Source organism: Jaculus jaculus, chromosome 4 (assembly GCF_020740685.1).
Source record: "Jaculus jaculus isolate mJacJac1 chromosome 4, mJacJac1.mat.Y.cur, whole genome shotgun sequence".
Lineage (NCBI taxonomy): Eukaryota > Metazoa > Chordata > Mammalia > Rodentia > Dipodidae > Jaculus > Jaculus jaculus.
Window position 1 is genome coordinate 66,644,243 of NC_059105.1, and position 144,179 is coordinate 66,788,421.

The 144,179-nt window shown below is 44.3% G+C and overlaps 2 protein-coding genes across 7 annotated transcripts; one reads left to right on the plus strand and one right to left on the minus strand.

The window, feature by feature from the left end:
* Positions 1-7,716: 7,716 nt before the first annotated feature.
* Itga6 (integrin subunit alpha 6) lies at positions 7,717-104,357 on the minus strand. Of its 6 annotated transcripts, none has more exons than XM_045146973.1 (26): positions 104,176-104,357; positions 60,703-60,827; positions 59,439-59,518; positions 57,707-57,962; positions 55,458-55,589; positions 53,452-53,568; positions 52,084-52,294; positions 50,879-51,072; positions 50,660-50,748; positions 49,804-49,922; positions 39,049-39,147; positions 38,747-38,808; positions 31,857-32,017; positions 31,596-31,739; positions 29,997-30,112; positions 29,688-29,877; positions 29,510-29,593; positions 29,326-29,405; positions 29,120-29,197; positions 28,929-29,031; positions 26,937-27,110; positions 23,458-23,553; positions 23,243-23,353; positions 23,049-23,147; positions 18,071-18,196; positions 7,717-9,977 (listed from the first exon to the last, which is right to left on the minus strand). In XM_045146973.1, exons 1-26 carry the CDS (start codon positions 104,355-104,357, stop codon positions 9,819-9,821), a joined length of 3,387 nt encoding a protein of 1,128 aa, XP_045002908.1. In that variant the 3' UTR covers positions 7,717-9,818. The 6 variants fall into 6 exon arrangements, with proteins under 6 accessions (XP_045002908.1, XP_045002909.1, XP_045002913.1 ...); XM_045146975.1 differs by lacking the exon at positions 53,452-53,568 and adding an exon at positions 13,783-13,912 and having other exon boundaries at positions 9,842-9,977; XM_045146976.1 differs by lacking the exon at positions 55,458-55,589 and adding an exon at positions 13,783-13,912 and having other exon boundaries at positions 9,842-9,977; positions 104,176-104,335.
* LOC105944130 (60S ribosomal protein L30-like) lies at positions 21,387-21,725 on the plus strand. The gene has a single exon (XM_012949157.2). The coding sequence runs from the start codon at positions 21,387-21,389 to the stop codon at positions 21,723-21,725; it is 339 nt and encodes a 112-aa protein (XP_012804611.2).
* Positions 104,358-144,179: the final 39,822 nt, after the last annotated feature.

Consider the following 144,179-nt stretch of genomic DNA (forward strand, 5'->3'; position numbering starts at 1 on the left):
GGCCAACACCATATAGTCCTTAGTGCTATGAGGAATGAGACATCTTTCCAGCCACCATCTGTGGCCCTGGGTGAGGATGTGGCAAGCTGAACTTCACTTCCTTGAAGGTTTCTGCAGGCACTCCAGGGACCCCTAATATGTGGTCATAACATCCAGACCCAGAAAAAGAATGGCACCAGTATCCAACCCCCCCTTCCCGCACAGTGCAGTTCTCCCTCCTCCCCCTTCCTGAGAGCCCTGAAACTCTCCTACCTTCCCTTACTCAGGGGTCTCCAGGCTCCTTCTTGTTTCAGAACCTCCAAGTCTCTCCCGGCATTCCTAGACTTCCCTCTTTTGCTCTGGATCTGGCCAGTCTCTCCTGGCATTCTGAAGCTTTCTCTGCTTTTGCTTCAGATCTTGCTGGTCTCTACTGGCATTAAATACACCCTGGGGCCCAAGAAACTGTCTATTGTGAACCCAGACCTGACATAAGGGTGTCCATGTAAAACACAGTTCTTGCTCTAAAGGGTGTAAGAGTTTATTGAGCCCAATATGAGTGACCACATTCCTAGGGATTCAGGTTGCCCCAAATGACATGTTCCACTGTGGAAGAGGTTACACGAACTTTTGGGTTGATGGGTGTGAACGAAAAGTTCCCGGGGAAAAGCTACACCTACACTGAACATCCTACAAGGCTGATTGTTGGAATGTTGCAGGCCCAGAGCCAAATTATCTTACCTTGGGCCCCTTTAATACTCATTTACTGTCCACCTATATATGAAGGCTAGCATCCTGTGACCATTGAGTAAAGCCTTTGGGATGTACGAACAGAGCTCTCAGTTGAACCAACCCAAAAGCCAAGAATGTTATCAGACAGCATCTGAGGCCTACAGCAAAGATTTGCTGTAACCTACCTGCTTGATGTTTCCACCAATAAGTTCAGTGTTTTCATTTATACTTTTCTTCATTCTGTTACTACAAAAACTCCACGAAGCTGTTACAACATTGGAACATGGAATTGGGGGCTGAGACAGAATACTGGAGTTCAGGAAGGGGCTCCTGGACTTGAGAACCTCATTTCGCAGGAGGGTCCTTATCCTATTTTAATAAAGAATTGATAAAAGCAGACTCAAGGACAAAGCATGAATTATTAGGTTTATTTAGGGAAAAATCATAATTGTGAGGTTTACTTAGGGGAAATGAGCATCTAGCAACAGGCCGGAACAGCTACACAGCACATGGAAGACAGGATCCACGCAAGAAGATTTGGAGAAAACATTCACACACTCTTGTGGGAACAAAGCATAAAAACGTTGGCCCTGAACCTCCACATAGGAGAAAATTGAGAGATTAAATGGTTATGGTTTAAGGAAAAATAACTGAGGAAAAGAGCAGAGGAGAGACTAGAAGACTCAGATGCCTTAGAAATGAGTAGTAAAGAAAGTCAAGAGAGCTATATTACACACATGATCGACCTAGAGGTTAGGGGAATTGTATGTGTAGCAGGCCAAAGTTTCAAGGAAACACTCACGTGGCAGAGCCAGAGCTTAGTGGAAATACACACGCTGTAGGCTCAGAGGTCAAAGAGAAATCATACAGATAATCACAGTGAGAAGTCATCCCAAAGCATGACACATAAGAGAAGCAGGGAAAAAATACGCAGGCCAAGAGAGGAGCCCTCAGGTAGAGGCTGACTTACATGGGTACCCAGATAAACAAGATCACAGGGAAGAGAGGGAAGTTAGCAGACAATAAGTTTTTTATTTTTTATAGCTAGTTAAAATGGATTTTGTCGGCAGACTGGGGTACATTAGGGGAAGACCTGATGGGTTTGTGGGTTCACGGGCCTGACCCAAAGCCTAGTCCACCTAGGTAGTGTGCTACACTATGGAAGCAGCAGGGGGCGCTGCGGCCATAGTGGATGAAACTGGAGCAGACAAGTTCCAGTTCTGCTGAGGTAGACAGAGTGGCATCTTCTGTTTTTCTCTTTGTGCCCTTGTTCCTAACTAAAGTGTGCATTTTATGTTTATTTATTTATTTGAAAGCCACAGAGAGAAAGGGAGAGAGAGAGATAGAGAGAGGGAGAGAATGGGTGCACCAGGGCTCCCAACCACTGCAAACGAACTCCAGACCCGTGCGCCCCCTTGTGCATCTGGCTAACGTGGGTTCTGGGGAATCGAGCCTCCAACCTGGGTCCTTAGGCTTGACAGGCAAGCACTTAACCGCTAAGCCACCTCTCCAGCCCTAAACTGTGCAGTTTAAAAATGCTAACTTTCTCCTGTTTCTTTGGAAGCAACTTCAGCTGAATATGGGGTGGAGTTGGGTTCAATGTGTTTCTTGCAGGGCCCGTAGCTGTGTTCTTACAGCAGGATAAAGTCTGCATCTGGAAGCACACAAAGCTAGATAGGCCTATGAATATTAAAAGTGGTTACCGAGGGCTGGAGAGATGGCTTAGTGGTTAAGGTGCTTGCCTGCGAAGCCTAAGGACCCAGGTTTGACTCCCCAGAGCCCATGTAAGCCAGATGCACAAGTGGCACACACACTTGAATTTTGTTTGCAGTGGCTAAGGCCCTTTGCACCAATTCTCTTGCTCTCCCTCATAAAGTTTAAAAAGTGGTCACTGAGACAACAGTAAGCTCCGTTGAAATGGGGCAAATAAGAGGTTGAAATGTAGGTGTGAGGGAATGCTGGCATATAGAATGAAACCTCAGAGGCATGCATAGGTTTAGCTCAAAGGGAGCAGAGCTATGCAGAGCAACATATGTCTCAGCTAGTCCGTGTTGTCAAGTCCCATATACAGAGACAGAGAACAGGCTATTCTATGAGGCTAATACAACCCAAGATAATTTTGCTCTGGACAGGCAATATTTAATTCTCCACAATTGCTACAGCTGAATCTATAGCCACACCAGTGTGACTTTTAGAAACTTCAGCTTTTATTTCCTTTTTTTTTTTGCTAAATACCATATTGCACTTGGACAGCACATAGCAGGCTGCTGTCCACGTAGCTAGGAAGCTCCCTCCTCGAGTGCATGAGGTGATGCTGAGCAGGCAAGAAGGCAGCTCTTCAGAATGGTGCTTATCAGGGCCATTAAGGCAATAATTTCATGGATCATAGTACGCCCATCAGCCATTATGATCTGGTCGTTTACATCTATATGAATTTTCTGTTTGTGACGTGATATTTACTGGACAGCAGACAAACGTTACATAAAAGTTGAAAGTGGTAAGTAGCATAATAAACGAGTAAAAATAGGTTAGCACTGGAGAAGCGAACACTTGTTTGCTCCCTGTAAGAACCTGTGAGAGGGACGCTATTTATTATCAGCCGTATTTTCCAGGTAAAGAAACTGGGCAGAGACAGGACTAATCCTCCCAGGTTATAGCCCAGCAAATGTGGTTGACTCATACTCCAGCTGACTGACTGCACATCCACAACCCCACACACTACTCAAGCTGTTTGCACAGGTGATGAGCACACCTCTAGCTGCTCAGCCCCCGTGCCAGGCAGTGGGAAGGACCATGAACAGAGAGGTAGCTCTGCTCATCTGACGATCCTTGTGGCAGTTCCTGACGGTGGCTGCACTTAGAAGTTTTATGGGAATGAGATTGTTCAGGGAAATGTGCAACCAGAAGAAAAAATGCGTATTATTATATGACTCCATGCGTGTCAACTGCCAGTATCTTCACTTGCAGTTTTGATTCTGCTACCTACAGCAAGTTAATTCAGGGCTAGGGGTGTAGCTCCATTGGAAAAGTGCTTGCCTATCATCATGCATGACGTGCTGGGTTCAATCCCCAACACTGCATAAGCCAGGCAGAGTGGTGCACACCTGTACAGGCAGGAAAGTTTCAAGTTCTCAGTTACGCAGTGAATACAAGGTCAGCTTGGGACACATGAAACCCTGTCTCAAAAAAAAAAAAAAAATGGAGAGATGGCTTAGTGGTTAAGGGCTTGCCTGTGAAGCCTAAGGACCTCGGTTTGAGGCTCGATTCCCCAGGACCCACGTTAGCCAGATGCACAAGGGGGTGCACACGTCTGGAGTTCGTTTGCAGTGGCTGGAAGCCCTGACACACTCATTCTCTCTCTCTGCCTCTTTCTCTCTGTCTTCTGCTCTCAAATAAATAAGTAAAAGTACACAAAAAAATTTTAAAGACTGAATTCACTTACACTTGTCAATACCATGGTTTTATTTTTTCATAACTTTATTCTGTGATTGCCACACCATGTTTTAGATTATACATTTCTCATAAAGTGTCACAGCCAAAGCTTAAGTGCAGGAGTTGGAGGCCAGACTAGGCCATGCAGTAAGATCCCCATCTAGAAAGGAAAGGAAGGACTGGGGGAAGGAAGAAACACGAAAGGGGGTGTTAGAAAAGACAGAGCCAGAATCTTACTTGTATATGTATTCTCAGAACCTAATTTAATATCCCTAGAATTTACTTGTTTATTTATTTGAGAGAGAGAGAGGCGGAGAGAGAGAGAGAGAGAGAGAGAGAGAATTGGGTACATCAGGGCCTCCAGCCACTGCAAACAAACTCCAGACACATGTGCCCCCTTGTGCATCTGGCTTACATGGGTCCTGGGGAATTGAACCTGGGTCTTTTGGCTTTGTATGCAAGTGCCTTAACTGCTAAGCCATCTCTCCAGCCCAAGATTTTTTTTTAACTTCTATTTGGAAAATGACTAAGCCACACCTATTTCACAATGACAGGATCTTAACAGAACATTCACCTAAATCTATCTACTGGTTACGGGTGAATCGCACACTCCCCTGCTGGGCTTTGAGACAACAAAAGCAGTACATTCTGACACTACAGGTTGATTTTTGGCAGATGTTCTATAGAATCAAGAGAGAATTTATTTATTTATTTACTTATTTGAGAATGACAGAGGAAGAGGCAAATAGAGAGAATGGGCGCGCCAGGGCCTCTAGCCACTGCAAACAATGCCAGACGTGTGTGCCCCCTTGTGCATCCTGGGGAATCAAGCTTCAAATCAAGCTTCCTTAGGCTTCACAGGCAAGTGCTTAACCGCTAAGCCATATCAAGAGAGAAATTTTATCTGACCTCTCCTAGCATGAGTTTTGTTTCTGGACCCTTCCTCAGGTGGTATGACTGGGATGGAGCAGGTCAAGGGCAGCAAGAGCAAGGCACTTAAGCTCTGCTCAACGTTCCTGAGAGTGCACTTGACCCTCTCACTCTGGTGTGATCGCCACCCATTCCTGGGTACTTTTGCCCTTTGTGGTGCCTAGCCCACCATGCACTAAACTGGACCAATTTTCTTGTTCCAGTTTGTGTTTTACAGTTTATTTCTCTTTAGAGGCCTTCACCATGCATGCATTTCCTCCTATATGAGCTCCGCTGACAGCTGGTCTACAGAGATGGCCTCAGATTCTAGTCAAGAACACAGCACCCCCCACGTTCAAACAGTGGGATGAACCACTTTCCTGGGTGTGGCCAAAAACTGGTTTGTAAGGTACATGAAAGAAAGCCGACTCGTTCACTAACCATCATCAGGACCCGAGGGAATTCCAAATTCTTACTCTCACTGCAGAAGACACTTAAAAACTCATTCTGAAGCTCATTGTCTTCCCTTGTGTGAACATTTTCGTTTGGTTGGTGCGGTGCTTGACCCCATCCTTGGTCTTCAAGAGCCGTCATCTGCTTTATGCAACTCAGGCTGATCACATCTGTCTGCTCAGCCCTGTGGATGGACTGAAGTGGAATCAGCCACTGTGTGCTTCCTCTTCCCTGACTGAACACTTCCGGCTCCAGGTTGGCCTCTTACACAGTCCATTTGCGGGTTAGCGTTTCATTGTAGAAAGCTCACTCTTAGCACTTGCTTCCCTAGGTTAGACAATGTGAGGCATCCTCCTACCTCTATTTTTTTCTACATTTTACAATATTAAGTCTTAGCCATCAGGGCCTGGCATAAACCATGATGTCATGTTTGGGGTAATTTTCAACATCAATAAAATACCAGTGCTTGTAAATTTTACTCCACCCATTACCTGGTTAGTTTTGCCCCTTGTGTGGGGCCCGGCCTGCCATGCACCGATCTTCTTCTTTTTTTTTTTTTAAATGTTTTTTTAAAATTTTTATTTATTTATTTGAGAGCGACAGACACAGAGAGAAAGACAGATAGAGGGAGAGAGAGAATGGGCGCGCCAGGGCCTCCAGCCTCTGCAAACGAACTCCAGATGCGTGCGCCCCCTTGTGCATCTGGCTAACGTGGGACCTGGGGAACCGAGCCTCGAACCGGGGTCCTTAGGCTTCACAGGAAAGCGCTTAACCGCTAAGCCATCTCTCCAGCCCGCACCGATCTTCTTGTTCCACTTTGTCTTACAGACTATTTCTCTTTAGGGGACTTGGCCATGCTTGCATTTCCTCCTGAATGAGGTCTGCCGACAGCATGTCTGCAAAGATGGCCTCAGACTCTAGTCGTGGAGAATCCTCCGTGAGCCCTGTAACACCACCATTTGTAAGTTCCTGCAAGTTCTGTCAGGGAGGGAACAGGGTAGAATCAGTCTTACAAAGTACCATTAGGGCCTCTAGTACCGGTCTTGACCCGTTCTGATCTGTGTTACAAGCTAGTGAAGCCACAGCTATGACAGACTGAACAGCTATGGTGACTGCACATTACTGTAGTGACTTAATGCAGAATATCTACAGGAATGAATATGCAAACTGAGACTAAAAAGGGTCATAGCCACAGGCCCAAATCATTGCAGGTGCCAACTACGTATTTCTTTGGCTGGTATCACCTGTCTGATTGCAAGGAACCAGGAGGACCAATACCAACTCCATAACAAGAAGACTCATGGAGAAACAGAAAACCAATACATTGCATGTATATATATTTCGGATTGGACATTTATTCAGGCCAGGATATGCTATATTGTCTTGAATTACATCTGTGTGTTTTTTTTTTTTTTTTTTTTTGTAATGAGTTATGGTAATCCAGCTACCAAAGATTCATGGAGCTTAAATGAGAGGCTTTGGTGAAGAAAATATTCTCTGACTGGTAGAATCTGTTAAGCCAACCCTGAAGAGTGGTGTCACGACAGCCACAGCTGGACTGTTCTTGTGTCCACCATGCAATCTAAGAAGGAAGCCAGCCAGCCACAAGCACACCCGCTTCTGATGCTATGCCGTCATTAGCAAACAACGCCTTTTACCAGGTACAAGCCTTTGAAGCGGACATCACAGACAGCTCCCGATTTGTAGGTAGCTCGAATAAACTACCTCTAAGACTATTTACTGTGACTTATAAAAAAGGGAAACTTAAAAACGTGTACATCAACTAAGTACGAGATTCAGAAGAGGACTGTGCACTATCTCTATCGTATTTACATTGTATTCCTTTACGTACCAGTATTTTGGCTGATCTAAGATTATATGGGATACGGCCGGGCGGGGGGTGGGGGGGAGGGCGCACGCCTTTAATCCTAGCGTTTGGGAGGCAGAGGTAGGAGGATCGTCGTGAGTTCGAGGCCAGCTTGAGACTACATAGTGAATTCCAGGTCAGCCTGGGCTACAGTGAGACCTATCTTAAAACAAACAACAACAACAAAAGATTATATGGGATACAAAAAAATAAATTAAAATATAAAAAAAGAAAAGAAAATACTGTAACCTTTGGTTTGATGAAATACAAAGAAAGGCAATCCAGGTTGTCATTTATAATTTTGGAGCTTGTTTCATCTATGCAATGCTATGTTACTAAGCGATGAGCACTTTCATAAAAAAATTTATTTCACACTTTTATACAAATATCCACAGGTATTTTCTAACCATGAAATAAGTTTACAATGCTAGTTAGTATAAAAATGTATCAAATGCAAACAGACCAGTGACTTGACTTGAGATGACATCTTTAAGAATTATAAATTTAAACACCATAACATTCTTGATTCCTTGTGGCTGAGCTACCCTCCCACCCATCTCGGGACATTCATTTTTATGGAAAAGGTCTACAAACACCGTCAAGACATCAGCCTCTTTGTATCCTAGAAAGCCAGCATGTTAGGCTCCAAGTTACCCAAACAAGAAACAGAGACTTTAAATACCATTGTGACCTGTTTCAAAGAACTTCTGTAAACACAATCTGCAGAATTATGTTTTGTGAATGAAAATGCCAAAGTATAGCCAGAATAAAAGACCTTAGTATCATAAAGGCATAAATTTTTTGAAAAGGGGAAAAAAACAAAACTCCAAAGCAACAATGGCACATACAGCTATATTTTGTTCTTTTCAAAGACTGACAACTGCTTATACTATAAGCAAACAAATTAGCACCTGTTTGCTGTTGCTCCCCATATAACTTAACATTCTGATGCACAATAATTTTTTTTTTTTAATTCAGCTTTTGTAACTGTTGAAACCTCCATTCTGTTACAATGTCTTTTTCCTCCCACTCTCACCTTTTTTACAATTAAAAAGACAATTTTTTTTCATGATGCGGGGACTCAACCCCAAGGTCTTGCTAGGTGAGTGCTTAACCACTGAGCTACATCCCCAGCTCGAGCCCTAAGTGTTTTCTTAAAGCAGTCATGATGTCATTTGGGTGAACTGAGACATGGGAGGAAACAAAATCAACAAATAAAAACACTGACTCAGTGATTAAATGGTTAAAATGACATTTCCAAAGCTAAGAGCCACATCGTCCATCTGTCTGGAATGGCTGTGTTGGCAACAGATGCTTTTCAGTAGTCTCACAGTGGATCGGTTTGATCCAACATAGGCACTCACCATTAAGTCCTGAATATACAGTATTTGCGGCAGTGAGTACACAGTCCCTAGAGCTCAATGAGCCGACTCATTTTCTCCAAGAGAGGTCCTGAAAGTTATGGCATGAGTTTCAGAATATCACACAGGGCTCTACACTATGAAATAACCAAGGTCTGGTAAGGACTATCCATCTTTCGGTTAACCCCCTTTCTTAAACCTTTTGGGTTGGGGGAAGGTCTGCCATAAAGGAGAGGTTATAACTTACACAAGTTTAAGTTATTAGAACAACTGTCTGGCACACTTATAAACAGTTTTCTTTTGCAGTACATAATGAAGGGCAAACCAAATGCCCTATGTTCTAACTCGGATTGTTTAAACCAACTGGAAGTATCTTTGGCCCATTAGCCAATAGCAAGATGGCTTGAAGAACAAATAAATATCATATAAAAACAAGTATAACTAGCATTCAAGTCTGTTGCACCTGTGTGTTCTAGTGAAGAGGAAGAAGGGAACCTGCGTGCACCCGGTGTGAGCACGGATTCACACTTCTAGGAAATGAAGGGAGAAGGCAAGATGGCACCATCACCTTCGATTGCACATTTAAGTTAAGACAGCACTTTCAACCAAGTCACAGACATCCGCATGGCAGAGTCTTGTACCACGGGACAGATAACTTGCGGCTTCTCCAATCCTATGAGAAGGATGCTTGTGGTAGCAAGCTAGGCTGACCACTGTGTTAGCACAGAGGACAGTGCGAAATCTCTTCCAGCTACACTATAAGGAAGACTTCAAAAGAGTGCAATTGGGCAGGCCCTTCTCCAGCACGTAAAAGTCAGCCACGTCAAAAACAAAGGCAACCAGAAAAGTTAAATTAAGGCAGTTAAAAGAAAAATCCACTCCAACAGTCTTAAATTTGGCTGTGCAAAACAGAAGCTCTGCGTAACAATATCCACAGTTCACACTGTGAGGTCCGTACTGCGTGCAGTCAGTCTGCAATCAAACCTCAGGCTTAGAGCAGGCTTTTGAATCCATCTGAATTTCTGAGTTGGAAAAAAATAAAATAAAATAAAAGGCATTTGGGGTAGTGTAAAGCCTCTCTGGCCCTCCTATGAGTAACTTTCATTTTCATTCCACTTTGTAATCCACTGTTTTTTTTCCAGGTTATCGTATTTTTCATCTTGGATCTCTCGTTCTTCTTTCCGGATCCGGACAGCGTGGTACCGGGGCACGCTGTCATCGTACCTAGAGCGCTGAAAGAATCCACACTGGAGAAGGAGGAGAGAGAAACAGGCAGAAGTTAATTAATCTGAAAACCAACAGCTCCGAACCAGCACATCCAAGCATTTGTACTACGAGGGAACAGACACCGTTTTTTTTTTTAACAAAGCACCAATAGGTTGAAAGTGGGGGATAGACAAGGTAGCAAAGCTGGAAAACTACAAGAAAAGACCATTTTCACCTTGTCTTTCCATTTATAACAATGTAAGACTAACAATTGGTGCATTGGTGAAAGTGTTTTCACTAAAACATTGTCACCGGGACTGGAGAGATGGCTCACTGGTTAAAAGCACTTGCTTGTAATGATGATCTGGGCTTGATCCTCCAGTTACCTACGTAAAGCCAGATGCTCAAAGTGACCATGTATTTGGAGTTCCTTTGCAGTGGCAGTAGGCCCTGCCATGCCCATTCATTTTCATTCTCATTCTCTCTCTGCTTTGTTCTGTCTCAAGCAAATACATAAATAAATACATAGAAAACTTTTAAAAATCACCATATTGTATGTAAAAGATCTAATTTTCATATTACTAGATCAGTGTAAGAACAATTTGTGTATGAGACAGAGATAGGAGACAAAGAGAGAGAAAGCTTGCTATGTAGCCAAGAGTACTCTCAAACTCACAATCCTCCTGTCTCAGCTTCCCTAGTGGTGGGATTTAAGCACATTTTACCATACTCAACTTAAGAACAACTTCTTTTTTTTTTTTTTTTTTTGAGGTAGGGTCTCACTCTGGCCTAGGCTAATCTCAAACTCACGGCTGTCCTCCTACCTCTGCCTCTCAAGTGCTGGGATTAAAGGCGTGTGCCACCACACCCAGGCAATTTCATCGTGTTTGTGTGTGTGTGTGTGTGTGTGTGTGTGTGTGTGTGTGTGTGTGTGTGTGTTAAGGATCGTAAGCATGCACGTGTGTGTGAAGACCAGAGGTCGAAATTGGGTGTCTTCCTCAAACATTTTCTACTTTATTTTTGAGACAGGGTTTCATGAACTCACTGTGCAGCCAAGGGATGACCTTTAACTTCTCCTAAGTGCTAGATTACAGGTATCCATCACATCTGGTTTATGTAGTGATGAGGATTGAATTCAGAGCTTCATGTATATTGGGCAAGCAGTCTACCTACTGAGCCACATCCACAATCCTCTGATTTTGAGACAAGGTCTCTCACTGAACCTAGAACTCACTGATTCAGCTAGACTAGCTAGCTAGCCAGGGATCCCCAGGAATGTTTCTTCTTGGTGCCTGGGATTAGACGCACATACTGCCACACCAGCTTCTATGTGGATGCTTGGGATTCAAATTCAGGTCCTGATGCCTACATGGAAAACACCTCATTTGACAGGTCAATTTCCCCAGCCCAAGAACAAACTTTTATTGTTGTTGCTATTAAGGTCAAAACCAAAAATTACTTTCTGACCCTCTCCCATGAACAGAATATAAATCAGTCACATATACTTTATAAATTACTATTTGAATATGCTATGTTCCACTGGACCAATTTAAGAATCTCCTCTCTTACAATACTTCACATTTGCAAGTGTACTTCCAGTTCAGTTGTTTGATAATAACTCCCAAAATAATTGTGTTCTACAGTCAAATCAATCACATACCTCACAAGTCTCAAGGAGAATATTGGTACACTGAAATTTAGTTCACTCCCTAAGTTTTCTTTTCCTTTTGCAAAAAAAGGAGGTAATATTTACACTTAAAAAGCCAATGAATATGTATCTTGTTCACTTTTTAAAAAGTTCAGTCTGGAGCTGGAGAGATGGCTCAGTGGCTAAGGTGCTTGCCTGCAAAGGCCTAACAACCCTAGTTCTATTCCCCAGTACCTAGATAAAGCCAGATTCACAAAGTGGTGTGTGCATCTGGAGCTCGTTTGCAGCAGTTGGAGGACCTGACACACCCATTCTGTCTGTCTCTCTCTCCTTGCTATCTCTCTCTGCTTGCAAATCAAGTTATTTTTTTAAAATTCAATCTGGTCCAGAGTATATTTTGAAAATACACTTGACATTTTTTGAATTAGATAGTAACAATGATTAGGAAGTATGACTTTTTTTTCCCTATAAAAAAAGATATTTGGGGGCTGGAGAGATGGCTTAGCGGTTAAGCGCTTGCCTGTGAAGTCTAAGGACCCCGGTTCGAGGCTCGGTTCCCCAGGTCCCATGTTAGCCAGATGCACAAGGGGGCGCACGCGTCTGGAGTTCGTTTGCAGAGGCTGGAAGCCCTGGCGCACCCATTCTCTCTCTCTCCCTTTATCTGTCTTTCTCTCTGTGTCTGTTGCTCTCAAAAAAAAAAAAAAAAAAACTTAAAAAAAAAAAGATGTTTGGGGCTGGAGAGATAGCTTATAAAGTACTTGCCTGTGAAGCCTAAAAACCCATGTTTGACTCTCCAGGTTCCACATAAGCTAGACGTACAAGGTGATGCAAGTGCACAGGTGTACAAGATAGTATATGCGTCTCGAGTTCAATTGCAGTGGCTAGAGGCCCTGGCATGCCAAATCTGTCTTTCTCATTAAAAAAGTGTTTTAAAATATGTTTTCGAGTTAAAAATGCAGTTCAGATGGAGAAAGAAACTTAAGAGTGGTAAATTAATGTATTGATTTGTGACAGCAGCAGGGATAGAACATTTATGTTGAAGGATGTTGTATGGGGCAAGACGAAAATCATGTGCCTAATTATCATGAAATCAATAGGCCAATTGGACCAATTAGTTATGTTTTAAATCATTTCTATATGGACTCATTTATTATGATATGCAGAAAAGCTGATGTATCTGTTATAAAGTATGACTGTGGTCTGCCCCATTTAAAAAGAGGAGAAAATTAAGGGTCAAATGTGAAATCATAATGGCAATGCTGGGATTCATCAGGACAGTGCTGTGGAAAGGGATTACTGGACCTGTATCCCCTCATGTCCATGGAAAAAAGAATTGCCAACAATTGCAGGTTTCATGGATGTATAAATCAGAGAAGCAAAACATGAATTCAAAATCAAACGAGAGGCAAGGTGGAATAAAATCTACAAATATGAAACGTGGTCAAACTCCATTACAACATACTGAAAGAAAAGCTTTTGTGCTAGATGGTTTTTAGACTGAAGGCTACTTTGTCAGAGGACCATCTCCCGAAGTAGCCATGATGCCCATTACACTGCCAATCACCGTGTTGTAATGGTCTTTGCCCGATGGAGACGCACAGGAAAAGGAAGTTGCATGCTGAGCTAGCACAAATACATGGTTTCCCAGCCAGAGTCAAAAGCACTCCATGCCTGCCCCATCATTCCACAGCAAGGACAACAAAAAGACGAGAGAAGGAAGCTTCCTCATGAACAGCAACACACTATCTCCAGCATGCAACAGGTTAATGGACGGGCAGTCCATCCCTGGGAAATTCCAAAATGGATAAGAAATCTGGGATGATTTCTGATGCACCTTTGAAATTCCACGTGGGATGCCACGTACTGCATGAAAACACACAACAGACACACTACTGGGCAACTTCGAAGGTCTGACGCCTAATCACACAAACAGAGCAAGTATCTTTATTGCTGTGGGTCCTCAACAAGGGCAGAGAATTAACTTACCTGCATGAGTCTTCAAGCACTCATTACAAAAACAATTACATGCTTTCAAGTGAAATAAAAAAAAAAAATACAAACATCCAAGCAAGGCAAGCCAGTGTGGACATTTGGAAACATCTGTTAATGGGACACACACAGCAAGCTGCTGCTCTGAAGTTAGCCACCACAACCACAGCGGGTCCCACAGCTAGCGATTAAAAACACTGATCAATTACCAATTACAGAAGTAGGTCAATACTAGGCATCAGAAGTAAGCCTCTCTTTATCAGACGGCTGAGTATGGATCTCAGCCTTGTGGTAGGTGGCATCGTAATGATCTTTCTTAGTTCTCTTGAAGAAGCCACACTACAAGGAAGCAAGGTATTTAGTCAATTTTCGTTTTGCAGATAAAAACTGAACAAAAGAACACCTCGGGTTTTGACCTGTTTCTAGTTAGAGCTGGTTTGTTTACAAGGAGATCACTGTTGATTAGCCAGAAATGAGCAGCCAGCTTGCTGTTACACTGACAGCCTATAACGCCATCTATCACTGCGGGTCTCCCGACAAATATTTTCAGGGTTGATACTCATCAGCTAATTGACTTTTCTATTTGTAGCAGAAATCTTGAGATCATCCAAAAGCTGAAGTGCATCTGGTTGGAACTCTTTGTGGCTGCTTCATGTAGAACAGACTAAAAAGTAAAGCACTCACTTCTTGTCTATTGAGACAAAGGCTAGAAAATAAATTCTCTAGAAAAGATTTAGCCCAAGTTGAAATAAAATATAGGTATACTGTATTTTTCTATCTTTTACAGTAACTTTTATGGAACAAATCCATCTACTTGAGGCCTTTAGATCTGTGGGTGAATCACAATACAAATTCAAAGATAGAGTCATAAAAGAATGATTGCCGTCATTTTCTCCGAATTCTGAACCGTCACGTAACCCTTAAATGGAAGGAACCCATGTTCCTCAGGCTAGGTCACTCTAAATGAGTATAAAAGTATAATCCAACTTCCTATTATTATTTCATTTCTTCAACAATGGAGAACCTTTTCAATTTACTTGTATCTAGGTCACAGGGCACAGAACTATCTTTTGAAACATAACTTGGTCAATACATCTCTCCTGGAAAAATTCTACTTCCTGGTCTTGCAAACTCGTGAAGGTTCAAAAAAATACATAGATCTACTTTGTACAATATGGTAGTGATGAGTTACATATAGATATTCAAATTTAGATAAATTAAGGGCTGGAGAGATGACTAAGCAGTTAAGGCATTTGCCTGCAAAGCCTAAGAACCTTTGTTTGACTCTCCAGATCCCATGTAAGCCATATGCACAAGGTGACTCAGGTGCAAGGTCACACATGTGCACTAGGTGGCACACACATCTGGAGTTCAAACACAGTGGTTGGAAGCCCTGGTGTGCCAATTCTAGCCCTCGCCCCCCCCCCCCAGCTGCCCTCACTCTCTCTATCATTAAAAACAAAGTTAGGTAAATTTAAATTTAAAATCAAGGCCTGGAGAGATGGCTTAGCAGTTAAGGTGCTTGCCTACAAAACTTAAGGACCCATATTCTACTCTCCAGATCCCACATTAGCCAGATTCACAAAGGTGAGGCAAACGCAATGTTACACATGCCCACTAGGTGGCCACAAGTGTCTAGACTGCAAATGCAGTGGCTGAAGCCCTGGTGAGCCAATTCCCTATCTCTCCTCTCCTTTCTCTCTCTCTCTCTCTCTCTCCCTCTCTCTCTCTCTCTCTCTCTCTCACACACACACACACACAATCACTCTAAAATAAAAAATAAATTAATTTAAAATCAAATACCTCCAATGCCTTAGAAATATTCTAAGTGCTCACTGGCCACAAGTGACTTTTGGTTACCATACTGGACAGTACCACTCCAAAACATTTCATTATTACCAAAGTTTCATTGGGCAGCACTGAACTACACTATTTATCTTGATAGTATAATATACACAGGCAAGTTTCAGTAAAAAGTGCTAAGTAAATAGGATAGAAAAAAGGAACCAGCAACCAGAGCCCTGGTCCTGCCTCCCACTTGCAACAATCTTATTATCCCTGGCTAGAATGTCTTCATGTAAAAAATGAAAGTGATCTGGTCAGCTTGGAAGACTTCTCTTCTTTATCCACAAAGGAACTCCTGTGAAGAACAATTATTTAAAGCAGAAAAAACAGAACTCCTTTGGTGAGAGTTCAGACCTCCATCTTAGTTTATTTTCCAATGATATAGACACATAAAACGCAATTTAAATACCACTGAACTATAATCCATCCTTCCTTCCTCCTTCCCTTTCTTCATTCCTTCCTGAACTCAAGTCCTGTACATATGAGGCAAATGCTTTACTAATGAGCTACATCCCTATACCCTTAGCATTCTTTCTGGTCCTAATAATTATCGGGTTTTAAATTTAAATAATTCAATTTAAGAAACAAGAGTATAGGGCTGGAGAGACAGCTTAGCAGTTAAGGTACTTGCCTACAAAGCCAAAGGACCCAGGTTTGATTCCCCAATACCTACATAAAGCCAGATGCACAAAGTTGCGCATGCATCTGGAATTTGTTTGCAGCAGCTGGAGGCCCTTGTGTGCCCATTCTCTCTGTCTCTCTTCTCCCTATCTCTCTCTGCTTGCAAATAAATAAGTAAAATAAAAATTAAAAGTTTTTAAATAAAAAATAAAAAAAAGAACAGTTTGAAGTGGTAAGACTTCAACTGAGGTTGTAGTTACCGAATAATTTTAGAATCACCTTGAGAATCTGTTTATTTTAGAACTTCGAAAGAACCCAATAAAATGATTTAGTGTGATCTATTTATTAACTATCTGAGCCCTACAGAGGTGAGATGATTTGCCCAACATTATACAGCTTAGGTTTCATAACTGTCAGGCTACTGCCACAACCCAGTGAGAGCTAAAGTCGGCCAAGAAGATCTGTTCTGGAACAGACTGGCCTAGTAACGTCTTCCAGAGAACACGTGCTTTTCCTTACATATCAAAATCCCAAATTCATCTTTCAGTATCAAAACAATTGCTAGGGCAACTCCACAACTGACTGGCTGTACTTGCTAGACAAACCTCCTACCCGGGAGTAAAAGTGGCTGAAGGCCCGCAACAGTAAGAATACTGCGATGAACAGATGCAAAGCTTCAATCACATTATCTCAGTGTGGCAAAAGGAAGTTGTTTGGAAAAAATAGTGGGGAAAAAAGGTGCTCAAAATTTGGAAGAATAGGGCTGGAGAGATGGCTTAGCGGTTAAGTGCTTGCCTGTGAAGCCTAAGGACCCCGGTTCCAGGCTCGGTTCCCCAGGTCCCACGTTATCCAGATGCACAAAGGGGCGCACGCGTCTGGAGTTCGTTTGCAGAGGCTGGAAGCCCTGGCGCGCCCATTCTCTCTCTCTCCCTCTATCTGTCTTTCTCCCTATGTCTGTTGCTCTCAAATAAATAAATAAATAAGTAAAAAATTAAAAAAAAAATTTGGAAGAATAGTTTTTAATCCTTGTCTGATGCACTCTTAGATCCAAGGAAAGGCAAACAATGGTTTGATCATAGTGGGTTCTTAGTTCACTCCAATCACTTGAGACAGAAATGTTTAGGGACCTTATGGAAACACTCTAGGTAGTAAGTGCTGTGCTGCATTCAGGATGATAATGTAATAAAATGCTGATATCTCTGCAGCAAAATGCATGAATAAAAAAGACTATAAATATTTTCACATTATATCAGGTTTTGCTGCCAATAAGACATTACAAACTTTGTGTTTTCAAAGTTTTTTTTTTTTTTGGATCTGGAATTACAGATAAGGGACTATGAACCTTCATTACTCACTGGCAACTAATATACAACCTACAGGCTATAATCTTTGGCAAGAAAAGTTTATAACCATCTCCTACATGTTCTCTTGGTAATGTAGACTAATTATGGGTAGGAAGCAGGGGGAAGATGTTAGTTATACTTTATGTGTAGTCAAAAAAACAAAGTCCAGTGAGGAGCATGATATTAAGTGTAGGCCTCCACTGTCTATTAGAGGCCATAATGACACCATGGAGATGGAATTGTTCATTCCCATCACATTTTTTTTCCAGCTCCTAATCTAGCTGTGAGTGCCTTAATCCCCAATGGCTGTCATAACTACAGAAGCTGAAATCAGCGTGACTAAAGTGGTAAAATTTAAATTTGTTATTTGCCAAACATGCTGAATTATAAGCAAGATATACCAAAACTTATTCTTCTAAAAAACTTCATACATATAGGTAAAAATACCTTTAAGAATTATTAGGTAGGTATACATATATATATAATACATATATAGGTGTTCATTACAAGATTCTCTCAGATTTGCTGCATATTGGGAAAAATGTCATGATAAAATGTTGGAGAAAAGGAAACAATGAAAAGGAAAATGCAAACATGCTATCAGGGCTCATTCGTATCTTTTGAAAACATTAAAAAAACATGAAATAAAGTTTATATTATGAAACAAATGGTAGATGTCATGACTTACCTTCCATAATAAAAACACTAATAGAGCAAGCATCAAAATTCCAGCAAGAATAGCCAGTAGGATGATCCACCAAGATATTCCTGAATATTGAGCTGCAGTCTTTGAGGGAAACACAGTGACCCGAACCTACAGGGCATGAAAGACAGCAGCAGATCACCATTAACTGGGGTGCAAGGTGCCACTGGGCATCAAGAGCTAGTCCTGCTTTGGCACACATTCTGAATAACAAGATGAGTTTCCAACAGAGATCCTTTCTCCTAGTAAAGGAATAATGAATGCCACCAGAGTCATTCCCTCCAGATTTTTACCCAGAACCTAGAATAGGCTGGGCTATGTTCTAACAAAGTTGTTATTTCTTGGTCAACTTAGTTAATTTTTTAAAACTAAACATCAGTTAACAGAAACTACCTAGTGAAGAGATTTTCAAATTTTTTACAAAACTATCAAAGATACCATTGACTATTAGTGAGTGTTCCTCAAAAAAAATTTACTCATGTTGGGCTGGAGACATCCTTAGCAGTTAAAGGCACTTGCTTTCAAAGTCAGATGGCATGGGTTCAATTCCCCAGTACCCACCTCAAGCCAGAAGCACAAAGTGGCACATGCATCTGGAATTCATTTGCAGTGGCAAGAGGCCCTGGCATGCCCATTCTTATTCCCATATTCTCTCTCTTTCTGCTTGCAAATAAATAAATATGCATGTATCTCACATTCTCATCTGAATTTTTGAGCCTCTGTAAAAGAAAATTTCACTGCCCCCCCCCCAAAATGGGATACTTATTTCTACCTATTAGAATTTCTTTAATCTTCAATAGCTAGGAAGTTTGTATATTCCCTACTCGCTTCTTTAGTAATGAAATTCACAAACACACACACACACACACACACACACACACACACACACACACACCTTCTCCTTCTTTGCCTTAATTTAACCAGGAGCATGAAATTCTTAACACTTAATTCTCCTCAACTGTCTTTCTAGCATCTAGCACAGGGAAGAGCACCCATATGTCTCTAACATATGCTTATTTGCTAAATGGATTTAATTTAACTGATGGTTCAATTGTGTGATTTCTGCTTTCACTTTGTTATGACAATGCCTCAATTTGAAAGTGTTTTATTGTGAATGCAAAACTTGAAATTGGGTAACAAAGAAACAAAGTTTTTTCTTTTTCTTTGTCTTTTTAAAAAGCAGTTTAGTGTGAAAAAGATCAGTATAAAAGCAATGAGAAATGGTTCTGTAAAGACCCAAAAACAACCCCAAAAGGATGAATTACACAACCTCTTTTGCTTCTACTCTCCAAAAAAAAAGAAAGAAAGAAAAAACGAACTCCAGACTAGAAAAGATAGAGGAAACTAAGATGAAACAAAACTGTAACCTATAACAAGTGAGGAATAAAAAAAGGAAGGCATCCTGACACAAATTAAGCTCAAATCCTCAAGCCCAGAAAAACTGCACCTTCAAAAATACTCAAGGAAAGTGTAGGCATAGTCTCTGGCTATTGTACCTCATAAATCACAGAAAATAGAGGCAGTATCAGAAGACTGAAGAAAATGCCTCAATTTTCAAAAGATATAGGTTCTAGATATAAAAGGCTAGTCATTCATTCACAAATCTACCAATTATCACACAGAGGATTATGCAAAGACCCCCATCTTCCATTAGCAGAGATGAGCTGTCTAAGTCCAGAGAAGATCAAATGCCTAAGACAACTTCATTCTCCCTTGTAACTCAGTAACTAGACTGGATTCCAGGCCCTCAGTCCATCACCTTCCAGAAAAAAAGAGGACTTGAGACCTAAGACATACTTTCAGCTCCACAGGGTAATCTCAGAACCCTCCAGTGAGGGAGATATCAACTTCCTTAGAACGTTTTCTCATCTGAATCTGAAACCTGGGGGCTTAGAAGGGACCAAGTATTGTAGGTGCAATCCGAGGCTCGATCAGACAGTTATGGGTTTCTATCCAGGACTCCAAGTTACACCTAATCTTAGCTGGCTTCCTTGTTCATAAAATAGACATGGTGTCTGCCTTGGTGGCTTTCTGCAGTTTAAACAAATAATGAAGTATTTCATAAATTGGGAACATTTTATTTACATTAGTTCCTTCCCTACAACGTACTGAACTCTCTCCAGCTCTAAAATCTTGACAGCCCCTTCAGATATTTATCAATGAGATGAAGAAAAGTGGGCAGGAACAACATTCAGAGCATGTGGGGGAGGGGGAAGTTACCACGGTATATTGTCTATAATTATGGAAGCTATAAAAAAACATAACTTAATTTTAAAAAAGCCAAGGTGACCACATGTCCTGGTATGGTAAGCCAGATACAGTCCTAGTTCATACCACTTGTCCCAGCATCTCATCCAGTTTGTCTGTCTTGGACAAACGTATTTGTGTTTGGTTTGCTTGATAAATTATAAAGAAACCCAAAGGACCGCTATGCTTCAGAGGCCGAACGATCAGCGAGGCTCACCAACTTTTCTGCTGGCTACACAGCCGAAGCCAGAACGGCTCCGTAAGTAGATGGGCTCAGCCAGCAGGATGAGAACAGCAGCGGGTGGCAGCTAAGCATTCCCGTTCCCAATTCCCACCATGACATGTGGGATCCTGACGCAAGTCCCTGCGGTAGGCTCTAGACCCCTACAAAGAGGCCCTCACTCACAGTTCACCAAGTTCTGCTCCTTGTCCTGTCTAATAGTTTTGTGTTAGTCATCTGGGTGAGTGCATACAGGACATGCTTCTTGGTGTTTTGGGGGGGCTTTCTTTTTTTTTTTTTAATTTTTTTGTTCATTTTAATTTATTCATTTGAGAGTGACAGAGAAAGGAAGAATGGGTGTGCCAGGGCCTCCAGCCCCTGCAAACGAACTCCAGACACATGCGACCCCTTGTGCATCTGGCTAACGTGGGTCCTGGGGGATCGAGCCTCAAACCAGGGTCCTTAGGCTTCACAGGCAAGCGTTTAACCACTAAGCCATCTCTCCAAGCCCGGTCTTTTGTTTTTTCGAGGTAGGGTCTCGTGCTAGCCCAGGCTGACCTGAAATTTAGTATGTATTCTCAGGGTGGCCTCGAACTCATGGCGATCCTCCTACTTCTGCCTCCCGGGTGCTGGGATTAAAGGCGTGCACCACCATGCCCGGCTTGCTTCTGGGTTTTGAAAAGGGCAAGGATTTCAAGAATATAAATAAAGCTGAGAGAACAAATGCTCAAGAATGGAAATGACAGGCTTTCTCGCTCCCTGGCCTTCTTGGCAGCTGCTCATGGTTGGGGCCCATCCTGCACCTAAGGCAGGAAGACGGTGGCTGAAAACAAGATGAGAAAGTCCCTGGGGTCCATCAACTCCAGGCCCCAGCTCCTAGCGAAGAGTGGAAGGTACGTGCTGGGGTACAAGCAGACGCTGAAGACGATCAGACAGGGCAAAGCGAAATTGGTCATCCTCGCTAACAACTGGCCAGCGTTGAGGAAATCTGAGATAGAACGCTATGCTACATTGGCCAAAACTGGTGTCTGTCACTATAGTGGCAATCATATTGAATTAAGCACAGCATGTGGGAAATACTACAGAGTATGCACACTGTCTGTCATTGATCTAGGCGATTCTGACATTATTAGAAGCATGCCAGAGCAGACTGGTGAAAAGTCAACTATGTAAAATTTTTCTTCAGCAAAACTTGCCAGAAAGCACAAGACCCAGGAAACAGGCTGCACAATGAATTGAGGAAACCACTTGAGGGTCTCAGATCCCAGCATAGCAGTAAGAGCTTCTGGAAAGTCAAACACCCTGCTCAGCAAGCATGTGAAAAACCACATTCTAGGCTGCTCTAGTAGAAGCAAGGTGCTGAGATGCTGGGAGATTCAGATCCCCAGGAAGCTGGGCGGGGCCAAAGTCCTCCTCAGCTGCCCCGTGCGGAGTCACACGGCCCAACAAGGGCAAGCCACAAAGGGGGGGGGGGGGTGTCAGGAAGCCATCTGCTCGAACCCTGCATGAGGCCAACTGACCTCTCTCGCTAAGCGGAACGGAAGGTGTGTCCAAGGAGGCAGGACACTTTTCTTCCGTTACTGGAAAGGCTACCACATTACAAAATTCAGTTCTAGGGGCTGAAGAGATGGCTTAGAGGTTAAGTGCTTGCCTGTGAAGCCTAAAGACCCCGGTTTGAGGCTCCGTTCCCCAGGACCCACGTTAGCCAGATGCACAAGGGGGCGCATGCGTCTGGGGTTCGTTTGCAATGGCTGAAGGCCCTGGCATGCTCATTCTCTCTCTCTCCCTTTGTCTGTCACTCTCAAATAAATAAATAAAAATAAACAAAAATATTTTTTTTTAAAATTCAGTTCTAGGTTTGTTCATTTTTTTTGGTCTACTTTCTTTTCTTTTCTTTTTTTTTTAAATTGGAGATAGGCTCTTATTCTACAGCCCAGTCTAACTTGGAACTTACTATCTAGATCAGGCTGGTCTTGAACTCACAGCAACTGCCCTGGCCATACAAAGCACAGGTATTTCAGTGGCTGCATGTCAGGTATGGCCCCAAGACTTGTTTTCTATGGGTTGTGAGCCCCTTTCCCATTGAGCTAACAGCTCTCACATCGAATGTAGCTCTGCTGAACGGAGGACCTGAGATTTACTGGGGACTGACAGCAGAGCCTTGTGCATGCTAGGCAAGCTCAAGCTATATTCTAGACCTCAACTGTCAAGGCTGGTCTTCACCTCCGCAACCCAGGCAGGTCTTGTGATCCTCTGACTTCAGCCTTCTGAGTCGCTGAGATTAAGAGGCAGATGCCACCATGCCTGGTTTAAGATTATCTCTGTTTTGCAATAATTCTGTTAAAACACAGCTTTCATGCCAGTACCTTAAGACACTATCTGCTTTCCCTTTAATGGGGTAATGGGACCATGAGGGACATGAAAGCCAAGAGCGGTACCACAGGCTCCTGGCATGCACAGGGTCCAGCTCCGTGCCAGAGGGAAGCCGGGTCGCACCTGAGTGCCTGCGTGTGGCAGCTTGATGTTTTCAGCAGCAGCGGTCACATCGATGGAAGCCCGCACGAGAATGTCTAAGTAGTTCATTTTGGAGTACTCCTGTGGGAGACAGTGGATGTATTAGGAAAGTGACAAATGTCCTTCTTTGGTACTGGTAAATGCTGCCAGGGGACAGGCTCATGGAAAAGACGCACCTCCAGAAATGTGCCATTCCATAACCTCGAACGCAAAACGAGAGAAGCCTTACTGTCCAGGCCACGCAGTGGGCACCTGATGTTCACACATCTCACATTCACGCTACAGTTCTAAAGAGAGAGAAAGGGAGAGGGAGACTGGCAGTCAGAAGCCATCATTGCAGGAAACCCTCCCTCCACCGGGTGCACATGTCCAACTCGGGAAACATACTCACAAGGGTCTGGTACTTTCTTTCAGCAAATAAAGAAAATTTCTTGCTGTCTATTTGTTTTTCAGCGATTTCTCGTTTCTTCCTTGAGTTGTGAGATTCCTGAAAAGAATTATATCCCAAATAGGACCATATAGACCTCATATAAGTAACAGCATTTCCCTTCCCTTCCACCACCAAGGACAGAGAAATCAATGTGAAACCATTAAGTGTGGTAGTCAGTACAACTTCCCAGTTCACCACCTGACTCATAGAGCTGTTTATTAAGTAGTTTACTCCTAGTGCGACCCTGAAATTCAAGGAAAGAGAACCATATCTCCTTTGTTCCACATCCCCTCTGAACCACCAGCTAATAAGCATCAAGCTGTGAGCTGAGATCAGGGATCGGTTCTAGTCCTGCACCTAACTTAAGGTAAGCAATCAGCAACATGGAACAGCTAAGTGACACTGAAGAGCAGAGAAAGAAATAAAAGGATCTTTGACACAAAGAAGCCATAGAAGAACACTGAAAACCAAGCCACTGTGATGGTTAATGTTGTCAATGTGACAGGATATAGAGTCATGTGGGAGACAAACCTCCCGGCACGTCTATGAGAGAATTTCTAGATTAGGTAAACCGAGGTGGGAAGAACCACGTTAGCTGCAGAAAGCACCACTTCATAGGCTCGGGTCCCACACTTCATAAAAAGGAGACACAGAAAGAACTGAACCCCAGCATTCATCCCTGTCTGCTTCTTGCGTGTGGACTCCATGTGGCACAGGCTGCCATGCCCTCCCTGCCATATGGCCTGTATTCCTTCCTCCCTTAAGTTGCTTCTGGTCAGGTACTTTGTCACAGCAACAAAGAAAGCAACTAATACAGCCATTTAAAAACTTTTGAAATCTGTCTTCCTTGTACAAGCTGGGATTATCTAAAAATGCATGGAACAAGGACTGCTTCATACTTTCTAACAGTTTGGATTTTTTTCTTTTTTTTTGGATGGTTGGCATGAGATAATCAACCTTTAATTAGAGGAAGAAATAAAGTTGCCCAAGTAAAGGGGCATGCATTAAGTCTCCAATTATGAACACCAGCCGTATTCGTTACCTTATTTAAAATAAACAGGACAGGAGAGATGGCTTAGCCGTTAAGGCACTTGCCTGCAAAGCCTAAAGACCTAGGTTCAATTCCCCAGTACCTACGTCAAGCCAGATGCGCATAGTGGCACATACATCTGGTGTTCATTTGCAGTGGCTAGAGGTCGTGGAGTGCCCATTCACTATCTGCCTCTCTCTCTCTAATAATAATAATAATAATAATAATAATAATAATAAGCTCTGCTTGGACAACACAAGACTGCAGCAATGGAATGTAAGTCACCACTGGGGCTTTCCAGGTTCTAATTTCTTCTTTTTTAATTTTAATTTTTTTTTATTTTATTTGCAAGCACACAGAGAGAAAGAGATAGAGAAGAGAGATAGACAAAGAAAGAATGGGCGTGCCAGGGCCTCCAGCCTCTGCAAACGAACTCTAGATGCATGCACCCCCCTTGTGCATCTGGCTAATGTGGGTCCTGGGAGTCAAACCTCAAACCGGGGTCCTTCAGCTTCACAGGCAAGCGCTTAACTGCTAAGCCATCTCTCCAGCCCCTCTACTTGCTTCTTAACAGCTGAGCAATTTTAAGAAAATTCCCAGGTTAGAGAAATGGCTTATGGTTAAGGCACTTGCCTGCAAATCTAAAGGTTCAATTCCCCAGGACCCATGTAAGCCAGATGCACAAGATAGCACATGCATCTGGAGTTCATTTGCTGCAACTGGTGCGCCCATTCTCTCTCATTCCTTTTCTCAAGTAAATAAATTATATAAAAGAAAATTCCCAAAGTGACCACATCTGTGAGGATAATAGCAAAATAACTAATTAAATTAGAAAATGCAAACAATGTGCTTACTATGGTGCCCAGACAGTAAATACTTAATAAAAATTTACTATTAAAAAATATGAACAGGGCTGGAGAGATGGCTTAGCGGTTAAGCGCTTGCCTGTGAAGCCTAAGGACCCCGGTTCGAGGCTCGGTTCCCCAGGTCCCACGTTAGCCAGATGCACAAGGGGGCGCACGCGTCTGGAGTTCGTTTGCAGAGGCTGGAAGCCCTGGAGCGCCCATTCTCTCTCTCTCCCTCTGTCTTTCTCTCTGTGTCTGTCGCTCTCAAATTAAAAAAAAAAAAAAAAAATGAACAGACAAATGGGGAGATGGCTTGTCATCAAGCCTAAAAACTGGAGTTCAGATCCTTGTACCCACACAAAAGCCAAGAATGGCAACATTTGCCTCTGAGCCCAGGGCTGGGAAGGAGGAGACAGGAAGATCCCTGGGGCTTGCTGGCTAGCAAGTCTAGTCAGGTTAGTGAGCTCCAGGTTCAGTGATAGACCCTGTCTCAAATTAGAAGGTGGAGGACAGTTGAGGAAAAAACCTGACCTTGACCTCCGGCCTCCACACGCAGGCATACTCCACACATCAGAATAAGCATACATGTATGTGCACACTACACACATATACACATGCCTCCTCTTAAAAAAAAAAAAAGCATGAAAGAGGGCTGGAGGGATGGCTTAGTGGTTAAGGCATTTGCCAGCAAAACTAAAGGACCCAGGTTCGATTCCCCAGGACCCACATTAGCCAGATGCACAAGGGGGGGGCAAACATCTGGAGTTCGTTTGCAGGGGCTAGAGGCCTTGTTGCACCCATTCTCTCTTCCCCCCACTCTTTCTCTGTCAAATAAATAAATAAAAATAAAAATTATTTATTTATTTATTTGAGAGATAAAGAGAGAGAGAGACAGAGGGAGAGAGAATGAGTGCGCCAGGGCCTCCAGCCACTGAAAAAGGAACTCCAGACACATGCGCCCTTATGCATCTGGCTAACGTGGGTCCTGGGGAGTCGAGCCTCGAACCGGGGTCTTGAGGCTTCACAGACAAGCACTTAACTGCTAAGCCATCTCTCCAGCCCAAAATTATTTTTAAAAAGCATGAAAGATTTCAAGATCAATTTCTATTGTCCAAATCTTTTTTTTTTTTTTTTTTTTTAAGGTAGAGTCTCCCTCTAGCCCAGGCTGACCTAGAATTCACATATGTAGTCTCAGGGTGGCCTTGAACTCACAGTGATCCTCCTTCCTCTGCAATGTGTTTGTAATGATCCTATTTGGAATTAACTCTTGCTGGTATATCCCATGAGCCCATGCCAGTCCTCCTTACATATTCTATTGGATCAAAAAAACCTTTTAAAAATGCCATTTGTCCCAGCAAACAGAATGATTCTGCTTATGCAACATAATGGTCATTTATCAATAAAATGCTTCAGCCGGGCTTGGTTACTCAGCTATCAAAGGGAACTGTGACAGCCAAAGGAAAAGTCAACATGCCCCAAAGGCCGCTTTTGTAGCAGTAATGATTTCCTCTCAATGAGTCTCTCCTATTCCACTTTGGAGACACCAGGTAAACTCGGTAACATACCTTCAGGCGCAGGAAGTTGATTTCTTTGTGTGGCTCACAAACAATCTGTTCCAAACCTTTGGATTCTACTTTCACCAAGTAAAGCAACCATTTGCCATTGCTGATTTCTTTTGGCCACTCTATATTCAAGGTTGCTGTGCCGAGGTTTTTAAGAGGTTTACCTAAGTTAATCACCTGTTAGAAAATAAATACATATGATGGAAACACAATCCTTTGAATGTAAAATTAAGTAACAGCTGCTATTATTACCTAAGAATGAAGCTAAAATAATCCAGCATAGTCCTGCTCCAAACATGAACCATGGACAGGAAGTTCAAATTAGCCATCTCCCCATAGAGATGGCTCAATAAGTAAAGTGTTTGCTACACAGGCCTGATAACCCAAGATTGTATCCCTAGAACCCACATGAAGCCAAAGGCATAACACACGTGTCTGTAATCCCAGCACATCTACCACAAGACAGGAGAATCCAGAAGGTCAAAGACCAGCGAGCCTGCTACATAAAGCAGAGAATATCAAGAGAGAGCCTGCTTCAAACAAGGTAGAAGGCTAGGACCGACATGTGAGGCTGCCCTCTGACCTCCACCTGTGCCCACTGCCAGCTCTGACACACCCACCCACACACACACACACACACACACACACACTCTCTCTCTCTCTCTTTAAAAAAATTCTTGTCCATAAAAAAAGAAAAAAAATTCAAAGAGAAAGAATTGCTAATTCAATCCAGGACTATCATATAGAACAGAATTGGCCATGCCAATGTACCATGTTCTCAACAGTGCCAGGGAAAAGACCTGTGTCATTTGCCAAAGGCTATGTGGCCACCCTGCTTGGCAGATGACAAAGCCTGCGTCAAGGCAGTGGCATCAGTAATTTGCTTCTGGGAGAGCTATCATCTGTGAAAAAGAAGCTGCCTCTGCCTCTGTCCCCCCGAGGAGCCTGGAAACCCACATGACAGCTCTGGGAATGGGGTGCTTCCTACAGCCAAGATTAAGAGCTGACATGTGGTGGAGGACTGCACCGGAGCCTACCGCCTACCCATCCGCCAGACCTATACCTACATGCCATCACTTCCGGGCTCAGCAGGGCCACATCTGTGATGCTAAGAGACACGGAGAGGGAATCCCGGCCTCTTCAGTCTGCCCAGTCAGGGCAGGGCCCCAGATATTCACCTGAGACTTAGCAGGCTTTCAGGGGTGCAATTTTATAACACACAAGCCCGAACCCACAAATGGACATCACACACCGTGTTTACATTTATTCAAGTAAGTGGACAGTCGCTGTGACTGCCTGCTGTGAGCCTTCTTTTTTTGTTGTTGTTTTGTTTGTTTGTTTGTTTGTTTTTCAAGGTAGGGTCTCACTCTAGCCCAGGCTGACCTGGAATTCACTGTGTAGTCTCAGGGTGGCCTCGACCTCACGGCGATCCTGCTACTACTGCCTCCCGAGTGCTGGGATTAAAGGCATGTGCCACCACGCCCAGCTTCATCTGCCTTCTGTATTGGCATATGCCAAGTCTACACTCACCATCACAGAACTGGGCTTGTGAAAGGGAAACAAATCTTAGTCTTTTTTTTTTTTTTTTTTTTTTTTTTAAACCACGAGCAGTAGGAAAAGATGACTTTGTAATGGAAGAAGAAAGAGTCACATGTCCTAGGGTCAACCAGAAAATACTCTGAGCTTTTTCTTCATTGTATAGACTTGGGGGAAAAGTGCAGAATGACTTTGTCTCTACACCATCGACACATTACCACTCTCTAATAAGAAAAAGAGAAAGCCCAAGAAGATGCCGAAAAAAAAAAAAAAGGTCTCAGTTGAGTGACAGCTTTTCTCTACTCAGGAGGATAAAGTTTTGTACATTGTTTAAAACCTGGCAAACACATTTTCAACTGAATGCTATTTATGTATAATGCTCATGAGTGCTTGTTGTTAAAACTTCATACTGAAGACTACATCAATATTGCATATTCAAGACCTATTGCTCCAACTTACCCTGAATTCATACTCTATTAAACTACCCACTTCATCTTCAGATTTCATAGCTTGCTCACCAACAACTGAACCTCCAAAATACACCTGGGAAGGTTTGGCAACTCTGTTAAATTAAAAAAACACCCGTTTTAGTGAGAATTATAAATGGTTCTTTCAAACATTGATTTGTTATGCTCAACACAAACACTTACCCAGAGACCGATAAAAGCAGTTCAATAACCACTTTTGCTTTAGCTGTAATTGGAGCCAAATTATCTTGATTGCTTGTTCTGCAAATGAAAAGGAAACAATGGGGTTTTATTTGAACATTCAGTTTTCTCATTACAATTACGCCTCTTTCATTGGCTGACAGGGTTTTCAGGAAATAACTGACTGGGAGGGTTAGAGTGATTCTTACGTTTCCAACTTCAGGTTAATGTCCAGATCTGTGGTATCAAAGGTGACCTCAGTTGTACTTAAAACCAGATAAAAAGTAACCTAAAAAGAAGTAAAATAAAATAGCGGTTAACACAGGACCCAGCTAAGGGGTGCAACACTGCTACTGAGAACTGTGAAATCCCATATGAAAAGGCATCACCTACACTGGAATTTCTTTTGAAAGGATTTCCAAGCTCACAGTCCGCTTGGGAGCCATTCTGGTTGGCAACACAGCTCAGCTGTTTCTCCTACAGCAGAAAAAGGCATCAGATCACAGTCTGCTCACGTGACACATGGTCTTGGTCTTGGCTTTTCCCTCCCAGTGGATCTGAAAGCACTCACAGGGAAAGCCCTCAGTTCTCGATACGCGGAGTACGTCAGCGTGTCAGGAAAGGCCGCGATGAGTTTAGCCTCATGTGCATCATCACCATCCTTTGTGGGATTTCTCGGATCAGACGGGTTGTTTGTCACCGTTATTTCCAGAGCAATATCCTTCTGGTCTTTCAGAACCAGTTCTGGAATGCCCTTTTGACTATTAAAAACAACAAAGAGAAAGAGAACGTTCTCAATGCATGTTCAGGAATCTTTTCTTTAACAAAAAGCCACCTAGAACCAGAATCATTTCTGCTATTGCTACAGAGTTATTCTTACATTGGAAGATAGGAAAATTTGTCTTGGTTTCCTTCTCGGGTACAGAATTTATATTCTAGTTTAAGGTTGCTGTTACATATATTGTCATCTCCACATCCTTCTTTTAAGAAATGTACCTGTAAGGAAACAGAAGCAGAGAGGTCTAGAGGCTTCAATAGCCCTTTGCCCTGTGAAAACTTTCCTATTTTGCCATCGTCTGGCTCTTGCTTTGTCCTTTATCCAGACATTTTGACCAGGGTCTCAAGACACTGGTTGTAATAGTTGGTCTGCCCTGAAGCCACACAGAATGTGTTCCAAATTTGTCTCTGCCACTTGCTTGGCTGTATAGCTTCAGGCAAGTCACTTAACTTTCCAGAGACTAGGTAGGTGTGTCTCATCATGAGTCATCTATGCTTATCACCACCTAAACTTTATAGGGCTACTGTGACAATAATCAGTAATGCCCTGTTGCAAGCTAACACCTGATTTACATGTTTGCTGTAACTCATTTAATCCTCACCACAGACCTCTGTGTACATACCATTATTATGAACCCCATTGTATAGGTTAGGAAGTAGGGAATTTAAGATGAGAAAAACAAATAGCACAGAGTATCTAACATGACCTTCAGCAATGCACTTGGCCATGACACCACTTAATAGTCAAGAATACAATCTCGTTTTCTATTATGTTGAACTTGGCTCTGGAGCTGTGCACAAGAAACTTTAACATGGTAACAGTGAATAACATCACAGAACACAAAGCAGACAAAAGGGTACAGAATTCTATGTGGGGACCAAAGCAATGGACAGACGGAAGATTTGGGCATCAATTCCCTTATGGAAAGGAGAGAGTACTTCCTTATGCAAAGCTCCATGGGTCAAATATCAGTGCCGGCAGCTCAGAGAGCTCACTCCATCAGCAACTAGGTCCTGACAGTACATACATAATGCCAGATCAAGGGGCTGTGGCTACGACTGTAGCTCCGTGGTAGCACACGTGCTTAGCATTCACGAGGCCCATAATTAATAATGATAACAATAATTAATAATAATGTGAGATCAAGATGTCACAGTCTTGCATTTCAACCATGCTTTCTGAGCCTTAGAAAACTGATCCAACCTCACATAAGGTATCCACCAAGCCACGTAATGCAATTTTTTTCCCCTAAGATGACCAAGGCTACATTAAGCAGTAAATGATTATTTCAGTGCTAATATTTTTGCTTTGCTGAGCTTTGACATACATTTGATTTTTATGTTCTAGTAACCGTTTTTTTTTTCTATATTTTACCATTTGCAGTGATGAAATGCAATGCATCAGCTACAAGAGAAACAATGCTAGATATATAAACACTGTCAACTGAAGTTTTAATAAGCTCCAAGGACCAAAAACAATGAAGACACATACTCTCTGGGTATTCAATATATGTCCTATGTTTATATTCTCACAGCTAGTTTGATAAGCATTCTCCTCAGACCAATTATGTATAAAGAGAGAAGTGCTCAGACAAAGGAGCAAATAATCAAAGTAAGTCTCTACTTCCACTGCCCTCAGAAGTATCCGATCCAATGTCATAATGTGACAAACAAGGGCGAAACAAAGGTCTGCATGACTTACGTCTGTCTGGACCATAGTGGGTTCATTTGAATTCAGGATGGGAAGCATTTCTGGAAGAGAATTCACTCGCCGACGAGAGCTGGGCTCTTGGATCTCTACTGAAGCGGTTATGGGGATGGGACGCAGTTTGTCTCTAATGCTTTCCTGCCAAGAGTACAGTATCACAGCTAAGTGTGGTCAGAATGCAACTGGGAACCCTCCAAAGCAATGGCAATGCACTGACGGACGGGCAGCTGAGGTGACCGCCACACGCCAGCTCACCTGCAGCCAGAGGGTCTCCTCCATGCACACTGGCTGCCTCTGCCTGCTCAGCGTCAGCTCTCGGGTATACCTGGGCTCCGAGCCTTGGTTTCGAAACTGAACTCGGGATGACAGCCCAGATTTTCTTCTGTCTTTTTCAGCTTCAAGTGTGCCCAAAATTGCTAGACAAGATTAACAAAGTCATATTAACTTAAGGTGCATTCACACACCACTCAGCTCCAAGTACATAGGACTCCTTTTAAAATATTTATTTCCTGGGCTGGGGAGATGGCCTAGCCATCAATTACAAGTGCTTGCTTGCAAAGCCTGATGGCCTGGATTCAATTTCCCAGTACCCATGTACAGCCAGATGTGCAAAGTGATGCATGCATCTGGAATTTGCAGTGGCAGGAGGCCCATGTGTATCCATTCATACTCTCTCTCTCTCTCTCTCTCTCTCTCTCTGCCTGAAAATATATAATTTTAAAAATAAAATACTTAGTTCCTTATAGAACAATACTTTCCCCACTGCTTTTGTTTCTCCATATTTCCTAGTAAGATAAACTGGTGATTTGTGATGTTTTCAATAAAACTGTCCTTCTCTTTGTCATTATCTTAAAGTTAAAATTTTCACTGGGCCACCTGGGGGAGCTCAAGAACAAGTCAGAACCCTTCTGTAGTGGCTTAGAATCAATCCATTTCTGGCTGAATCTCAGGAACCCCCCAGGACACTTGCAGTAACTAGAAACAGCCAACAGTCCCTTAGGACTCTTCGCCCAGTGTGTGTTCCATTGCCCTTGGGCTTTAGCTATTGGAAAAGGTGCCTGGGAAAGCCTGCAGGTGAGCCAGCAGCTGATTTGCGCAGTATTATCCCTGATTGTCTCATGCACGTAGTCAAGTGTAAGAAGAGCTGAGAAACACAGGAATGATGTATGTCAAAAACAAAGAAGTCTTTTGTGAGGAGGATAAAACCTCTCACTTTAGACAAGATACCTGATGGTTCATGTCTGTATCGCAGCACTTGGGAGAGTGAGAGAAGAGGATTGCCAGGATTTCAAAGCTAGCCTGAACTATTTATTTCGTGAGTTGCAGACCTGAGCTGTAGCATGAGACCCTATGTCAAAACACTAAGTAAGGGTTTGAGAGATGGCTTAGCAGTTAAGGCACTTGCCTGTGGAGCCCAAGGACCCAGGTTCAATCTCCTAGGACTCACGTAAGCCAGATGCACAAGGTGGTACATGCGTATGAAATTCGTCTGCAGAAGATAAGAGCCCCTGGCACACCCATTCTCTTTCTGTGTGTGTGTGTCTCTCATAAACCAAGAGAATATTTAAAAATACACTAAGTTGGGCTGGAGAAGATGGCTTAGTGGTAAAGATGCTTGCCTGTGAAGCAAAAGGACCCAGGCTTGATTCCCCAGGACCCACATAAGGCAGATGCACAAGGTGGCACATGCGTCTGCAGTTTGTTTGCAGTGGCTGAAGGCCCTGGGGTGCTCATTCTCTCTTTCTCTCTCTGTTTCTCTCTGTCTGTGTCAAATACATCAAAAAGAAAAAAACACTAAGTAAATAAGCAGATAGGTGAATGAGTAAGTAAATAAACTGATACTCCTTTAAGCAGCAAGGGGCCTGGTTTTCAGTGGAGCTCCTGTAACTAAAGTTTCCAGCCTGTGTTGGAGGATTATCAGAATCTCTTTTCCAGACTTTGGAATGCATTCCTTGTCAGGTCACTGGATAGAACTGCTAATTATGTTTTTCATGGGCCAATACTTACACACTTACTTTTATTAAGTACCAAAACCATCAGAAAGAAAAGTGCACCAACATGGACAGAGGGGCCAGAGAAGACAAAATTGAAGAAAAAAATTCTCCAAAAAACATAGAAAATGAACAAGCCATGTTCTACTATTCATGTCAGGGGGTCCTTTGAAAACACACACACACACACGGGAGTGTCTTAATTAACCCAGACTGGCCTCAAATTCACTATGTAGCCGAGGCTAGTCTTGAACTCCTAAACTTCCTCTTACATCCACGCTCCAAGTCCTAGGAGTACAGATGGGTGCCACCATGCTTAGCTTATGCAGTACTAGGGATCAAACCCAAGGCGTAGTGCGTGCTAGGCAAATATTCTACCAACTGAGCTACACCGTCGGGCCTGCGAACTTCTGTTTTAATGCCCTCTTTTTGCACACGAGAAAGAAGCCCAGGGGTATCACTAGGTTTTCGTCCCAAACGCAGCCACTTGGCCTCCAAGTGTTTCAGATGCCAGCTCTCATGGACTCCTTCACAGTGTTTGTGTGTTCATTTATTTTTCAAGGTAGGGTCTGGCTCTAGCTCAGGCTGACCTGGAATTCACTACACAGTCTCAGAGTGACCTCGAACTCACAGACAGCAATCCTCCTACCTTGTTCTTCCCAGCACTTAGATTAAAGGCGTGTGCCACCACGTCTGGCTTCTTCACATTTTTACTAGCCCCTCCCTTCTTGCTTTTCCATCTCCTCTGGTTTGCTTTACTAACCCTTACTCCTCCCTCAGATCTTTGCCTAAACATCTATTTATCCAGAAAGCCTGTTCTGGTCCCTCTGAGAGAAGGATGCCTCCAATCCCTCCAAAGCCACTATGCTGAGACTGCCCGTGTGCCGTAGTGAGGAGACACAGGGGACAAGAAATGTATCAGCTTTGTTCACCGCCACATCCTCAGCACCCAACACAACACCCAACACAACAGATGAAGTGAGCCAGGCCACCCTACCGTGGCTCCACGCTGATGTGCACACCAACATGTACAGGCAAGTGCCCACACAGTGTGACATTATTCTGATGCTGAAATGATAGCCACTTAGATATGTAAGAACAAACTTTAGAAGCCCTGACAGTTTTCAACAGTAATTTCCGTGTCCATCTGAAGAATTCTGAAATGTCACCGCCACCAAATGGAACACTCCCCATTTTTCGGCTTTCTGAAGCCTTGACACCATCCATTTACCAATGACCTGCTAACTTCACGGTGAACCAGCGAAAGGCTCACATGCTGAGTGCCCCTCACCGCCCAAGTACGGGAGGCTATGGGTGCATTAAAACCATTTATCTACCAAACCCACACTAACCCTCCATCACCCTCCAGACAATTCACATCATCTTAAAATCTTTGCAGGCTGCCTTTGCTGACCTTCGGGGGGGGGGAGGGGCAAGCCAAATACAATACTCATTAAAGCTCAATTATAAATATCTGCATGTGTGAAACGCTGCATCTGAGGACTGCTTGGTCCAACGATACACTCACTTATGAGATACTGGGAGAAGATTCTAGACTGCTACCCCGAGCGGTTTTGTAGAGGCTCTATGTCATGTCATTTAGAGGTCCTCTGTGCACGGAAGCACAAGCCATGCTGAAGGGAAGAGGTCCACCCACGATCAGCTGTCACTCACCACCTGGCTCATGTAGTTTTGTAATATAAAAATGACACACGTGACATCACACGGGGCATGCTTGAAGCTAGGAGAAAGCTTGTAATTTCTCTTACACATGGCAATTTGGGGGAAGAAGCACTCCAGTGAGATTTGATATCTATTGTCAAACAAAGTAGTCTGGGAGAAAAAAAAAATTGACAATCAGGAGCTGGGGAGCAGTAGCTCAGTGGGTAGAGTCTGCTTCATAAACCCGAGGGCCTGAATTCAGTTCCAAGTGCCCACATGAGACAATGCCAGGCAGGGCAGCCAAGGATGGAGTTCCTAAAAAAGCAAAACCAAAACAACAACTAAAAGAAACAAAAATACCCAAGGGCACGTGTACATCCACGCACTCACACCAATGCTCACAAAAATTAAATCAAGCATTTTTAAAAGTGACAATCGGGATTATTCACTAAAATGTTGTCATACTTCCTCTCGCTGCCCAAGAATAGGTTTCTTCTTATTTTCCAAATCCACTACAAACACAAGTAAAAGACCTGGTATCCAGCTGGGGGGAGTGTAAGGTACTCATTGGGGTGAAATCCCATCAATGGCCCTGAAAGGAAGAGAGGCCATGGAGTGTGGGTGCTGGTCATCAGAAACAGCACAGGGTGTCCACTGCACCGAAAAACAAGGTAGAAGGCCACTGCATGCCTCGTCCCCACCCCAGGGAAGCTTCATGTGGGTCTGCAGGCTCCTTAGCAGGAGCCAGACAATAGAACTGGGGGAAGACAGACTTCTAAAGACAATTACGCAAACACAGAATGGCATTTAAATGGCTGCTTTTCATAATCCACTGAATGTTATCCTAGGTCATCATCTTCATTCTTTGCCCTCACTGGGAATGTTCGTTGCTACTACATGGAATGTCATAGAAACTTAAACAAGAATGAAAAACACAGCTAAGTTCTGCGTGTGATGAAGCAAGTCTGCAATCCCAGCACTTGGGCGGCAGGAGGATTGACACGGGTTGGAGGCTACCCTGGCCTAGCCTGGTCTACGTAGCAAGTTCTAGGCTCAACAACAGCAGTAAAGAAGTACAGTTAAGAACAGAATTATGGGCTGGAGAGATGGCTTAGCGGTTAAGCGCTTGCCTGTGAAGCCTAAGGACCCCGGTTCGAGGCTCGGTTCCCCAGGTCCCACGTTAGCCAGATGCACAAGGGGGCGCACGCGTCTGGAGTTCGTTTACAGAGGCTGGAAGCCCTGGCGCGCCGATTCTCTCTCTCTCCCTCTATCTGTCTTTCTCTCTGTGTCTGTCACTCTCAAATAAATAAAAATTTAAAAAAAAAAAAAAAAAAAAAAAAAAAAAAAAAAGAACAGAATTATTAGCTATGTGAAAAGATGCACCATCGTGGACTCTAGTTCCTAATGTGGTTTTTTTTGTTGGTTGGTTGTTTCAAATAACAACCTAAGTTTATGTGAATGAGATTAAAATTCTGGGATAGTAAAATGAGTATCTTAAAAAAAAAAGTTTTTTGAGTGAGAAAGAACGTGCATGCTAAGGCCTCTAGTCGCTGCAGTCAAACTCCAGACGCATGCACCACCTTCATGTGACCTTGTGCACATGAATCACCTTCTGTGTCTGTCTTACATGGGTTCTGGGGAGTCAAACCTGGGTTCTTAGGTTTCACAGGCAAGCACTTTATAACCACTAAGCAACCTCTCCAGCCCATAAATACCTTTTTAAACAAAGAGTAATACTTTTTTAAACATTATTATTTTTTATTTTATTTTAATATTTTTATTTGGCAGAGAAAGAAAGAGGCAAACACAAACAGAATCAGTATGGGCATGCCAGGGCCTGCTGCCACTGTCAACAAATGCCAGACTACTACTGTGTGCATCTGGCTTTATGTGAGTACCGAGGAATCAAACCCGGGCTGCCAGGCTTTCAGGCTTTACAAGCAAGTACCTTTCACTACTGAACTATCTCTCCAACCCCTAATGCTATTACTCTTTAAACTGTTTTAGCATTACTTCTTTATTTGTATTTATTTATTTGCCAACAGAGACAGACAGAGAGAATGGGTGTACCAGGGCTTCCAGTCACTACAAATGGACTCCAGATGCTTGTGCCACTTTGTTAATTTGGCTTTATGTGGGTACTGGGCTGGGGAATGAAACTCACATCCTTAGGCTCTGCAAGCAGGTGCCCTAACTGCTGAGCTATCCATTTCTTCAGCCCAACACCATTTTTTAGTATTTTATTTTTATTTATTTATTTGATGGGGGAGAGGGGCAGAGAGAGAGAATGGATGCTCCAGAGCCTCTTGCCACTGCAAACAAACTCCAGATGCACAAGCCACCATGTGTATCTGGCTTATGTGAGTACTGGGAAATCAAACCTGGGTCCATAGGCTTTGCAGGAAATCTCTTTAACTGCTAAGCCATTTTTCTAGCCCAACATTATTTTATTTATTTCAGGCAAACCTGACAGACTGGTCGTTCTTTTTTTAATGAGAGCGAGAGTAAGCGAGATAAGAGAATTGGTGCACCAGGGTCTCCAGCCACTGTACTTGAACTCCAGATGCATGTACCATCTCGTATACATGTGCGACCTTACGTTTTTGCATCTGGCTTACATGGGTCCTTAGACTTCATAGGCAATCACCTGAACCACTAAGCCATCTCTCCAGCCCCCAACATTATTTTTTGAGACAGGGTTTTATGTAGCCCAGACTAGCCTTGAACTCACTATATAGCCAAGGATGACCTGGACTTTTCTGCCCCTACCTACCGGGTGCCGGGATTATAGGTATGCACCACCGCTCCTGGTTTTATACAGTGTAGAGGGCAGGGGACACCAGCCAAACACTCTGAATTACATCACCAGCCCAGGAATAATACTTTACCTAACAAAAAGAAATATTTAGAGAATCTATTCCTCAAGGTAGAAAGACTAACAACAAAGGCTAAGGACCTGTCCTAAGCTCTGTGGGGTCATCCAGCACCTCTGATGAAGCCAAGAGTGGAGCAGGACTCTGAGCCACCAGGAAGAGCCTTCAGATACCCAGCTACCTGGAGGCCTTCACAGGAGGGGACTGGAAGGAATGAGTGTAGCCTGGCCAGCATTCTGAAGGCAGCTGTTCTCTGGCTCCTGGAGCTGCCTTCTACAACCCTACTCAGAGCCTCACAACCACAAAACCAATTTTCCACAGTGCTTTTCAAAGGCAGAAATGGAGGAAACTGTTGTGACAGCAAATAGGTACTTTTCCAAGGCATTCCGTCCCAAACCATATGCTCTGGAAAATTCAGATGGGGACCAAATGGGGAGGAGGTTTCCCTCCCTCACTCCACTGGGCCTTCTTGATTAAAGGGGAGATCACAGATACACTTCATTCTTTAAACAAGAACTTGCGGACCCACTTTGGCCACTGTAGCTTTTTGTTTCTCTGTGATTTATACAGGACTTTCAACCTCACAGAGAGCATAGTTTTTAATGGACTAGGTACTTACATATCAGAGGATTATAACCATCAGGTTTGGCAGTATATTCAAAACAGGCTTTAACCTTGAGGCTGCAGAAAATCAAACATTTATTTCTTAAAAGATTCATTGCTGTGTTGAAACAAAAAAATATGTCCCCAAGAGCTCTCCAATCCTCCCACCGCCTACTGGTGAGGAAAACTCGATATATTTGCTTGACAGAGTCTCTTTGTCCAGCACACCCTTAACCTTCCCCATGACCCCTCAGGGCAGCAAGTTATCATCAAGCAGAGGAATAGGAGACAGGTTCCCAGGATCACAAAAGAACTCACCAGATCCCGTTATACGGCCCGCACAGTGATTTCTGGCGGAGGTCAATTCTGCTAGGAGTTACTGTGATGGTTTTCTGAATGTTAATTACAGGCCGGGATCTGAAGACAAAGACATAAAGAACAAGTTTACTCCTGTTACCCTGAATGTTAGTTATTCACGCAGCGGATAGCATCCTTGGTGGCTGGCTACAGCTCAGAAACCACAGGAAAGTAAATGGGTGCACTTGTGAATTAATTCTCCCACTACTGGAGCATACCAAGTAACAATGAATACATCCATATTTGTAGAACCTGAAATTTACAGAATTTCCACTTTTACTATAGTTTAAAAACTTATTAACATGTGAGTATGAAATGTGTCAAGAGAAGACTTTCTCCATTATGTTATATCTAATTGCCCAGGTAAAGTTGCATGTTCTACCAGACAGGTATCAGTTTGTGTTTCTTTTTTTTTTTTTAATTAATTATTTATTTATTTGAGAGCAACAGACACAGAGAGAAAGACAGCTGGAGGGAGAGAGAGAGAATGGGCGCGCCAGGGCTTCCAGCCTCTGCAAACGAACTCCAGACACGTGCACCCCCTTGTGCATCTGGCTAACGTGGGACCTGGGGAACCGAGCCTCGAACCGGGGTCCTTAGGCTTCACAGGCAAGCGCTTAACCGCTAAGCCATCTCTCCAGCCCAGTTTGTGTTTCTGTTACAAATAGCATCTACAGCTAAATTTTTTTTTTTTTTAAAATACGTACAATTCCAGCTGGGTGTGGTGGTGTATGCCTTTAATCCCAGCACTTGGGAGGAAGAGGTAGAGGATCGCTGTGAGTCTGAGGCCACCCTGAGACTCCATAGTGAATTCCAGGGCAGCCTGAGCTAGAGTGAGACCCTACCTCAAAAACAAAACAAAACAAAACAAAAAAAAAGCCAGACATGGTGGTGCACGCCTTTAATCCCAGCACACAAGAGGCAGAGATACAAGAATCGCCATGAGTTCAAGGCCACCCTGAGACTACAGAGTTAATTCCAGGTCAGCCTGGACCAGAGTGAGACCCTACCTCGAAAAACCAGACCATATATATATATATACACACACACATACATATACATATATATACATACATACACACACACACATATACATATACAGATATATATACACATAGTACATTATTGTTATCTGCAGTCATGCTACTGTAAAACAGCACACCAGAATTGCTTGTTCCCATCTAACTTTAACTTCATACTCACAGATGAACCTTTCCTCCTGCCTCCCTCCCACCTTCTCTCCAGACACTGGGAACCACCCTTCTGTTCTCAGCTGCTGTGAGGTCAGTTTTAGATTCCACATATGGATGTGAACCCCAATCACATCCATGCTTATCACAGACAACAAGAATTCAACAGCTGTGCTGTATTCCACTGTGTGTATATACCCGACCCAATTTTCTTTGTACATTTTTAGCTGACAGGTCCCATGAACATGGGAATTCTGATGTCACTTTGAAATACTTATTTCCTTTGGATATGTACTCAATTAAGAGGAATGCTGGATCCGATGGTAGTTCTATTTCTATTTTTTTTTTTTTTTTTTTTTTGGAGGTAGGGTCTCACTCTAGTCCTGGCTGACATGGATTCACTGTCACAGGTGGCCTTGAACTCAGGGCAATCCTCTTATCTCTGCCTCCTAAACGTTGGGATTAAAGTCAAGCACCACACTGCCTAGCTTATTTCTATTTATTTATTTACTTGTTTTTTCAAGGTAGGGTCTCACTCTAGCCCAAGCTGACCTGGAATTCACTATGTAGTCTCAGGGTGGCCTTGAACTCACAGCAATCCTCCTACCTCTGCCTTCTGAGTGCTGGGATTAAAGGCGTGCACCACCACACCCAGCTTATTTCTACTTTTAAAACTGAATCTCCATATTGTTTATCCATGATGGTTGTATTAATGTGCATTCCAACCAAGACAAATATTCTCTTTTCTCTACATCCTTGCCACTGCTTATTACCTTTATATTTTTGGTAAAAGCTATTCTTATGGGAGTGAGATTATATGTGCACTTTTAATTATCAATGATGTTAATAATAAGTAATTATAATACCCTACAAATATTTATGTCAATATACACCTAACATTGGTCTGTGGTCAGGTGTCTTCATGTACGTTAATTTTAGCAGGACGGTCAACTCGGGACTTTGTGTGTATGTGTGGGTGCATGCATGCACAGTTGAGTTGTGTGTGCCTATGTGTGGCGGCCAGAGGACAACCTCGGTTTTTTTTTGTTTGTTTGTTTGTTTTGGTTTGGTTTTATGAGGTAGGGTCTCACTTTATTTAGTTCTGGCTGACCTGTAATTCTCTATGTAGTCTCAGGGTGGCCTCAAACTCACGGTGATCCTCCTACCTCTGCCTCCCAAGTGCTGGGATTAAAGGCGTGTGTCATCACGCCTGGCATGTTTTTTTGTTTGTTTGTTTTTTTGAGGTAGAGTGTCACTCTAGCCCAGGCTAACCTGGAATTCACTGTGGAGACTCAGGGTGGCCTCGAACTCACGGCGATCCTCCTACCTCTGCCTCCCGAGTGCTGGGATTAAAGGCGTGCGCCACCACGCTCAGCTTTTGGGTGCTGTTTTATCAGACAGGTGTCGCCCTGGTCTGTAACCTGCCAAGCAGGCTAAACTTGCTGGCCTTTGAGCCCCAGAGAGCCACCTGTCTCCATTACCACCAGTGTTGGGATTCCAACTGTATGCCACCATACCTGGCATTTTGTACATGGGTTCTGGGGATCCAAATCAAGTTCTTATGGCTGTGAGACAACCACTTTACCAGTACACTAAGTATCTCCCCATGCCAATCTTGAACTGTTAAATCTCTATCTTACGAACATTTTTCCTTCTTTTTCCTCCCTCAAAATCTCTCATTCCCAACAGTAAGACTAGACTACAAGCTGGACATGGTATCCTAGTTCAGATCATGAGTCTGAGGCCATTCTGGGTTGCATAGTGCTACTCTTTCTCAAAAATAAAACAACAAAAGGCTGACTTTTCAGCACCACAATATCTGTCAGCAGCAGAAGCTTGAACCCCTGATCTTGTCCCAGCTCTGTTCAGCTCCAACCTACACTCAACATTCTAGAAGAGACTCCCTCACCTTTGCAATGCTCACCATGTGAGACATCTTCTCTGGGCAGACAGGGAAACCACCAAGGGCTCTGTCACGGCCACAAGAAACACCAGTACATGGTGGTGGGTGGCACGGGGATTGTGGCTTACCTCTCACCAGGCCAGCCAAACTCAGAATGGGTCTACAGTTTCACTGCCACATGGATCCAGTTAGGCTGATGGGTGGTTTGTGGTAAACACAGACATCTTGGGGAACAGTGTTTTTAATAGGAAAATGTGTTCCAAACCCGGAACAGCTACCTCGACCTTCTGGAATCAATCTACTGGTAGCTGGAGAGGGCATGAATGCCCTATGGTGAAGGCAGGGGCCATTTAAATGCTGCCCACGTTCCCCATTTCTTATTTCTTTTATTGCGACTGTTTACTCTTCTATTTTTACTGCATATTTAGACAGCTGTGAGTTTCTAAGGTAGTAATGAGACACTCTTAATTTGAGTTATGATAGCACAAAGGTGTAGTTTTACCTATTGTACTTATTCAATAAGGACTTTAAAATCAGTTGCTAATAGTGTCTTAGCTATCGTGGGCATTAATTCATTAATGCACAAAATATCAAAACACTTTAACTACATTTCTGCCTTAGGTTTGTTTTTTTTATTATTTTATTTTATTTATTCTTGTTATTTTATTTTAGAGAGGCTCTCACTCTAAAGTCCAGGCTGGTCTTGAACCCATGGACAATGGATCTGCCTCAGTTTCTCAAGCACTCAGATTACATGCATAACCACTATTCCCAGGCTTAGATACGCTTTTAATTGTTCTGCTTTTCAAATGCACAAAGAATACATTTTTTGATGCTACAGTACATATGAATGATGAAAAAAAATGTGTCTTTTAACACACAAAGTAACACTAGCTTGACACCTTGCTTTCTAGGACCCAGTATCCAAGCTCAAGATAAGCCTAGTTCCCTCATCTGTATCATAATGAAGTCTGTTCTGTTGTTACTAAGCAGTTCCGATACCTGCTTTCACTCCACTGATAGAGAAAGAAGCTGTAGTTCATAGGTTCACTGTGACCTGCTTAGCAGGGCAGGGAAAGAAACACACTCAAGACAGAGGCAGGCAGTTAACTACTCAAAGTTTAGTTATATACTGGGAAAACTAGATTTTGGCACATGCAGTCAAGTTTTCTTGAAAGTGAATGCTGTTACTAAGAATGAGAACTTCAAGTTCCCTTTTGATGAAAAGCTTGCTAAAATAGCTGAGTGTTGTATTCTTTTGTACTTCTAAAAATGTTGAATCGAGCCGGGCGTGGTGGCGCACGCCTTTAATCCCAGCACTCGGGAGGCAGAGGTAGGAGGATCACCATAAGTTCGAGGTCACCCTGAGACTAAAGAGTTAATTCCAGGTCAGCCTGGACTAGAGTGAGACCCTGCCTTGAAAAACAAAACAAAACAAAACAAAATGTTGGGGAATCGCTTGAACGTTAACACAAATATAAGCACAGAAACGCCCATTCAAGGTAGTGTTTGAGAACCACCAAGTAGAACACCGTCTGAGCACATTAATCCGGGACAGCTACCGCGCTGGTTCGGAAGGTCAAAACAATCCCAAGAGTGACGTCTGCCGACAGGAACACAGACCACTACTAATGCAGTAAATTTCCCCTGAGGGCTCGCCTTTCCAAATCACAGACACGTGTATTTGTTACATTGAACTTTCTGTGTTTGGTCAGTTTCCTCCTTTGGCCTCAGTATCTCAGATACACTCTTCTCCATTAATGTTGACATCTTCTTGCCATCTGTAAGTAACTTCTCCTGCATGAGATGGCTTTCACAGATCTTACTATTAACCAGAAAATGACTTTTCTTTCGCCATACCAATAAATTCTCCCAGCATCCTGCAAGCCAGGCACAGTGGTAAGTACCCGTAGGCCGGTCACTTGAAAGGTTGAGGCAGAAGGATTCTTTGCACTCAGGAGTTCAAGACCAGCCTGGGCAGTATAGTGAGACTCCATTGCAAGAAGCGACAAGTGTCCTGGGCTTGGTTTCTCCTTGCCAGGGGTCTTTTGAGACTATTACACATCAAGCATGAGATTGCCTTTACACCTAGCACTCTTCTGAAACGACAGGACAGCAGTGACAGCAAGCCTTCATGGCACACAGCCTCCCTTTCTCTGTGTCACGCAGGGTTTGAGTGTGCAGATGCACAGTTCCATGTACATGCATTCAGAGGCCACGGGAAAACACTGAGTGTCTTTTACCCCTTCTGCCTTATTTCCTTGAGACAGGAGCTAGAGAACTCAATGTTTTTCAGCTAAACTGGCTAACCAGCAAGCCCTACTGACCTTGCCTCCACCACCTCAGCACTTAGGTTACAGGTGCATGTGACCACGCTCAGCTTTTTACAAAGGTGCTGGGGTCAAATCCAGTTGCAGTGTGGTGGTTTGAATGTAAAATGCCACCCCCCCCCCCCCCGCATAGCATCCCGTATGTTGATTACTTGGTCCCCAGCTGGTAGCTGTTTGGGAACACTGTAGGACCTCTGAGAGGTGGGGTCTTATTGAGGACAGTGTCTTGCTGGGAGCAGACTTTGGGGTAATACAGCCCAGCTCCAAGACTAGTCCTACTTCCTTCCTGCTGCTGCAGAAACAGGATGCCCAGCTGGCTGGCTGTTTGTACCATGCCTCCCCTGGCCCAACGAAACCTCCCCTTGGAACTGTAAGTGGAAATACACCTTTCCTTCTCCAACCTGCTTCTGGCCAGGTGTTTTCCCCAGCAATGAGAGGGTAGGTGCCACACTTGGCAAGCGCTATTACCCATTGAGTCATCTCCCGTTTATGCATATAGCTACTTTTTCTTTTCTGACTGGCCTTTTATTTTTAATTTTTTTTGTTTATTTTTATTTATTTATTTGAGAACAACAGGCAGAGAAAGAGGCAGCAAGAGGGAGAGAGAAAGAGAGAGAGAGAGAGAATGGGTGCTCCAGGGCCTCCTGCCACTGCAAATGAACTACGGATGCGTGCACCCCCTTGTGCATCTGGCTAACGTGGGTCCTGGGGAATCAAACCTGGGTCCTTTGGCTTCATGAGAAAGTGCTTAACCGCTAAGCCATCTCTACAGCCTCCCACTTTTTTTAAAGAAGGGTGGAATGAATTGGCGTGCCAAGGCCTCCAGCCACTGTAATCAAACTCCAGACATGTGTGCCACCTTGTGTGCATGTGTGACCTTGCACATGCATCACCTGTGCATTTGGCCTACATGGGATCTGGAGAGTTGAACATGGGTCCTTAGGCTTCATAGGCAAGTGCCTTAACCACTAAGCTATCTCCTCAGTCCTGCATATAGCTTTTTAAAATATTTCTATATATTTTTATGAGGAGGGGGGAGAACCAGCATGCCAGGGACTCCGGCTGGTACAATTGGACTGCAGGTACATGTGCCATCTTGTGTGCACGTGTGACCTGGCACACTTGTATCACCTTGTGTGTTTGGCTTATGTGGAACCTGGAGGGCTGAACATGAGTACTTAAGGCTTCCCAGGCAAGTGCCTCAACCGCTAAGCCATCTTTCAACTTAGGATTTAATTGTCCATTTCTCTATAGATAACTTTAAGAAATAAAAGTGACTGGAATACCAAACAGTTAAAAAGAAAAGAACAATGAACCCAACCAGATGGGCATAATGGTAGACTCCTGTAAGGGCAGCACTCTGGAGCAGGGGCAGGGAGCTTAGAAGGGCATGCCAAGTTGGGCCACACAGCAAAACCGTCAAAAACAATACATGTGGGCTGGAGAGATGGCTTAGCGGTTAAGCGCTTGCCCGTGAAGCCTAAGGACCCCGGTTCGAGGCTCGGTTCCCCAGGTCCCACGTTAGCCAGATGCACAAGGGGGCACACGTGTCTGGAGTTCGTTTGCAGAGGCTGGAAGCCCTGGCACGCCCATTCTCTCTCTCTCCCTCTACCTACCTGTCTTTCTCTCTGTGTCTGTCGCTCTCAAATAAATAAATAAATAAATTTTAAAAAAAACAATACATGCAAATTAAATCAAAAGGTGCAATGAATTAGCTGGCACAGATTTGATTCCTCATATTTATTACTGATAGGGTTGTGAAAAAAACAGGCTCCCTCAAAGGCTGTTGTGACCAACATAAAGTATTAGACTCTCCTGAGCACATATGTGCTAGTGGAAAGGTATACTAGCCTGTATCTCAGGGATTTTTCTTTGAAAATCATCATATAGACATATTGCTTAGAATAAAGATCACAGACTATGATTTCTGCCAACTAGGGATTAATTCAGGAAAGATGGTGGACTAATACTAGGCCCTAGAATACGTCTAGAATACGTCAGATTGCTCTGTGGTTAAGACACTTGCCTGCAAAGCCTAAAAGCCTCAGGTTTAATTCTCCAGGACCCATGTAAAGCCAGATACACAAAGTGGTACATGCACCTGGAGTTCATTTGCAGCAGGTAAAGACCCTAGTGTGCCCATTCTCTGTCAATCTCTCTCTCTGTTTGAAAATAAATAAATAAATATTTTTAAAAGAGACAAGTATTAGCCAGGTGTGGTGGCGCACGCCTTTAATCCCAGCACTTGGGAGGCAAAAGTAGGAGGATCGCCATGAGTTCGAGGCCACCCTGAGGTCAGCCTGGGGTAGAGTGAGACCCTACCTCGAAAAAAAAAAAAAAAAGACAAGCACTGGGCTGGGGAGATGACTTAGTGGTTAAGGTGCTTGCCTGTGAAGCCTAAGGATCCAGGTTTGATTCCCCAATACCTACATAAGCCAGATGCACAAGGTGGCACAGGCGTCCAGAGTATGTTTGCAGTGGCTGGAGGCCCTGGCAATCCCATTTGCTCTCATAAATAAGTAAATAAATAAAATATTTAAGAGAAAATAAAAGACAGGTATCAAAAAAAAGTTACTTAGGAAAAAAAAAAAAAAACTTGAGCTTCTAATACTTTCAAGCCTTGTAGCCTTGACTGGCCTATGACTCACTATGTCAATAGACCAGACTGGCTTCAACCTTGTGATCCTCCTGCCTCAGTATTCTGAGTGCTGGGATTACAGGCAAAGCCTGAAGCCTGGCTAAGACATTACATTTTTATAAGCCATATCAGAGAGCAGCAGTGTCTACGGTCTTTTGATTATCCTCAACGTTTAGAGACACTCAAAATTGTTAAAATTATTTTGAGGAAGACATGCATATGTAAGAGCTTGCACCTTTTACAAACTGTATTAAGCCAGCTCTAGTGATACATGCTGGTAGGAAATTGCTGAAGAGGCAAAGGCATGAGAATCAGGGGTTTGAGGCCAGCCTGGGCTATTACATGTTAGGGCTGGAGAGACAGCTCAGTGGTTAAAGGTGTTTGCTTATTAATTTGTACTAACATTAATTTTTTTTTTTGCTTTTAAAAGGAAAAAAAAAACATTTTTTTAAATTTATTTATTTGAGAATGACAGACACAGAGAGAAAGACAGATAGAGGGAGAGAGAGAGAATGGGCGCGCCAGGGCTTCCAGCCTCTGCAAACGAACTCCAGACGCGTGCGCCCCCTTGTGCATCTGGCTAACGTGGGACCTGGGGAACCGAGCCTCGAACCGGGGTCCTTAGGCTTCACAGGCAAGCGCTCAACCGCTACGCCATCTCTCCAGCCCAAAACATTTTTAATAGTATTTCTAGAAATAATGCTTGACTGGGAAAAAGAGACTCAAAGGCAGTTGACAGGCATACGCTCACACCGTCACAGCCTTTCTGGAGGTCTTCTGAGCAACCTGAATCAAATCTTCTAATGCACACAGCAACCTCACTTTCAGAAACCTACTGTAAGGAAATAAGGCAGGGTATGACAAATACAAGGATGTTTGCCACAGTTTTGTGCCATAGTGGGGAGAGGCGTGTCTGGGGAGCAACATAGACTTCCAGCGACAGAATGGCAGCTCAGTGGATAACCGTGAACCCATGCCATGGTGACGTCTTCACTTTAGGAGAGTACTCCGTGGCATAGGTCAAGTCTACTGTGATCATCCACAAACAAAAGTAGATCAGAAAAATATGTTCATTGCGATCTCAATTTTGTAAACATACATGTATAACCACAGACTTTATAAAAGAATATCAATCAAATTTTTGGAGTTGAAGAATGAATAGTGAAATTCAAACAAAACAAAAACCAAAATTATAAAAGCAAACAAAAATGATGAATTCTAAAGGATTTACTTCTCTAAGGTCCTTGTATTGTCAAGTTGTATGTGTTTTGCTTTTTAATCAAAAGAAAGGTTTTAGCTGGGCGTGGTGGCGCACGGCTTTAATGCCAGCACTTGGGAGGCAGAGGTAGGAGGATCGCCGTGAGTTCAAGGCCACCCTGAGACTCCATAGTGAATTCCAGGTCTGTCTGGGCCAGAGTGAGACCCTACCTCAAAAAGAAATCCCCCAAAAAAGAGAAAGGTTTTAGATATATGTATGAAGCCAAAAAGAAAAAGAATTCAAGCTTGAGAGATAGTTCAGCAGTTAAAATTACTTGCCTACAAAGCCCAATGGCCCAGGTTCGATTCCTCAGTTCCCACATAAAGCCAGATGCACCATACGGCATATGTGTCTCAAGTCCATTTCAAGTGGCAGGAGGCCCTGGGCTACCCCTGCCCACTCCTCTCTCTCTCTGCCTGCTTCTCTTTCTATGTCTCTTCCTCTCTCCAATCAATCAATAAAACTATTTTTAAAATATTTCACAAATCCTGATCTACCTTTATCCTGATTAGCTTAATAGTATAAAAAACTTAGAGAACGTTTTACATTGCTGTGTGTGTGTATGGGGCTGGATGTGGGCACAGCACATGCCCAGTGTGCATTGTGGGGGGCCAGAGGACAACTTCGCGTATAAGTCCTCATCTTCTCCTTTACTGAGGTGGGTCTCTTGTTTCCCAGGCTAGCTGGCCAGTGCGTTTTTGGAGCTCTCTTCTGGGTCCATCTCCCTTCTCTCCAGAGGTGTGCTGGGAGGCTGAGATTACAGACTCTTGATCTACAGCATCTGACTCTTCATGGGCTCTAGAGATCCCAATTCACGTATTTATCCTTGCCTAGCAAGCACTTATCTATTGTGCCATCTGCCCAGTTCACACGACATTTCTATTATATCACTCTCAAAAGTTAAAAGAAATAGAGCCGGAGAGATGGCTTAATGGCTTAGGCGCTTGCCTGCAAAGCCAAAGGACTCCAGTTCAAATCCTCAGGACCCAAATGAGCCAGATACACAAGGTGGTACATCTAGAGTCCATTTGCAGTGTGTGGAGGAGGCCCTGGTGTGCCCATTCTTTTTCTTTCTACCTGTCTCTTTCTCTCTTTCACTCTCAAATAAATGTTTTTTGTTTCTTTTTCAAGGTAGGGTCTCACTCTATCCTAGGCTGACCTGGAATTCACTATGGAGTCTCGAACTCACGGCAATCCTCCTACCTCTGCCTCCCGAGTGCTGGGATTAAAGGTGTGTGCCACCATGCCTGGCTCTAAATATGTATTTTTAAAGTATGAGAAGTAGATTTCAAACTCATACAAGTCTTTGAAGTATAGGTGTTACCAATTGTAATCCAAAAGGTCAAAAATATCAGCATAACCCAGTTATGAGACTTGCTTAATCAAAGCTAACATACCTGAAAATAGTCACTGAGTCTGACAGGGAACCAACAGCAACATCAGGGTAGGAATTCCTATCCAGGTCCATGTTTCCAGCAATTGAATAACCAAAATAAGGTGATGTACCCTCAAGAACCTGAAAGATGAAGGGCATCAGAATGGACGCAAGACCACCAAATAAGCTGCTGATTTCTGCTTTGAAAAAGGCACAAACAGTGGAGATGATAGCTCAGAGGTAGAGAGTTGTGTCCCACACACTGACCCTGAGTTACAGCCCCTGAACCATGCACCCAAAAGAAAGTCTCTTTTGAACTGAAGGTTCATTTCCTTTGTAAATAAGCCATTTTATATTATGTTATAAATGTATATTAACTAATACTCCATGAATCTGATATCTGACACAGTATTCCATGGGATAAAAGCCAATTTTTGAATCTGTATAATAGCACTTAGTAACACCAGAGCATTTCACACCGAATTTCCCTATCTATCCTATAAAAATCCTATTTTCAAAAGCAATTTAAAAATGTTTGGAGTCTGGGTTCCCCATGTCATTATAGTCTTTTAAGTTTCATCTCTTAAATATTAAAGGAAATAGACCATAGTCCTGCCTCTTCCTGCTATTAGGACAGGACAGTCTTTTACTCTGGGTCACTTTGATTTCCTAACATATCCAGGAAACTTTCCAATTGAAACAAGCAGGTCATTGTATTTATGTGTGTATTTCAAAGCTACGATCTAGCTTTAGAACAAAATTCATACTAATGCATACTTGGAAATAAAATAATTGTATTTACCTAAACCTAAATAAAATATTACTAGGGAAAAAGCCAAGAGTCTGTCTACTTGTAGAAATCCAGGTTATCCAATTACCTGTGTTGGTTTGGTGTTTATTCCATGTGCAGCTCCATGATAGATAAAAACTTTCCCCAGATCATCGTAGGGAGCTCCAACTGCAATATCTGTTGACATCACATTACAAAAATTACATTTAAAAATACTCCAGTATAGTAATATGATGTCATTAAACACCCATTACTGACAACCAACCAATTTATAAGAACCATAACTATTTCACAATCTATTATCCACCTGGAAAGCCATCTTGATTAATATCTCCAATATTTTTGACTGCAATTCCAAACATAGAATCTTTGGTCCCATTCAGACGAATTGGCTTCACATTTTTCCATCTGCCTTGCTGGTTAATGTAGACGTACACTGCACCTCCAATTTCTCCTCCTCTGTCAAAATATTGTGGGGCTCCGATAACTATATCTTGCCACCTGAAAACATAAAGGAGGGGCAGAATTTGAACCACTGGCTAAAGGACCAACAAGCTCAGTGAAAACACTACTAATCTAGGTACTAAGGACATACAGATACGATAGAAAGGTCCTCACATCTAGAACTTATACCTCAGCAATTAATATGTTTAACCAAAAAGTCAATGTAGCCTGTAATATATCCCCTGAGAAAGTTAAAGCCACAGTATGGAGGACTCTCGGCAAAGATCCCCACTAACCCAACATGACTCCCAATTGGTACCAATAGCCGCCAATCATCTATGTACTGACTTTCTCACCAGTCCCTACTTTCAATAAGACAGTCTAGATGATCCAGCAGCCTTTCAAGAAACCGCAGAAAATAGGGCTGTAATCCTAACATACGGAAGGTTGAGGCAAGGAGGATCACAATGAGTTTGAGGCCAATCTGGACTACAGAGTGAACTCTAGGCTTATTTGAGACGCTGTCTCAAGTAAACAGTGAGAGAGCGAGACTCACCAACCTCAGAACAGAAGTATGTAGGTGTCATTTTCTGGGTAATAAAAAACTTAAAACAATTTTTATTCTTGTTTATTTATTTGAGAGAGAAAGAGACATGGGGTGAGGTGGAGAATGGGCATGTCAGGGCCTCTAGCCTCTGCAAACTAACTTCAGATGCATGTGCCACCTTGTGCATCTGGCTTACGTCCTAGGAAATCGATGCTTGGTCCTTTGGCTTTGCAGGCTAGTACCTAAACCACTAAGCAGTCTCTCCAGCCCCATTTTTACATTTAAATTCTCATAAACCCATGATCCCAAGACATGAATGAAAACTGAACATCAAAAGGTAATCCTATACTCTGGGTAGGATAATCAACATCAGTTACCATCATGGAAATAAAGACGTAATGGGATGGTTAAAATTTGGCAGCACATATATTCCTGAACCTGAATGGACAGGTTAGAGTCCCTGCGGAAGCCAGCCAAATCAGCTATGACTAGCAGTATAAAATATCTGAAGACGTTCTTACCCATCTTTGTTGAGGTCCACTACTGCCACGTCATAGCCAAATGAAGAAGCTAGACCTTCCCCATCAAAGATGTATTCAGGGAGAAGATGTGCAGACTTCATGTCTCTTTTGAGCAAAACCACAGCTCCACTGTGATTGGCTCTGGGAGCACCAGACACAAAAGTGATTTCATCTTTAGAAACAATACCTTTGCCTGAGTCCAAGGAAAAGCCTAGGAAAACAAACATACAGCTTGTTGCAACAATCCTGTATTTCATCCAGGAGGTCCATCATTACCTTTTCCTCTGGATTTCCACCCAGCTGTCCTCTGGCCTTCCCGCCTGCTTTCCTATTTATAACAGGAATTGCAGCACTATGAGGTTTGACAAGGGGACAGAGGGCTGGGACAATTTTACCACTTTCTATGGATAGTAGGACTTTTAGCATGAAGGCTTTATGCTATTTAGCATTTGTGTTAACTTGAATTATGACGTATCCACGCACCTTAAGAACCAACTCAAACCCCATCTTGCTACCTTTCACTGTAAGAACCCCACCTTATAAATCCCATCTTCGACTATAGTAGAAAAGTAAGCTGGATACTAAAGTGCCATTGGAATATTTTATCATATTGCTCGCTCCTGAGCTCCTACTATAGGGTTCTGCTGTAATGCGGTGGCCAGTATTTTTTTTTTTTACAATGAACAGCATCCACATTCATCTGTCCAGCTGGTCATTAGACAAGAACACATGTTAACATCACTGATACACCTCAGACAGCATTTCACTGTTCTGAACAACCAACTCAGGTCACAGACACAAACATGCAAATGAGACCATGCAGGGTGAGACACAGTATTTAAGAACCTCGGGTAAACAACAGGGGTGACTTGATTGTCTCTAGGTTCAGTTACATGCTTGATCAGAGGGCAGAGAGAACACTGGAAGACCTAGTTATAAAGCATGAAGGAGGGTGTCGGAGTCCAGAAACGGAGATGTGCCAAGGTACCAAATAGAAACAAACACCCCTTACCAGTGCTCTTCAAATGAATCAAGTCTTTTTACAGAAAGGTGCGGCAGATTCAGGATAATGCCAGTTCACGCTTTCTATTGGATTTTATTTATAAAGGGTGTCACCACTGCTGTTGCAGTTCTCAAATCGTGAAGTGAGCTGAAAAACGATGAGCTACAATCTAGAATAGGCCGATATAATTGAATCCAGCTCTGAAACCCATGTGGCGGCAGAGTCTCGACCACGGCATGCTTTCTGTGTGTGTGTCACTTAAAATGAAATCGAAAATAAAAAGATTTATGCTCTGTATGGATCAAAAAAAAATTTTAAATGACCATGACCAAGGCAATTTATTTGTCATCTCAGAGGTCACAAACCTAGGTAGCTATTCATCATCACACCAGGGGATGTGTCAGGCCGCTCCCTGGGTGGCCGTGTTTTATAAACAAACTGATCAGGATCTGTATAGGAAATGCTGGTCAGAAACAGCAGGCCTGTACACATGCACGGGATGGAAGAGATTGGAGGAAAAAAAAAAAAACAATTATGCTTGGTAAGAGGCAGGAGCAAGGTAGACATCCCGGCTGGAGGATGTAGCCACCACCGCATTCAGCAAGCTGTCCTCTTTGCCAGCTCCTCCAAACTCAGATGGGTCGTTTTATTATCCAAACCCACTGATCTTCTGAAATGATGATTTCTCCCCCCCGCCCCCACACACACCCTGCACAAACAAAGCAAGATGTAACAATACAGACTTGATTTCTTTTTCGGACATCCACTTTTAAAGGAAATCCATTCAAAAAGAGGCAAATGTGCTTTAGAAAGGCGGCTTCCTATGTCCACATACTCTTGCCAGCAGCTGTATTTATAAATCCCAGGGGCATCTAAAAGACCAAAGTGGTGGTTTCTTGGCCAGAACAATTAATATTAAATGCCTCCCATTACACATAATCCCTAAATAACACACTTGGGGGGAAAAAAACAGAGGTGGCTAGATAATATATGTTCAAATAAAATATTGGTTTCTTGATATTTTCCTTGAAAAGGTTTTACCTTGAAAATCCTTGCCCCTGAGCGCCTTTCTTGTCCTGCAGGCCACTAACAGACCATTCACACACCCGACTGCTTCCCAGATCCATCATTTTCATGAGTATTTCTCCCCTTGGCTGAGGATTATTAATGGTGTGATCTTGGGCTAGAAAATTAAGCTCTCTGAGCCACAGTATTACAAGTAAAAAACAAAAGTTGGGGGGAAGGGGGAACAATAATCATTTATAGTACTACAGTGTAAAGCAGTGAGTATGGCTCCTGACTCAAGGAATACAAATACTTAATAAGCATCTCTTTTCTATGTCCTTCTTATCAATTTGTAGTTGGGGGGAGATAGAGTAAATGAAAGGTATTTTGTTTTTAATTAACAGTATTTTTCATGCATTTTTATACAATTCGACTCTTACAGTATCTTTCTAGTATATTAATTTGGAATGATTTATATATCTAGATGTACCCCCTCCATTTCCTTTTTTTACCTTCAATTGTTCCAGTAAGATCTGTAACATATAGGAACTTTTCCCCCCTCATTATTTTTAAGAAATAGGTTACAAATATATTTAGATTTAGAAGATATTTTACATTCTTTTCCCAAGAAATGCGCAGTGATTATTCTTTATGTCAACTCACACCAAGAACTGAAGCTTTTAAAAGCCTTTGTGTAATTATCATAATGTGTGGGAATAATTTAGGACACCATTAGTAATGCAAACAAGCCTCAGGAGTTAAGGAATTGGCACTTAGACACAATCTGGGCGTCCTCCAAGGCGCTTTAGCAGTTCCGCCTGGCCTTGTCTGGAGAGCCCCTCTGGCACCCACCAGGCCCTCTGACAGGGGGAGCCCCAATTCAGACATAGGGCCAAGCCTTGGAGAAGGACAATCACCAAGGAAGGACCTGTAGGCCTTGACCTGCTACTTAAGAGAAACTTCTTAAGTGACACTCTTGAGAGTATCCCCAGAAGAGGCCCTGAAGGGTGAGGAGGGAGGCTTAGCCTACCCTGGACCCTCAGGATCTTCCTCTCTGAGGGTTTGCTGCAAGATACACAGGCTGCCATTTTCTCAGGGAACAGATCTCAGCTCAAGTAGGAGCACATGTGATGGTGGCTCACTATCATGTTCTTCCCTCACTGAGGGTGCTTAGGCCACAGAGGGAGCCTGGTCAGCAGGCAAGTTGCTTTCCCACTACTGAGGTGTGTCACGTTGAGACAGATGCAGCAAGGCCCTGCCCGGCTTCCTCCCTGGCCTCTTCTCAGCCCAACAGTCCAGGAGCTTGTAGACCCTGAGAGGAAGAGCCACACAGTGAATGGACACTGCCACCTCCGCTTGCTCCTACCTAAGTAACTGTTAGCAGGAACAGGAACGAGACTTTCATCATGGTCAGTCTCTCCACCAACTTCATAAGGGCCATCTTCAAAGATGTTCATGTCAAAAAAAGTGTTATTCTTTTGTTCTACGCGAACAATCCCTAAAGGAATGAAATGGAAAACAACAAAAACAACAACAAAAAATAAAGATGAAATAAATAAAATAAATGGTTCCTAATAAACATCCCCCATGTTAACAGGGAGAATAGGATGAGAGGTGCAGAAGGATAAAGGCAGAGGGGAGAGGTGACTTTTAAGATTGTTAAACATGGTCATGTAATTTTTAGGTAAAAGAACTTTGCTATAGGTATCTAAAAATTGCTTCATGCATTTTCATGAGCTATCTTTATGATGCCATGAGACTAGATGGAAAATGGAATGGTCGTTTAGTTAACAAAATCTAAAAAAAATTAAATTTTAATGACATGAACGTGATATGAATGATATTTCATGTCCTCTATAATTCTGTTACTTCCTTTTCTATAGTTAAAGGAGAAACTCATAGACTGATCTTCTCTTCAAAGTGCTTTAACCAAAATTTCATCTTTTGAAAATTCTTACAATAATTAAAAAGATTTCATAATATAGTAAACATAAATCACAACATTTTAAGTTTGGATTAATTGATGACATATTATTCCATGAATTTAAAAACATGTAATTGGTGGTTATTTTTATTATATTGTTTTGCTACATAATGATACATTTTCTTGCCAAAAAACAAAGCTATGCTTAAATTCAAAATGTTTTTTCAATTAGGTCAAAATAACCTGAGGGAGTTGGTTATATGAAAAACTCTGTCAGAGATGTAAGTGGGAATTATTATTTCCCAAGATTACAAACATTTCTTCCTTTCTTTTCTTTTCTTTTTTTTTTTTGCGAGGTAGGGTTTCACAAACACAAAACTTGAAAGGGTGTGTGTGTGGGTGGGTGTGTTTGTGTGTGGGGGTAGGTGGGTGTGCGCGTGCACACGTATGAGTGAGAGAGAGAGTGAAAAGTAGAGAGACTGGAGTTTAATTGAACACAGGGCCACACCCATGCTAAGGAAGTAGTCTACACCAGGCTATGTCCCCAACCTTCTTTTTATTTTCATTAGGGTCTTACTATACTGGCTGGACTTTAAACTTCTCATTGTCCTGATTCAACCTTCTAAGTAGTTGGCTACTTAGGCTACATTACCCCTAGACTACATTAAAACTTAGACAATTCTGGGGCTAGAGAGATGGCTTGTCAGGTAAGACACCTGCCTGCAAAGCATAAGGATCCAGATTTGACTCCCCAGAATCCATGTAAGCCAGATGCACAAAGTGACTCAGGTTGCGCATGTGCATACAGTGGCACACACACATCTGGAATTCATTTGCAGTGGCTAAGGCCCTGGCATGCTAAGTCTCTCTCTCTCATAAATAATATAAATAAATAAATAAAACTTTATTTTAAAAACGTGGAACATTCTAAATGGAAATAGAAACTTTTTCTCCTAAGCTTTTGTTTACTCATTAAAATCTTATGACTTATTCTAATAAATTTCCCAAAAAATTGTATTTACAAACCAGATGCATTTCTTTCCATCATGGATTAGAGCGAGGCTGTCTGATGATGTAATTATCTCCATACCTACTTAATTCTTTTTTCTGAGAAGCTGAACTTTATTACAAGAACTGGACAGATTTAGATCAAAAACTGTGAAGGTCATTTTCCCCTGTCTTCCTCCCTGCAGCTCCTTTTCTCACAACAAAATTAATTAAATAAGCCTATTAACCAACTTTACCTCAAATTGATTCCAAATCTCCCAACCTGCTATTCACCTGTTCTAATTTACTGCATTAGTAAAAAATGACCTTCTGAGGTCATGTGTAATGAAAGACGTGCCCGTGTTAACACACTTATTTATGCACATCACTTAATTCTTCTGAGTTTAGAGCATTAACTTAAAATGAAGACCTTCAGCTTTAAGGAACAAATATAAAACAGCAAAAGCAATTCCTACAATCATATTCCTGTATGAAATGTCCAAAATGTTAACTGACATAAAATACTAGTAGAGAAAAAAATCTCTCACACTAAAGTGTTTCCATTATTCTTTAAACTCACGGTAGAGGTTTAATATCCCACTTTACAACATAAAATACCTGTGGCATATGTTAACTTAGAAAACAGTGCCTATTATGGGTATTTTGTTGATATTCTAATGCTTCTACGAATACAGAAGTCCTACCTTTCCAGTTGTAAGTACCCGGGGCTCCAAACACAATGTAATGAAAGTCTTTGGTGAAAGTAGCTGCTACGCCTTGCTGACAAGAACCAAATTTTTCATGGCCCCTCAACCGGCCATCACAAAAACTCCAGTCTCCTCCATCCATTTCATCTTCAATCTTGAGGTTCTGACTCAGGACATAACACCTCCCAAAGATGTCTCGTGATTCCTGCTTTGTATTAACATGTTGTCTTTTTTCGTATCGATGAGCACATGTCTGCAGGTAGGTGAAAATAAAAAGTCCACTCATGTCTATAAATCTAGTTATTTATAAATTCATAGGGGCTGGAGAAATGGCTTAGCAGCTAAGGCCTTTGCCTGAGAAGCCAAAGGACCCAGGTTCAATTCCCCAGGACCCACGTAAGCCAGATGCACAAGGGGCACATGAGTATGGAGTTCGTTTGCAGTGGCTGGAGGCCCTGGTGTGCCCATTCTCTCTCTCTCCTTATAAATAAATAAATAAAATTCATAGAATTCATTGTATTGGTAAAATTACCAATAATAAAGAGGTTCATTCTAGATAGAATGATTAATCATGTCCTCATCCTGGGGTAGCATTCCAAACCAGCAAACCTTCCACAAAATGGGACGAATGAGACCATTAACAAACAAACACACAGGAAACAGAACTTCTGTCTTGTTCTCACTCAAAGAGTAAAGTTCCAATCTAAATATTGAAATGTCAGTCTGTATCCACAATTTATCCGTAAATTTACCTGTCACATAAACAAAGGAAACGCCTTCTTACTACATTTTCTTAACTTAATTGGCTTTTAGTGGCTGCAAACCTGCCACATCAATGTGAAAGTAATTATGTTCTAGAGGACAGAAATCATGGTCACGTTTTCACAGGGATCAGGGAAACAGCTAAAACAAAGACATGTCCTTCTACCCATACTACTTTCTTATAATTCTCCCTAGATATGTTTCCAAGATCTCAGATTATTTCCTATTTTTAAAAGGTGGAGAGAATTACCCTGCCAGAAGAGATGAAATAATCTCTATAATTTCCACAGGGTGTGCATGGCTACCTTCCATGTAATACAATCTGGGTGTCTGAAAATATAATATGCAAGTCCATCTCCCATAATGCACCCTCTTGAGGAGAAATTTTCCGTGTTCTCTAATATTCTCATTTCTATACAAATTTTGTTACTACAACTAGACTCTCAAACAGACAAAAATAAAAAGCTTGTATTCCAACCTGGAAACACTCCCAGACCACACAGCCACCAAACGAATGCTCTTCTGTATGAAGATGTCCAGAATAAATAAGAGCGAGATTACCTGATGTTTTTTTCCAACACTAATCTCGTATCTTGCAATGATTTATCTCTAGAACCCACAAAGTTCCTAAACAGAAATCATGTGTACTTTGGCTTGTCTTTCCTACTTGAAAACCACCTCGAGTTTCAGGGAGATTCAATAAGTGCTTGTAAGTTCTTTGAATCGGAACGTTCTATAGAGAAGCAGGTTGTAAGGCCTGAGCCATAAGATAGCAGCAATCACAGGAGAAGTGACGGTTTGGCTTCTTTTTAACATGTGGCTCGGCTTTCAAACAGGGAGTCTGAGAGGGCTGGGACGCAAATCCCACATGGGCAGAGGCTCTGTGCATGGTCAGCTGCTGCAGGCCCAGTCATGGCACGGGACGGGAAAGCACTGGAGCAAGCTCTCCTCTCCTCTCCACACTTACCACCACTTTGCCTCCTGGACCTTGACTCTGGACAGTGACCCCCATCCACTGATCTTCCTTGCTTTCTGATGTAGGGTCAGCTGCAGGAAGGAACCCATGTTACAGACAGTTAGTGCCCTTCTGGGTGACTGCCAGGCTATGAACAAAGAGGTAAACAAAAATACAACAAGCTGTTTCTAAACTGCCTTGATCTCAAGCCTAGCTGCTTAGTAAATTCAGTTACTTGATCCAGATTAAAAAAGTAAATAAAAAGCTTTAGGGGTGGCGAGATGGTGCAAGACACTAGGTTAAGTGATAAGACAGTCTTACCCCCAATTTTTTTCAAATTTTTATTTGTACCTTTCAACCTTTTTAATCGCCCCCCTCCATCTGTTTGTATGGGTGCTCCAGAGTCACTTGCTGCTGCAAACGAACACCAGGCACTTACACCACTTTCTGCATACAACTTACACGTGTGGCTTGGGAACTGATCCCAGGCAGACTTTGCAATCAAATGCCTTTGACCTCTGAGCCATCTTCCCAGTCCCTTTCCCAAATATTCCTGTTTTTTAAAGTCTTTTCATTTATTTGGAAGGATGCGGGGGTGGGGGGGAGGAGAGAAAGAGAAAGACAGACACACCCACAGGGGGAGGGAGAGAGAATGGGTACATCAGAGCTTTCTGCCACTGCAAATACACATAAACTCCAGACACGTGTCACTTTGTGCATTTGGCTTTATATGAGTACTGGAGAATTGAGCCCAGGACATAAGGCTTTGCAAGCAAGCACCTTTAACTGAGACACCTCTCCAAAATATTCTTACAAGTGATAAATCATGACTGCCTGAGTTTAAAATACAGATGTTTAATTTTCTTCACTAGGATGAATTCAGTTTTGCAACGGACTCAATTGGCCACTAGGTGGCAACATGAATACACCGTATTTATTTAGAACCCAGGGTTAGTAGAGGCAGCAAAATGCTTCATCTCAGTGTGATTTAGAAAGTATTTTCAGGACAAATAATAATATTTAAAAAGTCAAGATTGATACAATTAAAAGAGGTCCTCTTGGCCCAGCACTCCAGGGGCTGAGGTAGGCAGATCACTGTGAGTTCAAGGCCAGCCGGTAGCTATAGGTTGAGTTCCAAGTCAGCCTGGGTTAGAAGAATAAGGACCTACGGGGCTTCTCTCTGTAAGAATAAATGCTTGTCACCACCCTCTCCTTCCTCATGCTAAGTTAAGTAGGGTACAGGTGGACTGACCAAATGAGCAAAGCGCAGACTCACCATCATTATCAAATTCAATCCGTGTGCAAGGTCCCCGGGACGTGATGTCACAGCTGTACAGACCCCCGGTTCGGTTCGCCCTCTGCAGTGGAAGGGCTTCTGCTCGAGGTGCTCCTACAAGTAATCTGGGGTGATGAAACAGAAAGAATTGGGGGTTTTAATGTAATATACATTTAACACAGAGCCATCGCTATAATTTGTTATCGGGGAGTCTACTAGCTCCTGAGCAGTTTGGGCAGCCAGTGAGGACAAAGGTAGGGTCCTATGATGGGTGCATGCAACACATGCCAACACAACCTCACAGGTGAGGCAGAAAAAGGCATTCTGGGAAAACAAGTCTGTCTCTCATAGAACCAGCAACCTATTAGCCGGTATAATTCTTCATAGAACAGAGGCAACATGTGACACTCAGGAGGTCAGCCAATACTTCCAACACTGAATGAAAAGTCGCATATTTAAAATATCTTTATTTATTTATTTATTTGACACACAGAGAGACAGAAGCAGGCAGGCAGAAAGAGAGAGAGCAAGAGAATGGGCACACCGGGGCCTCCGCCATTGCTAATAAACTCCAGAAGCATGCACTGCTTTCTACCTCTGGCTTTACAAGGGTGCTGGGGAATTGAAGCCGGGCCATCAGGCTTTACAAGCCAAGTGCCTAACCTCTCGGCCATCTCTCCAGCCCCCCCCCCCCAAAGTCACATATTTAATTAAGCATAATAGGTCATCTCCAACACTGGGCCTGACTGGGGTAACTGTCAAGGGTCACTTTTACATTCAAGCTTTTCAGTTCAACTAATGATTCGACCTCACCTTTGCCTATGATACAACGCAACTGAATGACTCTGGCAGCCCCGGTCTCTTTCCAGCATTAGTGCGGATGTAACTGACAAATATAGAAACCGCATTTATTTAAAGTGCAAGACTTGTTTTATCTTCTTACAACTGTTGTCAGCCAAGACAGGTTCCTCCGCTACCAGCCAGTCTCCTACCAAGGATCAGGGATGGTGGGGGACACATCCCTTCTCCCTCCCACTCCAGTCTCCTCCAGAAGAGTGGCTGCTAAGACTCATCTTTGATTGGGTTGGGGTTCGAAGAGGCCCCAAGAGCATAACCCCGACCACACAGACAAGCCCAGGGCTGAAGGCTTGGAACAAAGCTGGAGCTGAGAAAGGAGGAGTGTACAAGCAGCAATCCCTCAGAATTGAGAGCCAAGTCACTTCCAGCCTCAACAAGCACCCAGAGTCAGGTGCAAAAGAAACAAAACCATCTGATGGCTCTACCACCTCCTTCCTTTACTGACTGGGATCCTAGTAAAGGACTTGATTTTTTTTTTTCCCCAAGGCAGGGTCTCACTCTGGCTCAGGCTGGCCTAGAACGAACTCACAGCGATCCTCCTACCTCTGCCTCCAGAGTGCTGGGATTAAAGGCATGCACCATCATGCCTGGCTAATTTTTAAATGAAATTAATTTATTTGAGTGGGGTGGGGGAGAGAGAAGGGGCAAGCCAGTGCCTCTAGCCATTGCAAATGAACTCCGGACACATGTGCCACCTTGTGTATTTGGCTTATGTGGAATCAAACCGAGGTCCTTCGCCTTTGCAGGCAAACGTCTTAACAGCTAAGCCACCTCTCCAGCCCAGGGCTTGACGTGTTAACCGATACCTACAATTGGTGCAGCCAGAGGGAGGACAACCACATCTGCCCCGGGGGGGGGGGAGAAGCAGGAGGAGATACAGGTGGCACAGTAGGGACATATGGCCTCCATACGACCCTTCCTCCCCGATCCCTGGAAGGTTGTCACAGCTGACGTCCCCTCTAAGTGCACCTTATATCTGAAGGAATGAAACAACGCACGCCACGGTACAGAACTGAAGGAGAAACTTAGGGGACAAGCCAACATCCTTGACACCAACACCTTCCCAGTAGAGGGCAGTTGAGGCTGGCCACAGGGGTCTGTATTAGGCCAGCCCACACCTGCCCCAATAATGCTGTCCCTGAACCCATGAGCTCTCCTATGTACTGGAGGTGAGCTGACTTAGGCTGAGTGGAAGAAACTGATTTGCTTGGCAGATGTCCTTGTGGACCCTGTGCTGGGTACCAGGCAGGAGGGATAAGCAAAGTCCTGAGGGTGTCTGTACCCTCTGGTTTTAGAGGAGCTAGAGGCCATGGGGGAGGTTAACTAGACTGCCCTGTAGGTGTCACAGCTCTGCAGAAGCTAAGATGAAAACGATCTAGCAGCGATGTCGCCATTCCTTTAGAATGCTCCCCAGGAAACAAAACCCAGGATTTTAAAAGCTTCCAACCCAGTGTTCAAAGAGCAGAACTTACGCTAATGAAACATTGAAATTACAGCTGCTCTGTACATCGACACATTGAAGACTAAGTCCTGACAGGCTGACAGGAGGAAAAGCCAGGGTGGGGTGAAGTAATGTCAAGGGGGGGGGGCTATAAAGGGCAGCCAGCCCCAGGGCCCATCCGCTTTTCCCTCTTTAACCACTTCCTCCTGTCACTCACACCCAAGGAGGCTCCTAAGCTTCCTAAAGCAGACAGGAGACTTTTTGTTTCCTGCACACTCTGCTCCTTCATTCATTCATTCGTTCATTCATTTATTCACTCCTTCAGCAAACACCCCACCGGGAGGAAGTATAGCCAGGAGGAGTTAGTAGAATTAGACATGGGGTTCAGGGTGGGATGGGGTGTGCACAGCATAAGCAAAGGTTGCTTTGCTTCAAGGGAAGTAGCCGTAAGAGGGGAGCCACATGATATAACAAATCGGGGCAAACTATGGCCCAGAGAGAGAAGTGGCAGAGGAGGCACCAAGAGCCCCTGGCTTCAGCTAGCCTCTTGTCCCCTTCCGGTGCCCTGCCTGGGACAGGGGCTCCCAGGCTTCCTGCAATTTTAAAAAGCTACGGAGGTTGTTCTGGGTACAGGGATAGGCAGTCAGCCTAGTGGGCTGTCTTTGCCCAGGTGTTGAATGCCAGTGTGTTAGTTGATTACAGAAGCGGGTGTGCGGGATTCCTCATGTATCAACAACTCGGGTCCTCCCGTTTACACGGGGTGGCTGCTGTTGACAAAAGCAGACCACCCAGAAGGAAGCAAGCAGAGGACTGCTTGGGGGGGGGGGGCAATAAATCTGAAAAGAAAACCCTACAAGACAAGGGGAAAGTGCCTACAGAAGATAAAGGCAGTTGTCACGGTCTCCCAGGGAGGCTGCGGGAAGGAGCTCTGGACAGCAGAGGGCGCCCTGCCTGGCCACTCCCCGTTCCCACGGATGCCCCATGTAAAGCGGGTACAATGGGAGTACAATGGGAAAAGGACACAGCAGCCCCAACACACTCAGCAACTGGCAATAGCTTTATCTTGAAAGCCATCCTGTCTGATTTGAAAACAGTCTTCATTCCACTTGGACCAGCCTTACAGGCAGGGGAGGTCGCAGTCCGTTAGCTGAGGTGGTTCCGGGCAAGGACAAATAAATGAGCAAAAACAGAGCAGTGTCTGAACAATGACATGGGGGAACAACCCATCTGCTTCCCTAACCTAAGTGCCTTAAGTCCTGGGTGTGGGTTTTGGTGCTCAGCATACATTGGTCTCTGAAATAACAGGGTGCTGGCAAGTACAGGGAGCCTATACCAAGGGTCCCTCAGACCATGCCAAAATTTGGCTTCTGTGCACATCCTAGTTTGTTTTCCTTCCCTTAAGGGTTGGGCCCCAGCTGCCCACATGGTTCAGAGAGAGAACCAAAGCTCTGTGACATTATGCCAATGTATGGCCATTCCATGGAGCAGGACAACAATTACCACACTGCTCCGATACCCTTCTCAGCAGCCTGGCTTAGGTCTGCCCTGCCCAGCCTGTCTGGAGGAAGCCTGAGCTACAGTAACAGGTCTGTGTCCACAGTGACAGGCCCAGGGGATGTGAGTCATACCTTTGTAGGGAAGTGGTGGAAATCAACAGAATAACATCCAAGTCTATTCCCATATCAGGTCAAAAGAAGAAAAAAAAAGAGTTCTATAAATGAAGGGCAAGAGTCTGGAATTGACTCTAGGAAAAGGACTTTCTAGGCTGATTGCCTGTCAGTGGACAGCCACCTCTGAGTTTATGATTTTGCTCATTTTCCTGTTTTTCACACCAATTTTTTATTTTACATGTTTCCTTTGCATGTATGTGCCACTGTGATGTATTACCAGATACATGCATCACTTTCTGCATCAGGCTTTACATGGGGTAGTGAACATGGCTTTGCAAAAATGTACCTTTAACCACTAAGCCATCTCCCCAGCCCAAAGCAATTTTAAAAATATGTATTTACTTATTTGCAAGCAGAGAGGGAGATAGGGAGAAGAGAGAAAGACAGGGAGAATGGGCATGCCAGGGCCTCCAGCTGCTGCAAACAAACTCCAGATGCATGTGTCAATTTGTGCATCCGGCTTTACGTGGGTATTGGAGAATAAAACTCAGTTAGGCTTTGTAGGAAAGCGCCTTAAGTGCTGCATCATCTCTCCAGGCCCAGGACAAAATTTGTTGAACAGTATTTCCCTTCCAATTTGCCATCCTCCTGCCTCAGCCACCCAGTGCTGGGATTAGAGGCATGCACTACCATGCCTGGCTGCACTAAGTTTTAAGGCTGCGCTCAATAAAACCTGCTTGGAGACTTCAACATACTGGAAAGCATCATTTAGAGACAAAACTCCAAATTTGTGAAACCACAGTGTCAACTTTACTGGCAATAAATAAACTGTGACATATTAAAAGGCCATGTCAAAGTATGGCAGTAACTTAAGAGTATGATAGAAATCCTGGTCTTCAGAGCCACACCATAACTATTGGCATAAAGGCTTTGGACCCGCTACCATGTTATTAACCACAGGCGATTCCAAAACTCATAAAGCAAGCCACACTCCTGTTTATCTATTCACCTCATCCCCCAAGGACAGCTGGTACACTTTTGCATAACTCTTCCAATAGAATGTTCCAGATGCTGAGGGAATGCTGGAGCTTTGAGGACAATGGCAGCTTTGCTTCATTGTCTTTAGCAATACTTCATTTCCTCAAGGATTAAAGAATCTGCCTATAGCTATGCAACTTGGTCTCAGGAAATGCGAAATATTGCTTCATTAGAACAAGGACACTATTATGACTTAATTTAAAACACAGCCTTCTTGGTTCATCTAAACCAAGACCTGAAAAATGAGAAATGGCATCACTGAGGCGACCGCCGCTCCTAAATTTAATCCAGCTTCAAACTCAGTACTGAATGTTTAGTAAAGTAATAAACGCCAATGATTTGTATATAATTTATAGTAGATAGTAACAGATTCCACGTTCATTCCAAATGCCACAATCTAGGCAAATATCTTGATTTTTATTCCAGTTATTTCTCCTTAAACTAGATTATGATGTTCGTTTCCTGATGAGTCAGTTTTAGACAATGATGGCCCTATAAATAAAAGGGAAAAATGACACTACTTGCCATTTTCTAGCCTTTGTTTAATAGCTATATGCAGTTCTTTTTGCTACTCTAAATTTTAAATACTGAGACATCTATTTTCCAGTCAACATCTGATCATAACCTCAACTCCTCAGTTGCTGAAAGAAAGTGATCAGCATTTTGACCCTCTCTCCCAAACTTTCCTCTTTATTTTTCCAAGTCCTATCATCCGTAACCCCTCCTTTAACATACTATCGGAGTTATTACATAACACATTTTGTCTTGCATCCTCAATTCAGTCACTTACCGCTACATAGCTGGATGAGATGGTTAATCTCAATTGTCAACTTGATCGGATCTAAAATCACCTAGGAGACAAATCTCTGAGCTTAACTATAAGAGACTTCCTAAATTAGGTTAACTGAAGTGGAAAGACTCACCCTAACTGTGGGCAGCCCCACTCCATGGGCTGGAGTCTCAGACTGAATACGACGGAGAACGTGGGCTGGAGAGATGGCTTAGCAGTTAAGGTGTTTGCCTGCAAAGCCAAAGGACCCAGGTTCAATTCCCCAAGACCCACATAAGCCAGATGCACAAGAAGCACATGCGTCTGGAGTTCGTTTGCAGTGGCTGGAGGCCCTGGCTTGCCCATTCTCTCCCTCTCTCTCTCTCTCTGCCTCTTTCTCTCAAATAAATAAGTGAAAATAAAATATTAAAAAACACATAGACAACATTAGCTAGGCATCAACATTCATCTTACTTGATTACTGAACTAAAGGTGACCTGTTGTCATGCCATCCTTACCATGATGGACTGTATCCCTGGAAACTAAAAGCCAAAATAAGCCCATTTTCCCTCAAGGTATTGTCACATCAATAAGAACAGTAACTAAGACATTAGGTACATTTTATTCAATGCTGAACCAGACTTAAATGAGGTCTGAGAGCAGAATGAGAGGCCCAGAGTACTCAAAGAAAACCACCTCCTCTGTGAGGTCAGACTTGCACTGAGCTTCTTATTTACAGGCTGTTGTGCTTCTTGTTGCCTTTCTTTATTTCCTGTGTCATTTGTCTTTTCTGGCATCCTGTTCTTCTCTTGAGCCCCAGTGACGCTTGGTATGAAAGCAGGACCTTGTCCTGGCTTAAGACTCCCTTCTCAGACCCTTGGTACTTTTCCCGCTTGACCTACTTGCTCCTGCTTTGGCCTGCTCCACAGGGCCAAGCGAGTCTCCCCTTCACTACTACCTGAGGTGTCCTGCGCCGACTCGGGATCCCATGTTCTCCTCTTGAATTTTCTTACTGTCCTTAACAGCACAGGATAGGTGAAGCCTATATATATACAAAACTGTCTATTTTGCTCTCTCCCCAGATCCAAACTGGATATAGAACTCATTTCCTCAAAAACTTGATGGCGCTGCAACCTGGGAAATTTATGAGATTTGCATTTCTTTGAGGATGACTTTTTAAAATTATTTTTATTTACTTGAGAGGGGGTAAAGCAGATAGATAAAGAATGGCCATGCCAGGGTCTCTACTCATGGCAAATGAACTCCAGATGGTGCATCTGGCTTACGAGGGTCCTGGGGAGTCGAACCTGGGTCCTTTGGCTTTGCAGGCTACTGCCTTAACCACTAAGCCTTCTCTCCAGCACGAGGATGACTTTTAAAGCATCCCACTTGATCCCACATCCTGGGCTCTGTGGCAGTATCTGCGTGAGCCTTCATTCATGCATAAACTCTGCATCGCTTCATTCACACTATAGATGGACATTCACACTACAGACCAGATGTATTCACTTCCAGGAAATTCCCCTCTCAGGCATGAATCCTTTCAAGCATTACATTTCTCATGCTCTTTCTGAAACCTCTGTTACTCAAGTGTTAGACTTGTAGGGTAATCCATCTTTCCCTCCCTTCTCTGTGGTTTAGATAGTTCTGCAACTTGATTCTCCATGGTTTCTACTGAAGTCGTAAATTTAGTAGCCATGTTGGCCATCATCAGAAGCTCCCTGTGCTCTGTCTTCTACACAACAGATCCAACTCTTGTGCATTTAATGTGCTCTCAACATTCTGAGCATTTTCGCTGCAAGTTCTCAGATGTCCTTTGTGTCTCTAGGCTCTTCCTTTTAGCTCTTCCTTCTCATGCTGCTAGTTCTCCCACATGTATAACGGGAACCTCGCTTTGTTGTCTGGCTGTTATATTAAAAAGGTCCTCTTCTGGCATCACTGCACCCTGAGCAGGAGTTTTGAAAGGACACTAGGAATGGGGCCTGGAGACACCGCAGATTCCACCACAGGCAGCTAGTGGTCAAATTGTACGCCGCCCCTCAAACGTCAGGCCAAACGCCAGATCTCACACTGGAAGCCCTAGTGTTTGGGAGCATAAGCAGGGTATTTATTAAAATGCCTTGGCATGTTCTACTTCTCTAAAAATCCATCCTTGGCCATCTCCTCCTTAGAGTTTCAGTGGGTGTCTGTACACCCACACTCCTCCATCTGACCCCATCACCACTGGCATCATGGCTGCCTCCAGACTCTCCTGAGGCCCAAGATCTTCAAAAAGAGGGCCAAGAAGTTCATTTGTCCCTAGTCACACTGGTTTGTCAAATTAAGGAGTTGGGGCAATGTCTCAGCAGGTGAGAGCTCTATACTGCAGAAGCGCGAAGGCCTGAGACTCAGCACCCACGTGGATAGCCACGCATGACTATAACCTCAGCTCTGCAGGGAGCAAAAACCAGAGGATGGCTGTGGCTCATGAAGAAACAGCAGCTTCCATGCAAGGAAGCACGCATGAGTGATGGGCGGGGACATTCAATCTTTCTCGTCCACATGCACAAGTGATGCAACTGAACACACATGTACATATACCACACTACACACACACACACACACACACACACACACACACACACGCATACTCGCGCATGAAAATTTAAGTATAAGTGGCAGAAAATGTGTATGGAGAAGATTCAAGCATCAGATCCTGATGATGCTCAGCCCTGGTTGTAGGAGCAACAAGAAAACAAAGCTCAGCACAGTAGCTCCTGGAAGGCCCCGCTCCACTATGCAAGGAGCAGGAAGTGCTCGTCATGGGCAACAGACCTCTGCTCCAAGACTAGCCAAGCCATCATGGAAAGAACAGCCTGGCTGGCCATCAGTTCTGAACCCCAATACCAAGTTACACAGCAGCAGCAACAGTAACAACAAAAAAGGAAGCGGCTGCAGTACTGGCTTAGCAGTTAAGGCGTTTGCCTGCAAAGCCTAAGGACCCATGATCTACTCTCCAGATTCCATGTTAGCCAGTCCCACAAGACAAGCACAAGGTTTCACATGCCCACCAGCTGGCACAGCAACTGGAGTCTGATTGTAGTGACTGAGGCCCTCTCTGTTTCTTGCTCTGTCTTTCTCTAAAAAAGTGGGGGGGGGGGGCCTGGAGAAATGGCTTAGTGGTTAAGGTGTTTACCTGCAAAGACAAAGGATCCTGGTTCAATTCTCCAGGACCCACGTAAACCAGATGCACAGGGGTGCACATGCATCAGGATTTCATTTGCAGTGGATGGAAGCCTGGATTTCCCATTGTCTCCTTCTTTCTCTCTCTCAAGTAAATAAAATACAGTTAAAAATAAATAAATAAAATTTTAAAAGGAAGAAATGGCTCACATACTTGTGCTCATAAGTATAACCACTACCCTCCCTGCAAAATCTGTGCTTGCTTTCTTTGCATTTTAACCTGTTTTCGCATTCTAGAATCACTCATCTGCACTATTCTATGCCCCACTACAGGAAAGGACTGTGGGCTTTGGTTGTTGATTTTTTGCTCAGTATACTTTGGATAGAGGTCTGACTCCTGGTTTGGAGTAGAGTTATTACTGAGCATGCAGGAGCCCCCTTCCTTCCCAAGCTTTACATCCAGCCTTACTGGGGGTTCTTTTGGGATAACCAGCCCACCACTGAGGGTGAAGATGTGATGCTTTCTTAAGGAATCAGGTCCACTTAGCCTTTTTCCCTCTGTTTGAAGGTCAATGCTTTTCTCCTGTTTGTCACATCATTGTCTCTTGTTACTCATCCTAATACGCCATGCACTCGGCAAATATGTGTATGCTTAAGTGAATGAAATGGGGGTAAACACCAAAAAAGTGTTTTTGTTTTGTTTTGTTTTTTCCAACTTAAGATACTAAATTTCTAAAGTAGATGAAATGGTCACTTGATCAGTTTATACCAAAATTTAAAATCATATTATAGTATTCACTTTAAAAAGTTTTATTTGGGCTGGAGAGACTGCTCAGCGGTCAAGGCACTTGCCTGTGAAGCCTAAGGACTCATGTTCTACTCTCCAGATCCCATGTAAACCAGACACACAAAGGTGAGGCAAGCACACGGCCACACGTGCCCACTAGGAGGTGCAAGCGTCTGGAGTTCAGTTTCAGTGGCTGAGGTCCTGGTGCACCAATTCTCTCTCTCTCTTTCTCTAATAAAATAAGATAAAAAGTTTTATTTGTATCTTATCAATCAGTTTTATTTAAACTCCATATGCTTCTTTAATTACTACACACAGAAATGTCTAGCTCAATTCCTCAAACATTTTAGATATCCAAGACTTGAGATCATGGTGTCAAAGCCCCGGGAATTGGTACTAAATGTAAACTTAGTCTGAATGTGAACCTCCTCCTTGAAGTCAATTTTAATGTATCTATTTTGATCTAAAATGTTTTAAAAATCAAATTTGACCTCTATGGGCATCTACAATTAAAACTGATTGGGGTATCAAGAGAATAATGTGTTCGTTATGATTCCAAATAAAGAAATCAAGTGGATAGTGATATCACACAGGTAATCCAAGCATTTGGGAGGCTGAGGCAGGAGGATTTTGAATATGAGTTTGAGACTAGCTTGGGCTACATAAGAGTGGAAAGGAGGAGGAGATAATAAATGGAGAAGAGAGAGTGAAAGGAAGGGAGGGAAAAAAGGGGTTGCTTTTATGAGGGATTCAACATAAAAGAATAATGTGGGGGTAATATAAACCTTGCTTGCTACTTGGGGCATAAAGAAAACACCTTTCTCAGATCTCTACATAAAAGAGGTCTGGTTGCCATGGACAGGCATATTCAGAAGGAAACTGGGCCAATCCTTCTCTTTCACAGGCTGTGAGAGGGCAGCTACACCCTTTCACATAATGACGTAGTATACTGACCCAGACCCATTTTTGGTCACCAGTCTGTCCCATGAAATAGTCATGGCTTCCAGGCCTTAGGTCAGTTAACCGTACACCTAGGTTTCCTAGGACAACCCTTGGTCACACCTGTTTCTTTTTTAAATTATTTATTTATTTATTTATTTGAGAGCGACAGACACAGAAAGACAGACAGAGGGAGAGAGAGAGAATGGGCGCGCCAGGGCTTCCAGCCTCTGCAAACGAACTCCAGACGCATCCGCCCCCTTGTGCATCTGGCTAACGTGGGACCTGGGGAACTGAGCCTCGAACCGGGGTCCCTAGGCTTCACAGGCAAGCGTTTAACCGCTAAGCCATCTCTCCAGCCCACACCTGTTGTTTTTGAAAGCTCGATACTTAGCCTTTTTCACCCCAAAAGGTCTGCGTTGAAGGACGACACAGTCAGCCCAGCCTCAGATCACACGGCCATGCAGTTTACTGATGTGGAGGGCCACACCTGAAACCGCAATGGCTGTGGCTTTGTGGGCACGGGGGCATTTCCTCTAGCTGGGAGTCCTGCGACCATACTCCTTGTCACCCGACTACCTGATGGCAGCCTGTCTAGTCATCAAAGTTCTAGCGGCCTTACAATCCCTGTTCCCAGGTGGACTCTTCAGGTATCCCCTGAGAGAAATCCTTTCCCTTGCCTGGGGTTGGGAGAGCTTGTTCTCCAAGAACTAGAGGTTAAGAATGTCCCCGTCAGCACACACACTGGCCTGGTACATTGTCTCCCTTTATTCCCCTCTCTAAAGTTAAGGCCTGGGGCTGGACAGATTGCTTAGTGGTTAAGCGCTTGCCTGTGAAGCCTGAGGATCCCGGTTCGAGGCTCGATTCCCCAGGACCCACGTTAGCCAATGCACAAGGGGGCACATGTGTCTGGAGTTCCTTTGCAGTGGCTGGAGGCCCTGGTGCACCCATTCTCTCTTTTCTCTCTGTCTGCCTCTTTCTCTATTTGTCCCTCTCAAATAAATAAATAAAAATAAACAAAAATAAATTAAAGTTAAGGCCCCTCCACCCCATCTTCCTCACTGAGGGAGAAGAAAAGGAGTCATTTGAGCTTGCCCATATTTATGTCTCAGTTCTCACCTCTACTACTGTGCAGAGTAACACTCCATTGCTAGCTGTGCACATACTTTTAGTCAAACTTTTAAGATCTATTTTTAGGGCTGGTGAGATGGCTTAGTGGTTAAGGTGCAGGCCTGCGAAGCCTAAGAACCCAGGTTCAATTCTCCAGGTCCCATGTTAGCCAGATGCACACTGTGGGGCATACATCTGGAGTTTGTAGTGGTTAGAGGCCCTGGCATATACATCAAATTCCCAGTACATCCATGTAAAATGCACCCATTTTCTCTCTTTCTCTCCCCTTCTGTCCCTCTCTCTCTCCATCTCTAATAGGTAAATAAAACAATAAAAAAGAGGTATTTTTAAATTTTTAGTATACAAAATAATGGATTACAATGTGTTTTTAAAAATTTTTTTAAACGAAAATTTAGGGCTAGAGAGATGGCTTAGCAGTTAAAGCACTTGCCTGTGAAGCCTAAGGACCCAGGTTTGATTCTCCAGGTCCCACGTAAGCCAGATGAATATGGTGGTGCATGCACCTGGACTTCATTCGTTTGCACTGGCTAGAGGCCCTGGCGTATACATCTCGCTCTGTTTTCTAATTTATTTTTATTTGTTTATTAGAGACAGAGAGAGGGGGAGAGAGGGAGAATGGGTGCACCAGGCCCTCTAGCCAGTGCAAACGAACTCCAGAGGCATGCACCACCATGTATATCTGGCTTACATGGGACCTGGAGAATCAAACCTGGGTTCTTAGGCTTTGTAGGCATGCACCTTAACTGCTAAGCCATCTCTCCAGCTCCCCCATCTCTAATAACTAAATATAAATTTTTAAAAAATGTTTAATTTTTCAAATTATTTATTTGTGGAGGGGGGAGGAATATGGACAAACCAGTGCCTCCAGCTCTGCTGCAAATGAACTCCAGATACGTGTACTTAGTGCATTTGGCTTCACATGGGTACTGGGGAACGGAATCTGGGTCCTTCAGCTTTGCGGGCAAGCACCTTAATTGCTAAGCAACCTCTCCAGCCCAGCCCACAGAGTGATAGACTTAAACTTACATGTCACTGGGTCGTACTCATATTTGGCCGTTAACCTTCTACCTGGTCCCTTTCTTCCCCCAAAGAGTCCTTTTTCTGATTTCATGTTTTTTGTATGTATACATATATACACACACATACACACTTTAGACTCCATGTTTATCTTTTTAAAAAAGACTATGAGGGATAGTGGCTAAAGACAATTGCTTGGAAAACCTGATGGCCCAGATTCAAATTCCCAGTACCCATGTAAAGCCAGATAGATGCACAAAATGCTGCATGTATCTGGACTTTGTCTGCAGTGGCAGGAGGCCCTGGAGTACTCATTCTCTTTCTCTCTCCCTGGCTCCCTCCAGAAAAAGGTTATGAAATGACTGTATTTCTCATTTAGGTGACTGGTTATCTGGAGGTCTAAATACATCCAAGGACTCCACACTCATTGAAAGCTATATCCAGCAGCAATGAGCTATACTTTGGCAAACATATACTTTGTCTTATTTTATCGGTCATTAAAGAAAAAAATCACTTCAGGCCAGACATGGTGGCGCACGCTTTTAATCCCAGCACTCAGGAGGCAGAGGTAGGATTATGAATTAGGAGTGTGACGCTACCCTGAGACTACAGAGTGAATTCCAAGGCAACCTGGGCTAGAGAATCAAGACTACCTCAAAAAAAAAAAAAAAAAAAAATCACTTCAAAACAACTGAAAGTTAAACAAATTGACAAGACTCTAGTCTTCTTACAAGCAGTTAAGACAGGAAATTTGGGTGGGGAAAAGTGAATGTTATTCCCAACTACATACAGAGCAGAGCCCATTTGGTTTCACTGCCAGATTCATACGGCCTCTAGACACGATCCAGCCTCCTCGTTGCCCTCTGCAAAGGTCAGGACTATGAGGCCTCTAGCATGAAACATCAAGGAAGGCACATTTCTTGGCATTTTTACCCAGACTTATCCAAGGCTCCCAGGCAGGGTCTGGCACATGGCAGGCCTGAAACATTAGCCAGCCAAGGTGTGTTTGAATAGAGAACGCCCCCATAGGCTCACGGGCTGGGATATTTAATCCCAAAGTGGTGGTGATGTTTTGAAAGGCTGTGTAACCTTAAGGACACGGAGCCTTGCTGGAGCAAGTGTATGAGTGGGGGGCAGGCCAGCCCCACTTGCTGACCTTCCTCTAAGGCTTCCTGATGCTCCCGCTCTGCCTGGCCACGATGGACTCTACCTCCGAAACCGTAAACCAAACTCAGCTCTCTTCCTTCCGTAAGCTGCTTCTGGTCAGGTATTTGTCCCCAACAATGGGAAAATGACTGACACACAAGAGAAATGGTCATAGCCCAAGTACTTTGAGGGTGTGATTTGCGGAGGTGTTCCCCACTGCTCCTTGAGCTGCGAAGAAAATACCAGAAGTCTTTGAGACCAAGTCACTCAGTGTGGCCACCATGTACCTGCAGTGAGGCAGTAAACTGGCCAGGCATGTTGGTTTTTCAATCGCTGCTGTAACAGATTACCACAGTGATTATTATCCCACAGTTCCTTAGGCCAGAAGTTCAACCTACGTCTCCTGGGCTATAATCAAGGTTTCAGCAGAGCTATGCTCCCCAATGAAGAGCTCCCAGAAAAAGTTGTTTGCTTAGCCTTCCCAGTTCTAAACTGACCATTTTCCTTGCTTCCTATCTGCTGGTCCTATCTGTCAGAAGCCCAGTATGTTCTAACCCCACCTGGGCCATTTCCCTGATTGCAGTCAGCTAATTAACACCTAGTTAATCTAACACATTCATAGGTCTGATGGGTTAGGACTTAGATGTCACTGTGGGAATGGTTCTGCAGACCCCAGCAGGACTCTAAAGGGTCCGTTGTTTCTCAGACTCACGTTAAGTTCTGCTCAGATACCAAGAACTTGGATTCTTATGATGGCCTTGCTGAAAATGTTTTAGGTAAGTAAAAGCAGCACTGTCTTGGTCCTTTCCCACACCCTCTGCCCTCTGGCCACACTGAGCTCACTTCACATTCCTGTAGGTCCCAGCCCTCCACTGGTCCAGGACTTTTGTCCTGCTTGCTTATCTCCCTGAGAACCTCCCATCACTCTCCAGTTCTCCACTTACAACTTTCCCTCATCTGCAAGGCCCTGACTCTTATTTCTCATTTACTTTTTCTTCACAGCAATGGCCACAATTAGTGGCTTTATGACTCATGCTCACTGTCCTCCCTCATCAGAAGGTCAGCTCCATGAGGCCAGGGGCCACATTCTGCACCTGTCTGCTCTCTCCTATGTCCCTAGAACCCAGCTCAGTGTCTGGAACTTGAAGGTCACTCAATGAGTAACCAACCAAGTAAGTTACACAATTAAAAGTTTATTCTTAATAAACTCAACACAGCAGATCTAAAACGGAAGGACCTTAAACACCATTCCACCATCCTACAAGGAGGTCTATAAAAGCACAAGAGCCAGACCCGCCCTTCTCCCTGTCCAGTGAGATGCAGAGTCCTTTGAAGACTTCAATGATGTGTCTGTAAAAAAAAAAAGTCGGCTGTGGTGGGGCACACCTTTAATCCCAGAACTCAGGAAGCAGAGGTCAAAGGATTGCCATGAGTTCAAGGCCACTCTGAGACTACATGGTAAATTCCAGGTCAGCCTGGGCTAGAGTGAAAAACCTCCTGAAAAAAAAAATCTACTACTAATTTAATAGCCCACTACCATTTTTATTATAGAACTGTCTTATAGCTTTTTATATATATCATAATTTAAATTATCTCATGTATCAGAATTCAGGCCATAAATGGTAACAGAATATTTCTGTTGGACAGTTCTGATTTAAATAAAATTGGCTTGAAGTGAAATGAATGATTTTTAAAAAAAAATCTCAGTTCAGTAAATACCACTAGTTTTCCTTTCTAAAAATATGATTAATTTTGTAATGTTCAACTTTTCACAAAGACAGGGAATACCGTCTGAAAGCCTGTTAAAGTGAGAAAGGGGAGGGTAGCAGAAGATGGAGGGGAATATGTTCAAAGTATATTATATATAATTGCATGAAAATAGCTTTTTGTAACTCAGTATAATATATAAAAGTATAATGACACATGTATGAAAATGTCATACACCTATTACTTTGTATACTAACTTAAAAAATAAAAAATTTGTTTCAAAAAATACTGCCTGCAAAATAAATAAATAAATAAATAAACAGGGCTGGAGAGATGGCTAAGTGGTGCTTGCCCACAAAGCCAAAGGACCCAAGTTTGATTCCCCAAGACCCACATAAAACCAGATGCACAATGTGGCACATGTGTCTGGAGTTTGTTTGCAGTGACTGGAAGACCTAGCATGCCCATATTCATCCTTCCTTCCTTCCTTCCTTCCTTCCTTCCTCTCTCTCTTTCTCCCCCTACCCCTCAAATAAATAAATAAAAATAAAAATGTTTTTAAAACCATAACAAAATTTTATGTATTTATCTATTTGAGAGAGAGAGACAGAAAATGGGTGTACTAAGACTTCCAGCCGGTGCAAATGAACTCCAGAGGCATGCGCCATCTTGTGCATCTTGCTTACAAGGGTCCTGGGGAGCCAAACCTGGGTCCTCTGGCTTTTGCAGGCAAGTGCCTTAACCTCTCTAAGCCATCTCTCCAGCACCAATATCAGTTTTTATATTTACATTTATGTAATTGGTTATGTGAATATGTTTAAATGCTAAAGGAAAAATTCCTTCACTGTTATCAGAAAGAAACAAAACTTGCCTGCGTTTCTGTTTCTTTTTGTTAGCCTGTTATATAGGCAATGGCTGAGGTTAAGGAAGCAATTTATAGTTTTGGTCTGACTATGCCAATTTAACTAGAATTTCCTGCATCTAAAATGGCTGACTTTTAAGTGTTTGAAACACACCTCAATAAGGTTTAGTTATACTATGAAATAAAGAATAATTAACATTTGTCAAAAAAAAAAGTAAAGGAAAAAGAAAATAAGAAAATTTTAGCCTATTAGGCACTTGATGTGCCTCACTCAGAGGAGGGGAAGGGCCTCCCTTAGACAAAGCCTGAAAAGCAATGGTCAGTCATAACCTGGTTGAAGAGGGCAGTGAGAACAAGTGCTGGGACACCTCTTCAGTGTTGGGGTTTCGGGTGCTGATCCCAGTTGTCAGGCCGACAGCACCTTTCCAACCCCTCTCCCTTCTGTGATGGTGAGCACTCCACCACGTGGAGGCTTCAAGGCTGGGCGCGGTGTACACTACAATCACTCTCACCGGGCCCCATGAGAACAGGCTGCGGTGCCTTGTGGAGGAAAGAGATCCAAGGTCTGCCTGTGACTTCCTTACCTGGTTCAGGCTTGACCCTCTAGTCCAATTCAACCAGGAACTATACCAAGAGGAGGCGGGGCAGCCTATCTCCAGGCGCTTGCAAGAACCGCTCACCTGGGCTGGAGAGATGGCTTAGTGGTTAAGCGCTTGCCTGTGAAGCCTAAGGACCCCGGTTCGAGGCTCAGTTCCCCAGGTCCCACGTTAGCCAGATGCACAAGCGCACGCGTCTGGAGTTCGTTTGCAATGGCTGGAAGCCCTGGCGTGCCCATTCTCTCTCTCCCTCTCTATCTGCCTCTTTCTCTCTCTGTCACTCTCAAATAAATACATAAAAAAAAATCTTAAAAAAAAAAAAAAAGAACCGCTCACCCTCACTGGCGGCTCCTCTTCCATGGCCTTCTCTTTCCTAAGTCCCTTCCTGGGGCTGGAATTGCCATTCACCGATGATTCCACATCTCTCCTCAGCTCAGGCCCACCCTCTCACCCCTGTACTCAGACACACAGCTGCCCACAAGACATCTCCGCTCAGTACCCCCTAATATTTTCCAAACGGAACTTGGTTTCTCCCCCAGCCCGATCCCCCACACCCTCTACCTGTGGGGATGAATGAACAGCATCTACCCAGTCCTCAGGCCCCAAACCAATAATCAACACTGGCCCTATGGTCTCCCTGGTATCGGTATAGTCCATGGACTTCCATGCACACTTGACTCTCAATCTGAGCCCTTCTCAGTGTTATGAGCATGTAAGGACCAGCATATGGTCCAGGGACAGTTTAGATAAATAAGTTTGTTTTTCTTTGTGTGTGAGAGTAAAATTGCAAAGTCAACCTTTGTAAGCAAAAATCTAAGAGTAAGCTGAGTACAATGACATAGTAAGAGATTAGCAGAAGGTGTGTGTGGAACCCTAGATAAGTAGTGGAAAATACAAAAACCCCAGCTGCTCAGCAGCCGTTGTCCCAGTCCTCCCGACACTATGACTGACTGAACGGCTGCTCAGCAGTCCGGACTGAGACCTCCGCGAGACGCATCACCGATCCGAATTCATCTGCCCGACACGCTGTCCGAACGACCGAGACGACCGAGACTCGCCTTGAAACACCGCGAACCGAGAAAAAAGTCGGAGCACGGACCCGCGCCACCAGGTTGTAAAACGTCAGAAATCTCGCGTTGAGACCGAGTCTCGCGTTGAGACCGAGTCTCCCGATACTGCGTCCCAAGTCTCGCGATATCAGGTTGTATACATGTTAGACTCGTTAGAAATATTCTTGTGTTAGTAGTGATGAATATAATTTGGATATATATTATATTAGCTATAATATTAGTTGTGATAGTTTGGACTTGCTTGTGTGTGACTTTCATCCCAGTAAACTCCTTTGCGAGTACACCAGCATCTGAGTATTATTGACCTTCGTGGGCGGAATCCTCTCAACCAATCATCTTTGAGAGTGCTCGCGACACTCAGTTGGTTGTTTTGCTGGGAGAAGTCTGAGACTCCATCAGGTTACACTTGGACAGTTGTAACGAGTCTGAGTCCACACTCGTCCACCAGCTCAACCTCCACAGAGCAGCCGCTTTTCTTCATCCACTAAGTCACGTGACCCTTGCTCTGCTCACAGCCCTCGGCGGCTCCCCACAGTGGCAGCCATGAGGTCCTTGGTGGGGGGGGCCCCTTCATCCACCCCTCCAGCTTCAGCACCTCATCTTTGACTTTTCACCAAGATAGGGAAATACTGGGCTGGGGGAGATGGCTTGGCAGTTAAGGTGCTCACCTGCAAAGCCAAAGGACCCCAGGTTCGATTCCCTGGGACCCACATAAGCCAGATGCATAAGAAGGCGCAGGCATCTGGAGTTCGTTTGCAGTGGCTGGAGGCCCTGGCACATGCATTGTCTCTCTCCCTCACACACACACACACTCTCTCTCTCTCTCTACCTCTTTCTCTCTCAAATAAATAAATTAATTAAATATATTTAAATTTTTTAAAGATAGGGAAATATTAAGGTTTTCTGGGTCCCCCCCCCCCCGCCTCCTTATTTGTACTGCAGTCTTTACAATTCTTCCCTTCAGCTTAGAGTAGTCTTGTCCTTGATCTACGAGGGTTTTGTTGGATTTACCTGAGGACTCTTCAGTAGGCGAGGTCTTGACTACGATCTGTCCCTAAGGCCCGCCCAGTACATTCTCCTACAGAATCATCTCCTCAGTCCTAATCAGTACTTGACACCACTCACCTACCCTTCCTCCACGAGAATGCTATTAGCTCCCTGGGGGGGGGGGGCAGGGACTCTTGTCCCCCAAACACAGCCCAGAAGGCGGCACCCAGCACTTAGCCGTGTCTGAGCTAGATACTATTCATGCATCCCAAGATTCTTCTGGGTAATAAGTAGGATGGGGCAGCAAACCCAAGCTGTGCACAAACCACCCACGTGGGCAGGAAGAACAGGCGACAATGAGAAGCGCACCAAAGGCTCCTCCTTGGACACTCCTGTTCAAGTAGGTCTGAGCAGCTGCAGGGAAGTCATCTCCACGTAAAAGTAAAGAACACAGGCTCAGACTGTAGTCTGGATAGGAATACGCCTTCAAGCCCAAGGCTCTTCCCACCGAACCACTCTTCCTTCAAGCCATCTCTCCACCTATGAGGCATACGCCTTGCCATTCACGCAGCTGCCTCGCTTTCCTCACTCCCCAGGTGCACCCCAGCCATGCCCACGCAGTTGATGCCACCCCACCTCCCCCAGAGAACTTGTCTCTCCAACCATGCCCGAGCTTCAGCATCAGGCTTTCCCCACGAGTCTGCTTTCTAGACCCCACTCAAGGTCCACCCTTGTCAAAGTGACCTTCCCAGGGCAAGGGTCCCCCATTGCCACTTAACCCACAGCCGACTCCTTGAGGGCAGGAATCTGGACCTAGATTTTAATAACCTCAAGGGTATTTGGCCGAGAAAAACCAAAGCCCTATTTAACTACAGTAACTGGCTGATCCAGTTGGACAAGTATGAGCTAAAACTGCGTTCACCTCCTCGCGTGGCATTTCCATGTTTACACAGAGAGCTGATTAAAAAACCGAGGCTCTCTTGTCTATGAGCCGCAACCACCCATTCCAAGCACTAGATCTTTACTAACTTTCCAAGAAATGACCTACCAAGAGCCACTTACGCTCCTTCCAAACCAGGACAAACAAGCTATTAATGCACTGACAGCCATATTACGCATGCCCTTCAAATACTAGACACCTGGCTGTGAGCTCCTTGCGTAGACACCACGGCCAGGTTCAGCAAAACAAGTAACTCTCCTAAGCGTCACACAGCTGAGAAATGAAACCACCAGAGATGTGCTGGGCATTTAAGAGCCACTGATGTCCCCATTTGTTTTCTGCTTGGTTTGATAACATCATTCGAGCACCTCAATTAGCCATTTTAAAAGATAGTTACTTACAAGAGGTTGGTTATAATTAAGGTCCATTAAGTGCTCTATGACCTATGCTATGGGAGGCCAAAGACTGACTTGTTGTCTTTAACTAGATCAGTAATTTTGCTGTGGCCTTTTCAAAATTTCACAAGAGCCCTTTTTTTTTTCTCACCCCCTTGACAGAGCATGTTGGAACTACACCCAGGTGCCACTGACCATGAAAGACATGTGACGTATGAGCCTGCAGGTTCTAGTTCTTACCTGATGGGTGCACTGCCCCATAGGTGTGTCTCTGACTAAGAGCAATGGAGCTCAGGCATAAGAGGACCATCCCAGGCAACGCCTGCTTTTATTGCCCTCCAGTCTTCAAACCCTGTGGTACAGAAGCCTTCACGATGCACTCGAGAAAAGATTGATCTCAGCTACTTAAAAAGGATGGTCAGATCCAAATGGAAGAGGAGATGGGAAGAACTTGAATTGCTTATTTTGGTATGACCTTGCTCTAACACTTGCTTCTCCTCTCCCAACAATAAGGATTTAAGTAATCTCAAGGAAAAAGGATACCAACAGAACTGGTAATGTAAACATCACAGCATTTACTGGCTGATATTTAAAATGCCCAGGAACTCCACTTCAACTCAACAAAACCTTACATAGTTATAAATGAAAAACCAGTTCATTTAAAAAAATAAACTTATTAACTGAAATGGGTTTTCCAGCTGACTGAGCGACTCCTATCAGTAAGATGTTATTCAAAGAGCTACAATAAAAACTCTGCTGCCTTGTGCAATAAAACAAGGGAAGGGAATGTCCCAGGTTGGGATAACTGTCTCCACACAACCCTGTCTTCAGTTGCACAAGCAGCTGCCAGGTCTTGTCAAATCAAGCATCGAGTCACTTCCTATGCCTCCGAATGACAGGACACCTGACTTTGCGGTCCCCAAAATCACATCTGTCCTGCACACCACTTTTCCTTTCAAGGAACCAAGCCTAAGAAGTTGAAATACTGGACTGGATTCACCTCCATCCTTGACCTTCACATAGGACCGGATTCATGCTGGTTCTTGAGAGAAAGTTTACAATTCCTTAGCATTTTATATAGTCAAGGACAGAGGCACCAAGAAGGGATTTTTTTGGGAGGGCGGGTGCATACACGGGGAGTGTTCATGTATGTGTAGTACATGTGCAATCAGGTCCAGGCCTCCATGTACGCACATGTGGAGGCCACGGGAGGACATTGCTGTCCTCTATTGCTCTTCTGCCTCATTTCCTTGAGACAAGGTCTCTAGATAAACTTGGAGCCAGCTACTTTTTGACTAGAGGGGTTGACCAGCAAGCTCTACCTCTGTCAACACTGGGGTTACAGATGAGCTCAGTCACACCCAGCTTCACACATGGGTGCTGAACACCCAAGCTCAGGCCCTCATGCTTCTGCAGCAAGCACTCTCATCTAGACAGCCACCTCCGCAGCTCCCTTGGCAGACTTTTTATAGGCTAGGTATTCAGGGAGCAATACAGCCAGGGTAAGCTCAAAAATTTCTCAAGGGATGTCATCAAACAGTTTACTTGCAAAGAAAAAAAAAAATAGCTGTTTCATCAGCTTTCAGTCAGTAAAATGTTTTTTGAGAATTTTGGTGTTTTTATTTATGAGGCATAATGTATTGAGAACTCTGCAAGGGAGCAGTAACTAGAGTATGTCGATAGCCTAAAATGTTTTTTAATAAAAACCAGGAAGAGTAAAGGTGTATTTAATGAGCTCCCACCCAGGGCTCGTTGCCATATTCATTTTACCATGATTCTAAAAACCTCAGGATATCCAAATTTTTCAGTGTTTTAACAAGGAAATTAATACGATCACACGGTTTATTTTCTAAATGAGATAACCGAAATAACAAGCTTAGTAGCCGTGCCAGAGATTGCTGCCTGTTGCCAAGCACTGGCTCTCTCGTTTCCACGGTAAAAGACAAGCTGGGCATAAGGCCACCCTGAAGGAGGGCTCCTCTCCCCAGCCTCCCTGTCCTGCTGGACATGCCACCCAGCGGGGTCCTGCTGAAGGGGATGCCTGTGTCACATCTCGTTGCTTTTCTGGAGAACCTTCCTTGAAAGGAAGTATGGTGTGTAAGAGCCTGTGGCTCTGGTCCCTGTTTTTGTCATCACCTTTCCAGAAGACATGTGCTCCAATGGTGGAGAGAGAAGAGAGAGAGTCCCAACACCATAGACCAGCCACCCAGGCTTTTCTAGACCACAGAGGCACAAGGCAAATGGCAAAAAGCACAGAGATCTTTCAGGATTAATTGGGGTCACACACATGTGTGTGTGGTTTGATGGTGTGTAATCATGTTTTTTCCATGTAGGTCTTCATGCATGTACATGTGGAGGGTCAAGGTGGACGCTGGGTGTCCTCAGTCTCTTTCTATCTTATTATTTTATGAGACAGGATCTCTCACTGAATCTGCAGCTCACCAATACAGCTAGACTCGCTAGTCAGTCAACCCTAGGGATCCACGTCTCCTGCCCTGGGATTACAGGCCCATGCCACCAGACCTGGCATTTTTTATGTGGGTTCTGAGGATCTGAATTAAGTTCCTCATGCTGGTGTGGCAAGCAATTTACCCACTGAGTCGTCTCTCCAGCACCTTTCAGGATTTTTTTTTTTTTTTTTTTTTTTGGCAGTGTTGGGCATTGAACCCAGGACCTTGTATGTGCTAAAGAAGTGCTTTACTGCTGAGTTACATGCCTAGCCAAGATTTTTGTTTTTAATCTAGATTTAGAAATAGGATACTATGAAGAAAAACATGAATGCAATTTTAAGTTTATATAAACATTTACAGAAACGAAGTTATATGGCTAAGTAATTACATTATTTATTGCACTTATATTTAAAAAAAAATACTTAGGGATCAGGGTTGGCTTGGGAACCAGTTAATCAGCACAGATGGTGCCTGGAGCACTGGAACTGAGTGTCCCTGAGGTTCCCTCCTTATTGTAGTAGAATATTTCAAAACTCTTTAGTTGCTGGGTTCTTGGGGGGGGGTTCATGTGGTGGGGACAGAGGGGGCTCCTATGGAGAGAATGGGCACAGCAGTGGGAAGGGACACTCGGGCAGTTTGGAGCAAGCCACCAGAATGGAATTATTTTCACACTGGTATTCCTTCACAGATACATACACCACCAGTGCTCCTTGGCCTGTTATTATTGAGATAACACTGTATACACACTACTCCCAAAGTCTTACACCTTGTCATCTGCCCCGTAACAGCCAGGTAGACCAAGACCGTAATCAGAGATCCCAGAAATGCTACAAGAGGCCCCTGACATGTTCACGCTGCAGCTGAGCTCCGGTGACTGTCACAACGGATGGTCTCAAGTGGTCTATCTAAATTTTCTGGCAGTCCAAAGATCAAATGAAACAATGCCAATTATTCTGGAATCTTAAACACAGCAAAGAAACACCACAGGATCTCACACATACCCAAGCAAAGGTGCAGGTGGAACATGAAAGCTAAGCCTAAGGCTGTCAACTCCGGCTGTTGAAAAGATCCTGCCAGTCCCACCAATACAGTAGCCTGTGGTAATGTTAGATGGCTAAGGCTTAGTTTGTGATAGAGAGACAAGAGTGGCTAAAATCAGCCTTGGTCATTAAGAAGTGATCATAGGAAGTGATCCTCTATGGCAGGTGAAATGCGGCAGGTACAAAGGTCTTCCTGGTAGCTCCGCTTTTCAGAGTTACAAATGAGAAATGACCTCAACATCCAGGCTGGTTAAATAAATCATGATTTGTCCTTAAAACTGAATACTAGGCAGACTGAGGAAACTATGAGAACCAGTGCTAAAGCATGCGGGGGGGGGGGAGAGAATATACCTACCATGCTGCCACAATATGTGTAAAAACCTGTATGTACATATTTACTCATAAGTATGTATTATACTAACCCCTTTGCACCTGGGAAGATTCTTTAGATCAATTTTAGAAGCTGGAAGTTCTGGATTAGATGGCCCCATCAGTTAAGTTTCTGATGAGGCTCAGGACTAATAGCACACTGGGGTGGGGTACACCAGAGGACACCTTCTATGACAAGGTGGAAGACGGACATGTTCAGGGACCAGGTTGTCTTTGTGCAGCAGCCCACTCTTAAAGGAACTAATTGTGATCCCGGTAGAACGACGTCAATACTCTTTAAATACACCCTACTACCTAGTGGCTTCTCTTCTAGGTCCCACTTCATATGGGTACTACTTTCCAACATTACCACACTGAGGACCATGTCTTCAATACAGGAACCTCTGAGGATCAAACCAAAATTCACAACAAACTAACAAAACAATGGCTGCCTCCAGGAATAACTGGGGGACTAATGGACAACTATGACTACTCTGGTAAGCTTTATATTTGTACCATGTAACCATACTATCTACTTAAAACTAAATTTAAAATATAATTTAAAATAGTGTCATGGGCTGGAGAGATGGCTTAGTGGTTAAGGCATTTGCCTGCAAAGCCAAAGGACCAAGGTTCAATTCCCTAGAGCACACATAAACCATATGCACAAGGTGGCACATGCGTCTGGAGTTCATTTGCAGTGGCTGAAGGCCCTGGTGTGCTCACTTTGTCTATATGTATCTGCCTCTCTCTTAAATAAATCAATAAATAAAAATTAAAAATAAAGTAAAATAGTGTTAGTCAATGGGTAGGGGGGTAGATGAAAGCTTTGCAAAGACAATGACATATGAGGACTGTGGAGATAGCTTAGCTACAAATTAAGGCACTTGACAACAAAGTCAAAGGGCTCAGGTTTGATTCCCCAGGACCCACATAAAGTGAGATGCACAAGGTGGCGCATAAATCTGGAGCTCGTTTGCAGTGGCTGGAGGCCCTAGTGTGCCCATTCTCTACTTGCCCCTGTTGCAGTCAGGTCTGCATAGCTACTAGAAATCACCAACCAAGAGCAGCTTCTGGGAAAAAGAGGTTTATTTGGCTTACAGGCTCGAGGGGAAGCTCCACGATGGCAGGGGAAAACAATGGCATGAGCAGAGGGTGGACATCACCCCCTGGCCAACATAAGGTGGACAACAGCAACAGGAGAGTGTACCAAACACTGGCAAGGGGATACCAGCTATAATAGCCATAAGCCCGCCCCCAACAATACACTGCCTCCTGGAGGTATTAATTCCCAAATCTCCATCAGCTGGAAACTTAGCATTCAGAACACCTAAGGTTATGGGGGACACCTGAATCAAATAACCACAGTCTCTCCCTCTCTCTCTCTCTCTCTCTCTCTCTCTCTCTCTCTCTCTCACACACACACACACACACACACACATTAATTAATTAAATTTTTTAAAAATAACTTTTGCCAGGCATGGTAGCACATGCCTTGAATCCCAGCAATCAGGAGGCAGAGGTAGGAGGATCGCTCTGAGTTTGAAGCCTCCCTGAGACTACATAGTTAATTCCAGGCCAGCCTGAGCCAGAGTGAGACCCTACCTCTGAACCCCCCCCACCAAATAATTAATTAATTAATTAAAAAATAATTTTTTTATAAAAGAAAGGGACATATGGTCACAGAGGTAAAAGTCAGTGGTCAGAAGACATGAAGTGGGGCTTCTAATTGCATACAACAAGCTCACACGTGTTATCTGTATGGAGTCAGCCGTAGGCAAAAGTTAAGATTAATTTTCACAGCCCATTCCAAGGCATGATGACCCATCAAAAGCACATAAACACGTGTGCTGTGCTCCAAACCCTGTGCTGACAACCTGACCACAACAACGGAGTGCACAACGTAAGGCAGGGGTTGAAAGTTGCCGAGAAAGGAAATGCCAATAGCTCACTCCGAGTAGGAAAGCTTTCTAACACAGCACACAGCAAAGTGAGGCACAGCCCGAAGCCCAGTGACACTGGGGAGAGGAGCTCGGGAAAGCCTGTGCCCTGGACAGCATTCCGGGAACAGCTCAGCTGTGGAACAACACTGAACACAACTCGCCTCTCCTAGCTCCCTTTCAGAATAACTAGTCCAGTTCAGAGAGGGAGAACGATCTCTCTGTTTGGAATCTAAGCATGGTTAAGGGATAGTCATAAAAGGCTGTGGTGGCCCAATGCCTCATCCTAGACACCATGGACATGGCCCAATCTGCCTGCAGCAACCACTTCCTCTGGGAGGAACCCTGGCTCACCCAGCACAGGATGAGTCACTCTGGAGTCAGAGGCATTGCCTTTCATCTAATCTACAGCAATGAAGGCGAGGTGCGGGGTAGGGGCAGGCCACCTGCTCAGAAAGGTAACAGAGTGGATGGCGAGCAATAAGGGACATTCTGCTTCTGCACTGGTGGTCATGAAGCAAATCCCTAGCTGAGGGAGGTCTGTCACCTCTGCACCTCTCTAGGAGGGGGAAAAGGCCATGTTGGTGGGACTCAGACAGATCTGTTTTAGTGCCTGGTAACTTTTTATATAAAGGACAGGGCACAGAGGCATTCCAGGCTATGGGTGAGTGTGGGGCAGGGACCTGAGTGGGAAGTGAAGAAAGAACAACTCTGGAATAGAACGGGACTGCAGGAACAGTTCTGTCAGAAGCTGGCTGAGTGACTGAGAAAGCCTTGCCCTCCATTTAATGATTTATCAAATGAAGGTGGTGATCCGCCTTTCTAGACCATGCCATGGCTTCTCTCCCAACTTCTGCATGCAGTAAAACACTTTAACAGTGAAGAAGCCCACAAAAGCATTCACTATTGGTAACAGTGCTCGAGTTTACCTACTCAGGGCATACTAGAACACCTAGGTCTTTTACCTTGGGTTTAAATGTGCTCTTAAGCTACATTTTTTTAATTGTTGAGGAGTGAAGAGTTCTATGTTGAGGTTCTAAGCAAACACACAAGAGCCATCCCTATGTCCCTGTCTTCAGAGACCTCATATTCAGAACCTCAGTCAGTGTCTCCTATATAGCTTCTCTGAAGTTCCACGGTGAGAACAGAGAGCTTATTATAACACCTCACCAGGATCTAGGGACTAGAGAAGTCAGTCTGTGGAGACCAATGGTGTGGGGGACAGAAAAAGATGAAGAAAAAAAAAAACTAAAGCTATTCCCAGGTAACAGATTAACATGGCTCCAAAGGAAGCAGGGTGGGGTTTGGGTTAGGAGCAAGCAAAGTATTTTTGAGACAAGCTAAAGATGGCCTTACAACAGGGACAGCTGTTAGTGCAATTGCTGATCCCTGAACAAACAGGCACTTCCTCTCAAACTTCAACCCCTAAATGTGCCATTGTCATACTGGGCTCCAGATTAAACAGTCAGTGTGCAATCAAAGTTACTCTCAGTTTCATTTTAAAGCCACCGTTGTTAGTAGCAAGACTTAAGAAATCAGCTGAGATAGCTAAGGCTGTATAGCCAGGGCAATCTTCTCTTCAACACAATTAAAAACTGGTCACGATTGGGCTGGGGAGATGGCTCAGCAGTCAAAGGTACTCCCTTGCAAAGCCTGCCCACCCAGGTCCAATTTCCCAGGACCCACATAAAGCCAGATGCACAAAGGGGCACATCCATCTGGAGTTCATGTGCAGTGGCAAGAAGCCCTGGCATGCCCATTCCCTCCCCCAGCCCCACCCTCTCTGCATATATATATATATATATATATATATATATATATATATATGGTGTTTTTTAGCCGGGCTTGGTGGCACACACCTTCAATCCCAGCACTGTGGAGGCAGGGGCTGGAGAATTGCTGAGTTCGAGGCCAGCCTGAGACTACATAGCTCAGCCTGGGCTAGAGCAAGACCCTACCTCGAAAAACCAAACAAAGATAAAAAGGTTTTAAAAAGCTTATTAATTTCTTTTTGGATGTTTATTTTTTATTTATCTATTTGAAAGTGACAGAGAAAGAGGCAGATAGAGAGAAAGAGAGAGAGAGAATGGGTGTGCCAGGGCCTCCAGCCACTGAAAATGAACACCAGATGTGTGCATCCTCTTGTGCATCTGGCTAACGTGGGTCCTGGGGAATCGAGCCTCGAACCGGGGTCCTTAGGCTTCACAGGCAAGCGCTTAACCGCTAAGCCATCTCTCCAGCCCAAGCTGATTAATTTCTCTAAGGATGTGGTGAAGAACCCTGAAGCCCCCAGACGTTGCCAGGTATGCAACAGCTGAACTCACCTGGCACCTTCACCCACCTGCAAAACACCTTGAAAACCATGAGACTAAATTTCTACTTCTGCCAGATACTTGTTGAAACTTAATTCCACTGACATGACCCTACAGTTATCAGATGACAGGTGACTTAGTCCCATACTAAGTTAAAGTTTAGCTTGCTGATATCTTACAGTCGTCATCATTTCTCAGGATGGAACAAGTTCAAGAAGTTACTACAGTGTACACAACGAAGTGACTATCCTGAGCACTACTAAATTGTGCACTTACAAGTGATTAGCACAGTAAATTACATGTCAGGCACTTTTGTCCACAATTCTTTCAAAGTACCAAAGTGCAAAGGATCATTTAAAAAAAAAAAATCAGTCAGCTTGCTTCCTAGTCTCTAGAAGTCTTCAAAGAGTTCTACAAATACCTGTTGAGTATCTGTTTCTGCGTTACTAGATTTGAACCAAAAATGAATACTGTCAGCCTTGTTCTTTAGAGGGTCACAAACCAACAGTGATCATTACGCATCGGCAGACATGTACGCAGTGCTTTTCCACATGTAAGGGATTTGGCTAGGCCACGAGAGCAGACAGGTGCTTTCTCATGTGCCAACATCCCCACCCCAGCAGAGACTGACCAACGTGGCCAATGAGGGGCTCTGCAGCTCAGCTGAGGGACATGATCTACGGTCACTCAGAATGTGTGATCAGTGGGGGAGAGGGAGAGACCCTTGTGCATTTGTTCTCTCAGTTCTAGGCCAGAATGTGGAAGACACTGAAGGACCACAATACTGTTCTAAGGTACAGTGACAGGGGCACAAGCTTAATTCCAAAGCATGGAGTGTTCCTTCAACAGGAAGGGACGAAGGAAGGAGGATGTGCATGGTGGCAAGCGGCTGGTCAGGTAGGTGTGGCCTCTAGCACCTGGGTCTCGAGGCTCACATAACTACTAACTCACAGCTCCTTGACACTTTGGGGTCTCTTTTTATACAAAAACATTGGACTGCTCAGTATACCTCTCAGTTCTTTGCTTGAAAACACTCAGTGACAGAGACAGGTAGACTGCACAAAGTGACCACAAGAAGCTAGAAATATTAAAGCTTAATGCTTCACATTTAAAACTTTCATGTGGGGAAGGAGAGATGGCTTAGTAGTTAAATCACTTCCCTGTGAAGCCTAGGAACCCAAGCTCTACTCCTCTCCCTTAGCTTTGGGGTTACAGGCCTATGTGGCTGCACATGTTTTTGTTTTTGTTTATAGATGCAAATCACTGTGCGGAGGTCAGAGGACAACTCTGGGGTGGCTGCGATCCACCTTCTTTGAAAAGGCATTTCTTCTTGCTGCTGCAAACGAACTGCAGGACTGCAGAGGAATGTTGGACTAGCTGGCCTGTGAGCTTCCGATCCCCTTGGCTCTGCTTCCCATTGTCATGAGTGCGCTGGGGTCACAGATGCATGTATCCGCTTTTGTATCTGGCTTTTATGTTGGTGCTGGGCCATTGATCCCAGGCCCACAAGCTTTGCAAGCAAGTATCTTTAACTGCTGAGCCATCTCCCCAGCCTTCACACAGGGCCTGGCTTTTTACAGGGGTTCTGGGGAATCCAATTCAGGTTCTGATTCTTTTATTTATTTATTTATTTGAGAGCGACAGACACAGAGAGAAAGACAGATAGAGGGAGAGAGAGAGAATGGGCGCGCCAGGGCTTCCAGCCTCTGCAAACGAACTCCAGACGTGTGCGCCCCCTTGTGCATCTGGCTAACGTGGGACCTGGGGAACCGAGCCTTGAACCGGGGTCCTCAGGCTTCACAGGCAAACGCTTAACCGCTAAGCCATCTCTCCAGCCCCAGGTTCAGATTCTTACCAGGCAAACTTCCACTGAGTAACCAGGCTAATTCCAGACCTGCCCCTGTTCCCTTGCTCTGCCTTCCTTTATCACAAGTGAGCCCCGCTCGTGTCCCCCAGTGAGTGAATCCTCTGCCCTGCCCACAGCCATCACACCTGCAATTCTGTCCAGCCTGTACCAACTTTCTTGTGAGCCCTCCTCAACAAACCTGCTGACTATAATTTCCTCCCACATTACAAACAAAAAGCAAAATGTAAAACCCTCTTGATGCCATTCCCCTCTCACCCCTGGGCTCTGCAGGCGAAAACTCAAGAGTCCTTTCCATCCAATCACCTCCTCTCCTCTCCTCTTCCCTCACAGACCCACTCCAGCCAGCCACGGGCCCACTCTCCACCACCACCCTATCCAGTGACTGAGTCTCAGTAACTATCATTTGATACCAATGACACACCACTAGTTCTCTGGAAGACCTCCGGGTGGCTTCCAGAAGAGCACTATCCTGGTCTTTCCTTCTGCCTTACTGGCCATTCCCCTCAGCCTTGGGGGCTGGCTGTCCGGTTGTCCTAACTCCTATAGGTAGGAATGCCCAGGAGCACAGGCCTCCTTGGCTTCCACCCTTGGTGACCAAGAAGCCTCTATGCATGTCCCGAATCCAAACCTTTCCACCTGAAGCTCAGATTCATGCTGTTGCTTACCAGTAACGGCATGTGCATGGAGGACATCTCCAATGCGTCCAAACCCAATGCATCTCCATCTTATGTGTCTAAAACCAACTCCTGCTCTTCGCCCCAGATCTGCCTGTCTCAGTACCCTCTCCAAATCACAGCCTCACCTTCCCAGCTGCTCAAAAGCCCAGAAGCATTCTTTCCTACTCTGCCTCTATCACATCATATGTAGTTGAGATTTAACTTTTTTTTTTTAATGAGAGAGAGAATGGGTGTGCCAGGGCCTCCAGCCATTGCAAATAAGCTGCGGACACAGGTGCCACCTTGTACATCTGGCTTACTTGGGTTCTGGGGAGTCAAATCTGGGTCCTCTGGCTTTGCCAGCAAATGCCTTAACTGCTACACCATTTCCCCAGCCCTCTATTTTCAGTATACCCAGAATTCCATCAGTTTTATTTACTGATGTATTGAGACAGGGTCCTGGCCTCTGCTGAGTGCTGGGATTATATGTCACATCTCTCCAGCTCTCACAACTTTTTTTTTTACTATTGTCACTGCTACCACCCTGGTCCAAACCACTCTTTGCTGTTACAGAAGCCTCCTAGTTAGTGTCATTATTTTGTGAGTTATTTTGTTTTGGGTAAGGGCCTCTTGATGTAGCCCAGGCTGGCTTGAACTCTACATCCCCCTGCCTCAGCCTCCTGAGAGCTGGTATCTCGATGTCTATCTTTTCTCTCACCCAGTCTCTCCTCAATGCAGCAGCCACAGAAATACATTTAGAAATTATGTCAGGGCTGGAGATATGGCTTAGTGGTTAAGCGCTTGCCTGTGAAGCCTAAGGACCCCGGTTCGAGGCTCGGTTCCCCAGGTCCCACGTTAGCCAGATGCACAAGGGGGCGTACGCGTCTGGAGTTCGTTTGCAGAGGCTGGAAGCCCTGGCGCGCCCATTCTCTCTCTCTCCCTCTATCTGTCTTTCTCTCTGTGTCTGTTGCTCTCAAATAAATAAATAAATTTAAAAAAAAAAAAGAAATTATGTCAGAACATGCCACGTTCTTCTCACAACTCTGAATGGCTACCCTTCTCATTCAGGGTAAACTGACTCTTAACGTCCTAATAAACATGCCTCCACGGAGACCAGCGACGCCTTGCTTTTCCTGAACACGACAGGCACATCTGCTTTTCCTCAGGGGATTGGACTTGGCTTCTCTGGCTTCCAGGAAGCTTCTTCCCTTGAAGTTTCACCTTCTCAGTGAAGTCATCCCTAGCTGATCTACTATCAACTACTACTGCATCTCCAACTCCTTATTCTTTCCCCACTTTATTTTCCTCTAACATTTGCTATCACATAACACAATACGCTTGCATCTTTCCTACCAGGATATGTGTGGCTGTTGGCTGTGACATCTCTACCACTACATCGTTGCCTAATACGTGAAAAATTTCCAGTGAATTATCCATTGAATGGACTACTTGCATAGGGAAACTAAAACTGTTGGCTATGATTTCTCTGACAAGTCCAGAATACATTCCTTTCAAAGTCTTGACTTCTTCCTCGCGTGCAAATAGGAAGAAAATTCCCTATGTCCCTTAAAATGAATTAGAAAATAAGTATGAATCACTATATATATACATCCACAAAGAAATAAATGAGCTTACAGAACCCCTTTTCTTATCCTGAGATACTGACAATTTTCAGATAGTCCTTGGCTGTCACTGTGAAGCTTTGGGTTAGGGGAACAATGTCTCTCACAGCTCACCTCCTGAGCTCATCCTCTGAGAGAAGGCAAGGATGTCTCCACACCTCCTAGCCCTGAACATTTTTAAACACAGTACAAAAGCATGAGGACGTTGCTCTGCCTGAGGAGACAGCTCAGTCTGAAAGTGCCTGCCTCACAACCATAGAGACAAGTCCTAGCCCCAATACCTACGTGTCAGGCGTGGAGGCGCACCTGTACTCCTGGCACTGGGTAGGTGAAGACAGTCAGACCCCCTTAGGGCTTACTGGGCAGCTAGTCTAATCTAATCAGTGAGTGTCAGACCACTGAAAGACCCTGCCTCAAAAAAAGGTGGACAACGTACCTACCTGAGAAATGAAACCTGAGGTTATCCTCTGGCTTCCAGATGCACATACCCATACACATGCAAGCACACACACACGAATGCACTCACATGCACGTGTGCACACATGTGCATGCACGTGTCAAAGGAGAAGAGGAGGAAGGATAAAAGGGAAGAAGAAAGGAAAGGAAGGAGGGAGGGAAGAAAAGTAGAAGCAAACTGACTTATGTGATCATCTGAAATGATCTTAGCAGGTCCTTGGCAGTAGGGTACTTCTCTAGCACCTCAAAAGTTTTTGAGAAGGAGCTGGAGAAACCATGCACAAAGTGGCACATGCGTGTGGAGTTAGTTTGCAGCAGCAGGAAGGCCCTGGTGAGCCCGTTCTTATTCTGTCTCTCTGCGCCCCCTTTTGCATCTGGCTAACGTGGGTCCTGGGGAATCCAGCCTCGAACCGGGGTCCTTAGGCTTCACGGGCAAGCGCTTAACCACTAAGCCATCTCTCCAGCCCTCAAATAAATAAATAAATGTATATATATATATATATATATATATATACATACACATATATATATATTTTTTTGTTTGTTTTGTTTTGTTTTGTTTTTTGTTTTTTTTGTTTTTCTAGGTAGGGTCTCACTCTAGCCCGGGCTGATCTGGAATTCACTATGGAGTCTCAGGGTGCCTTGAACTCATGGCAATCCTCCTACCTCTGCCTCCCGAGTGCTGGGATTAAAGGCATGCACCACCACGCCCAGCTAAAAAATATTTTTTAGCCGGGCATGGTTACACACACCTTTAATCCCAGCACTTCGCAGGTAGAGGTTGGAGGAGGACTGCTGTGAGCTCAAAGCCAGCCTGAGACTACAGTGAGACCCTACCTCAAAAAACAAGTCCTTGAGAAGATATAACTTGGTTTGTAGAGTGCTTGCCTACCTTGCAAGAATCCCCAGCACTCCATAAAACTGGGTGTGGTAGCGGATGCCTGTAACACGGCACTAGGGAGGTAGAGGCAGGAGGATCCGAAGTTCAAGGTGATTGTCAGTTACATAAAAGTTTGAGGCCAGCTTGGAGTACGAGAGACTCAAAAAATAAGTGGGCACACCCACACACACCTCTGCCCAGACACCTGTGAACACTCATATGCACATGCACTACACACACACACACACACACACACACACACACACACAGAAAGTGAATTAGTGAATGATTAAGCAAAAATAAGGGCTGGAGAGATGACTTAGCTATTAAGGTATTTGCCTGCAAAGCCAAAGAACCAGGTTCCGTTCCCCTAGACTCACGTAAGCCAGATGCACAAGGTGGCACATGCTTCTGGAGTTTTTCTGCAATGGCTGAATGCCCTGGCATGCTCTATCTATCTATCTATCTATCTATCTCAAATAAATAATAATAATAAAAAATTTTTAAATCAAAGTCCTGGGGCTGGAGAGATGGCTTAGCAGTTAAGGTGTTTGCCTGTGAAGCCTAAGGACCCAGGTTCGATTCTCCAGGTCCCACATAAGCCAGATGCACATGGTGGTGCATGTGTCTGGAGTTCGTTTACAGTGGCTAGAGGTCCTGGCATGCCCATTCTCTCTCTCTCATAAATAAAAAAATAAATCTTAAAAAAAAATTTCATTTAAAAATCGAAGTCCTCTCCTGACCTTCAGACTACCTACTTCTAGAGGATTCTTCTCCAGTCTTTCCCAAGTCCCCTGCCCCAGAGCCTGAAGACAAGCCCAGTGGGATCCAGGTTCATTTAAGACTTCCTCATCACCCTAATTGGTATGATTTGTATCTTAAATATTCCCTGAAGGCCCAGATGCCTTTCTCCAGTTTCTCTAGAGTCTTGAAAAAAGTCTAAACATTTCCACTCCACTACCTTGGTTGCCTCAATACCTTTGTTCTAAAGACACAAGCAACACTACTCCCTGTAGGCAGGAGGTCAGGCCAACATCTGACAGATACCTTGCAGGAACAGGCAGAGGAAGAAGGGCTTGTGACTCCCCAGCAAGGACCAGGGACAGAAGATAACTGGGGAAGACGGTGGACGCACTCACTCAGACTAGGAAAGGCAGCAGCAAGGGGACAGGCCTACATTCAGCATGTGTACTGCTTTTCAGCAGACGTGAGGATGTCATTTGTGTCTTGATTATATCCCTTCTGGGCTGTTACAGTAAAATGACAGAATGGATGGCTTACCAACAAAATTAATGTATTTTTTAAAAATTAAAAAAAAAAAAAGATGTGCTGGAGAGATGGCTTAGCGGTTAAGCGCTTGCCTGTGAACCCTAAGGACCCCGGTTCGAGGCTCGGTTCCCCAGGTCCCACATTAGCCAGATGCACAAGGGGGTGCACGCGTCTGGAGTTCGTTTGCAGAGGCTGGAAGCCCTGGCGCGCCCATTCTCTCCCTCTCCCTCTATCTGTCTTTCTCTCTGTGTCTGTCGCTCTCAAATAAATAAATAAATAAATAAATAAATAAATAAATAAATAAAAGATGAACAGCAAAGGCTCACACTCCCAACTCCCCATTCTGGGAATAACCACACCTCTGCCTGTGATTCCTTTCAAGGCTCTCTGGTTAATTTTACATAGCGCTGATATATCAAGACCACAAAAGGCTGCTCTCTTGATCAATGACAGCATGTCTTAAACAGAAAGAGAAAGTGGGAAGTTGGCATATAGAATTTAAGGTGCACGCCACACAACAAAGGACAGTGCTTCTCAAAAAGAAGCAACCATGGTGACCCTGACACCACCCAATGAAACAGAAAGATCTTACGTAGATAAGCCGACCCTTGCTTCCTTGAGCGCAGAAAGCTGTTTCTCTAAAAGGTTTCTCTTACACTACTTCTGACCTTTTTTCTTTTTAAGATTCAGATTTTACATGACATGAATATATACCTACCTGGGTGGCAAGTAAGATGCAAACAGACACCCTGGCTGTGTCACTTGTGTCTGGCCTCTGTGCTCTTGCCTGGGGGAGGGGGACACTTCCCCCCAGGGTCCTGAACTTAGACAGAGTTCTTTATCACCTAACTAGCTTTAGAGGCTTGAAGGTTTGCTAAAGTCTGCTACTGTCAGGGGACCTGGTGAGGTGACAGTGGATCCCAACAGCGAACACACCATGAGGGTGAAGCGGGAGGCTCACGCAGGCCCGTGGAAGGTGCTATGTATGCTACTGACATATCAACACGGGATCACATGCCAACTTGGGATTGTCTTGCTCTGTTTATTTAAACAGAAGAACCCAACAGCAGTAGATGAAGCAATGGCCATGCACACTACCAGCAACGCGAGTCTGGTACAGGCTCCATCCACTGGCCCACCTCAGCATTCACTCACAGTTAACAGACAGCGCCATTTAGAATTCCAGGTTCATAAAGAAATCTACAGAAGTGCTGCTTCTACACCTGCACCATGCATCCTCCACCCTTAGGCAGCTTCACCCTCTGCAGTTAAGGACTTCTGGGCTGGAGAGATTGCTTAGTGGTTAGAGCACTTGCCTACAAAGCCTAAGGACCCAGGTTCGATTCCCCGACACTCACGTAAGCCAGATGCACAAAGTGGAACATACTTCTAGAGTTTGCTTGCAGTAGCTAGAGGCCCTAGCATGCCCATTCTCTCTCTCTCTCTTTCTCCTTCTTTCTCTCTCTAACTCAAATAAATAAATAAAGCCAGGCATGGTGGTACATGCCTTTAATCCCAGCACTCGGGAGGCAGAGGTGAAAGGATCACCATGAGTTCCAGGCCACCCTGAGACAACATAGTGAATTCCAGGTCAGCCTGAGCTAGAGTGAGACCCTACCTCGAAAAACAAATAAATAAATAAATAAATAAAATATTTAGATGTCTTTAACAAAGAACTTCCAACACAAAACAAGTCTGGCCTAAGGAGAGTGCCAATGACCCAGTGTCCCCAGGCTAGGGGTATAGGTGGAAGTTTGCACAGTGAGAGGCCTGAAGTCTTGGGTATTCCTTACCAATGAACCCACCCTGTACCTGAAATGCCCAACCCACTCTCCTGAGGTTGTCCTATGTAGTCACCTCATCATGCCTTCCTACCCACATGCCCATCTACCTGCTTGGAAAACTGACACCTCACAGGGATTTATCTTTTGCTTAATGGCTACAACAGGCTCCAGGGTTTCAAAAATGGACTTTAAAGCATTCGGTAACTGTTGAATGAAAGAGAGGGAAAATATAAACTCGGCCCAGAACGCCAAATGCCACATGTGGATCCTAGCTACAGATGACTGGGCTTCTGCGAGAGAATGAAAATGCTTAGTAGCAGAGGCCAGTAAGTTAAAAAGGAGACATAAAGGGAAGAGAAAGGAAGGGAGGAGAGTACTTAATAGGTTGATATTGTATATATGTAAGTACAATGATTGTTATGGGGAGGTAATATGATGGAGAATGGAATTTCAAAGGAGAAAGTGGGGGGGGAGGGAATTAACCCGGGATTTTTTATAATCATGGAAAATGCTAATAAAAATTAAAAAAAAAAAAAAGTAAACTCACACATTATCAAAATCAAAGCCATTAATGCTCTGGCTGAGAATCACAGAGGATGTGGATTTAAGACCAGCTCTACACGACATTCCACAATCACCTCTCACAACCTTGGTCTCCTTGCTTATTTAACAAGCACAGAGTGCTTCCTTTGGCCAGAAGTAGTGGAGGTGTGCTATCCTTGCCCGCTAACAGAGGCAAGGGAGGCAGAGGTTAGAAACAGCTGCACTAGGCCGTGGCTGGTAATGGGATGTGGCCCCAGGTGGATCAAAGCTCAGTTCTTGCCCACTACCTGCCAAGACAGCAGAGTCAGGACTCACATTTGTGGAAACTGACGCCATGTACCTGGGCCAAGCTGGGAGCCTACTTTTCATACCTGATGACCAGACCTTTAAGAACACCCCTAAGTCCTTCCCGATGTAAAGTGTTAAAATGGAAGACAGGCGATGGGGACAGGAGCTGGCCCCACTCTCACAAGACTCGAACTTTACCAAACTCACCAGAGGCTGATGGTAGTGCCATGCTGACCCCCAGTCACTTGTTCTGTGGTTCTGGGGACCTCAACTAGGATTAAACAACCTCTCAATATTGCGTCTCTGGAATTAGGTCCCCAAGATCCCTTTGCTACCTTCAAATGCCACCTGACCCCACAGCCTTGTTCAGCTGCTTTCAGGAGCTCCCTTCCACAGCCCCACTTCGCTAGCTAGATTCATTATATAACCAGGCCAGCTCAGCAAATCCTGAGTACCCACTGCTGCCCAGGTCAGCCTTTGTATCTTGAGTTAAGTTCTAAGGTCTGCCTTTAGGGCAAAAGCCAAGTGTAATTTAAAAAAATCACTCATGGAAATCCCTTAGCTAGGACCTGATCCCTTAAACTCAGAGGCTAAGAATTAACTCATGTGTCTCACTGCTTCACGGCTATAGCTCTCCTTTTCCTAGGGACAGCAGACACCACGTCCTGACCAGGGAAGGGCAACAGGTTAAATAAGGGGATTACTCTCTCCCTCTACCCTCAACAGGAAGAGTTAAATGGAACGTATGGTATGACTCAGTTGCATTTGCAAAGTGTATACTAGGTGTTATCAGGCAAAGATGAACCGCAGGGCCCTGCCTCACAGAACCTATAATCCAGTTAGAGATTAGATCATCCCCTGAACAGGATAAAAAGTAAATCTCACAAGTATCAGACATGCACTGCTCACATCCAAAGAAGAAATTGCTAGGAGGGTAGGATGGGGTCTTGAGATGGGCTGATGCAGCATTTCGATCACACGTGGCACCACCACGTAAACATGACAGTGTTTTCTGGTGTGCCTCACTGTCCCTCTTGAAAATGCCAGGAATTCACTGGCTACACACTGCTCACAGTAACATGCTCAGTCCAAGTCTTCATGTTCATGTGCCTTAGTTCTAGTATTTTCCATTGTGAAAACACATCTTGGGCTGGAGGGATGGTTTAGCGGTTAAGGCATTTGCCTGCAAAGCCAAAGGACCCAGGTTCAACTCCCTGGGACCCACATAAGCCAGTTGTACAAGGTGGTGCATGCATGTGCAGTTTGTCTGCAGCAGCTAGAGGCCCTGGCATGCCCATTCTCTCCCTCCCTCCTCTCTCTCTATAGCTGGCTCTTTCTCTCTCTTGCTCCCAAGTAAATAAATGAAAATAAAAATAAGTATTTTTTAAAAAACACATGTTAGTATATTAAAATATTACATGTTACTGAGAACACAGGCTACTTCTGTGTAATGAAGAATCTTATTCTAGGAATATTTAGCCTGATTTCCCTAAATATTTATATTATATAAATACCTTGACCCCTTTTTTTTCCAACCCAGTCATTAGTTGGATGGTTTCACACTAGCCTGTGTTAAAATTAAACTTGTCTATTTCTGTTTTCTTGTGGGATCTTAAGATTTCCTCTAAGTCTCTGCCCATTTTGATTTTTTTTTCCTTCACTCTTGGGACTCAAGGTGACCCAGCAATTCTTAGAAGATGGCCCTGTGCCACATGGCCCTCTGTTGCGTGAATGAATGCAAGGAAGCAAGTGCTTAGGTATACATCCTGTTCACAGCTCTGATCCATGGGTAGGGACAGTCACACTTCACTGGGCTGTTCAGAAAGAAGGGCCCAGAACTTGATCCATGGCCAGTTGGAATAAGGGTCAATAGGAAGAGAGTCCAGGCACTGATACTTAAAAAGATAGCCCTGACCTATATGGGAAGCAGTTTAAATAAATCAACATAATATGGTACACTTCCAAAATGCTGTGTCTTTGCCAGCTTCTCCAGGTCTGAAGGGCATTTCTGACTTTCCTTAGGGATGGCATGAACATGAGTCACAAATACCATCTTCAAAACCAGATTCAGTTTAGATTCTGTCTAAATCTTTAAGACTTGGGACAAGACATTTCACAACTTTCAGCATCAGTTTCTTCATCTGAAAATGGAGACAGTTGTAATACATGATCTCTAGTTCAGAAACTGATATTTTTAAAGGCTGGAGTATCACAAGATTGAGTGAAACCAAGAACAGACACCCTAAGAGTCAGAATGGAAGGGACAGTAAGTAGTCCTAGAGTGCTTCTGAAAGATAGTGCTAAAAGGGTAAGGAAAACCCAAAAGAAGAGAATGGAGGTTGGGAACACCCCAGAATTTCTCCATGAAAGCACCTCCTTCCAGGTTCTGAGCTGTAGGCATGCACAGATCCACCAATTCCCAGAAGAGCAGAGCACAGTGAATCATGGGATGGACAGCACCCAGTCATCATCCTGCTCCTTTCTCTTCTGAGGGTGACTCAACCCATCCTACCTAGGAGAAGCTAAAGATCTCAAAAAATTCAGACCCAACCTTAGCCACACAGCCACCCACCTAGTCATCTCTAAGGGTCTAAAACTTTTTTGATACACAGCCTGGAACCCTGGATGAAGTTTGTTTTTTAATTATTTTATTTTATTTATTTATTTGAGGGGGGGGATGGGATGACCAGGGCCTCTAGCAAATGAATTCCAGTTGCATGCACCACCATGTCCATCTGGCTTAAGTGGGTATTGTGAAATCGATCCTGGGTCCTTAGACATCTCAGGCAAGTGCCTTAACTACTGAGTCTTCTCTCCAGCCCCCTGAAAGTATCTAATCCCATGTGATAGACGTCAAAGCATTAAGAATGTCCAGTGTGTTCTGCGACTCTCAAACACAGAGTTATTTGGCTATTAAATCTTAACTAAAGATGTCAAATACATAGACGGCACTGAAGAAAGTTCCAGTCATAAAAACCCACGACATATTTTCCTTGACTGTGCATTTATCTGATATTCCCAACTATCTTCTGCCACACAGCCACTTGTTCTGTAGAGTTTGCTTTTGTTAGCAAATCTAAGACTGAATAAATTAAGTTGCTCTGGGCTTCATAAATATGACTGTAATTTCAAGACATTAGTTATGCATTTAGCAGTGATCTCAGGATCACAGAATGCTTACAACGCTCCTCTGTAGCGCCTGATACACAGTAGGAATACAGTTGCTGCTTTCAAATTTATCAGCATTTACCATTTGGTAAGCAGGGACCTAATACCAGGCGGGCACTAAGCATTTCGGGTGTTCTTTTAGTTCTTCCAACAACCCTAGCCAGTAAGCAGTAGGACGTGCATTTTTGCAGGTAAAGAAACTGAAACTCCCAAGTTGGTGAACGCCAGCTTACCCGGCCAAGAGGAAGTACGAGCTCACTGCTCTCTCCTGCCGTTCTCCCTGAGATATTCCCACTGAGTTTGGAAACTGGACCAGGATGCCTATCAGTCACTGGCTCTGTCATTTGCACTCATGCTCTTTTCTGTCAAAGGTGACAATGGATGCGATGTGGGCTGTGTGTGTGTGTTGGTTCTCCCGAGAAGACCCAACACTGCTCCTGAACCTGGAATACTTAATGAAAGGGAGAGCAGACAGAGCACAAACCACAGCCCCTCAGGTGTGGTTTCTGCCTCGGGGCTCTAGGGAAATAGACAATCTCCACGTGGTGAGGGCCTGACCAGCTGCTCCCCTAGATCCACCACTAAGGGAGCACTTCTAGAAGGCACCAGGCCCCAAACACAGGCCTCGTCTTACTGCGAGGAGTACTTGTGAGTAGCAGCTCTAATACCAGGGGAGCCGGGCAGCAGCGACAAGTTTTAGCAGGCCCAATGCTCACCTTAATCACAACTGAGATTCCTGGCTAAAGGCACATTTTGCAAATCTCAATCCCAAGGACATTTTTTTTTGTGTGTGCCCCAGTACTTCCCAGGCACAGTGTCTGCTTGAACAAGTCTGTCCAGGAAGTCAGTCTCGGTGGCTTCTGGTGCCTAGAGAACGCCTAAGGGAATGTATCCCCTCTGCTGGTCCTCAGTCACCTCGGCACCAACAAGCCCAAGCTCTGCACAGGGGCACGTACATGCACTACCGCACTCAGACATGAAATGCCATCCAGGAACCACCCTTCACTTCAAATTGACAGCTTACCAAAAATTATTTCTGAGAGAAAACAGAGTGCAAGCGCCTGGCCAGACCTGTAGGCTCAGACCGCTTGCCTGGGGCCACCTCACGCCCCCCCCCCCCCAGTTAATGTCTTTGCTTCACCTAGCAGGTATTAGCAGAAAAACCTGACCTTAAGATTCTGAGGACAACCCCCACCCAGAAATATTCACAAATTCCCAAAGTCGCTGAAATCAAGGTTTTCTCCCGATCTGAAAGCACACTAGCCTCTCCCACAACAATCTCCTCCCATTACCACCCCTCCTCCCCCCACCCCCACCTCTCAGGGCTGCACTTTGCTTTCTCTGGTCTGTTGGTCCGGCAAGGAACCTGGGTTCAACTAAGGCCTGGGTGGGGAGGAAGACCTTTTGTTGTCAGAATGTTTTTGGTAGCCAGGATCAAGAATGCAGCACCACAGCGATTAAGGCATAACTAAGCTCGGGAAAGCCCTCTCTAGTCTAAAGAGCCGGTCATGTGGGAGGCCAGCACTTTAAAAAGAAACAGAGGCAAAGAGCTTGGCCACTTTCTCCCGGGAAGAGCATCAGTCGGGTGGGGTGTTGGGGGGAGGGGGCTGTCACTTCCGTACCTGGTTTGCTAGTCTCAGCTCAGATCTTTTAGCTGTAAGCCCTCACCCCCCCCCCAGGGGAGCACTTAATGCAGAGGCTCCAGGGGGTCACGGATGCCTCCGGGCGATTATGAGACCTCAAGGGAAGCAGGCACACCACTGCAAGAAGCTTGTTTTTTTTTTTAGCTGATCTAGTTCCGCTCAACAGGTGCCTGGTTAGTTCCAGCTTTTTAAAAGAAATGCTAAGAGCGGTCTAAGAGTATCTCCTCTCGAAGAGCCCACTGGGAACGGGCATCGCGCTAGACACTTGGCAAAAAGTGGTTTCCCAACTTGCACGGGGCGCGCGAGTCCGCGACCTTCGGTGAGTCTGAGAAAGGCCTGGATTATCCCCGGAACCGCGTCCCTTGCACACCCCACCGCGGCGAGGCGGCGACCCGGCCTCCCGCCCCGTCCCGGCCCCCGGGGACACCCGCGAGGCCCGGCACAGCGTGCCACCTGCCCGGGGCCCAGTAGACACAGCCAGGAGCGAAGCGCTGGCGGGAAGTGCACGCTTTAAAAAAAAAAAAAAGTGACCTCTCCCGGGTCCGGATAGCCCCGGGACTCTGCTCCTCCGCCCTTCCCCGGCGGCACCCGAGAGACGCGGGGTGCGCGGTGGGCGAGGCTGGCCGGGGCGCCGAGCCGGGCCGGGCCGGGTCAGCGCCGGGCGGCGGGAACAGGGCGCGTCCCGGGTCGCCCCGGTGGAAGGGAGGGTGGGAAGAGTCGGGGGAACTCACAGCCGCCTGTCCTCGGGAATCAGCTGCCGGTGCATGGCCAGCGAGAAGCCGAAGAGGCTGCCGGGGTCCCCAGATTTCCGGATCACATTGTCCTCGCGGGTGTCCAAGTTGAAGGCTGCGCAGGGCCGGGCCAGGAGCCCCGCGGACAGGTAGAGCAGGCACAGCAGCCGCGGCGCCGCCATGGGCGCGCGCGGAGCGGGGACGGGCGGCGGCCGCGCTGCGCTGCGCTCGGGGCTCCGTCCCCGGCCGGCTCCCGGGCTGCTGCCTGCGGCGCTGTGCTGCGCTCGGGGGTCCGTCCCCGGCCCGCTGCCTGCCTGCCTCCCAGCCGCGGCCACCTCCGCCAGCTCCGGCCACTGCGCCCGGCCCCACCCCCGGGACGGCTCCCCCTCACCCGTAAGCTCCCCGAGCGCTCAATGAGCCCGTTGTTCTCCGGAGACTCGCCGGCGTTTTATCAAGTGACGAGGGCCCGGCCCCGCCCCGGCCCGCCCCTCGGCCCCTCCTCGCGCGCCCCGGCTCGGCCCGCCGCCCGCCCCCATCCTGGAGGGCTTGGGGGTCACCTGCCCGGAAGCAACCTCCCTCCCCCAGCCCGAGGTGCGCGCAGGCCCCGCTGACACAGGGTACCCGAGCACCGGGCATCCGCCACTCGCTGAGCCCACAAAGGGAGAGAGTGAGGTTGAAAGAGAGAGAGGGAGAGAGGCGTCCTTGTACCTGTCACTAAAGTGCAGGTAACGTGGCGGCTGCGTGGCCTGGAGCCGCCTGTCCTTGCAGCCGTGCGCCCACGTGCCCTATGTGTTTAATGAGAGCCCAACTCTTGGCGATTGATGCGGACTACACTCTGATCCTCAAAGTGATCTTTGGAACACACTTGGATAGAGCTGCACAACTTAGGAAACACAGCCAGTACCTCCTTCGAGCCTAGGGGGGATGTTTTCCTTTTGCAGAAGGGGAAATGGAAACTCGGCCTTGACCCAGATCACCCACCCAGGCTCGCTCAGGTCATTGAGAACTTAAGGGAGAAGTCACCTTGACGCTGGAGCCACAGATTCAACCCTTGGGTCTCCAGGGGTTGTGGTGTTAGAAGCTCCTCTATAGTGAAGGATGAGGCCTTCAAAGTGGCGCCCAGGAGCTCTTCCTGCTCCCAAGTCTTCTAGTGGAGTTAACGGGGAGAACTGCGGGGCTCAGAGGCGGCTCTGAGGTCTGTGCGGGCGTCATGAAGCTTCCACCCCCTGGGCATGGGTGGGGCCTCTAGTGAGGTGTTGTGGTAGTCTTGTTTTACAAGAGTTCATTTCTATGCCTGAAAGAATCAATTCAGAGGTGCTAAGAACTTGGTTGAAAAAATAATTTACTTCTTTTTTTTTTTTTTTTTTTTGGTGTTTCAAGATTAGGGTTCTTCTCCAGCTCAGGCTGACCTGGAATTCCCTATGTAGTCTCAGGGTGGCCTCATGGCGATCCTCCTACCTCTGCCTCCCCAGTACTGGGATTAAGTGCGCCACCACGCCCATAATTTACATTTTAATGTTACTAACCCCTGACTTTTAGTATCACCTTCTACAATAAATGTCGGCAACAAACCACAGTGGCAGAATAAGTATCAGTTTACTTAATCGCCAGTAGAAACCATAATGTTTTTTCTGTTTTGTTTTGTTTTTATAGGACGTTCGATTGTTGCAAATGTCTCAAATTACAGTAGCTATTAGGTAAACTCTCAGCTAGATTTTGTAGCATAATGTCAATAAAGAAACAATATATATTACTGCAGCTCAAGTTTTTAACATTTTGCTAACCAGATTTCAATAACATTGGTTTCCTTCTTAAACTAGCGCGTTTTATTTTATACACGGATTTTCAAGCTGCCCACTGAAGAGACGTCATGGCATGAAAGGGTTAAGAAGTTCTGGTCGGAAGGCTCTTGGGATGTGCTGGGGAGGGGACATCTTTCCTGGGAAACTAACATCCCTGCTTTGGAACTGGAAGCAGAATGCTGTCCCAGGAAAGACCTAGAGCAGGTTGCGTACGTAGGAGTGGATGAGGGGGATTCTGCAATTCAAGGAGACATTGTACCAAGAGAACAGCCTGAGCCACTCAAGGAAAGCCGAGCGAACACCATCCAGGGTCTCCACAGGTGGTAGCAGCTGCCAGTATGAGTCCCTCAGCCTATCAGGGGAGTGTGCCACTTCTCCACCGGTCACATCCAGTCCAAAGTGGGGTACAGTGGATTGTCATGTGGTAGTGACCTTGGAGACCAGGTAAGGTTGAAAAACATGGAAAGGATCGCATGGTAAATTAGGAAGTACCTGGGGTGTGATTTTTCACCAAGTTGTTCACACTTTCCTCTCCAGCCAGGACTGTTCTGGAGAGACAGCAATGAACCTCACCCACTGCAGGGTAGTCCTGAGCCAGCCACCAGGGGTGTGGCTGCCATGGTTGCTGACAAGCTTCTGAACTGCTTGGATAAACTGTGGTCCTGACTTCCCCAGAGCACACTTAGCTAGGATTTGACCATTTGGCCTCAAGCTTACGCCCTGGTGCTGAAAGGGCTCCTCCTGGTTGAGTATGCCCAAGTCTTACCAGCGTTGACTAGGGTGAACACCACCCTCGCTTCTCAGAGGAAGTCTGTGGGGACACTCAGTGCTTCCTTTCCTGGACATATTTGGTATGTGAGGTGTGAATGCTCATTACCTATTTCCTCTCAAACACTAATTCTCCTCAAGCTGAAGTCTAGATCACATTAGATTTCGATATCACAAACATGTAGCTACTGAATTGAGTGATGCTTGTGAAGGTGAAAGATCAGATAGGGAAGAAATAAGGAAAGATAGTTGTTTGGGAGTATGCCTACATACAACCTAGCCCAGACGACAGACTTACCAGATACAGGCCTGCCTCCCATCTGTCTTCTGCCTCGGATGCCAAACATACTTGAAGTTGAATCAGGGCTCAGATTCCTAACACAACCTCTGAAGATCGCCGGCTGCCATTGCATCCCCACGGTCCCAATTACATTTCGAGGTGCAGTTTAATGTTCCCATGATAAGGTATGGGTTATTTCACAAAAGTGTTGTGAAAGGGAGGTTGTTCGTTACCCACTGAGGATGTTTTTGGCTCTGAGACAGCAGGAATGAAAGTAATTGACATTCTCTAAACATTCTGAGGTTAAAAACTTGGGGAGGTAAGTATATAGCTTTAATGGGGGAAAAAAATAGAAACAAGACGGGAATAGACTTGTCTACCACCAAAGGGAGAAAGATAGCTTGGTGATAAATATATGTTAACCATACAGGGTGGGCAAGGAGTGTGTGTGTGTGTGTGTGTGTGTGCACACGTGCACGTGCCCATACATACATGACTATAGAAAACAAGACATGCCTGTTTCAGGTAGGGATTCCAGAAATCCAGGCAACTGGCAAAACTATCTTGTCCAATAAAAGGCTTAGAAAAAGCAGGATGTGGTGGCACACATCGAAAAACACAAAACCCAGGGATGAGTCTGAGGCAGGAAGATGACTGTGAGTTCTTAGCCAGCCTGGACCACATAGTGAATTAAAAACAACAAAATAAATAAAAAAGGTCAGAAAACATAGCTAGGTGTGGTGGTGCACGCCTTTATTCCCAGCACTCAGGAGGCAGAGGTAGGAGGATCACCAAGAGTTCAAGGCCACCCTGAGACTACATAGTGAATTCCACCAGGTCAGCCTGGGCTAGAGTGAGACCCTACCTCGAAAAAAATCAAATCAAATAAAGAATGAAAATGAAAATAGTCAGAAAATAAAAAGGAATCCAATTACAACATCTCAGAAGAAACTTTAAACAATGGAATTTTCTAATGAAAAGGCAGTGAACGCTACATGATTTTTTTCTTCAGTTTTTGTTTGGTTTTGTTTTTAAGCACTCAAATGAAATCTTTTGGAACTTTTATGTTTTACCCATACCACTTGTCAATATCTAATTTTGACAGGGGAACTTCCAAACAATTTTAAAGTATTAATCACCTGTAGATATGTATGAAGAATCCATGTCATATCCAATACAGTTTCTACTTCCAGTGACCTACTTGAATCATTTTGCTATCAGATTTCATCATCATCAATAACAGAAAATATCCTTTTGGCTGCTTTTATGCAACATAGAAACACTAAGTTTCTATGAAGCATCTCTTACTGTCCTTCTGCACTTACATCACAGTTTTACATTTCTTGGGAGCCTCTCTGGAGTGACCCTGTGTCAGAGTCGGAAGTACATTGTCTGTGGACCCCAAGGTCCTTTCCTCACATCCCGTTTATGTTAGCCAGTTGGCCATTTCATCTCTGTACCTCAGTTTTCCCAGCTGTGAAGTGGGAATGATCTGTGAAGTGGGAAGGATTAATGGAGTTAATGCAACATACTGTGTCCTTATGTTACACCAAAGCCAGAACTTCCACCCAGACACTGGTTTTCACAGGACAGTTTTTACAAGCTGGGCCTTTTGATTCATGTTATACAATCAGCTTTGTGAACTAGATATCAACATGAAACTAGTTCTAATAGGGACACTATTTTTCAACAGCTGGTTTTGAGGGTTGTTTTGTTTCAGAAAAGGAGTTTTCTTGTAATGCTCTTTTTTCTCTTTATATAACTGTTCAGGGGGTTTTTCTCTTTTGTGCTGAACTATTTGATTTTTTTGTTGTTGTTGTTTAAAATAAGTGATGTTTTATTTGTTCTAAATCACACAGTGCATCTTTATTGGGGCAAACCTTCCCTTGGTTGAAACCAGAGAAATCTTGTCTGCCAGCTGTCCCTTATTTTAACACCCAGATCTATTTTAAAATAAATTGCATTTGAATGTTTCTAATTCACTTACAGTGAGGTCATTAAAGCATTGTGGAGTATTTCACAGTGCCATTTTAGGGGAAGATTCTTTTTTCCGGGGAATTTGTCCAAGCCAGGAAACCATATTTTGCCAGCCAGAAGCATATTCGAACCTTAAATAAGTCATGTTCAATGTAAAAGTGGACTCCCAATGCTGGGGGGGAGATCTCCATTTGGCATCTTTGGTTCTCCAGTCCATCATTAGGAAGACATGGGTACCTCATGCCACATACAAAGCAGTCTTGAGAGGCCAACCATGGAGTTGATATTGTTAATTTAAGGGAAAAACTGACTTGCTATGTTAGTCAACATTTTGTCTCTGTGACAAGATACCTGGGAAAAGAAGAAGAATTTCTTCTGGTTTATGGTTGGAGAGGTTTCGGTCCATGGCCTGCTGTCCCCATTATTTCTGGGCAAAGCATCATGGTTGGAAGAGTGTGAGAAGCAGAGCTTCTCGGTGCTTCATATCTACCAGGAAGTGGGACTAACAAAGCGGGCCCAAGCCCTTCAAAGACCTACTTCCTTCAACTAAGCCCTACCTCTGTAGGAGTCCATCTTCTCCCAATTATGCCATCCAATTGTGAACCCATCAGTGGATTGATCCTTGATTTAGGTCAGAATCTCATGACCGGCTCACCTCTCAGTGACCGGCTCTCCCAGCTAAGGACCAAGCCTTTAAACATATGTCCTGTGAACAGAAGGTAAAAGATCAAGTTCACGTTAAGTCTCAAGCCAGCAAACCCTCGGATATGTATCAGCTCAAGTCAAAGCAAGTACTCACGGCAGGCCGTTGAGTGTCACCCATTGCCCACTTGAGAACCTGGAACAAATTTTCTTCCATGAGACTATTTTCTAATCTGTAAAATGGCCAGAATTTTGACCACACCAGATTGTTGGCAGGATTAAATTGATTATCCATGTAAAGTATGTAGCACAACATCCATTCTTAAATGCATGCTGAATTGAATAGTAGCTATGAAAATGAAGGAGCAGAAAGCATGCTAGAAAACCTAAGGAGAGGCTTCACGCAGGGACAGAGATATACATGAAGTCACTTGTGTCTATATTGACTTTGTCTAAGTGGCCGGCACAAACCATTCCTTGTGGTTATAGCTTGCAAGTAGCCTTTGTCAGATCACAGTTTCTCAGTGCTTGAGGTCAAGTAACAACAAGTTGGTGCTTCCCTCTGGCCCTGGACAGCTTCCATCTTGCCAGTGTATGGGGTGGAACAAGGCTCCCTGAACTTGGCATTCTGCCATCAGAAGAGACAAACAGCTCAGAGGACCAGCCAACTAGAAATTAAGACCTGGTGGGAAAACGAGGCAAAAGTAGAAGGACTTTTCCAAACACCTCCTTATCTTCCTCACAAGCTATTCAACTGTTCAGCAAGGAGAAAAGTTCATACTATGAATTGTCCAAGATCATAACCAGTTTACCAATAATTACTGTTCCTTTTTGGGTGTGTCTGTTTTGGTTTTTTTTTTCGAGGTAGGGTCTCACTCTAGTCCAGGCTGACCTGAAACACACTATGGAGTCTCAGGGTGGCCTCGAACTCATGGTGATCCTCCTACTTCTGCCTCCTGAGTGCTGGGATTAAAGGTGAGCGCCACCACGCCTGGCTTTCCTTTTTGTTTTGTTTTTCAACTTAGGGTCTTGCTCTAGCCCAGGCTAACATGGAAGTCACTATGTAGTCTCAGGGTGGCCTTGAACTCATGGCAATCCTCCTACCTCTGCCTCTAGAGTACTGGGATTAAAGGTGTGCGCCACCACACCCAGCTCACTGTGACTTTCATTGGAGATTTTCCTTACTGAATACATCTTACTGTTAATATTCATGATGCTTATACTACTTAAATTGACAGGATAGTTAAGTGGACTTGTTATCAGGTAGGGAAATCAAATCCTGAACTTTGAATCTGAAGCTGGGTGTGGTATTGTCTAACTCTAATCCTAACACTTATATGATGGAGACAGGAGGATCAGGAGTTCACGACCAGCCTAGGCTACATATTAAATTCAAGGCCAGCTGGGAACATGAGACCCTGTCTTAAAAGCCACAAGTTTGAATCTGGAAAGCAAGTCATTTACTCATGAGTAATTGAGCATTCACTATAGGTATTTAGCCATTCTGTTCCATTGGCACATTAACAAGACATTTAGAGGCAATGCAGTACAAACTATATAGAACAAATAACAAAGAAAAGAGGAAAGAATGCAGAAATCTGAACCACTGAATAGCTGAGAATGTCCCTGTAACAATGGCCTGGCTGTCCTAGATCACATGACCGAAAATGAACAACCGAACATTTCTGTTTCTGCATTATATGATATATTTCTGGAGATTCCCTGATGAAAAAGGAGAATGTTTGTATTATATTAATTTTACTTTCAAAAATCTGCAGAAGCTGGGCATGTTGGTTCATGAACGTAATCTTAGCATTTGAGAGGTGCAGGCAGGGGCATCAGGAGTTATAATCATCAATCTAACTGGAGGCTAGACTATCTTAAAAAACAAAACAAAACAAACAAAAAGAAGAAGAAATCCATAGAAACCCTGGAGTTGGTACGCCTCCACAGGGCAAAATTCCCTGTCATCAGTTGGTCTGGAGACATTGAAGCTGGGGCTTTTCATAAGACACATTGCCAGTGTCTGACCAAATAAAGATTCAGGATTTCCTGACCTCTGATTTCATAACCTGGACCACTCCTTCAGACCCCTCTTCAGCCTTGGCAGGCAGATGGTCCACTGAGACCAAATTTCCTGCTTCCAAACAAGGAATTTTACCCATTTCCAAAGAGCCATCTTGAGCCGATGTGTTTTTCTGGCAGGAAAAAGCCACCAGTAACATATGGGTTAGGTTGGGCTGTTTGTCCAGAAACCTTGCTTTTCCTGCTTAGAGGAAGAAGACCTAGCCAGGGGACAGGGTGCGACCCATGAACAAGAGGGAACACTTGTAGCTTTGGACCATCCTAGGCCATAGAGCCTATACCCCCTGGTTCTACAAGTTTACTTAACCCCTGGTTGCAGTTAGTTATAAGAACAGTTGGGCAAGTGCTCTATCTACTGAAAGGGAGGTAAGAAAGTCTGTGAGGCAGAGAGACAGTCACCTCTCTGATTTTGAAGCGCTTTTAGAATTTGTACTCTGTAAATAACCAAAATGCATTGGTTTCTCTGAGCTTTTTTTTTTTTTTTTTAGGTGCTGGCTACAGTCAGCTAATGATATCTTTCAGCAGCTTCAATCTGAGTTTTTTGCTTTTGGCTGTCTGTTTGTTTGTTTTAAAGATATTATTTATTTATTTAGAGAGAGAGAGAGGGAGAGAATAAGCATGCCAGGGCCTCCAGCCCTTGCAAACAAATTCCAGATGTGTGTGCCCCCTTGTGCATCTGGCTTACATGGGTCCTGGAGAGTCGAACAGGGATTCTTTGGCTTTGCAGGCAAACACCTTAACCGCTAAGCCATCTCTCCAGCCCAGTTTGTTTTTTATAACAGAATCTCACTGTGTAATCCAGGTTGGCCTTGACCTTCTGGTCCTCCTGTCTTTACCTTCCCAAAGCTCAAGTGTTTTCAACATACATGTGTTTTTTCTCTATGTGTGTGTGTGCGAGAGAGAGAGAGCGAGAGGGAGAAGGAGAAGGAGAGGGAGAGAGAATGACTATGTTCTGGATCTTCATTACAGGATAAATATTCAAAGAGGAAAGGAAGCATTAAGTAAATATTCTGTCCATCTTCCCAGGCTCTCTCTTCTTCTTTTTTTTTTTTTTTTTTTTTTTTTTTGGTTTTTCAAGGTAGGGTCTCACTCTGGTCCAGGCTGACCTGGAATAAACTCTGTCATCTCAGGCTGGCCTTGAACTCATGGCAATATTCCTACCTCTGCCTCCCGAATGCTGGGATTAAAGGCGTGCGCCACTATGCCCAGCTCTAGGCTCTCTCTTCTTAGTCTAGATCAACTCCATGTACACCTCTCTTCCCGCTCATATTGAATGGTGCTATGATTAATCTGCTTGTGTGGCTATCTGATATGAAGATATTAGTTCCTTGAGGGTAGTGTCCTCAGTGTCAAACACTGGGCCTAAAATATGGAAGCTACTTTTGAAATACGTGACTATAGTATCAGATTTTCACTAATCATTTTTATGCCAGGACTTCTCTAAAGTTGGAGTAGGTGTTGGTTGTTTGTTTGCTTTATTTATTTATGTATTTTGGTTTTTCGAGATAGGGTCTCACTCTAGCCCAGGCTGACCTAGAATCCACTCTGTCTTCTCTGGATGGCCTCAAACTCACTGCGATCCTCCTACCTCTGCCTCTCGAGTGCTGGGATTAAAGGTGTGCGCCACCACACCCCAGGTCTGTTTGTTTGCTTTAGAAAGTGCACCCCCTTGGGGCCAGAGGGTTGGCTTAGCAGTTAAGATGCTTGCCTACAAAGCCAAAGGACCCAGGTTTGATTCCCCAGGACCCATGCAGGCCAGATGCCCAAGGTGGTGCATACATCTGGAGTGCATTTGCAGCCGCTGAAAGCACTGGTGCGCCCATTTTCTCCCTCTCTCTCTCTCAAGTAAATAAAATATATATTCTTTAAAAAAACTTGAAAACAAAGGAAAAAAAGAAAATCCCCCCCCCCCCATATTCAGAGCTTAGAATGAAGCTTGCCCATCACGGCACTCTGTGCAAAGGGAACAGCCTGCTTCCCCAGTCAGTAATTCTATTAGAAGTGGAAACCCCTTCAGCAAGTTAGCCGTTAGCAAGGCACCGCTTAGGTCTCAGTTCTGTAACACTGTGATCCTGCCAATAGTTCAAAGTTGCCTAGGAAAAAGTGAAAGTGGGCTACATAATCTGGAATGGAAATTCTTAGCACAGAATTTGAGGAGGTTGGAAGGAGACTAGAGAGAATGAGGATGGATTAGAGAGGAGGCATGGCTGCAAATCCAGAAATCCTTTGAACCAAGTGGGAGGATCCTGCGTGGGGGAAGGGGCCGGGTTGCCTAAATTGGAAAATGCATTTGTTTTAATTTTTGGTTACTGTTGTAGTTACCTTCACATTAGTGGGACAAAACATCCAACCAGAAGCAGCTGATGGGAGGAAAGGGTTTATTTGGCTTACAGTCTTGAGAGAAAGCCTCACGACAGTAGGAAAGGATGGAAGATCAGAGGCCAGACATTACAATCTTGCCACAGCAGGTAGAAAATAGCAGCAAGGTTCATATCCTCCAGCAAGGCTCCACCTCCCAAATCGTCACCCGCATTTGAAACGTATGAGTTTTTAGGGGACATCTGATTCAAACCATCAAAGTTACCATCCTAAAGTGCTCTCAAAACAGCCTCTTACAGGGTGTCTCATTCTTTCCTCACCAACTAAAGAGGAATACCTGGAGACAAGAAGGAGGAGGGAAGCCGGGCGTGGTGGCGCACGCCTTTAATCCCAGCACTCGGGAGGCAGAGGTAGGAGGATTGCCAAGAGCTCGAGGCCACCCTGAGATGACATAGTGAATTCCAGGTTAGCCTGAGCTAGAGTGAGACCCGACCTCAAAAAAAACAAATAAAAAAGAAGGAGGAGGGAAATAGTTCGTATGATAGGTTCCTCTCATTGTGTCCTCACAGTTCTTCCCACGGTAAATCACTGGGCCAATTTCCGCACTTTGCCCATCCCGCTAGTGACTGCATAGGTGGGCCTTCTTGATAGAAACCCGGGAGAAAGCACGTATGCCGTATCAGAGTAACGTGGCTGAGGTTCAAAGACATGAAGAACACTAAACATGTGACCTTTTGTGTGTGCATGTGTTAGTAGAAGTGATATGGTGTGTGTGTGGGGGGGTGTGCATGTGTAGTGTATGTACGTGTGTGTAGATGTGATGCCTGGTGCGCACATTAAGGACAGAGGAGAACACCAACTATCTCTCTCCCTTGCTCACCCAGTTGTTTCCTTGAGATGGACTCTCTCCACGAACTTTTGTGAGTCCCAGCAATCCCCCAGTCTCTGTTCTCTACAGATGCGCATGGCCACACCCAGCTACTTACTTGGGTTTGAAGAATTAAGCTCAGTGGTCTTAGGCCCCCCTCCTCTGGACTTCATGCTTGTGTAGGAAGCTCTCTTAACCACTAACGTATCTTTCCAGTCCAAGATGTGACTTTAAAAAAAAATGCTTTCATTTATTTATTTGCAAGGAGAGAGAGTGTGTGAGTGTGGGCCCCTCAGGGCCCCTTGCCACTGCAAACAAACTTCAGATGCATGCATCTGGTTTTACATGGGTACTGGAGAATCGAACTCAGGCTGTCAGGCTTTGCAAGCAAGCACCTTTAACCGCTGAGCCACCTCTCCAGCCTCAAGATGTGACCTTATATTGAGATGAAAAGACAAACGGAAACAGGCCTCTGTTCACACCTGCAAAGTTGATCTGATCTGGGTCAAAGCCACTACTGCAGTTCATACAGAATTCTGGAGACCTGTTTGACGAGTGAGGGAGAATAGTTAATGGCAATAAGACAGCAACCACAGAGGCAAAGAATGACAAAAGCTAAGCCATGGGTGAGTCAGGAGTTTAATTTCCAATCACCTGTTTTGCAAAAAACATCCGTTTTCTCTGTGATTTATTCAAGGCTGATAGAACCATGGGTATTAACAATATAATTCTTTTAAAATTCAAAGGTAAATGGAATGAGTACAGTTGTGGGAACCAAAACAGGTGTGGTGTAGTGTTCCCATGAGGGGCTCCTCGGTGGGTGGCCACCAGCTTGTATTCCACTGGCCACCTCCTCTGCAGGTTCCACAGAGAGAGAAAGTCCACAGCACTAGGCTATGGTTAGCCAAGCTATTGAATCATGATCTTTGAGACATGAGACCCATTATACTGGCACAGGACTCATAGCTTCATAACTAATAATAGATCCAAGCCTATGCCAATGGCACAGGTTTTATACACTTTCCCCCAGCCTCTAGCTTGGGGTGGGGGTTGGGAAGAGCCAGGGACAAAAGCAACTCTGTCATGGTGCAGTTGGTGATGGCCTCCTTAGATCCACCTAGCACTGCCTGATGAACTTCCATCTTTAACAAGCTCCCGCTGGTCCTTAATGACATCTGTGTAAAACATGGCCGTGGTCACAGAAACCTGTAAAATGACATGGCAGAGTTTCTGGTGACCAAGAAGGGCAAATTCCAAAGTGTCATTTCAGTACTAAACCCAAGAATCCCAGTGCAGGGAGGCTTTTGGAAAAAATTCAAGGATCCCCACCCAAGTCTCTCAGCTTCCCTCTTCATTAAAGAGACGGCATGTTTACCTCTGCAGCTCTCATTTCATTATGTGAAAAGGTTCGCTGGCCCTTGCGCCATGAGCAGACAAGCTTATCGAATGAACTGTAAATCTAATCAGTTTGGCACAGGGGGTTCATGGGAGCCACGGAGACAATAGATGGAACTGTGTTCAGCTTCAGTGACTCCAACCGATTCCCAGTTTGGTTCATTTGTGCAGAACAGTTGGAGATCCAAAGCCAGGCCCATTAATTTCCAAAGAGCTGTTCTAACAGAGGAATGAGCTGTCAATCCCCGGGAGATTTTGCAATCCAAGCTATAACTTCAGGATTTTATTTATGCCATATAAGGCCTATCATTGGGTTACTCAATTTCCTTCTATTTCCCCAACATTTTGTATTTCTAAGGAGAGCCTGGCAACTCTTGTTGGAATTGAAATCCTGTGTAGAAATGACCAGAGAACTTATCCAAATTTCTACAGCCTCTATAATAATGATCAAAGTGTGGTATTGGATTGCCTGCCCCTAATTTTTTTTTTTTTTTATGTAGCTGTGCCCCAGGTCACCTCTGAAAAAATGGATTTAATTACTTTCTGACCTATTTCTCCCTTGCATGCATTTACAGGAACATTCACTTGTGAATGAATTTCAGTCTCGAGATTGTCAAGTTTAGGACACTGCAACCCTGAAGTTCCAACAGTTTTCACTCTCCTGAATTGCACATGCTTGGTTTCCAGATGGAAAAATGAATATTCACCACAGTTCCATTAGCGATGCCAATTTCCCATCACTCTCTGGCACTGGGCAATGCAGTCAGAGCGCTGTGTTAATTTAAGGCATTTTCTGGTCCTGTGCATCTTGTATTTATGCACTAGCTGAAGCTTCACGTGGAAATGAAGAGGTCTGATGATATTTGCCTTGTCCCAATTTACCTGTGACGGGGTTGGGGGGGGGGGAAGTACTTCTGTTCAAAATGAGCAGATGTGAAAACACTTCTCACTAATCAAAATGTTTACCTCTAGTTCAGAGAGGCTGCCTGAAGAGAAGCAGGGAACTTGATATGTGTACTTCGTGAGGCGAATATATCCAGGGTGACAAAGCCAGGGTGCAGAACACTTGTAGCCAACAAGTTCAAGTTGACTGCTGACAGCACCACATTTCATTGTTCAGTACGCCTTTTGGCAGTTCATGAACTTGAATCCAAGAGTTTGTGCAGTGTCTGTTTTGGCACAGTCTCCCACCAATACACTAACAGCTTCAAGTCACTATATTCAGAAGTAGTGGGGGGGGGGAGGTGTGTGCAAAGAATGAAGTCACTACACTATTCAAAGAATTAGCTATGTAAGATATTTCATATTGAATTAAGGAAATTGTAACTAGAAGAAATTCAATTAAATCTCTACTATTCTGGAAGACAACATAAATCATGCAATAGCTCTCAGTTTGATCCCGGACAGTTGAAAAATATTTCTAACGGGAAGTTTATGAAATACCATATGAATTTGACAGAAAATTACCACTGTGATTCTGTAGGGACCTAGGCATCATGCCTTTCTATAATAAAATTCTGACCACAAAGATTGGTAGAAGCCAACATAGGAAGTCAGGTATGGTGGTATGTGCCTTTAATCCCACCAACAGGGATCCTGAATCAGGAGGATTGAGAGTTTGAGGATAGCCTGGGCTAGATAGGAAGATCCTGTGGTGTTTTTTTAAGTGAGACAAGTAATGCACCTGTATTTTCTTAGTTCGGATCACTGTACCATAAAATTCATATAATCCCTTCAGAAACTAGATTAAGCAATATAATTGTTATTCAGCAAAAGGCTATGGGGTCAATTACATAGAAAAAAAAACTTTAAAATCAGTTATGCCAATAAAAACTAATATTTGTGCAGTATTCACTGTATCCTGTTCAAAACATTTTCACTAGTGAATTCTTTGAATTTTTACAAAGCCCATACCACCAGTACTCAGTGGTTCCAACTTACACAACAGAGAAGTAAAGAACATCAGTGATGTGCAAGTCCCCAAATCACACACAGCGCTTCCTCTGAGCTAGGATGTGCTTTGAAGGCAAGTGAGTGTCATGGTCCTTATTTCCCAGGTACAGGTGAAGAAGACAAGCCTTGGAGGCAGCCTGTCTGCAGAGCATGGGACTCAAATGGTCACTGAAATTCATGTTCATTTCAGGAGCAACTTGAGCATACCGTGTCTCTGTTCCCATATTTCCACCCCGACACAGGGTATGTTTTGATTCATGTATAGTGCTATATATATGTTCATATATATACATATGCCCCATAGACACCATATCTACCTGTATTTCCATGTTTTGTCAAGTTTTTTTTTTTTCTTCTTAAAGGATGAAAAAGGAATTGTCTGGTACTCTCTGCCCAGAATTCTGGGCTTAGGGACTCCAGAGGTCATGAAAGTTTCAAGCTACTACAGATGATAGAGCTAAAACTCAATCTTGTGTGTGGTATATCGAGTAAACTCAGACTCATCAAGAATGAGCAGCAGATCATATGTCTCCATCTGAGCAAGTATCTCCTCATAAAATCAGAATGGAACAGAAGTGGTGGGTCTGTTTCTCAACACTCCAACACCCTTGAATTCACTGGGCTCTACAGTGCTCTATGACCATGGATGTATTTACCCAGAAACCAGAAACTGGCAGAGCAAACCCTTGATAGAGCGAAGACAATCCCATGGCTGTGTTCACATTCCATCCTTCCACGAAGGCTAGCTCCTCTGCTTTCACAGGGCACAATGACCACTATCCCAGCCACTCAGGTTCCAAACCAGGGGCTGGCAAGGGGCACCTCATATACTTCTCAATCCAGTGGTTCAGATGGGAAGAAACAGAAAAAGTAGTCCTTCTGTTTGTACAGAGAGGCTCTATCTGGATTGTATTGATCTGTTTCCCCTGGTCCTTTCTAGCATCCATCAACTCAAATCAATGGATCCCAATGTCCCTTGAGTCCCCAGTGCTCCTTTACCTATGGGATGGGTGCGAATCCAGATAATATTTCATAAGTGAACGAAATTCTTCTAAATGAGAACCATGTTTTTTTTTAAAAAAAATTTTGGTTCATTTTTTAATTTATTTATTTGAGAGTGACAGAGACAGAAAGAGGCAGAGAGAGAGAGAGAGAGAGAGAATGGGCGCGCCAGGGCTACTGGCCACTGCAAACAAACTCCAGATGCGTGTGCCCCCTTGTGCATCTGGCTAATGTGGGTCCTGGAGAATCAAGCCTCGAACCAGGTTCCTTAGGCTTCACAGGCATGCGCTTAACCGCTAAGCCATCTCTCCAGCCCGAGAACCATGTTTTTACAAAGCGTGAGTCACATACTCATTATTAAGCAAAGAAACTTGGACAATGGCAGTGTACAAGCCAAGCCAGAAAGTGACATTTTCCACCATGTCCATTACCACTCCCTCGAGATACACATTGTCAATGGTTTGGTTTACATCCTCCCTTTTGTACGTGTAAGAACATGTTTATAAATATTTGGCTTTCAAACTTTGATGTGGAGCAGCTCCTTATAAGAGATCACAAGTCATACTCCCTCTTGATAATGTGTTAAGCCCAATTTTGGGGATCCTAAAAATAAAAACAAGTGCAGGATAAGGGTATCCTGGCTTATCTCTGGCAGGTTACCCAAACGTGAAAACAACTGAACCCTAGTCAATGGAATACAGGATTCTGGCTCTTACCATTGTTGCTAATAAGAGGCATAACATGGAAACTATTTTTCAATTCTATTTGGCTAAGTTGCAAAAAGAGCATAAGATTAACTGTTAATTTAACACTCACAAATCTAATTGGCACAATTTCTCTGGTTCTCTGCACTAAGGTGAGTTCTCCTGGTTACAACTGTAGCTATGCCTAAGATGATGTTTTCTTGGTGTTTGGGGAGGTGACTGTAACTTGGTACGCTCTGAAGGAACATTCTCTCCAGTCTCTACGACTAAGTCAAGTTCACGCCCAGATACCTGAGGGTTGTGCCTCCACATGCTGTAGCTGAGGCAAAGTAACCCCAGGTACTATTTATCTGAAGGGCGCCCAGGCTTGGGAAAGAGTAGGAGCTTCTCGTGGTAAGTATTCTCCCCCTGCGGGCCTGTAATTAGAAGGGATAACACCTTGCAAAGCTGAGGGCTGGCTCTTAGCAGCTCAGACTATTGGTTTCCATTTGGTCCCCTGTACCTGACTAGGACAAGCGGAGGTGAGGTACAAGAAGTGTGTATTTGGGCTGGAGAGATGGCTTAGTGGTTAAGCGCTTGCCTGTGAAGCCTAAGAACCCCGGCTCGAGGCTCGAGGCCCCAGGACCCACGTTAGCCAGATGCACAAGGGGCGCACGCGTCTGGAGTTCCTTTGCAGTGGCTGGAGGCCCTGGCGCGCCCATCCCCTCTCTCTGTCTCTCTCTATCTGCCTCTTTCTCTGTCACTCTCAAATAAAGAAATAAAAAGTAACAAAAAAAAATTTTTTAAAACCAGTTAAAAAAAAGAAGTGTGGGGGCTGGAGAAATGGCTTAGCGTTAAGCGCTTGCCTGTGAAGCCTAAGGACCCCGGTTCGAGGCTCAATTCCCCAGGACCCACGTTAGCCAGATGCACAAGGGGGCGCATGCATCTAGAGTTCCTATGCAGTGGCTGGAAGCCCTGGTGCGCCCATTCTTTCTCCCTCTCTCTATCTGCCTCTTTCTCTCTCTCTCTGTCACTTTCAAATAAATAAATAAAAATGAACCAAAAAAACTTTAAAAAAAAAAAAGAAGTGTGTATTTAATACAAGCCCCAGATGAAGATTTCTGCACTGTGGCCTCATATAACAAGGAGTTCTGTCCACTCAGAAAGGAAAGGGAAGAAAAAAGGGAAGAAAGGAAAGAAGGAAGGAAGGAAGGGAGGGAGGGAGGGAGGGAGGAAAAGAGGGCAAGAGGGAAAAAGAGAGGGAGGAAGGCAAGGAAAGAAAGAATCTAAATGATGGTATGAAAGCCAAAGGTTGGGCGGTTTCAGTGACTACCCCTAAATCACCATCTTGGGCTACCTTTGACCTCTAATATGAATTGCACCACCACCATCATGATGCCCTGAAGGGCTGTAGTCTGCTTCAGTGAACACCCTTAAATAGGATCAGCAGTGCCTGTCCCCAGGGGAAGATCAGTTGGTCCATACCCAGGACTGGTGCTGAAACACAGTTCAAATCACAACGTGTCATTTGTGATAACCACAAGAGATTTCCCAATTTCTGCTACTATCCTAGATTAAAAGAAAGAAAGAAAGAAAGAGAGAGAGAGAGAAAGAGAGAGAGAGAGAGAAAGAAAATAGAATAATAATTGAAATAAGCAAGGCAATGTTTCTTAAACTGTAGTGCAAAAATTCTAAATGAATTTTTTTCGTGTCTTTTTTTGGTTTCTTGAGGTAGGGTCTCACCCTAGCTCAGGCTGACCAGGAATTCACTATGTAGTCTCAGGGAGGCCTTGAACTCACGGGGATCCTCCTACCTCTGTCTCCAGACTGCTGGGATTAAAGGCATGTGCCACCACGCCTGGCGGAATGATTTTTTTTTTTTTTTTTTTTTTTGTGAATGAGGGGATTGCTTTTGGATTATGATCTAAGAAAAGTAACCTAAGAGCATTCTGGAGCATCAAGTTGGCCAGCTTGCAGCCATATGCTGCCTGGAGTTCATTATCAGTGTTTGTGTTTCAAAGAGAACTTGTGTTAAACCTTCCATGTCACATTGTACTCAGCATTGTATACAAGACGTGCTAAATTGGCTGGACAACCAACACGGGGGATCATAGATATGAACGGAAGTTTAAGGAACTAAAAATAACGTCAGTGTCAACAAGGAAGACTGCAGTAATGCCCCTTCATATTTACAATCAAAGGAATCAAGCCACAGAGCGCAATGTAAAACAACCAAACACAACTTCCTGTTAGTAAACTCAACAGCAGTTTTAATCTCCATAGTATGCCTTCTATCACATTTTGTAAGTGTTGCTTGTTTGAATTTTACGGTTCCTAAAGTTATGGATAATTAATTGAGAAATAGATTTTGTTATTATAGCTAAGAATCAAAACCTAGGAGGGGGCGCTGGAGAGATGGCTTAATGGTTAAGGCATTTACCTGCAAAGTCAAAGGACCTCCGTTTGATTCCCAGGACCTACATAAGCTAGATACATTAAGGGACACATGCATCTGGAGTTCACTTGCAGTGGCCAGAGGCCCTGGCATACCCCTTTTCTCTCTCCCTCTCTTTGTCTCTCTTTTTTTTTCTCTCTCTCTCAAATAAAGTTTTTTAAAAAGCCTAAGAGGTATTTATAATTAAGTATTGCTACCCATAGAAATAAGTTGAATCATTATTTGGGCTAATCAAAATGTATCCCATTAAAAGCAGTCTATATATTGATCAAATTTGAGAAATACTGATAGCTTTACCTGGGACTTGGCCTTATTAAATAGAGATTTTCACTCATGTTAATTTAAAGAGACCTCCCTCCCTCTCCGTCCCCTCTCCCCCCAACCCATCTTACTATTTTACTCCTGCTGGCACCAAACTCCTGAGCTCAAAGGATCCTCCTGCCTCAGCCTCCCAAGTATCTAGGACTAGAGTCACACAAGTGACTTGGCGCTGGTAAATATTAAGCACAGGTTTAAAGTTAATAGATTTTCCTAATGTCATTCGAATTTCCCTTTTAACTTCCTAATTCTATGTGTGCGGTGGGCGGGGATGTTTTTGCATGTGTGCACATGTATGGGCGTGCACAGTGGTCTGAGGACAACCTTGGGGTCAGGATCTCTCGTTGATCTCCTGCTGCACGTGAGCCCGTCTAGCTGGCCCATGAGCTTCCAAATTCCCCTGGCTCTGCCTCCCTTTGTCATGGGCACACTGGAATTACAAACTCAAGCTTCACTTTGTATCTGATTTTACATGGGCGCTAGGGAGTTGAACTCAGGCCCGCAGACTTGTAAGCAAGTAGCTTTAGCCTCTGAGCCATCTCCCAGACCCAAGTTTTTCTTTTTCAATGCACATTTTTTACATATTCCTTTACTCATTCAAAAACACGGAGGGGGTTGGAGAGATGGCTTAGCGGTTAAGCGCTTGCCTGTGAAGCCTAAGGACCCCGGTTCGAGGCTCGGTTCCCCAGGTCCCACGTTAGCCAGATGCACAAGGGGGCGCATGCGTCTGGAGTTCGTTTGCAGAGGCTGGAAGCCCTGGTGCGCCCATTCTCTCTCTCCCTCTATCTGTCTTTCTCTCTGTGTCTATCGCTCTCAAACAAATAAATAAATAATTAAAAAAAAAAAAAAACACGGAGGACCTGCCATTCTATTCCAGATACTGTGCCGCACTGTGCAGGTGCAAGGGAGGGACAGCATCCATTCATCTGCTCCTGTAATAACTAACACCATGCTGTCTTAACCCAATAATGGTATGATGCGTTTGGAAGCCTAGGAAAGTCCCGTATCATCACTGTTGAGATTGTATCGTTACTGGTGAAAATATAGCATACTTTCTTATCCATGCATTCAAATTTTCTTTTGTTTCTCAAAAATAAGCTGGGTATGATGCCTCGTGCCTATCATCCCAGTACTCAAGAGGCTGAACTAAGAGGATCATAGTGAGTTAGACCAGCCCAAACTACAGAAAGAATTCCTGGGCCACAGTGAGACCTTGCCTCAAATAAACAAACAAGCAAATAAATAAATATACATAAAATAAGTAGCAAAATAAATGAACAAATTATTTCTTTTCCCTCTACATGCATATGTAGCACACTTGGCATTCCTTTGAGTTTGAATCTCTTTGGGTGCTGTAACAATAAATATTATGCACAGAAGAAATGCATTTTTTCACACTTCTAGAAGATTTCCTATCTTCTAGAAGATAGGAGACTGAAGTCAAGGCACTAGCAGATTCAGTTCAGTATCTGTTGAGAACCTGGTAGTCACAGACCATGCCTCTACAGGGTAGAAGGGGTTAGTCGGTTCTTGGGGGTCTCTTTCATGAGGACATTAATCCTGTGCATGAGATTGGAACCCTTATAGCCCACAGCTCTGTCTTTATAACACTATAAAATTGGAGATTAGGTTTTAATGTATGAATTGGGAGGGGAGATACACGTTCCAAGCAGAGCACTATGTGTTTATGGGGTGTGTGTGTGTCTTCCTATGGATGGCTTCTGTATTTTTATTATACTTCACTGTTTCATATAGGAACAATATTGTTTTGCATCGTCATTCCATAACTGATCCCTGCTAATGCTTACTAGTTCTGTTAGTACTTCCCGTCCTTTTTGTGCTAATTCCACTAATGAGCCAAGCCACTTCAAATGATATTATTTGCTCAAAGACCTTTTTCTTTGTTATCTAATTTTATTTTATTTTTTAACATTTAGTATTTCTGTATTTATTTGAGAGAGAGAGAGAAATAGGCAGGAAGAGAGAGTGAGAATGGGCACACGAGGGCCTCCAGCTGCTGTACACGAACTCCAGTAGTGTGCACTGCCTTGTGCAGTTGGCTTACGTGGGTCCTGGGGAATTGAACCTGGGTCCTTTGGCTTTGCAGGCAAGCACCTTAACCACTAAGCCATTTCTCCTGCCCTTAAAGACTTTTTTTTTTTTTTTTTTGGTTTTTTGAGGTAGGGTCTCACTCTAGCCCAGGCTGACCTGGAATTCACTATGTAGTCTCAGGATGGCCTCGAACTCATGGCGATCCTCCTTCCCCTGCCTCCCGAGTGCTGGGATTAAAGGCGTGCGCCACCACGCCCGGCAAAGACCTTTTTAAGCTTGACCATTTTGGTAACATTTGCATTCAGTCCTTCAACGTAGGACTTCCCATAATATAAACATTTTTATGGAAACAATTTTGTTAACACAGCAGATCTCTTAGGGTGCTATGTCATGCATAATTGCCAGGATGCTCATCCCAACTTGGCACAGTTTGTCAGTCGCTTCCTTCAGTTTAGACAGTCTTCTAGTAGACTTCAAATGCTTAAAGGGTAATTCTATCTCTTTTAAATATTTGTACCTCATAAAATAATATTGGGTAACAACAAAACAGGAATGGAACTGATGCTTGAGTGCTATGCTACATTTAATCAGATGCCTTTATTAATTTTTAACTTAGCAATAACATTGAGTAATAGCACACTGTTGCCAATTTTCAAACAGTGGCGGGTGAGGAGGGATGATCTGGTGGCCGATCTGCTGTACTTGTGGTGTGTCAAATGCTGGTTTTCTGAGCAGCAGAATTTTGGCATTTCTGCTCTGCTTGCTCGCTGCCTTGGCCCAAGGAAATGAGTTGGATGCGTGCCCTTCTTTTTTTTTTTCTTTAGAGATGCCATAGATTAATTTTAATTTTAAAGACTTTCTTTCATCTGCATAACAGAATGAGTTCAGATAGCCTTTCAAGCTATTATCTGCAGCTAAGAACTTTGAGCTGCAGTCATACCAGTCATACAAAAGGGGCCTGTTAGAACACTAAACAATGAGAGTTTGACATTTTTTTCTCCCTCTGCCTCCAGAAAAGAACCAAAGCAAGTATTTTATTGCAGTTATGTATTTCATAAAAGAATGTGGGGTTATATTTATATGCCAGCAAACTTCACGGAAATGCCAAAACAGTGGAGCTTGTGCAAGGGGACGGTCATGAAAATCTCATTCCCACTGGGTTGCTTGAAGGGAAGGGAAGGGAAGCTGTGCTCTGGTCAACACTCACAGTGTGCACTTGTTTAAATGTAAGAGAAATGAGGATGAAACTCTGCCTTACTGTGAGCAGCGAGGAGGCGGACCGTGGGCAACACATTTCACATCTTGGCTGAAACGAGTCCATGTGCACAAATATTTGAAACAAAACTTAGACTTTTTTACAGAAAAGAATTCTTTTGTTCTTTCAGATAAGTGCTCCTTGGTTACATTTTTTTAAATTCATTTTCCTCTCTTGACTTCATTGATTGTGGTAAGCATGTGTTGTGTGCACATTCTTTGAATAGAAATTGCTTTAATTAAAAACCACCTGAGGCAGAGAGCTGGCTCTGGCTCAGGAAACTGGCTCTTAGCTTTAGAGAGAGGATTTCTCAGCCTGGTTGCCCTTCCAAAGGGGCTGCGGTTTTTCCAGGATAATCTCTTCTTTGAACCCAACATGAAAACACATTAGTGCTCTTTTTGGAACAAACAAATATACATAGGAAATACAGACATTGCTTTATCAAAGGCTCATCATCTATAGTGACGTAAGCTGGCGGGCATGAAAGCATCCCCTTCCGAGAGGAAGGTGGCTTCACTGGCTCCTCCGATCTTCAGCTACTGCTATTGGACAAAGGAGAGGCATGCACCCATTTTCCTCTTACCAGGGCTCGCTGGAGTTCACCCCAGTCTTCCCATTTGCTCCCAGTCAGGTTACAAATGCCAACCACTCATGAGTAAGAGTCAAGTGCTAGGCAACCAGAACTAACTCTGGGTCCCTTTATCTGTACTTCCTGGGACATGTTTGAGCAACTTACTTACTGAAGCCAATTTTGCCTCATACCAGGATGGGGGTGAGAACTGGAAAGAACTGGAACTGCTCTCAGAGTCTGCAATGTTCAGAGCACGGAGCAGAGCCACAACCGTCCCTCCCACAACACATACATCTTGCAACCTGTCCTTGTATGTGTGACATCCCCAGGCAACCACAAGGACAACCAGCCTGGTTGAGACCAGCCTAGGACAACTGTCATGTCCTCTGACATAGGAGGTGTGATTGAGCTGGCCCTTCACTTGCCACTACATGTAGTTGAGGCCGGCTACTTTTTGCCCCAAAGGATACCTCTCCACCCAAACACTCAATTGCAGGTTTGCAATAACGAAGTTTACTGTACCCATTGCTTCTAGAATTCTTTCTAATACTTCCTTCCAAAGTACTCTGCAGTTCTTCAATTTCCTTTCCCAAGGTCCTCTTCTTGGAATCCAGTTCTGACTCTTCCCTACCAGTATGGACTTGATGTAGCTTAGCCTCATTCTTGGACCCAAACTCCAGTCTCAGGTCTCTGAATACTGGCTCAGAGTCTTGCCACACCCTCCCCCAGATGGAGACCAGGGTGCGATAGGACTGTGGGATGCAGGGACTTCCATCAATATTAAGAAGTCTAGTTGTAGCCGGGCGTGGTGGCGCACGCCTTTAATTCCAGCACTCGGGAGGCAGAGGTAGGAGGATGGCCGTGAGTTCGAGGCCACCTTGAGACTACACAGTGAATTCCAGGTCAGCCTGAGCTAGAGTGAGACCCTGCCTCGAAAAAAAAATAAAAAAAATAAAAAAGTCTAGTTGTGCTATTTAATTTTCTGGAAACAGGATATTTAAGGAACAACCAAACCAAGTCACATGGCTCTAATTCATATTAAGCTAAGTTCTTCCAGAGATGCAAACAAAAGGGTGCATAATCATGTGCCATATAAAAACTTTTTAAAGAGATGTAAGTTTACAAAGATTTTCTACATTTAGTTGTTTCACACCCACTTATATGCCAGGCATTGGACTAAGTGCTGGGTAACAGAAATGAATAAAGGCACAAGTCACCAGAAGAAACTTTTAGAGTATAACAGGAAATGTGAGGCATGTATTCAACTGGCAACTGTGTGTGTGATAATCTTCATTGTCAACTTGACTGGACTTAGAATCGCTGTGGCGATATACCTCTGGGTGTATCTCTATAAGGGTGTTTCCAGAAAAGTTTAACTGAGGAGTGAAAGATTCACCCTTAATGTGGGTGGCAGCATCTCACGAATTAGAGATCAGGACTTCATTAAAAGGAGAACACGGGGCTGGAGAGATGGCTTAGCAGTTAAGCGCTTGCCTGTGAAGCCTAAGGACCCCGGTTCGAGGCTGGATTCCCCAGGACCCACATAAGCCAGATGCACAGGAGGGCGCACACACCTGGAGTTCGTTTGCAGTGGCTGGAGGCCCTGGTGTGCCCATTCTCTCTCTATCTGCCTCTTTCTCTCTCTGTCTGTTGCTCTCAAATAAATAAATAAAAATAAACAAATTTTAAAATTAAAGAGAATGCTAGCTGAGTACCAACTCTCTCTGCTTCCTGACTGTTGATGCAATGAGACCAGCTGCTGCATGTTCCTGTCCCCATGACTTTCCCACCGTGATGTATTGTACCCACAAATTATGAGCCCAAAACAAACCCTCCCTTCCACAAGTTGCTTTGGTCAGATATTTTAATCACAGCAGCAAGAAAAAGTGAATACTACAGGACACTAATGGATGTGTGTGGTGCAGACAAGGATCTGAGGGTGAGCCTAAGAGGCACTGACTGGTGGAACATTTCCCAGAGGCCTCTAGTGCTCCAGACATGAGACACAGAGCTATTGTACAGATGCAAGTCTCCATTATTAGGCCAGCCAAAGAAGCTGACAAGTGCATGACAAACAATGTGACACAGACTATGAGGAAGCTGTTTGGGCGTGGTGGGGCTCAGAGGATGGGCCCTAAGCACAGGTGACACCCACTAGTTAGCTGGCCAACAGGATGACTCCAGCAGCATACGTGGCTCATAAATGGCAGTAGTGGTCCATTTTTAAAGAACCCGGTCCCTAATCCACCGTGGATGACTAGGGAGCTTCCTGGAGGAAGTGAGGCCTGAGTAGACACTTAGAACATAAGTAGCAACCGCCTAGGCAGGGCCATTTCAGACAGAAATAACGGCACAGCCAGATATTTGGTGGCACTTCAGGGAGGTGGCATTTCTTCATCAGACACTTGTAGGGGGCACCCAGGCCACATGCATCAGGAGGCTTATCAGAAGCAGGCCCCACAGAAGTGACATGTGAAGATGGCTAAGGCTCAAATTAACACACACACACACACACACACACACACACACACACACACACACACCACTATGCTGTTAATAATAACCAGAGCCCAAACACGCCCTGAATAATGAAGACCAACCACAGAGTCAAGGATGAAAAGGTAAATAAAGAAAAGCAGGCCACAGGCAGAGGGTAGGAGATAAGATAATACAGTGCCTCAGAGCCAGGCCAGAGAGATGGTTAAGGCACTTGCCTGCAAAACCTAAGTCCCTTTCACTCTCTAGATTCCACATTTGACTCTTCAGATCCCATGTAAGCCAGACACACAAGGTAATGCAAGCGCACAAGGTTGCAGTTAGTTCGATTGCAGTGGCTGGAGGCCCTGACATGCCAATTCTCTCTCTCACAAAAAAAAAAAAACACAAAAACAAAAAAGGACTGCCTCAGAGAAGGCCTGAAAAGATTTCCTAAAGGCTGAACCACAAAACTCCTCCAGCAATAATCTAATGGATGTTGATTAGTAAGACTGAATGCAAAAATAAAAATTAAATGAAAAATAAGCAAATGGGACCAGTACGGTTACAATATAGTGAGAACTGATGATGCTGCCTGCCCAGGGCTCACCCCATTCTGCTGAGAGGGCGTCACCCTTCCCTGGGGCAGGGCAGGACATTCAGGGCAGTGGAAGTGATCCTCCCTTACTCTGACTTTGCCTCAGGTGTGAGATGGTGACCTAGGCCTATCAGAGTCCCCTATTCCCTCTGACCCCAGTGATGCATGTATAGGGGAGAATGTGAATCAGGCTCCCTCAATCAGTGGTCCCCAGGACTTCTTTAGTAGAATTAACATGAAGGCATCCTTCCTTACCTGGATCATGAAGCACGTTGCATGTGATCTCCAGGACGCTCAAAACTATTTTCTTCAGCAGTGAAAGATGGGGTCTTATGTCATTTCAATCCCAGGATCCCCTGAATTGGACTTCCCTATTATTTGAGCTAGTTTTTTTTCTTACACTATTTTTTTTTTAACCACAGAACCTTTATTTTTCTTTCTCCTTTAAAAAAAAAAATTAAGTAGAAACCTTGCATGGTTCTTAAGCTAATTTGAGTTGAATTATGTCCAAAAGATCCTGGTTAATTCAATAAAATTTCCATTCAAAACATCCATTTTCCCCAGTTACTAAGGATTTCCTTATCAGGTCAGACTCTACATATACTGAACTCTTACAAATAAAAATATTAAAAGGCAGAGATAGCTAGCATTTGTAGAAAGCACTTGGTTTTGGCTTATTAAAGTCAATAAAGTTCTTGCCTTGCAACTATGAGGGACCTGAACTTGACCCCTAGTACTTACATAGAAATGCTGAGAATGGCGGTGTGTGCTCACCATATATAATCTCAGCCTTAGGAAGTCAGAGGCAGGAGGCTCCTCGGAGCTCTATAGTCAGCCAGTCTCCATTGATGAGTTCCAGACCAATGAGAGTCACACAACACACCAAAGGTGACACCTGAAGTTATTCTCTGGTCTCCATATGCACACACACACACACACACACACACACACACACACACACACACACATGTGCACCCAGACATGCACACTGCACCCCCACATTTTCCAAAAATGAGTGAATAAACACATATTTTTAAAGTTCATTGAAAAGAAAGAATTTTGGGTATAAAAAGTTCTTAACAACAATGAAACACTGTAAAAAAGGTGTCTTCCAGAAATATCTTGCCTGGGCCAATAATATTGCTCAATTTCTTCTTTTACTCCATAAACATTTATTGAGCAAGTCCAGGCCAGATTCTGCGCTTGGTGCTAGGGAGAAGCAACAGGAAAACATCTCTGCGGGGAGAAGCTCCCAGTCCTGGGGGAGTAGGACAGGTGAACAGACCCACCAGCCGAGGAGAGCTGTGAGCCAGGAGGTGCAAGGCACTGGGGGAGGCCGAAGGCAGGCAAAAGGCTGCCTTTCACAAGAGGTGGGAGCAAGCCTTCCATGTCCGTCTGCAGACACGCTCACCGTCCACATTCCTTACACTTATGAATTATGGTGGGAAGGACGCCCTCAAGCTTCAAGGCATCTCCAACACTCGAGAGTGACAGAAAGGAATCCGAGTCTCATTGACTTCCAACTCTGTGCCAGGCACTGCCACTTGGTTTTTTGTTAACTCAGAAGAGATGATGCATGGTCATGCCAGCAGATGCCAGGGCCTCCGTCTACTCTGAGGTCATCAGGAAGCCCATTAGGCAAGTAAACCTAATCTCACCTGGCCGGAGATTGCAACTCTATCAACCAAAACGGCCAGAAAGAAAATGAATCATGTTTTCATGCAGGAAATTCAGAACACACAAGATATCGAAATTTCAGATGAAGGACTAGATGTGACCCTGTGCCTGCAGGATGCCTCCTCACTTGGGTGGCCCACCTTTGGGCCCTGACTCTGAGCTGTGCACAATGACTCTTGTGCACTTTATAGAGATCAGGACCGGAGAACTCTGCCTTCATTATTGGATTGTCATTCCCTCCTTCTTCTTTAATAAAAGATAGAAAGTGAGTGAGAGAGAGTGAAAGAGAATTGGCATGCCAGGCCTCCAACCACTGCGACTGGACTCCAGACACGTATGCCACCTTGTGTGCATATGCAACCTTACATGCTTGTGTCCTCTTCTGTGTCTGGCTCACATGGGACCTGGAGACTTGAACATGGTCCTTAGGCTTCGCAGGCAAGCACCTTAGCCGCCAAGCCATCTCTCTAGTCCTCTGGTGGGTTCCTTAGGAAATGTTGTTTCCTGGGAGGGGCCCATCTCCTGGCAGTCCTTCTCACCCTGCTTTAGTCTTCCCACTATAAGATGTCTTTGGCCATGTTATGATGCATCCAGAATACTCTGGCTCAATCCACGACCTTGGTCTTGGACTTCTCGGCTTCCATAAATGAACCAAGACATTTCTGTTCATTATACATTACCCTATTCACAGCACTCTGCAGCACAGACAGACTGACACTGTCTCTAGCTGCTTTAATCGAGTCCTGCTTTAGAGCATGTTTTCTTAAACTGGAGGAGTCTCAAAAAATTTGGCGATACTAAGATGTTTCTAAACATACAACAACCAAAAATTAATTCATATCAAGTGCATAATGAACCCAAGGTATTTCTGGCAGACCTCAGCCATGCCACATTCACTGGAGCCTTGCTACAAAGCAAACGTATTATGCAGTCACCATGTCACATCAGTGAACACTGCCTGAAACATCTCAGCTCGGATTTGAGACTAACGTATGCTATGAGCTGTAGTGGTTTTTTGTTTGCTTGTTTTTTGTTGTTTTTTTTTTTTTTTTTTTCCCGAGGTAGGGTCTCACTCTAGCCCAGGATGACTTGGAATTCACTATGGAGTCTCAGGGTGGTCTCGAACTCATGGCAATCCTCCCACCTCTGCCTCCCGAGTGCTGGGATTAAAGGTCTGTGCCACCATGGTCGACTTAATGAACTGTGGTTTTAAAAAAACAAGCAAAAAAAGGAAAAGTAAAAAAACAACAAGTAAATCATTAAATGAATTTTTGTATTAGGACAAAATTACCAACAATTTCCCACATACTTCTACCATTTTGTGTCATGTGTTTATGCAGTGTAGCATTCTTGTTATTGATGGTTAAAAAATCATGGGGCTGGGCTGAGGAAATGGCTTAGCAGTTAAGGCGTTTGCCTGCAAAGCCAAAGGACCCAGGTTCGAGTCCCCAGGACCCACGTTAGCCAGATGCACAAGGAGGCGCACGTGTCTGGAGTTCGTTTGCAGTGGTTGGAGGCCCATTCTCTCTCTCTCTCTCTCTCTCTCTCTGCCTCTTCCTCTCTCTCAAATAAACAAATAAATAATTTGTAAAAAAATCATGGGGCTGGGAATATTCAGCTGGGAATACGATGGGAGTTCAATCCCCAGAACCTATGCAAAGGGAGATGCAATTGGCACGTTTACACACCTGTAACCCCAGTACGTCTATGGCCGTGGGAGGCAGAGTCAGGAGAATCTGAAGCTCATGAACCTGTTAGCTTGGTATTCACACACAGTGGCAAAGCAATAAGAGACTTCGTCTCAAACAAAGTGATAGGCGAGGACTGACATCCCAAGGTGTCCTCTGACCTCCACACATGCACACACAAATAAAGAATAAAATAAATCAAAACATGGAGGAAAGTGCTTGTCTTGAAAATATGAGGACCTGAATTAGATCCCCAGAGCCTGAGTAAAAAAAATTGCACATGGGAACACATGCTTGTAATTGCATCACTAGGCAGCAGAAACAGTCAGATCCCTGGGACTGATGACCAGTCAGTGTGGCCTAAATGGTGGATTCCAGGCCAATGAGAAACCTTGTCTATTTTTTTAAGGTAATTGGAATTTATGAGGATGGCACCTGAAGTTGTCCTCTGCCCTACACACACACACACACACACCATCCGCACACCCATGTGTGCGTGCACATGTACAATTGCACACGCACACACAAGACTAAATATTCAATCCTTTCCAGAGCAATGAAAAATGTAGATGCTGTATGTCCTGCAGTAAAAATATTCAGCCAAGTGTTGGGGAAATTGCTTAGCAGTTAAGGTGTTTGCCTGCAAAGCTTAAGGACCCCGGTTCAATTCCCCAGGACTCACGTAAGCCAGATGCACAAAGGGGTGCATGCATCTGCAGTTTGTTTTCAGTGACTAGAAGCACTAGCTTCTATATATCTTTATCTTCTATATATCTAATCTTTCTCTATATCTGCCTCTTCCTCTCTCTCTCTCTCTCAAATAAATAGATAAATAAAATATTAAAAAATATCCAGCCAATACCATCATGAAAACAAATGATCATAAATGTTGGCAGGGATGTGGAAAAAGAGGAACCCTTTTACACTGCTGGTGTGAATGCAATCTGGTCCAGCCATTGTGGAAATCAGTGTGGAGGTTCCTAAAGCAGCTAAAGATTGATCTACCATATGACCCAGCTATAGCACTCCTAGGCATATATCCGAAGGAATCATCTCATTTCCTTAGAAGTACGTGCTCAACCATGTTTATTGCTGCTCAATTTATAATAGCTGGGAAATGGAACCAGCCTAGATGTCCCTCAACTGATGAGTGGATAATGAAGATGTGGCACATTTATACAATGGAGTTCTACTCAGCGGTAAAGAAAAATGAAGTTATGAAATTTTCAGAAAAATGGATGGACCTGGAAAGGATTATACTAAATGAGGTAACCCAGGCCCAGAAAGCCAAGCGCCACATGTTCTCCCTCATATGTGGATCCTAGCTACAGATGATTGGGCTTCTGCATGAGAAGGAAAATACTTAGTAGCAGAGGCCACTAAGTTAAAAAGGAGACATGAAGGGAGGAGAAAGGAAGGGAGGAGGTTACTTAATAGGTTGGTTTTGTAAATGTGTAAGTACAATGATTGAGATGGGGAGGTAATATGATGGAGAATAGAATTTCAAAGGGGAAAGTGCGGGGGGGGAGGAGGGAGGGTATTACCATGGGATATTTTTTATGATCATGGAAAATGTTAATAAAAATTGTGAAAAGAAAAAAAAATCCAGCCAAGATTTCTTTATATAAAGATAAACTAGCATGTCTATCTCATTAGTGTGCAAATTTGATTTGACCTTTTTTTTTTTTTCTAGGTAGGGTCTCACTCTAGCCCAGGCTAACCTGGAATCCACTATGTAGTTTCAGGGTGGCCTCGAACTCATGGTGATCCTCCTACCTTTGCTTCCCGAGTGCTGGGATTAAAGGTATGAGCCACCATGCCCAACTTCTGATTTTATCTTTAATAAATGGCATTATTATATGTAAACCAAGGAACTATTTGGCCTTTTTGGTTGTGTGTATATGTGTGATGGGTACAAGTGTGTGCACATTCACGTGTGTGAGAGCTGACACACCCCGGCACATGTGGCGGTCAAAGGACAACTGCAGATGCTGGTCCTCACCTTTCCCCTTGTTTGAGGCGCGGTCTCTCTTGTTCATCATGCGCTACAATCACCAGGCTAGCCGTGAGCTTCCAGATGATTCTCTTGTCTTGCTCGGCCCCACACCCCCGCTGGTATTAAAGACACTAGCACTGCAGCATCTACGTGTATGTAACTTACACTTGTGCAGCAAGCACTCTGTACCACGAAGCCATCTCCTCAGCCCCCCAAATTGTTGAAAATAAGTTTAATTTTATTATCAAGAGATGCTTGATTTATATTCCTATATACCCAGGGCTGCATGCAAGCTTCTTGGGAGAAATAGGGGTCTTGAGTAGAAGTGTAGGAAACCCTACTTTCAAGGAGCACTGGGGGCCCAGCATCACGTTTGATCACCTTCACTAAGCTTTGTGCAAAGCGGAGGAAGTGAGGCAGGGTGAAAGGGGAATTTGGGCTGTAGAGATGGCTTAGTGATTAAGGCATTTGCTTGCAGAGCCTAACAACCAGGGTTTAATTCCCTAGTACCCACATAAAGCCAGATGTACAAAGTAACACATGAAACTGGAGTTCATTTGTAACAGCTGGGAGCCCTGATGCAGCCTCTCTCTCTCTCTCTTTACTAGTAAATAATAAAAAATTTTTTGAAAAGGAAAAAAAGGGGGCAATTAGTAGGCAGCTAAGCTCAGAGCCAGGGCACTGGAGTCAAAGAATCTGGGAACTACCCACTCCCAACCACTGATATTTCATTCATAAATGAAACATATTTCAAAAAAAATTGTTTCGTAGTAGAAACTACAAAACAAAAAGTGTTTCAGGGGGCTGAGAAGATGGCTTACTGGTTAAGGATGCTTGCTTGCAAAGCCTGCCTAACTGGGTTCAATTCCCCAGCCACCCACATAAGCCAGACACAAAAAGTAGTGCAAGCAAACATCTGATGCTTGGGCCCTGGCCTGCACGTGTGTGCACATACACACATCCATGTCAATAAATAACTTCTTTAAAAGTATTTTATTTATCTCACAGAGAGACACTATTGACAAGCCAGGGCCTCTTGCTGTTGCAAATGAACTTCAGATACATGTGCCACTTTGTGCATCTGGCTTTATGTGGGTACTGGGGAATTGAACCCAGGCTGGCAGGCTTTACAAGCAAGCACATTGAACCACTGAACTTCCTTCTCAGCCCTAAATAACATTTTTTAAAAAGTATTTCAGATACAATAAATTATTCTGTATATTTAACTAGAGAATTTTTAATGTTAATTTTTATTTGTTTTTCATTTAATAGAAAGTGGAGGTTGGTGCTGGACACATGACTTAGCAGTTACCTGTAAAGCCAAAGGACCCAGGTTCGATTCCCCAGGACCCACATAAGCCAGCTGCACAAGGTGGTTCATGCATCTGGAGTTTATTTGCAGTGGCTAGAGGCCTTGACATGCCCATTCTCTCCCTCCCCCCTCCCTTGGTCTCTCTCTCTCTCTCTCTCTCTCTGTCTCTTTGTCTCTCTCAAATAAATAAGTGAATAAAAGTAAAAACTGCTAACATTCATGTGTTGCATAGCATATCACATGTATATATTAATTAATGTAAGGGTGTAAGGGTACAGTTCTTTTTTTTGTGAGGCAGGGTCTCACTGTAGCCCAGGCTAACCTGGAACTCACTATGTAACCCAGGCTGGTCTCAAGCTCATGGCAATCTTGCTACCTCAGCCTCCCAAGTGCTGAGGTTAAAGGTATGCACCACAATGCCTGGCTCACAGTTTTGTTTTAAGTAATAAAATTCAAAATGTCAAAGTGATTTATATTTATTTTTATTTAACATATTTATATCTACTTATTAAGACTTCTTCACTCATTTAAAAAACATTAATGGGGAGATAATAAATATACAGATGTTTTCATCCTATATGTTTAAGGCATCATAGAATTCTATCACATAATAGAAGACTTTCAAATCTTATTTGTAAGATAGCAAACTGACTTAACTAATAATTTTATTAGCAACAAATGTTAACTTGGGCTCTAAACATGGAATCAAATGTTTCCCCTATTAATGTCTTAATGCCTCGACATAGTTCTTTATAATTTGACTTTTGGTGGTCTCACTTTTCCTGGAAAAAATGACCCAATGTCTTATGTTGTGTGTAATACACTCAGTTAAATAACAGTTAACACCTGTGATGTGCTCAGAACACTAGACTGTTAATGCCAAGTCTATAGGAATTCAAAAGACACAGCTCTTACCTTTCTGCTTTTTATCGAGTCATAAACAACACAGATGATCCTCTGCTTACCAAGGGACCACATCCTAATAAAGCCATCGCGGAGTCATCTTTAAAGCCAAAAATGCATTCGATAGACTTAGCCTACTGAACTCATGGCTCCACGTAGCTAAACCTAATGTGTGCAGCACACTCAGAGCAGTCTATAGTTGGGCAAAATCATCTCACACAGAGCCTGTTTCATCATAAAGTTCTAAATATCTCTTGTAATGTGTTAAACACCATATTAAGAGTGAAAAATAGCCGGGCATGGTAGTGCACGCCTTTAATCCCAGCACTCAGGAGGCAGAGGTAGGAGGATCGCCGTGAGTTCGAGGCCACCCTGAGACTCCATAGTGAATTCCAGGCCAGCCTGAGCTCGAGTGAGACCCTACCTCCAAAAACAAAAACAAAAACAAAAGAGTGAAAAATATAATGGCTATATGAGTATGTTTTCATTTCACCTTGAAGTTGAAAATCATCTGAAGTTGGACCACTAGAAGTCAGGCATCATCTATAATTAAAATATTTTATGACACATAGCAACAGAAAGGAATGGAAGTGAGAGTGTATAAGCCATGGTGTGTAAAGCCTTCACGTTCTAGAAAAAAAGAAAAGAAAGAAGAAAGAAAGAAAGAAAGAAAGAAAGGAAGGAAGGAAGGAAGGAAGGAAGGAAGGAAGGAAGGAAGGAAGAAAGAAACCCAGACCAATATAACATTCAGAGGTATTTCCAGACAATCAACAGTAAGATCCATAGCCAAGGAAGAAAAAGTGGGAAGGGTGGTGTTTGGAAACCTTATGAGGAAATGTGGATTATCACACTCTTGAGAGATGTCCCTATTACCCTTGGCATGTGAGTTCTTTAGAGTCAGATGGCAAAATCAATCACTGGGGCATCCGATTTCGGAGGCAGCTGGGAAGAGCTGGCTAGATTCCCCTTCTATAGAGAGGCCGGGGAGGGGCACTCTGGGTAGACATGCCCTGCTCCTTACTTACCTGCTGCCCTTTCAGTGGGAGCAGTAAGCAGCTGATGGATTGACTGGCCAGCACCTGCCTCTGCACCCTTGTCTTTTCCAGATGTGCTGGGAGAAACCACCTCTGGATCACAGTGAGCCTGGGGGAAGCTAGAGGCAGAGAGAAAAAGAGCACAACAGAAATTCTCCAATGAGCTCGAAAATGAATTCTCCATCTCACTATGCCACAGAAAGCTGTTTCATATACCGAGCCTACACGTCGGAGGCAACAATTTCTCCCCAGTTAGCCTTTTCTATCTGCCAAATCTTCATCAAACAAAAGAATTGGCATCCTTGTAGATTCAAGTCCTTTAGAAATCTCCCCCCCTCCTTACCATGCTTTTCAATAATTGTAATTAGTTTCCCACATGAAGTTATTTGAAGCTTACTGACCTTCATTAATGAATAATTTGGTAAACTGTAAAAACGTTGCTAGAATGGACTGTAGCTATCCAGCCATGAGGTCCAGACAAACTGACTGAGTTGTCTCAGGTCACACATCATGGCAAAATAAAATCTTGACGACCACAGCCAAGCTCTGGATTCCTGACAGAGGGCTGGTCTCTTCCAACTGCTGCTGTTCTCTCCCATACAACATACACAAAGAAGAATGAATGCATTTATGTTTGTGAAGCATTTCTTGTATGTTAATGACCTCTCAGGTACATTTTTAAAGTATATTTTATTTATTTGTTTATTTGAAAGAGAAAGAGGGAGAGAGAGAGAGAGAGAGAGGGAGAGAGAGAGAGGGAGAGAGGGAGAGAGAGAGAATGGGACTGCCAGGGCCTCCAGCCACTGCAAACGAACTCCAGATGTATGCACCCCCTTGCACATCTGGCTTACTTGGGGTCTGGAGAATCCAACTGGTATCCTTTGGCTTTGCAGGCAAACACCTTAACCACTAAGCCATCTCTCCAGCCCTCAGGTACACTTTTCCCCCCTTGGCAAGAAACATGTCTATATGACCATCAGCTCAGCCCCTTTGTATGCTGAAGGTTCTTTGAGCCCAGGGAGAGCCATCCTGTGACTGGCCCTGGACCTCTACACCCACTTCTGAGGACGCCTCCCACACATGTTGCAGAAGGTCGGCCTGGAAGCGGCCCCAGGCGCGTCCTCCTGCGGGACAGGGAGAAGATACCACCCAGCGAGCTCCTGAGACTCCGCCAACTCCTAGCGCATCTGTTCCCAGCCTCTGGCAGGACTATCACTGGAATTCAACAAGAAGGCTGAGGATAATTACTATTGCTCTGGGGCTGACAGCTGTGAAGGACTTGTGAGGGAGTGTCAGTTTTCCACAGGCAACTGGATTTCTGAGAAAAGGGCCTGAACTTGAGAGGGGGAAAGAAATGCTAGCAGCTATTTCTATTTCAAAAGAATAAGCTGTTAAACTTGAAGTGGTGAGAGAGTTCACTCCTTGATCCCCCACTCCTGGCATGTTTTGACCACTCCACTAAGAAGTGGGTCTAAGCGACAGAATAAGCATTGAGTGGATTCCACCCCCTCCCCCGCCCACACCTCCTCCAAAACACATGCTGAGAAATTAGTGAGCTGCCTTAGAGATACCTGACACTCAGGGAGGAAGGAAGAAAGACATAGACCTAAAAAGACAAGGCCAACCCACTATGGCACATGCTTGGAACCCATCAGTCACTTGCATGTAGGAATGCCAGCAGATCATGCACAGTGGCCAGAGCTTTGGAAGAAATGAAAGAGGCATCTAATACCAGCTCTGCCCTGGAGGAACAGACAGCGTGGAGCAAGAACTAACCCCTGGCAACCACTGAAACCCAGAACAAGACAGAGTACTCACTACAGGCAATTCAGGGATTACCATCTTATGGCAGAGTGTAGGGAGCAGAGATTTCTTTTTTATTATTTATGTTTATTTATTTCTTTGAGTGCAACAAACTGAGAGAGAAAGAGGCAGATAGAAAGAGAGAGAGAGAATGGGCGCGCCAGGGCCTTCAGCCACTGTAAACAAACTCCAGACGCATGAGCCCTTTTGTGCATCTGGCTAACGTGGGTCCTGGGGAATCGAGCCTCGAACCGGGGTCCTTAGGCTTCACAGGCAAGCGCTTAACCTCTAAGCCATCTCTCCAGCAGGAGCAGAGATTTCACTAAAGCCCATTTTATCCCTGCTTTAAGTGCTGTCCTCAGCCCTTCCGATCTGTCTGCCTTTCCTCCCATGTGAGTGGTTCCAGAGAACCTATTGAGGACTTTCTCAGTGGTTTCTGACAGAGGCCCAATTGTCTCCTTCTTAGCAGCTTTAGAATCACCTGGGGACCTTTAAAACTAACCAGGGCCCAAATCCTATCCTGGGTGGATCCAATCAAAGTTTCTACATGAGGAAGTCCCAGTATCGGATTCTAATGGACAACCAAGTGGAGAGCCACTGGTTTAAGCAATAAAGGGTTCATTTGCTACTCCCAAAGAAAAAGTACATGGAGGGCCAGGCAGAGCTGTCCTTAGGGCCAACTGGATATATATATGGAAAGAGGGAGAGATTCCTTTCTCTTGAGGTTAAGAAAAGCCTCAGCAAAAGGTTGTGTTCCTCCTCTACTGCTTTTAAATTATTTATTTTTATTTATTTATTTGAGAGCAGCAGAGAGAGAAAGAGGCAGAGAGAGAGAGAGAGAGAGAGAGAGAATGGGTGCACCAGGGCCTCCAGCCACTGTAAATGAACTCCATACGCGCGCGCACCCCCTTGTGCATCTGGCTAACGTGGGTCCTAGAGAATCGAGCCTCGAATCGGGGTCCTTAGACTTCACAGGCAAGTGCTTAATAGCTAAGCCACCTCTCTAGTCCACTCCTCTACTGCTTTTAACAGCAGTGCTACCAACACCAGGTCTGTGGAGCCTGGCTGACAAGGGAGAAGGACAGGGTTCCTTGTCAGCCAGGCTCTGAGCAGGCTGGTGCAAACGCTCTGTGGGTTTCCTGCAGGAGCTGATATGGAAGGGAATGTGGGGCTCTGGGCCCTGTGGCATCCTGCAGCTGCTTCTTATCAGCCACACCCCCTTCCACACACAGATGTGTCCAGGCTGACCTTCCTGGCTGAGGACATATGGGAACTCAGAGCTTCCCATGGGAATGGAGGACCACAGAGCAAGGAGGCAAGAAAGTTGGTGTAGGTAGGATATCCCTCTGCCAACTGTCTGAGGACAGAGCCTCAGTGCCCTGGTAAGTAGGGTGAGGGGATTGGCTACTGAAACTTGGGAGCACACAGAAAGCACTGATGTATAATCCAGGCACCTAGTGGCTCTGGTGGCTCAGCAGCGTCCTATGACCTTCCTGGAAGATGCTATATCCAAGTTCAGTATGTTCCCCTAGCCCCAGACCCACCTTCTGTGAAAAGACAGTTCACCAGTGTTTTTCCCTTACCTCTTCTTTTCGCCAGCCCTCTCCCTTTCCAACATGAGTGGAAAGGTTTCAATCTGTGGGCACTTGATAAATATTAGTTGAAGAAATAGATGGATGAATAAGCAAATTCTTTTTTTTTTTTTTTTTTTCCTTTAGGGAAGAAAGAGTTGAGTTTGGTTTTCCTCATCTTTGGCAAGCAAATAGCTTCTGAGAAACAACATGGAATTTATGAATAAAAGTCATCATTTTTGTTTAGCGCTCTCCTGCACCTCCACCCTCCACCAATAACTTCTATTTGAACTCCAGAGCCTGCTTTTTTCTTCTCCCACATACCAGCTGTTGGAAAAGACTGCTTTGGTCTCAATGATTTCTTGCCAGAAATGTCTATAAAGCATGAGCACTCCCAAGTATTCAATACTTTCATTTTTTAAATTATTTATTTATTTATTTGAAGCGACAGACACAGAGAGAAAGACAGATAGAGGGAGAGAGAGAGAATGGGCGCGCCAGGGCTTCCAGCCTCTGCAAACGAACTCCAGACGCGTGCGTCCCCTTGTGCATCTGGCTAACGTGGGACCTGGGGAACCGAGCCTCGAACCGGGGTCCTTAGGCTTCACAGGCAAGCGCTTAACCACTAAGCCATCTCTCCAGCCCAATACTTTCATTTTTTACTGTAATTCTTATATGATTTTTTTTAAAAATATTTAATTTATTTATCTATTTGCAAGCAGAGAGAGAGAAAGAGAGAGAGAGACTGACAGAGAATGGGCATGCCAGGGCCTCTATCAACTGCAAATAAACTTCAAATGCATGTATCACCTTGTGCATCTGGCTTTACGCAGGCACTGAGGAATTGAACCCTGGTCCTTAGGTATTGCAGGCAAGCATCATAACCACTGAGCTACCTCTCCGGCCCTCAATACTTTAATTTTATTTTTAAAATGCATTTCTATTTCCTTACCCCGCATCAGAACTTGAACTTCATTTGCTGGAGAAGGCAGTTGAACCCCAGGGAAGGAATTAGGTGTGTCTGAGGCTACCTAATCAGAAAGAGGTGAAGGTCTGACTAGCTCATGGTCGTCCCAGTCTTTCTACTTTCTTCCCATAGTACAGCCAGCTGACAGCTCTGCCATTAGCCCTCACCTTGGGGAAGATGTGCTGCCCCCATAATAAAAGCCATCCTAAATATTTCATCCAGCAGATCTTCCTCTAATAGGATACTGGAAGGAAAAAGCACCAGCTAGGATTCTAACAACCAGTTCCACACTGGCCCAATGTTACAGACCTGTTTTCTCAAAAGTCCACTTTTTTTTTTTCTGTCTCCCTTATCCAGCCCAAGCAGCCATGGAGAGGATTTTGCTCAAACTTTCCAAAGTGACTTCCCCTTGGGCTGATATTAAGCATGTGTAGCTTCGGGCCAAGGAATACTACTGAGTTTATGAGCCACTAAAAATAGAGTAAGAGCAGAGACGCCCTCCTCTGCTTGCCATGCTCCCTGCTGGAGACACACATGCAGGGGCAGCCTCTCCAGTGGCGGAGGATGGAAACAGAGCACACACTCCAAGCTGTAGCGTCATCCGATGGGAAGTAAGTGTAGGCAAGAGAAGTGTCTGTTCAGGAATGGGTCTGACCCAGATTTCGCTCTGGGAAACAGAAGGAGCCTGAGCCCATCCTCTGGGCCCCAGTTCTTCTTCCCACAGTCAAATAAGTGCAAATAAGAGGTGGCAGCAGTGGCAGAACTAAGTCACAGCTGGATTGGGAGCCTTTGCTCATTGGCAGGCTCTCATCAGTTTCAGCGACAGAAACCACGTTTAATCGTGGTGTCTGTTCAAGAACATTCCAGAGCAACGCCATAAGGTTGGGTCACTTGTGCAGACCACTCCTTGCCTTCTCTCTGGTCCTTTTGAAGTGTCTGGTTCACTTAGTCAAGTCTGGAAAATAGCAACTTCACGATCTTCTTTAGGTACCCATGTTTCTGGTTTCCTTTGGCCAGACATACCAGAAATCCCTACACCACACCCCACTGAAGAAAAGACTTTAACCTGTAAGTGTGAGTTGTGTGTCCCCTGTGCCTGTACAGCTCTACATGGCACTGGGATGGAGCTGTGGAATCACACCAAGCATGGCCCTCAGCTCAAGTACTTAAGAGAATACAGTTGCATGTTTGGAGATCCTGAGCAAATGACTTCTTGGTCCTTAACCTGTATCAATATGCCAAACTACCCAAAGTTACAAAGGAACAAGGAATGCTGCACGTCTGAAGACTAGAAGGCATCTTTTTCATCTGCTGCCCCCACGATGGTGAGTGGAGCTCTGATGCCACCCTTGGGATTCTGATTCTCCCCTAAAAGAATGATTTCAAGTTGTGCCAAATATCATCTGTGCATTCATGAAAGTGGTCCTGAATCCCATAGCTCTGTTCTCCCAGAGGAAGAAAGCCAGAGCCTTCCTCTGCTGGTCATGTTAATGTGTTAACAGTTTTCTAGAAAAGAAAAAAAATCTTCATTCCTAATCTTAATTCCTTGTCCCAG

What these genes read in the sequence shown, in the direction of transcription:
- LOC105944130 (XM_012949157.2), top strand. Translation starts at nt 21,387, where the DNA reads ATGAGAAAGTCCCTGGGGTCCATCAACTCCAGGCCCCAGCTCCTAGCG.
- Itga6 (XM_045146973.1), bottom strand. Translation starts at nt 104,357, where the DNA reads ATGGCGGCGCCGCGGCTGCTGTGCCTGCTCTACCTGTCCGCGGGGCTC. An exon ending in ATTCCCGAGGACAGGCGGCT is followed by an intron (nt 60,828 to 104,175) that starts GTGAGTTCCCCC and finishes TCATCACCCCAG; the next exon opens with ATTACTTGTAGGAGCACCTC. An exon ending in TAATAGAGTATGAATTCAGG is followed by an intron (nt 27,111 to 28,928) that starts GTAAGTTGGAGC and finishes ATTTTCTAACAG; the next exon opens with GTGATTAACTTAGGTAAACC.